Raw genomic sequence first — 144,179 nt, 5'->3', positions numbered from 1 at the left:
TTACAGTACAGATTTTTACAGTACAGTAGATTTACAGTTTAGGTTTACAGTACAGATTTACAGTACAGATTTACAGTTTAGGTTTACAGTACAGATTTACAGTTTAGGTTTACAGTACAGATTTACAGTTTAGGTTTACAGTACAGATTTACAGTTTTACAGTTTACAGTACAGATTTACAGTTTACAGGTTTACAGTACAGATTTACAGTTTAGGTTTACAGTACAGATTTACAGTTTTTAGGTTTACAGTTTAGTTTAGGTTTACAGTACAGATTTACAGTTTAGGTTTACAGTACAGATTTACAGTTTAGGTTTACAGTACAGATTGACAGTTTAGGTTTACAGTACAGATTTACAGTACAGATTGACAGTTTAGTTTGACAGTTTAGGTTTACAGTACAGATTTACAGTTTAGGTTTACAGTACAGATTTACAGTTTAGGTTTACAGTACAGATTTACAGTTTAACAGTACAGTTTACAGTTTAGGTACAGTATTTACAGTTTAGGTTTACAGTAGAGATTTACAGTACAGATTTACAGTTTAGGTTTACAGTACAGATTTACAGTACAGATTTACAGTTTAGGTTTACAGTACAGATTTACAGTACAGATTTACAGTTTAGGTTTACAGTACAGATTTACAGTACAGATTTACAGTACAGATTTACAGTACAGATTTACAGTACAGATTTACAGTACAGATTTACAGTACAGATTTACAGTACAGATTTACAGTACAGATTTACAGTTTAGGTTTACAGTACAGATTTACAGTACAGATTTACAGTTTAGTTTTACAGTACAGATTTACAGTTTAGGTTTACAGTACAGATTTACAGTTTAGGTTTACAGTACAGATTTACAGTTTAGGTTTACAGTACAGATTTACAGTTTAGGTTTACAGTACAGATTGACAGTTTAGGTTTACAGTACAGATTTACAGTTTAGGTTTACAGTACAGATTTACAGTACAGATTTACAGATTAGATTTACAGTTTAGTTTTACAGTACAGTTTTACAGTACAGATTTACAGTTTAGGTTTACAGTACAGATTTACAGTACAGATTTACAGTACAGATTTACAGTACAGATTTACAGTACAGATTTACAGTTTAGGTTTACAGTACAGATTTACAGTTTAGGTTTACAGTACAGATTTACAGTTTAGGTTTACAGTACAGATTTACAGTACAGATTTACAGTTTAGGTTTACAGTACAGATTTACAGTACAGATTTACAGTTTAGGTTTACAGTACAGATTTACAGTTTAGGTTTACAGTACAGATTTACAGTTTAGGTTTACAGTACAGATTTACAGTTTAGGTTTACAGTACAGATTTACAGTACAGATTTACAGTTTAGGTTTACAGTACAGATTTACAGTACAGATTTACAGTACAGATTTACAGTACAGATTGACAGTTTAGGTTTACAGTACAGATTTACAGTACAGATTTACAGTACAGATTTACAGTTTAGGTTTACAGTACAGATTTACAGTTTAGGTTTACAGTACAGATTTACAGTTTAGGTTTACAGTACAGATTTACAGTTTAGGTTTACAGTACAGATTTACAGTACAGATTTACAGTTTAGGTTTACAGTACAGATTGACAGTTTAGGTTTACAGTACAGATTTACAGTACAGATTTACAGTTTAGGTTTACAGTACAGATTTACAGTTTAGGTTTACAGTACAGATTTACAGTTTAGGTTTACAGTACAGATTTACAGTACAGATTTACAGTTTAGGTTTACAGTACAGATTTACAGTTTAGGTTTACAGTACAGATTTACAGTTTAGGTTTACAGTACAGATTTACAGTTTAGGTTTACAGTACAGATTTACAGTTTAGAGGTTTACAGTACAGATTACAGTTTAGGTTTACAGTACAGATTTACAGTTTACAGTTTTACAGTTTACAGTTTACAGTTTAGTTTAGGTTTACAGTACAGATTTACAGTTTAGGTTTACAGTACAGATTTACAGTTTAGGTTTACAGTACAGATTTACAGTACAGATTTACAGTTTAGGTTTACAGTACAGATTTACAGTTTAGGTTTACAGTACAGATTTACAGTACAGATTTACAGTACAGATTTACAGTACAGATTGACAGTTTAGGTTTACAGTACAGATTTACAGTTTAGGTTTACAGTACAGATTTACAGTTTAGGTTTACAGTACAGATTTACAGTTTAGGTTTACAGTACAGATTTACAGTTTAGGTTTACAGTACAGATTTACAGTTTAGGTTTACAGTACAGATTGACAGTTTAGGTTTACAGTACAGATTTACAGTTTAGGTTTACAGTACAGATTGACAGTTTAGGTTTACAGTACAGATTTACAGTTTAGGTTTACAGTACAGATTTACAGATTTACAGTACAGATTTACAGTACAGATTTACAGTACAGATTTACAGTTTAGGTTTACAGTACAGATTTACAGTTTAGGTTTACAGTACAGATTTACAGTTTAGGTTTACAGTACAGATTTACAGTACAGATTGACAGTTTAGGTTTACAGTACAGATTTACAGTTTAGGTTTACAGTACAGATTTACAGTTTAGGTTTACAGTACAGATTGACAGTTTAGGTTTACAGTACAGATTTACAGTTTAGGTTTACAGTACAGATTTACAGTTTAGGACAGTTTAGGTTTACAGTACAGATTGACAGTTTAGGTTTACAGTACAGATTTACAGTTTACAGATTTACAGTTTAGGTTTACAGTACAGATTTACAGTTTAGGTTTACAGTACAGATTTACAGTTTAGGTTTACAGTACAGATTTACAGTACAGATTTACAGTTTAGGTTTACAGTACAGATTTACAGTTTAGGTTTACAGTACAGATTTACAGTTTAGGTTTACAGTACAGATTGACAGTTTAGGTTTACAGTACAGATTTACAGTACAGATTTACAGTTTAGGTTTACAGTACAGATTTACAGTACAGATTTACAGTTTAGGTTTACAGTACAGATTTACAGTACAGATTTACAGTTTAGGTTTACAGTACAGATTTACAGTTTAGGTTTACAGTACAGATTTACAGTTTAGATTTACAGTACAGATTTACAGTTTAGGTTTACAGTACAGATTTACAGTTTAGGTTTACAGTACAGATTTACAGTTTAGGTTTACAGTACAGATTTACAGTTTAGGTTTACAGTACAGATTTACAGTTTAGGTTTACAGTACAGATTTACAGTACAGATTTACAGTTTAGGTTTACAGTACAGATTTACAGTACAGATTTACAGTACAGATTTACAGTTTAGGTTTACAGTACAGATTTACAGTTTAGGTTTACAGTACAGATTTACAGTTTAGGTTTACAGTACAGATTTACAGTACAGATTTACAGTACAGATTTACAGTACAGATTTACAGTACAGATTTACAGTTTAGGTTTACAGTACAGATTTACAGTTTAGGTTTACAGTACAGATTGACAGTTTAGGTTTACAGTACAGATTGACAGTTTAGGTTTACAGTACAGATTTACAGTACAGATTTACAGTACAGATTTACAGTTTAGGTTTACAGTACAGATTTACAGTACAGATTTACAGTTTAGGTTTACAGTACAGATTGACAGTTTAGGTTTACAGTACAGATTTACAGTACAGATTTACAGTACAGATTTACAGTTTAGGTTTACAGTACAGATTTACAGTTTAGGTTTACAGTACAGATTTACAGTACAGATTTACAGTACAGATTGACAGTTTAGTTTGACAGTTTAGGTTTACAGTACAGATTTACAGTTTAGGTTTACAGTACAGATTTACAGTTTAGGTTTACAGTACAGATTTACAGTTTAGGTTTACAGTACAGATTTACAGTACAGATTTACAGTACAGATTTACAGTTTAGGTTTACAGTACAGATTTACAGTTTAGGTTTACAGTACAGATTTACAGTACAGATTTACAGTTTAGGTTTACAGTACAGATTTACAGTACAGATTTACAGTACAGATTTACAGTACAGATTTACAGTTTAGGTTTACAGTACAGATTTACAGTTTAGGTTTACAGTACAGATTTACAGTTTAGGTTTACAGTACAGATTTACAGTTTAGGTTTACAGTACAGATTGACAGTACAGATTTACAGTACAGATTTACAGTTTAGGTTTACAGTACAGATTTACAGTTTAGGTTTACAGTACAGATTTTACAGTTTAGGTTTACAGTACAGATTTACAGTTTACAGTTTAGGTTTACAGTTGAGGTTTACAGTAGAGATTTACAGTTTAGGTTTACAGTACAGATTTACAGTTTAGGTTTACAGTAGAGATTTACAGTTTAGGTTTACAGTAGAGATTAACAGTACAGATTTACAGTTTAGGTTTACAGTACAGATTTACAGTACAGATTTACAGTACAGATTTACAGTTTAGGTTTACAGTACAGATTTACAGTACAGATTTACAGTACAGATTTACAGTTTAGGTTTACAGTACAGATTTACAGTACAGATTTACAGTACAGATTTACAGTTTAGGTTTACAGTACAGATTTACAGTTTAGGTTTACAGTACAGATTTACAGTACAGATTTACAGTTTAGGTTTACAGTACAGATTGACAATTTAGGTTTACAGTACAGATTTACAGTACAGATTTACAGTTTAGGTTTACAGTACAGATTTACAGTTTAGGTTTACAGTACAGATTTACAGTTTAGGTTTACAGTACAGATTTACAGTTTAGGTTTACAGTACAGATTTACAGTTTAGGTTTAGGTTTACAGTACAGTTTAGGTTTACAGTACAGATTTACAGTTTAGGTTTACAGTACAGATTTACAGTTTAGGTTTACAGTACAGATTTACAGTTTAGGTTTACAGTACAGATTTACAGTACAGGTTTACAGTACAGATTTACAGTTTAGGTTTACAGTACAGATTTACAGTTTAGGTTTACAGTACAGATTTACAGTTTAGGTTTACAGTACAGATTGACAGTTTAGGTTTACAGTACAGATTTACAGTTTAGGTTTACAGTACAGATTTACAGTACAGATTTACAGTACAGCTTTACAGTTTAGGTTTACAGTACAGATTTACAGTTTAGGTTTACAGTACAGATTTACAGTTTAGGTTTACAGTACAGATTTACAGTTTAGGTTTACAGTACAGATTTACAGTACAGATTTACAGTACAGATTTACAGTACAGATTTACAGTTTAGGTTTACAGTACAGATTTACAGTACAGATTTACAGTACAGATTTACAGTTTAGGTTTACAGTACAGATTTACAGTACAGATTTACAGTACAGATTTACAGTTTAGGTTTACAGTACAGATTTACAGTACAGATTTACAGTTTAGGTTTACAGTACAGATTTACAGTTTAGGTTTACAGTACAGATTTACAGTACAGATTTACAGTTTAGGTTTACAGTACAGATTTACAGTACAGATTTACAGTTTAGGTTTACAGTACAGATTTGCAGTTTAGATTTACAGTACAGATTTACAGTTTAGGTTTACAGTACAGATTTACAGTTTAGGTTTACAGTACAGATTTACAGTACAGATTTACAGTACAGATTTACAGTTTAGGTTTACAGTACAGATTTACAGTTTAGGTTTACAGTACAGATTTACAGTACAGATTTACAGTACAGATTTACAGTTTAGGTTTACAGTACAGATTTACAGTTTAGGTTTACAGTACAGATTTACAGTTTAGGTTTACAGTACAGATTTACAGTTTAGGTTTACAGATTTACAGTTTAGGTTTACAGTACAGATTTACAGTTTACAGTTTAGGTTTACAGTACAGATTTACAGTTTAGGTTTACAGTACAGATTTACAGTTTAGGTTTACAGTACAGTTTACAGTACAGTTTACAGTACAGATTTACAGTACAGATTTACAGTTTAGGTTTACAGTACAGATTTACAGTTTAGGTTTACAGTACAGATTGACAGTTTAGGTTTACAGTACAGATTTACAGTTTAGGTTTACAGTACAGATTTACAGTTTAGGTTTACAGTACAGATTTACAGTTTAGGTTTACAGTACAGATTTACAGTTTAGGTTTACAGTACAGATTTACAGTACAGATTTACAGTTTAGGTTTACAGTACAGATTTACAGTTTAGGTTTACAGTACAGATTTACAGTACAGATTTACAGATTTACAGTACAGATTTACAGTACAGTACAGATTTACAGTACAGATTTACAGTTTAGGTTTACAGTACAGATTTACAGTTTAGGTTTACAGTACAGATTTACAGTACAGATTTACAGTACAGATTGACAGTTTAGGTTTACAGTACAGATTTACAGTACAGATTTACAGTACAGATTTACAGTTTAGGTTTACAGTACAGATTTACAGTTTAGGTTTACAGTACAGATTTACAGTTTAGGTTTACAGTACAGATTTACAGTTTAGGTTTACAGTACAGATTTACAGTTTAGGTTTACAGTTTAGGTTTACAGTTTAGGTTTACAGTACAGATTTACAGTTTAGGTTTACAGTACAGATTGACAGTTTAGGTTTACAGTACAGATTTACAGTTTAGGTTTACAGTACAGATTTACAGTTTAGGTTTACAGTACAGATTTACAGTTTAGGTTTACAGTACAGATTTACAGTTTAGGTTTACAGTACAGATTTACAGTTTAGGTTTACAGTACAGATTGACAGTTTAGGTTTACAGTACAGATTTACAGTTTAGGTTTACAGTACAGATTTACAGTTTAGGTTTACAGTACAGATTTACAGTTTAGGTTTACAGTTTACTTTACAGTTTAGTACAGATTTACAGTTTAGGTTTACAGTACAGATTTACAGTTTAGGTTTACAGTACAGCTTTACAGTTTAGGTTTACAGTACAGATTTACAGTTTAGGTTTACAGTACAGATTTACAGTTTAGGTTTACAGTACAGATTTACAGTTTAGGTTTACAGTACAGATTTACAGTTTAGGTTTACAGTAGAGATTTACAGTAGAGATTTACAGTTTAGGTTTACAGTACAGATTTACAGTTTAGGTTTACAGTACAGATTTACAGTTTAGGTTTACAGTACAGATTTACAGTTTAGGTTTACAGTACAGATTTACAGTTTAGGTTTACAGTACAGATTGACAGTTTAGGTTTACAGTACAGATTTACAGTTTAGGTTTACAGTACAGATTTACAGTAGAGATTTACAGTTTAGGTTTACAGTACAGATTTACAGTTTAGGTTTACAGTACAGATTTACAGTTTAGGTTTACCAGATTTACAGTACAGATTTACAGTTTAGGTTTACAGTACATTACAGTTTAGGTTTACAGTACAGATTTACAGTTTAGGTTTAAGTACAGATTTACAGTTTAGGTTTACAGTACAGATTTACAGTTTAACTGCCCTTGCAGAACTTAGGTTTACAACAGATTTACAGTTTAGGTTTACAGGATTTACAGTTTAGGTTTACAGTACAGATTTACAGTACAGATTTACAGTTTAGGTTTACAGTACAGATTGACAGTACAGATTGACAGTTTAGGTTTACAGTACAGATTTACAGTTTAGGTTTACAGTTACATCTCAGAACTTAGAAATACCAGGAATGGCAGAACTTAGAAATACCAGGAATGACTAACCGATCTCTCAGAACTTAGAAATACCAGGAATGACTAACCGATCTCTCAGAACTTAGAAATACCAGGAATGACTAACCGATCTCTCAGAACTTAGAAATACCAGGAATGGCTTACCTATCAAACAGAACTTAGAAATACCAGGAATGGCTTACCTATCAAACAGAACTTAGAAATACCAGGAATGACTAACCGATCTCTCAGAACTTAGAAATACCAGGAATGGCTAACCTATCTCTCAGAACTTAGAAATACCAGGAATGGCTAACCTATCTCTCAGAACTTAGAAATACCAGGAATGGCTAACCTATCTCTCAGAACTTAGAAATACCAGGAATGGCTAACCTATCTCTCAGAACTTAGAAATACCAGGAATGGCTAACCTATCTCTCAGAACTTAGAAATACCAGGAATGGCTAACCTATCTCTCAGAACTTAGAAATACCAGGAATGGCTTACCTATCAATCAGAACTTAGAAATACCAGAAATGACTAACCGATCTCTCAGAACTTAGAAATACCAGGAATGACTAACCGATCTCTCAGAACTTAGAAATACCAGGAATGGCTTACCTATCAAACAGAACTTAGAAATACCAGGAATGGCTTACCTATCAATCAGAACTTAGAAATACCAGGAATGGCTAACCTATCTCTCAGAACTTAGAAATACCAGGAATGGCTAACCTATCTCTCAGAACTTAGAAATACCAGGAATGGCTAACCTATCTCTCAGAACTTAGAAATACCAGGAATGGCTAACCTATCTCTCAGAACTTAGAAATACCAGGAATGGCTAACCTATCTCTCAGAACTTAGAAATACCAGGAATGGCTAACCTATCTCTCAGAACTTAGAAATACCAGGAATGGCTAACCTCTCAATCAGAACTTAGAAATACCAGGAATGGCTAACCTATCTCTCAGAACTTAGAAATACCAGGAATGGCTAACCTATCTCTCAGAACTTAGAAATACCAGGAATGGCTAACCTATCTCTCAGAACTTAGAAATACCAGGAATGGCTAACCTATCTCTCAGAACTTAGAAATACCAGAAATGGCTAACCTCTCAATCAGAACTTAGAAATACCAGAAATGACTAACCGATCTCTCAGAACTTAGAAATACCAGGAATGACTAACCTATCTCTCAGAACTTAGAAATACCAGGAATGGCTAACCTATCTCTCAGAACTTAGAAATACCAGGAATGGCTAACCTATCTCTCAGAACTTAGAAACACCAGGAATGGCTAACCTATCTCTCAGAACTTAGAACTACCAGGAATGGCTTACCTATCTCTCAGAACTTAGAAATACCAGGAATGGCTAACCTATCTCTCAGAACTTAGAAATACCAGGAATGGCTAACCTATCTCTCAGAACTTAGAAATACCAGGAATGGCTAACCTATCTCTCAGAACTTAGAAATACCAGGAATTGCTAACCTATCTCTCAGAACTTAGAAATACCAGGAATGGCTTACCTCTCAATCAGAACTTAGAAATACCAGGAATGGCTAACCTCTCAAACAGAACTTAGAAATACCTGGAATGGCTTACCTATCTCTCAGAACTTAGAAATACCAGGAATGGCTAACCTATCAATCAGAACTTAGAAATACCAGGAATGGCTAACCTCTCTCTCAGAACTTAGAAATACCAGGAATGGCTAACCTATCTCTCAGAACTTAGAAATACCAGGAATGGCTAACCTCTCAATCAGAACTTAGAAATACCAGGAATGGCTAACCTCTCAATCAGAACTTAGAAATACCAGGAATGGCTAACCTATCTCTCAGAACTTAGAAATACCAGGAATGACTAACCGATCTCTCAGAACTTAGAAATACCAGGAATGGCTAACCTATCTCTCAGAACTTAGAAATACCAGGAATGGCTAACCTATCTCTCAGAACTTAGAAATACCAGAAATGACTAACCTCTCAATCAGAACTTAGAAACACCAGGAATGGCTAACCGATCTCTCAGAACTTAGAAATACCAGGAATGGCTAACCTCTCAATCAGAACTTAGAAATACCAGGAATGACTAACCGATCTCTCAGAACTTAGAAACACCAGGAATGGCTAACCGATCTCTGAGAACTTAGAAATACCAGGAATGGCTTACCTCTCAATCAGAACTTAGAAACACCAGGAATGGCTAACCGATCTCTCAGAACTTAGAAATACCAGGAATGGCTAACCTCTCAATCAGAACTTAGAAATACCAGGAATGACTAACCGATCTCTCAGAACTTAGAAACACCAGGAATGGCTAACCGATCTCTCAGAACTTAGAAATACCAGGAATGGCTAACCTATCTCTCAGAACTTAGAAATACCAGGAATGGCTAACCTATCTCTCAGAACTTAGAAATACCAGGAATGGCTAACCTATCTCTCAGAACTTAGAAATACCAGGAATGGCTAACCTATCTCTCAGAACTTAGAAATACCAGGAATGGCTAACCTATCTCTCAGAACTTAGAAATACCAGGAATGGCTAACCTATCAATCAGAACTTAGAAATACCAGGAATGGCTAACCTATCTCTCAGAACTTAGAAATACCAGGAATGGCTAACCTCTCAATCAGAACTTAGAAATACCAGGAATGGCTAACCTATCTCTCAGAACTTAGAAATACCAGGAATGGCTAACCTATCTCTCAAAACTTAGAAATACCAGGAATGGCTAACCTCTCAATCAGAACTTAGAAATACCAGGAATGACTAACCTATCAATCAGAACTTAGAAATACCAGGAATGGCTAACCTATCTCTCAGAACTTAGAAATACCAGGAATGGCTAACCTGTCTCTCAGAACTTAGAAATACCAGGAATGGCTTACCTCTCAATCAGAACTTAGAAACACCAGGAATGGCTGACCTCTCAATCAGAACTTAGAAATACCAGGAATGGCTAACCTATCTCTCAGAACTTAGAACTACCAGGAATGGCTAACTCTCAGATCTTTACTTTGGTAACTTTTGATGACCGTGTTTTATAGAATATGTTTATTGATACTTGCGTTAACTGTTAACACAGTATATTATGTCCGGGTCTTCTTTCAGAATCTCCTCACAATGAACATCCAATTCTACTTTACACAATCCCATTTTCGTCCTTCGTTAGATACGCTGCATTTTGCTTGTTTCTTTTTTTTCTTTTTATTTTTTGTTATACGTTATAAATTCAAATTATGCCAATTCAATTAATACTACTGTATAAAACAACATACGCTATTGAGGTAATTTGAAGTTTGACGTTCGTGTGTAAATTTCCTGGAAAATACTAATAATAGATATAACTGAAATTGATTTCCAGCAAGGGGTGTAATTTTTCCTGCTTTGTAGGCAACGTATACATATAATATGTATATAAATGTGGAAAAAGAAACTTAAACAAAATAATATAGATATTTACTGTGTTGTTGGTATAATTGATATATTTACTGTGTTGTTGGTATAATTGATATATTTACTGTGTTGTTGGTATAATTGATATATTTACTGTGTTGTTGGTATAATTGATATATTTACTGTGTTGTTGGTATAATTGATATATTTACTGTGTTGTTGGTATAATTGATATATTTACTGTGTTGTTGGTATAATTGATATATTTACTGTGTTGTTGGTATAATTGATATATTTACTGTGTTGTTGGTATAATTGATATGTTTACTGTGTTGTTGGTATAATTGATATGTTTACTGTGTTGTTGGTATAATTAATATGTTTACTGTGTTGTTGGTATAATTGATATATTTACTGTGTTGTTGGTATAATTGATATATTTACTGTGTTGTTGGTATAATTGATATATTTACTGTGTTGTTGGTATAATTGATATATTTACTGTGTTGTTGGTATAATTGATATATTTACTGTGTTGTTGGTATAATTGATATATTTACTGTGTTGTTGGTATAATTGATATATTTACTGTGTTGTTGGTATAATTGATATATTTACTGTGTTGTTGGTATAATTGATATATTTACTGTGTTGTTGGTATAATTGATATATTTACTGTGTTGTTGGTATAATTGATATATTTACTGTGTTGTTGGTAAAATTGATATATTTACTGTGTTGTTGGTATAATTGATATGTTTACTGTGTTGTTGGTATAATTGATATGTTTACTGTGTTGTTGGTATAATTGATATGTTTACTGTGTTGTTGGTATAATTGACATGTTTACTGTGTTGTTGGTATAATTGACATGTTTACTGTGTTGTTGGTATAATTGACATGTTTACTGTGTTGTTGGTATAATTGACATGTTTACTGTGTTGTTGGTATAATTGACATGTTTACTGTGTTGTTGGTATAATTGATATGTTTACTGTGTTGTTGGTATAATTGATATGTTTACTGTGTTGTTGGTATAATTGATATGTTTACTGTGTTGTTGGTATAATTGATATATTTACTGTGTTGTTGGTATAATTGATATATTTACTGTGTTGTTGGTATAATTGATATATTTACTGTGTTGTTGGTATAATTGATATGTTTACTGTGTTGTTGGTATAATTGATATATTTACTGTGTTGTTGGTATAATTGATATATTTACTGTGTTGTTGGTATAATTGATATGTTTACTGTGTTGTTGGTATAATTAATACGTTTACTGTGTTGTTGGTATAATTGATATATTTACTGTGTTGTTGGTATAATTGATATATTTACTGTGTTGTTGGTATAATTGATATATTTACTGTGTTGTTGGTATAATTGATATATTTACTGTGTTGTTGGTATAATTGATATGTTTACTGTGTTGTTGGTATAATTGATATATTTACTGTGTTGTTGGTATAATTGATATATTTACTGTGTTGTTGGTATAATTGATATATTTACTGTGTTGTTGGTATAATTGATATATTTACTGTGTTGTTGGTATAATTGATATGTTTACTGTGTTGTTGGTATAATTGATATATTTACTGTGTTGTTGGTATAATTGATATGTTTACTGTGTTGTTGGTATAATTGATATATTTACTGTGTTGTTGGTATAATTGATATGTTTACTGTGTTGTTGGTATAATTGATATATTTACTGTGTTGTTGGTATAATTGATATGTTTACTGTGTTGTTGGTATAATTGATACATTTACTGTGTTGTTGGTATAATTAATATGTTTACTGTGTTGTTGGTATAATTGATATTTTTACTGTGTTGTTGGTATAATTGATATTTTTACTGTGTTGTTGGTATAATTGATATGTTTACTGTGTTGTTGGTATAATTGATATATTTACTGTGTTGTTGGTATAATTGATATATTTACTGTGTTGTTGGTATAATTGATATATTACTGTGTTGTTGGTATAATTGATATGTTTACTGTGTTGTTGGTATAATTGATATATTTACTGTGTTGTTGGTATAATTGATATATTTACTGTGTTGTTGGTATAATTGATATGTTTACTGTGTTGTTGGTATAATTAATACGTTTACTGTGTTGTTGGTATAATTGATATATTTACTGTGTTGTTGGTATAATTGATATATTTACTGTGTTGTTGGTATAATTGATATATTTACTGTGTTGTTGGTATAATTGATATGTTTACTGTGTTGTTGGTATAATTGATATATTTACTGTGTTGTTGGTATAATTGATATATTTACTGTGTTGTTGGTATAATTGATATATATACTGTGTTGTTGGTATAATTGATATATTTACTGTGTTGTTGGTATAATTGATATGTTTACTGTGTTGTTGGTATAATTGATATATTTACTGTGTTGTTGGTATAATTGATATATTTACTGTGTTGTTGGTATAATTGATATATTTACTGTGTTGTTGGTATAATTGATATGTTTACTGTGTTGTTGGTATAATTGATATATTTACTGTGTTGTTGGTATAATTGATATGTTTACTGTGTTGTTGGTATAATTGATATATTTACTGTGTTGTTGGTATAATTGATATGTTTACTGTGTTGTTGGTATAATTGATACATTTACTGTGTTGTTGGTATAATTAATATGTTTACTGTGTTGTTGGTATAATTGATATGTTTACTGTGTTGTTGGTATAATTAATATATTTACTGTGTTGTTGGTATAATTGATATATTTACTGTGTTGTTGGTATAATTAATATATTTACTGTGTTGTTGGTATAATTGATATGTTTACTGTGTTGTTGGTATAATTGATATATTTACTGTGTTGTTGGTATAATTGATATGTTTACTGTGTTGTTGGTATAATTGATATGTTTACTGTGTTGTTGGTATAATTGATATGTTTACTGTGTTGTTGGTATAATTGATATGTTTACTGTGTTGTTGGTATAATTGATATATTTACTGTGTTGTTGGTATAATTAATATGTTTACTGTGTTGTTGGTATAATTAATATATTTACTGTGTTGTTGGTATAATTGATATATTTACTGTGTTGTTGGTATAATTGATATGTTTACTGTGTTGTTGGTATAATTGATATGTTTACTGTGTTGTTGGTATAATTGATATATTTACTGTGTTGTTGGTATAATTGACATGTTTACTGTGTTGTTGGTATAATTGACATGTTTACTGTGTTGTTGGTATAATTGACATGTTTACTGTGTTGTTGGTATAATTGATATGTTTACTGTGTTGTTGGTATAATTGATACCACTGAGAGATTATCGTGATGTTGGTTCACAGACGGAGACAGGAAATCTTGTCTGAACTCATGGAGCTAGCAACAGACCTGGCCTCTTTATACGGGGAAGTCATGTCTCTTTTTCTTCAAAGGTAAGACAGCATCACAATATTCGGGTCTTTCATGACGTCATGTCAGGGACATAACATACTGCTTTTATCCTCGGAGACTAGAGGACTATATGTATACTGAACTCTTGTCTTGTATTGTTATTGAGATTTAAACAAGAACATTTACTGTGTATATGTTGGCAATGCCACGACAACAAGCTCTGTTGGTCTTAAGAAGAAACAGATAGACACATTTTGTCCTTCCCATGTACATAGTATTGACCACAAGGGCATATGTTTGAGATTTTGAGTAATGTGTGACAGAAGTTGATAATCACAACGCTATAAAACCAGTATTTATACAAACAACGAAACTCCAAATTAACTGATTAAACATTTACAGAACAACGATCTAAACCGTTCAGCCCTGGATTGTTTACTGTTTATGTAATACTCACGACGTACGTTAACAATTGAATATAAAATAAAATCTTCTATTTTACAGGTTCGAGCTGAACATTCTGGCTTTGTTACGTCCTGTACATGGAATGTTTTACGCCATGAGCATGCACTGTCGGTACAATTGTCTGGACAGAGAGATAGAGTGAGTGTAGATAAAACAAGATGTCTTTATGAAACACTATGCCCCCGGTTGACCCAAAATGAAAATCGCGTGGTCAACAATTCTGGTACCATCAGAAAAATCTTGTCATAAGCAACACACAAGCCAAATATGAAAGGTGTAATAGGTATGGGCAAGGTTAAAGTTGATGACAGACAAACAAATCAGAGAGACAGACAAACAAATCAGAGAGACAGACAAACAGACAGCACGGAAAACAATATACCCCGATTCGGGGTCATAAAGTCACACAAAGCAGAAGTTTATATATATATATAATTTTGAAATAGTCCCAAGTTTAGACAAAAGATATATTCACGATTTCATCGCTGAATTTTAACCGTTTTAATTTTTCCAGCTTCCTGCCTGGTGCCAGAAACATATATTCCAGTTTCCTGTCCGGGGTTCTAGGGCTGATGAGGGGAGCTAAGGTCCTGCTGAAGAGGCTGAAGTTAGTCAACGTTGTTTAGTATTTTCAAATATCAATATAAAGATGAACCTGTTATTGAGGACACGTTTCATCTAGCTTATATATCATAGAAACAAATCTCTGCAACGTATTTGTATTGAATGGCAATGTATATTTTGAGTAATACTTTGGTACTTTTGTTAAAGTTACACGAATTTGATTTCAGATACGATAACGACCAGGCTCGTCAGAGACGGAGCATGATACAAAACAGTATATCCGGATTTGTGACGGAAATATCCATCATTATAACCCAGGGCACAAATCAGTAGGTTTTTAATACCGGTTCTGTATGTGATGTTTACAGGGCAAAAATCAGTAGGTTTTTAATACCGGTTCTGTATGTGATGTTTACAGGGCACAAATCTGTAGGTTTTTAATACCGGTTCTGTATGTGATGTTTACAGGGCACAAATCTGTAGGTTTTTAATACCGGTTCTGTATGTGATGTTTACAGGGCACAAATCAGTAGGTTTTTAATACCGGTTCTGTATGTGATGTTTACAGGGCACAAATCAGTAGGTTTTTAATACCGGTTCTGTATGTGATGTTTACAGGGCACAAATCTGTAGGTTTTTAATACCGGTTCTGTATGTGATGTTTACAGGGCACAAATCAGTAGGTTTTTAATACCGGTTCTGTATGTGATGTTTACAGGGCACAAATCAGTAGGTATTTAATAACGGTTCTGTATGTGATGTTTACAGGGCACAAATCTGTAGGTTTTTAATACCGGTTCTGTATGTGATGTTTACAGGGCACAAATCAGTAGGTTTTTAATACCGATTCTGTATGTGATGTTTACAGGGCACAAATCTGTAGGTTTTTAATACCGGTTCTGTATGTGATGTTTACAGGGCACAAATCAGTAGGTTTTTAATACCGGTTCTGTATGTGATGTTTACAGGGCACAAATTAGTAGGTTTTTAATACCGGTTCTGTATGTGATGTTTACAGGGCACAAATCAGTAGGTTTTTAATACCTGTTCTGTATGTGATGTTTACAGGGCACAAATCAGTAGGTTTTTAATACCGATTCTGTATGTGATGTTTACAGGGCACAAATCTGTAGGTTTTTAATACCGGTTCTGTATGTGATGTTTACAGGGCACAAATCAGTAGGTTTTTAATACCGGTTCTGTATGTGATGTTTACAGGGCACAAATCAGTAGGTTTTTAATACCGGTTCTGTATGTGATGTTTACAGGGCACAAATCTGTAGGTTTTTAATACCGGTTCTGTATGTGATGTTTACAGGGCACAAATCAGTAGGTTTTTAATACCGGTTCTGTATGTGATGTTTACAGGGCACAAATCAGTAGGTTTTTAATACCGGTTCTGTATGTGATGTTTACAGGGCACAAATCAGTAGGTTTCTAATACTGGTTCTGTATGTGATGTTTTCAAGGCAGAAGTTTGAAGTTATGTACGGATGTTCAGACAGAAGACAATTATTGTACAATTTCACATTTCAGTGTGTCGTTAGAGGAGTACAGACAACTTATGTTCAAAGTTGGAAGTTTGTGTACGGATGCTTTCTTCGGAATAGGGAAAACAAAAGGGTAAGTTCACATTATCGACAAGTTAAGTTTTAAATTCATTCTTTTTTCCGTGTGATATTTATCAAAGAGGAAGGAGATTCTTGAGTATTCTATTTTACTCTTTGTACCAAGGAGTGAATAATCAAACAGACATCAGCAACATTTTTATATCTACAGAAAATTACATCTAAAATAAGCAATTGTTAAAGCTCCGTGACATAAGTATTGGGTTCCATTTTAACAGAATTGCGGATTCACTAGAAATGGGAGAGAATGCAGTGGCTTTGGGACCAAACAAGCACCTTGGTGATGTGTCCTACTGTGACGTCATCAGATGTCCCGTCGAAAACCGCCAGGATATTCTAGACTCGTTGAAATTACAAGATGGACAACATCTTATTTCAGACATATTCCAAATTACCGGAAGTTCGTTTCAGAGTTCAGAAAGGATTTCTGTGCGATTTCCAATATCAAAAGTGGCCCTCCCATCCACTGTGGCGATCAAAGTGAAAATAAAATGTGGACCTAAATGGCTTGATGTGGTAGGAGAACTTATTGTAAGTACACAGAAATGTTGTATTACAGTTAATCAATTAGGCCGTCAAACAATCAATGTCTGTCTGTTGTTCTATTAAATGTGTCCTACAGATACATCTATAATTAATTGGTTCAGTGGAGTAGATATTATAGATACGCTGCCTTCAAGTTTTTGAGACAAAGACGGACATCTCCCTGTCCATCATACCTATAACTGAATGTAATGGTAAAACATCCAGCATGGTTGTTGTCTCGGTATCTGGACAGACATCTCCCTGTCCATCATACCTATAACTGAATGTAATGGTAAAACATCCAGCATGGTTGTTGTCTCGGTATCTGGACAGACATCTCCCTGTCCATCATACCTATAACTGAATGTAATGGTAAAACATCCAGCATGGTTGTTGTCTCGGTATCTGGACAGACATCTCCCTGTCCATCATACCTATAACTGAATGTAATGGTAAAACATCCAGCATGGTTGTTGTCTCGGTATCTGGACAGACATCTCCCTGTCCATCATACCTATAACTGAATGTAATGGTAAAACATCCAGCATAGTTATTGTCTCGGTATCTGGACAGACATCAGTTTTCCTCGTACGAAGAGAGGTACAGTCACGGGAAACATAGATGTTCTCGTCCAGGCTGTACAGGGGAGATAATTTAAGTGTAGGGAAATCTCTTGTACTGACCAGATAATACAAAGGAACCTGTTTAACTGATCATACACGTTTTCGTGTAATTCAGTTTCCTCTAACACGTTTCAATGCGTGCCGATGAATCAGTGATACCTATTGTAACTTATTTAAAGTAAACAATACACTTTCTTTTTTATGTGATGGACGCCAAACTGATATATATATATATATATATATATATACGAAATGAATCAATGGTGTACATGTATAGTATATATATATTGAGCCCTTTGGTGTGACCTATCTGAAACATCGGTTTTCGTCCTGACATTTCTATACAAGTCCTCGCTGTGATATTTGTGAAGTTACTGTTATTTATATAGCATATACACTTATATATATATTACCGGTTATTCATGACTTTTGATATTAAGAATGTATTCGATCAACGAAAAAAACAGCAACAGCCGAGAAAATAAATTACTCTACTTTGTCGGAATAACAAGTTTGTCTCAATTGGTAGATTTAACCAAGTTATAAATATTAGATTTGATGACGTAATACACACAAAGTTACTTTCACTGTCGTCTACATACGTAAATAAGACAGATCTTCGGTGAGAAAAAATCCAAGAAAACCATGGGACTAAAAGTCAATCTTCAGTGTAAAGGGACATTACCTAAAGTAAAAATAGGCCATAGATAATTAACACGTCATCAACCTCGTGACCTTTGGTCGTTTTTACAGGACAGTCAAGTAGAGTTTGAGGCCAGGTTTATCCAGGCGTTCGTAGCTGTAGCTGGTTTCCGTGCCTACCATAGGGAAATCCCTCTCTCGGGGTATACCTATATCTCCGAGGACGATAGTCGGGTCAGGATCAACTTTCCTAAAGACTGCTTCAACAAGCCCGTCATTGTCCAGTTTAGGGTATGTCCAGTCAGTGTCAGTAACGTCCTCATCTGTATATGTCCAGTCAGTGTCAGTAACGTCCTCATCTGTATATGTCCAGTCAGTGTCAGTAACGTCCTCATCAGTATATGTCCAGTCAGTGTCAGTAACGTCCTCATCTGTATATGTCCAGTTAGTGTCAGTAACGTCCTTATCTGTATATGTCCAGTTAGTGTCAGTAACGTCCTCATCTGTAGCCTGTAGTGACATCTATTTGTGTATGTGTCCAGTCAGTGTCAGTAACGTCCTCATCAGTAGCCTGTAGTGACATCTATTTGTGTATGTGTCCAGTCAGTGTCAGTAACGTCCTCATCAGTAGCCTGTAGTGACATCTATTTGTGTATGTGTCCAGTCAGTGTCAGTAACGTCCTCATCAGTAGCCTGTAGTGACATCTATTTGTGTATGTGTCAAGTCAGTGTCAGTAACGTCCTCATCAGTAGCCTGTAGTGACATCTATTTGTGTATGTGTCCAGTCAGTGTCAGTAACGTCCTCATCAGTAGCCTGTAGTGACATCTATTTGTGTATGTGTCCAGTCAGCGTCAGTAACGTCCTCATCTGTATATGTCCAGTCCGTGTCAGTAACGTCCTCATCTGTATATGTCCAGTCAGTGTCAGTAACGTCCTCATCTGTATATGTCCAGTCAGTGTCAGTAACGTCCTCATCAGTAGCCTGTAGTGACATCTATTTGTGTATGTGTCCAGTCAGTGTCAGTAACGTCCTCATCTGTATATGTCCAGTCAATGTCAGTAACGTCCTCATCTGTATATGTCCAGTCAGTGTCAGTAACGTCCTCATCAGTAGCCTGTAGTGACATCTATTTGTGTATGTGTCCAGTCAGTGTCAGTAACGTCCTCATCTGTATATGTCCAGTCAGTGTCAGTAACGTCCTCATCTGTATATGTCCAGTCAGTGTCAGTAACGTCCTCATCTGTATATGTCCAGTCAGTGTCAGTAACGTCCTCATCTGTATATGTCCAGTCAGTGTCAGTAACGTCCTCATCAGTAGCCTGTAGTGACATCTATTTGTGTATGTGTCCAGTCAGTGTCAGTAACGTCCTCATCAGTAGCCTGTAGTGACATCTATTTGTGTATGTGTCCAGTCAGTGTCAGTAACGTCCTCATCTGTATATGTCCAGTTAGTGTCAGTAACGTCCTCATCAGTAGCCTGTAGTGACATCTATTTGTGTATGTGTCCAGTCAGTGTCAGTAACGTCCTCATCAGTAGCCTGTAGTGACATTTATTTGTGTATGTGTCCAGTCAGTGTCAGTAACGTCCTCATCTGTATATGTCCAGTTAGTGTCAGTAACGTCCTCATTAGTAGCCTGTAGTGACATCTATTTGTGTATGTGTCCAGTCAGTGTCAGTAACGTCCTCATCAGTAGCCTGTAGTGACATCTATTTGTGTATGTGTCCAGTCAGTGTCAGTAACGTCCTCATCAGTAGCCTGTAGTGACATCTATTTGTGTATGTGTCCAGTCAGTGTCAGTAATGTTCTCATCAGTAGCCTGTAGTGACATCTATTTGTGTATATGTCCAGTTAGTGTCAGTAACGTCCTCATCAGTAGCCTGTAGTGACATCTATTTGTGTATGTGTCCAGTTAGTGTCAGTAACGTCCTCATTAGTAGCCTGTAGTGACATCTATTTGTGTATGTGTCCAGTCAGTGTCAGTAACGTCCTCAACAGTAGCCTGTAGTGACATCTATTTGTGTATGTGTCCAGTCAGTGTCAGTAACGTCCTCATCTGTATATGTCCAGTCAATGTCAGTAACGTCCTCATCTGTATATGTCCAGTCAGTGTCAGTAACGTCCTCATCAGTAGCCTGTAGTGACATCTATTTGTGTATGTGTCCAGTCAGTGTCAGTAACGTCCTCATCTGTATATGTCCAGTCAGTGTCAGTAACGTCCTCATCTGTATATGTCCAGTCAGTGTCAGTAATGTCCTCATCTGTATATGTCCAGTCAGTGTCAGTAACGTCCTCATCAGTAGCCTGTAGTGACATCTATTTGTGTATGTGTCCAGTCAGTGTCAGTAACGTCCTCATCAGTAGCCTGTAGTGACATCTATTTGTGTATGTGTCCAGTCAGTGTCAGTAACTTTCTCATCAGTAACCTGGAGTGACATCTATTTGTGTATATGTCCATTTAGTGTCAGTAATGTTCTCATCAGTAACCTGTAGTAACATCTATTTGTGTATATAAATGAAAACTCTAGAGTTAAGTCGCTTTTGATAATAAAAAGGAATCTAATCAAAATATGTTTTTAATGAAAACGATTGAACAAGAGTGAAAAATGTTTAAGTTATATGATATCAGGCACGAACACACTATTATTTTCAACCAGATTTAGAGTTAGACTTTCAGATGTTATTGAAATACCTGATGTTAAACCTACACACAATTATGGAGTTTGTTTTGCAAGAAAAACTTTTACAACATGCAAATTTATAAGTGTATATCAGCCATTATATCTCGTACTTCAGCTAGTGATGGTGAACAGAACCCGGATGTTTGGATACAAAGATTGTTGTCCTGAACAATGTCAGTCCATCACGGCCATCTCTGACTTCCTGTTCATCAAGTTTGACAAAGACGTCGATATTAAGGTAAAAAGTAAAACTATACGTGTTAAATAGGTATTTGACACAAAGAATAAAGTATCTTATTCTTCTACGTGTTTTCTGTCTACATAGTAAAGCCTTTTGTCAGATTTCTTCTCGTCAACGGACGTCGGTGTCCTAGAGACGTGCAGGTATCAACAATGCATGATGGGAATCGGACCAGAGATCAAACACTCTTATAATATCCGGCGGTTACCAAAGTAAACATTCAGTCAATATTCTCAGGTGTTCGTTAACTAGTATCAGGTGAAATAGTTTGACAGGCAACGTGTGGTCCTGTTTGACTTCCGCTTTGTTTCTGCTTGACTTCCGGTTTGCTATTACGTGATAATCAAACCGCAAATACCTAGATATTTTGATAAGAATCGATGTCCGACATCTCGGCTGCCTTCTATATATAGCAAATACCTGTTTATAAGAACTCCTTATTTTAGATAAAAATCTCTTGATAAAGGCCATCGGCCTCTTACGGTCACTTTTTCCTTCTCTCCTAAGTTGCCTTTATTGACGAGTTTACTGTAAATAAAAAGTCACATAATAAGCCATAGCAGCGTATGTCTGATTGATTATTTTTGTTACAGGAACCAGCCCTGATGCACTTGCCAATTATCAATGATATAGACGACCCTGACTCGGAGATCGTTATGTTCCGTATCGGTGGTAACGAGGAGACGGAAATTCTCCAGAAAAGGTCGGCCATGCGGTGCGAGTCCACAACAAGCTGTTACACATTCCAAGTGGACAGGTTTAATGGGTACGCTCTAAGCTGTATATATAGATGTAGTAGTTAAACTTTCAGATTGGAATATTCTATTTTGTTAAGGTATTTTATGTATAATATTATCATTACACAACAAGTAAGTCCATACTAATTTTATATAAAGCCAATGCTTGATTCTTGTTAATCTTTGTGACTAGCTGTAACATTTTTTCCCGTTATTCTCCATTCGAAATTGATGTAAAATATTTCAGAAAATTCAAGCTGGTTTTCTCTGTATTGTTATCTGTGCCTTATTTCAAACTCTCAAATGTAATTAAGATTTTAGATGCAGTTTTTTTTTTACGTAAAGTCGTTAAGTTAAATTCACCTGACATAAGTATATCTTGAACAATTCCTACCTTATATTGTTAGTTTATTGAACAGAGAGGTGTTCTGTATTAAATCTATTAATGTCTACAAAATTTATTAGATAAATAGTAACCAGTTAATTGCGAAACGAGGCGAAGTGAAATGAGATACAAGAAGGGAGGTAACTCGGACAGGAATCGATACAAAATCTGTACATGCATTCTGTACAGTAACGAAAACCCGATCTTTTAACAATGACATCATTATGAGATTTTTGATTCATTTAGTATACATGTATAGCAAGTATGTCTTATTACAATATCAGATACTTGACTTTTTATCTTCATATATTTGTAAAACTAAAAATTTCCACGAAGATTTTCAAAAATGTCCTTAGAAGATAAAACCGAAACAAAATATCTCGCTTGTTTTAACGATATACTCAGTCATTAACATGATACTTCGGTGGTCTGTTAGATATGATTTGATTTTTTGTTTAGTATGTTGTTCGACAAATATACATTAATTAGTTACTTTAAACCAAATGATTGTGAATTCAGTAATAATCATATATCCTATTTAATATTGTCAGAATCGCTCTTGCAAAAGTGAAGAAGAAGTTTATGAGGAAGTCTAAGGGTTTTGTGGAGGACGAACTGAAGTTGTATCTAGGGGAGGAACACATGTGTTCTATCCTGACGTTCCTAGATAAAAGTCTTCTACATGTCGGTGTGGTTAAAATATGGATTGAAATCGTTGAGAAGAGGTTCGTCAAGCGAGCTCTGAGACGGCGAGCTAAAGAAGGACTTTTCGAAATCCCAGGAAATCGATCTGTAGATATCCGACTCAAGGAAAACGAGACTGTTACATTTGATACCGATGGAAATATACAGAAAATCCGGGAGATTCCGAATGACTTTTTCTCCATTATATATACAAGTAGCTGCCGTGATAATTACCGTTCTTTTCCGCTCGAGCCGAGGAAGGACCCACGTGGTCGCCATGTTGGGATAGTTAATTTCTTCAAAAAAGTCGATGGACTGGATACATTTCTACACACCGTTACCCTTGATACCAACCGATTTCTGGTCAGCATGTCCAGGCTGAAAACATCCTACTCAGAGAACAGACCAGGTATGTGATTATTACTATTTATCATAGGGATTTATCATTTATAATTTATTATACAATTATAAATACGGACCATGGGTTTGAAAATGATGACAAGATCCTGTGTATTTACATTAAAAGTCATCACTGTTTATCAAAGGACAACAACAGAATCCGAACACATCTATTTACAATTAGTCCGCAATACAGAACGTTCTAAAAACGTCTTTCCAATTATTTCATTCCTCATTCCAATTTCGCGCAGTAAGGTATGATAAACCGTCCATAGCCACATGTAAATGCTGTATGATGCAGTATCATTGACGAGTCCTAGAAGGACGAAACAGCTGTATGATACAGCGTCACTGACGAGGCCTAGAAGGACGAAACAGCTGTATGATACAGCGTCACTGACGAGGCCTAGAAGGACGAAACAGCTGTATGATACAGCGTCACTGACGAGGCCTAGAAGGACGAAACAGCTGTATGATGTAGCATCACTGACGAGTCCTAGAAGGACGAAACAGCTGTATGATACAGCGTCACTGACGAGGCCTAGAAGGACGAAACAGCTGTATGATACAGCGTCACTGACGAGTCCTAGAAGGACGAAACAGCTGTATGATGCAGTGTCATTGACGAGTCCTAGAAGGACGAAACAGCTGTATGATACAGCGTCACTGACGAGGCCTAGAAGGACGAAACAGCTGTATGATACAGCGTCACTGACGAGGCCTAGAAGGACGAAACAGCTGTATGATGCAGTATCACTGACGAGGCCTAGAAGGACGAAACAGCTGTATGATGTAACATCACTGACGGACCCTAGAAGGACGAAACAGCTGTATGATACAGCATCACTGACGAGTCCTAGAAGGACGAAACAGCTGTATGATACAGCGTCACTGACGAGGCCTAGAAGGACGAAACAGCTGTATGATGCAGTATCACTAACGAGGCCTAGAAGGACGAAACAGCTGTATGATGTAACATCACTGACGGACCCTAGAAGGACGAAACAGCTGTATGATACAGCATCACTGACGAGTCCTAGAAGGACGAAACAGCTGTATGATACAGCGTCACCGATGAGTCTTAGAGGAACTAAACAACTGTATGATGTAGTTTAATTCAATGTCTATTGGTGCTATTAAATAAGATATGGATTACTGCATAGAGATATTACTACATAATGTACCTGACAGTTAAAAAATGTGCCTGTTTTCAATTATATTTCGTTAATGCACTAACAAAATATTCCAGTATTACGAAATTTAATACTGTTGGTTTTTGAGGTGTGGCAGTGGTTACCAGAAGCCTAGCTGGTAGAGATTAGGACTCAACAACCTTAAACACAAAGATGTATGATTGGATCTGTTCCAGATCTGACTACTGTATTATCCCGGTTTTGTCGAAATTTCATCCCAATTGATTTTGTAAGGTTGTGACTGGCCTCTCGCATGCTGATCAGTGTGGTAGTTAAAAGCGTGTTTGTTCACGGAGCGATACCGTAGGAAGTAGACAAACAGTATTAGATAAAACACGGGCTCCTTACAACTATCACTAGTAAAATACGGATTCAAATATGTCCTGTTACATTTTCAAAAAGTCAAAATACTCTAGTTCGTTTTCATTTTTCTATCGACGTGGTTTGTTCACCATTTCAGCTATTTAACATGTAAATTGTCGCAGTATAGTTAATGTTGGTATGAAAAGAGACCGTGTGTATATATTTGGCAGATTAATTATTAAAGGGGGTTAGTCAAGTTTGACATATGTGTTGATCGCTGGTTATCAGTTTCTGATAATGCATATCGACTGACTTGAAACATGGCCAACACCTGTTAGCGACCTCGTACACACGTTACTGTGCTCAAGTAACACTTGTCAGCGACTTGTTTCACATGTTACTGTGCACAAGTAACACTTTTCAGCGACTTGTTTCACATGTTATTGTGCACAAGTAAGGCCAACACCTCTCAGAGACGTGATATAAATGTTACCTAGCACAAGTAAGCCAAACACAGCAATAAATATTGCTGTGCACAAGTAAATTCTTACACCTATAAATGTCACTGTGCAAAAGTTATGCTCACGTACCCATGTAAGCCCAATACTTGTCACGAACCGGCATTTTAACCGTTGACAGCTAATCATTTTTTAAATAAATCGAACACATACAAGGAACCAAGTATCCATAACACACCATTAATTATTATAATGCGGACCAACTTCTAGAAATATATACTGTTTAAAACAAATAATGTACATGTGTTTTTACTTCACAATAATTCACCATGAAATAGGAAGTAAACCAGAATGTTAGACATTATCAGTCTCTATTGTGATTTATAGAATGATGAACTGGCCCACCAGGTTATGTTCCACGCAGTAACATGAAGTGTTGATAGTTAAATAACTGATGAATCATTCCTTATCCGTGTTAAATGTTAGTCCCACACTGCAACACAATCAATACAAAACGCTAGAACCCAGTACAACTTATTTACATTGTTTACAAACAACAATAGACGAATATTTCTGAATGGACAGTTGTCTGCCTAACCGATATATTGATTATCATAATTATTGGGGGACCTTTCTATAAACAATATATCGTTGTTTCAGTATTATATTCTGTCGCGATGAATTGCTATACTATAATTTTTACCTGTATATATCGGTACCTTTAAACATGCCGACATTTTAATTGGTCTCATTGAGTCAGGGCTGTAACAAACTACCCACCCGTACACTGTGTGTATATACGTCGCCTTTTGAATAATTTCACAGACCTTTAGACTACAAGGTAGTGTTACAAGGCTGTTGTGTAAAGATAAAAGAACGTGGTACCGTTAGTATTTATAAAGCTGTGTGGACTACAGATGTAGGATGATTCGTGGGGAGTGGTGATGGAACAGGCCGGACCACTCCCCTCCCGGGAATGGTACAGAGAACTCATCACCAGGAACAGTATTAGAAAGAAACGTTTGAATATATTACCGTTTAAAAATTCTATTGAAATCGCAGGTAATTTATAGTTAAAGTGATTAGGAAATGTATACAGGTATGTAATTATATGATGTCACCTTTCCACCGCCTTATAACATTGTATATACGTATGTAATGTCACCTTTCCATCGCCTTATAGTAATGTATACATGCATGTAATGTCACCTTTCCATCGCCTTATAACAATGTATACAGGTATGTAATGTCACCTTTCCATCGCCTTATAACAATGTATACAGGTATGTAATGTCACCTTTCCATCGCCTTATAATAATGTATACAGGTATGTAATGTCACCTTTCCACCGCCTTGTAACGATGTATACTGGTATGTAATGTCACCTTTCAATCGCCTTATTACATTGTATACAGGTATGTAATTATATGATGTCACCTTTCCATCGCCTTATAACAATGTATACAGGTATGTAATGTTACCTTTCCATCGCCTTATAACAATGTATACAGGTATGTAATGTCACCTTTCCATCGCCTTATAATAATGTATACAGGTATGTAATGTCACCTTTCCACCGCCTTATAACGATGTATACTGGTATGTAATGTCACCTTTCAATCGCCTTATTACATTGTATACAGGTATGTAATTATATGATGTCACCTTTCCATCGCCTTATAACAATGTATACAGGTATGTAATGTTACCTTTCCATCGCCTTATAACAATGTATACAGGTATGTAATGTCACCTTTCCATCGCCTTATAACAATGTATACAGGTATGTAATGTCACCTTTTCCATCGCCTTATAATAATGTATACAGGTATGTATGTACTTTCCACCGCCTTATAACGATGTATACTGGTATGTAATGTCACCTTTCAATCGCCTTATTACATTGTATACAGGTATGTAATTATATGATGTCACCTTTCCATCGCCTTATAACAATGTATACAGGTATGTAATGTCACCTTTCCATCGCCTTATAACAATGTATACAGGTATGTAATGTCACCTTTCCATCGCCTTATAATAATGTATACAGGTATGTAATGTCACCTTTCCACCGCCTTATAACGATGTATACTGGTATGTAATGTCACCTTTCAATCGCCTTATAACACTGTATACAGGTATGTAATTATATGATGTCACCTTTCCACCGCCTTATAACGATGTATACAGGTATGTAATGTCACCTTTCAATCGCCTTATTACATTGTATACAGGTATGTAATTATATGATGTCACCTTTCCATCGCCTTATAACAATGTATACAGGTATGTAATGTCACCTTTCCATCGCCTTATAACAATGTATACAGGTATGTAATGTCACCTTTCCATCGCCTTATAACACCTGTATACAGGTATGTAATGTGTCACCTTTCCATCGCCTTATAACACTGTATACAGGTATGTAATTATATGATGTCACCTTTCCACCGCCTTATAACGCCTTATACAGGTATGTAATGTCACCTTTCAATCGTTATTATATACAGGTATGTAATTATATGATGTCACCTTTCCATCGCCTTATAACAATGTATACAGGTATGTAATGTTACCTTTCCATCGCCTTATAACAATGTATACAGGTATGTAATGTCACCTTTCCATCGCCTTATAACAATGTATACAGGTATGTAATGTCACCTTTCCATCGCCTTATAACACTGTATACAGGTATGTAATGTCACCTTTCCATCGCCTTATAACAATGTATACAGGTATGTAATGTCACCTTTCCATCGCCTTATAACAATGTATACAGGTATGTAATTATATGATGTCACCTTTCCACCGCCTTATAATAATGTATACAGGTATGTAATGTCACCTTTCCATCGCCTTATAACACTGTATACAGGTATGTAATTATATGATGTCACCTTTCCACCGCCTTATAATAATGTATACAGGTATGTAATGTCACCTTTCCACCGCCTTATAACGATGTATACTAGTATGTAATGTCACCTTTCAATCGCCTTATTACATTGTATACAGGTATGTAATTATATGATGTCACCTTTCCATCGCCTTATAACAATGTATACAGGTATGTAATGTTACCTTTCCATCGCCTTATAACAATGTATACAGGTTTGTATTGTAACCTTTTCATCGCCTAATAACAATGTATACAGGTATGTAATTATATGATGTCACCTTTCCATCGCCTTATAACACTGTATACAGGTATGTAATTATATGATGTCACCTTTCCACCGCCTTATAATAATGTATACAGGTATGTAATGTCACCTTTCCATCGCCTTATAACACTGTATACAGGTATGTAATTATATGATGTCACCTTTCCACCGCCTTATAACGATGTATACTAGTATGTAATGTCACCTTTCAATCGCCTTATTACATTGTATACAGGTATGTAATTATATGATGTCACCTTTCCATCGCCTTATAACAATGTATACAGGTATGTAATGTTACCTTTCCATCGCCTTATAACAATGTATACAGGTTTGTATTGTCACCTTTTCATCGCCTAATAACAATGTATACAGGTATGTAATTATATGATGTTACCTTTCCATCGCCTTATAACAATGTATACAGGTATGTAATTATATGATGTCACCTTTCCACCGCCTTATAATAATGTATACAGGTATGTAATGTCACCTTTCCATCGCCTTATAACACTGTATACAGGTATGTAATTATATGATGTCACCTTCCCACCGCCTTATAATAATGTATACAGGTATGTAATGTCACCTTTCCATCGCCTTATAATAATGTATACAGGTATGTAATTATATGATGTCACCTTTCCACCGCCTTATAACAATGTATACAGGTATGTAATTATATGATGTCACCTTTCCATCGCCTTATAACACTGTATACAGGTATGTAATTATATGATGTCACCTTTCCACCGCCTTATAATAATGTATACAGGTATGTAATGTCACCTTTCCATCGCCTTATAACACTGTATACAGGTATGTAATTATATGATGTCACCTTTCCACCGCCTTATAACAATGTATACAGGTATGTATGTGTCACCTTTCCAGCCTTATAACAATGTATGTAATGTCACCTTTCCATCGCCTTATAATAATGTATACAGGTATGTAATTATATGATGTCACCTTTCCATCGCCTTATAACACTGTATACAGGTATGTAATTATATGATGTCACCTTTCCACCGCCTTATAACAATGTATACAGGTATGTAATTATATGATGTCACCTTTCCACCGCCTTATAACAATGTATACAGGTATGTAATTATATGATGTCGCCTTTCCATCGCCTTATAATAATGTATACAGGTATGTAATGTCACCTTTCAATCGCCTTATAATAATGTATACAGGTATGTAATTATATGATGTCACCTTTCCATCGCCTTATAACAATGTATACAGGTATGTAATGTCACCTTTCCATCGCCTTATAATAATGTATACAGGTATGTAATGTCACCTTTCCACCGCCTTATAACACTGTATACAGGTATGTAATGTCACCTTTCCGTCGCCTTATAACAATGTATACAGGTATGTAATTATATGATGTCACCTTTGCATCGCCTTTATTACACTGTATACAGGTACAATCGAATTGATGTTCTCGTCAGTACCAAGTTATAAATATATTTATACATCAATTGTGATATTTCACCTCACAATAGTGAAAGCTACTGGTCATATATTATACATACATGTCAGACATACCATCTAGAATAAGATACCTTTTATGTTAAATAATGAGGTAAACTGTATCATACAGATGTCTGCCTTCTAAGGCGCGTTGATGACGTCACGTCGTTTCATCCTTCTAGGACTTGTCGATGGTGCTAAAAGCCTTAAGTAAGGATATTTCGCGGCCGTGTAGGGGAATGAAATAGGACAAGACAAATGTTAAGATGGATATTGAGATTAATTGGTTAAGAGTACCATACTATTGTGTGAAACATGTAATATCCACACTATTTACTGACAGCGATTTTTTTATTCTGTAAACAAACGGGTATTTGTTTTCATAAAGAAATTATATATCAGTGTTATTTTTTGTTTCAACAGAAATAAAATTACTGATCATTGTAAAGAATGTTCTAATCATTTAAACGACATTGTTTGTAGGAATGATGAATGTGTTTGGTAAGATTTTACATCATACGTGTTCTTCCCTTTCATTACATATTTACTTCCTTTCATACTAAGAATATTACATACCAACGAATCCTTGCCCTACCTACCATGTGTCCATCGTCTCTATATAGCTGTACACAGATCTACAATCCGTGATATATACCTACCGTGTGTCCATCGTCTCTATATAGCTGTACACAGATCTACAATCCGTGATATATACCTACCGTGTGTCCATCGTCTCTATATAGCTGTACACAGATCTACAATCCGTGATATATACCTACCGTTTGCCCCTATATAGCTGTACACAGATCTACAGTCCGTGATATATACCTACCGTTTGTCTCTATATAGCTGTACACAGATCTACAGTCCGTGATATATACCTACCGTGTCTCTATATATACACAGATACCGTGATATATACCTACCGTTTGTCTCTATATAGCTGTACACAGATCTACAATCCGTGATATATACACAGATACCGTGATATATACCTACCGTTTGTCTCTATATAGCTGTATATAGTAAACAGATCTACAGATCTACAATCCGTGATATATACCTACCGTTTGTCTCTATATAGCTGTACACAGATCTACAATCCGTGATATATACCTACCGTTTGTCCTATATAGCTGTACACAGTCTACAATCCGTGATATATACCTACCGTATCTATATAGCTGTACACAGATCTACAATCCGTGATATATACCTACCGTTTGTCTCTATATAGCTGTACACAGATCTACAGTCCGTGATATATACCTACCGTTTGTCTCTATATAGCTGTACACAGATCTACAATCTTCTATACCGTTTGTCTCTATATAGCTGTACACAGATCTACAATCCGTGATATATACCTACCGTTTGTCTCTATATAGCTGTACACAGATCTACAATCCCCACCGTGATATATACCTACCGTTTGTCTCTATATAGCTGTACACAGATCTACAGTCCGTGATATATACCTACCGTTTGTCTCTATATAGCTGTACACAGATCTACAATCCGTGATATATACCTACCGTTTGTCTCTATATAGCTGTACACAGGTCTACAATCCGTGATATATACCTACCGTTTGTCCCTATATAACTGTACACAGATCTACAATCCGTGATATATACCTACCGTTTGTCTCTATATAACTGTACACAGGTCTACAATCCGTGATATATACCTACCGTTTCTACAATCCGTGATATATACCTACCGTATATATAGCTGTACACAGATCTACAATCCGTGATATATACCTACCGTTTGTCTCTATATAGCTGTACACAGATCTACAATCCGTGATATATACCTACCGTGTCTCTATATATACACAGATCTACAACCGTGATATATACCTACCGTTTGTCTCTATATAGCTGTACACAGGTCTACATCCCGTGATATATACCTACCGTTTGTCTCTATATAGCTGTACACAGATCTACAATCCCCACCGTGATATATACCTACCGTTTGTCTCTATATAGCTGTACACAGATCTACAATCCCCACCGTGATATATACCTACCGTTTGTCTCTATATAGCTGTACACAGATCTACAGTCCGTGATATATACCTACCGTTTGTCTCTATATAGCTGTACACAGATCTACAGTCCGTGATATATACCTACCGTTTGTCTCTATATAGCTGTACACAGATCTACAATCCGTGATATATACCTACCGTGTGTCCATCGTCTCTATATAGCTGTACACAGATCTACAATCCGTGATATATACCTACCGTTTGTCTCTATATAGCTGTACACAGATCTATAATCCGTGATATATACCTACCGTGTGTCCATCGTCTCTATATAGCTGTACACAGATCTACAATCCGTGATATATACCTACCGTGTGTCCATCGTCTCTATATAGCTGTACACAGATCTATAATCCGTGATATATACCTACCGTATGTCCATCGTCTCTATATAGCTGTACACAGATCTACAATCTCCACCGTGATATATACCTACCGTTTGTCTCTATATAGCTGTACACAGATCTACAATCCGTGATATATACCTACCGTTTGTCCCTATATAACTGTACACAGGTCTACAATCCGTGATATATACCTACCGTTTGTCTCTATATAGCTGTACACAGATCTACAATCCCCACCGTGATATATACCTACCGTTTGTCTCTATATAGCTGTACACAGATCTACAATCCGTGATATATACCTACCGTTTGTCCCTATATAGCTGTACACAGGTCTACAATCCGTGATATATACCTACCGTTTGTCCATCGTCTCTATATAGCTGTACACAGATCTATATATATACCTACCGCTGTATATAGCACACAGATCTACAATCCGTGATATATACCTACCGTTTGTCTCTATATAGCTGTACACAGATCTACAATCCGTGATATATATACTACCGTTTGTCTCTATATAGCTGTACACAGATCTACAGTCCGTGATATATACCTACCGTTTGTCTCTATATAGCTGTACACAGATCTACAATCTCCACCGTGATATATACCTACCGTTTGTCTCTATATAGCTGTACACAGATCTACAATCCGTGATATATACCTACCGTTTGTCTCTATATAGCTGTACACAGATCTACAATCCGTGATATATACCTACCGTTTGTCTCTATATAGCTGTACACAGATCTACAATCTCCACCGTGATATATACCTACCGTTTGTCTCTATATAGCTGTACACAGATCTACAGTCCGTGATATATACCTACCGTTTGTCTCTATATAGCTGTACACAGATCTACAGTCCGTGATATATACCTACCGTTTGTCCATCGTCTCTATATAGCTGTACACAGATCTACAATCCGTGATATATACCTACCGTGTGTCCATCGTCTCTATATAGCTGTACAAAGATCTATAATCCGTGATATATACCTACCGTTTGTCTCTATATAGCTGTACACAGATCTACAATCCGTGATATATACCTACCGTTTGTCTCTATATATCTGTACACAGATCTACAATCTCCACCGTGATATATACCTACCGTTTGTCCCTATATAGCTGTACACAGATCTACAATCCGTGATATATACCTACCGTGTGTCCATCGTCTCTATATAGCTGTACACAGATCTACAATCTCCACCGTGATATATACCTACCGTTTGTCTCTATATAGCTGTACACAGATCTACAATCCCCACCGTGATATATACCTACCGTTTGTCTCTATATAGCTATATAACTGTACACAGATCTACAATCCGTGATATATACCTACCGTTTGTCTCTATATAACTGTACACAGGTCTACAATCCGTGATATATACCTACCGTTTGTCTCTATATAGCTGTACACAGATCTACAATCCCCACCGTGATATATACCTACCGTTTGTCTCTATATAGCTGTACACAGATCTACAATCTCCACCGTGATATATACCTACCGTGTGTCCATCGTCTCTATATAGCTGTACACAGATCTACAATCCGTGATATATACCTACCGTTTGTCTCTATATAGCTGTACACAGATCTACAATCTCCACCGTGATATATACCTACCGTTTGTCTCTATATAGCTGTACACCGATCTACAATCCCCACCGTGATATTTACCTACCGTTTGTCCCTATATAGCTGTACACCGATCTACAATCTCCACCGTGATATATACCTACCGTTTGTCTCTATATAGCTGTACACAGATCTACAGTCCGTGATATATACCTACCGTTTGTCTCTATATAGCTGTACACAGATCTACAATCTCCACCGTGATATATACCTACCGTTTGTCTCTATATAACTGTACACAGGTCCTACAATAGCTGTACACAGGTCTACAATCCGTGATATATACCTACCGTTTGTCTCTATATAGCTGTACACAGGTCTACAATCCGTGATATATACCTACCGTTTGTCCCTATATAGCTGTACACAGGTCTACAATCCGTGATATATACCTACCGTTTGTCTCTATATAGCTGTACACAGATCTACAATCCGTGATATATACCTACCGTTTGTCTCTATATAGCTGTACACAGTCTACAATCCGTGATATATACCTGATATAGATATATACCTACCGTTTGTCTCTATATAACTGTACACAGATCTACAATCCGTGATATATACCTACCGTTTGTCCCTATATAGCTGTACACAGGTCTACAATCCGTGATATATACCTACCGTTTGTCCCTATATAACTGTACACAGGTCTACAATCCGTGATATATACCTACCGTTTGTCTCTATATAGCTGTACACAGATCTACAATCTCCACCGTGATATATACCTACCGTTTGTCCCTATATAGCTGTACACAGGTCTACAATCCGTGATATATACCTACCGTGTGTCTCTATATAGCTGTACACAGATCTACAATCTCCACCGTGATATATACCTACCGTTTGTCTCTATATAGCTGTACACAGATCTACAATCTCCACCGTGATATATACCTACCGTTTGTCTCTATATAGCTGTACACAGATCTACAGTCCGTGATATATACCTACCGTTTGTCCCTTTATAGCTGTACACAGATCTACAATTCCCACCGTGATGTATAAGTACCTTTCTTCCCTTCATTCCTATTTTTACTTAACTTTTTGACATAGCGTAACGTTACCCTGCCAACATTAGGCATTAACATCGCTATGGTATGTTTCTATAACTAGAATAATGTCCTGTGAACATTTTAAGCTTTGTTTTATATACTATTTAGTAGATTTAGAAGAAATATAATTAAATGGTTTGATTATGTCAGGCGTAGAAGTGTTCATTTTATCGAACATTGTCTTCAAATTTATGAGTGGAAAATTCTATTTGGTTGAACAAACAGTGAGGAACAAGCGATTGAAACATCCAACAGTTCACAAAACCCAGTCCGATAATTATCAACACATTCAATGTATTTTATTACTATTTCAATCTATTGAGTTAAGCACTTCTTAATTGAAATATCCGTTAGAGGACGTTTATTTCATCAGATCAATACGTTTCTACATTAAACCATGAAACTATGTGTTTCCGTTTTACCAGTATTGTATACCATTATGTTTGTCAGTAGAAATCTATAGCTTAGTGGTGATAAATTTACCGCCCACACGGACTCACTGTACGTCAGGGGCTGGATAAAGGCCGGTAAATCAAAGCTTTCCTTGATTAGGCTCAGTTTTGTAAAACTATGTTCCATTATAGGTTTTTGTGTGAAGTTTCTGTGCTAATCTTATTGTTGACACGGTACATCGATGTATAAAAGAAAATAACAAAAAGCATACATATCTTCTCCCTAGATTTGAATTATACATATTACACGATAGTTTTTATATCTATTTTCTGGTTGTGTAGAATTAATATATGTAGACACAAAACTGATACACAAAGATTTACTGCCGATAGTAACTCTGTACAATGAAGTATTCGGTAGAAATCGTCTCGTTTTATCGTCCCCTTTTGACTGTGTCACAACATCCTTGTAAACATAATTATATTTGTGTTTATTTCGTTCTATCTGATAACTAGTTGTGATTACTTTACAGCTACGATTGGAAGGACTAACCAATGGTCACGTGGATCCACGCGCTCCTCCACCAAGTCTGTCCGATCGTCCATCCAGTATCGCTCTATCTTCGGTAAGTATGAAGTGACTTATACTTTGATAAAGACAGTATTTACGAGCCAGTGGATCAACCAGCCGGACGTGTACCAGGTGATGTAATGATATAAAGTAACAGTATCCATGTTAACAAGTCCGAATTTCAATAAAAGTTCGAGTTGAGTTTGAATTCGAGATTTCAATAAACGTTAGAGTTGAGTTTGAATTCGAGATTTCAATAAAAGTTCGAGTTGAGTTTGAGATACAGATGTGATGAAAACATCCATAACTGGCCACGATTGATATTGAAATTGTAATTTCGTACCGGTATAACATAGATTAATTTCTCTCGTCAGATGATGTACCAATATTAAGCCATCAGAGCTTACTGGCCCTCTCCAGCGCAATCAACATCCAGATGGCGCAAGTGCTTGGCTCCCAGCTCGGCCTGCAGTACGAGGACATTCTAGACATCAAGAGCGTCAACCAGCCCCATGTCGTCACCATATTTGAAATCCTTTGGGAATGGCGGGGAAAGGTGGCCACACCCGACCAAGTAGAACAGCTCATAAAGTCATTTAATCAAATTAATCAAAAGTATTTTGCTGATGTCATTGTGAAGGTCAACAGAGAAAAACGAGGTCTAACACGAAAAGATTTTCAGTAAACGGACAACGCTGTCACACAATCAGGTTATAAAGTGGTGAATGTTTTAGTGGTGAATATGTTTTAGTGGTAAATATGTTTTTGTGAAATCGTCTGTATATTAATATCATGAAAAACAATAGATTGACCTGAAGTCGAACAGAGGTGAACAGGATTTATTCTGATATTATTGATAGTTAATTTTTTGACATTATACCAATGTTTGATTTTGTCAACAAAGTGGTGTAGTAGGAAACGCGGAACTATACATTATAACAAACACAAGTTGTTATCTACAGAGTACATAACAGTGATTAGAAAAGTCCCAAACCTATTTCCTGGGTTTAATTTCGTTTTGACAACTTTGTAAACATGAGTAGCAATGTCATGATTTCTGCGGAAGTGAAATAGTATAGTAAAGAAGGTGTGTCAATATTTCGTGGTTTGGGTATAAACAAATATAGACAAACATTACTATGTTTGAAATTACATGTTTTCAAATATTTTATTCTTAAAAATGATTTGATGAAGCACTATTTCAAGATGTTTGTCTCTATAGCTTGTAATTATGCTGTATTGTAACTGTATATTGTATACGATGCATCAGATATCTTTGTATGATTGCGAGGTCATGTCTTGTACCAATTTATGTTTGTTTTCAAAGTTGATTAAAACATATCTTATTTTTCATGAGATGTGAGATAAGTTTTAAAGGAAGTATAATTTGCACTTTCAAATTCAAAGAACAAAATGAGAATAGATAGCAGAACATCAGCCACTCTCATCTGACAACACTAAAGACTTTTGACCAGTATCATTAGATCAATTTCGATATCCTTTCTCATTTGTTTACTTAAAAACTTTATAGAAATCCGAGGAGAAGAAATATCGAACTGAAATTCCTTCCTACTAGTAATGACAGACACGCCTTCGCATACGTTTTATAATTCTCCCTGGCCTATTTATACGTTCGAGGAAACACAACAGCTAAAATGAGAGGCGACTAATGTATCTTCAGTTGAAGAGATTTTTATCATCTGCTATCATAGCAATATTTTTATAACATCTGTACCTTTCCCTCTAGTTTCCTGCAGTGTATGCCTTGATATCCTTCGAAATAACCCCAGATAATTTAATCCTAAATCAACCAAATCAAGGCCGTCGTTTGCTGCATGTTACTCACCCAAAGTGGAATTAAATGAAGAACTACAGTATGGGTTGATAATGCATTCGCCAAGGCCGTATGCTTTATGTCTGATAATACTCACAAAATGACCTTTAAACCAAACCAAGTATAACTAAATAGCCTAACTATGAATACTTACACGAACCATTGCCTAACACCTGATATTACCTAGTCGATGATAGGGATCAATATGTCTCTGTTAATTAACAATTAATTACGGATCCAAAGGTCGATAACCACGTCCCTGCGTTATATAGTGGTCAAATCACAGCTCGTCTGTCTGATGTCGGCCCATTGTCCGGCCCAGTCATCTGTCCGTGATATCACCAGCATCAGAGATGGTTATCTGTTGAACACCTGCCATTTTCTGACAGCGTACATTATACCACTGCAGACTTAATACAGACACTGTGCATGTTGTCAGTAATATATGAACGGAATCAATACATGCTTAGATCATTTGTACTTGTAAACCATAATTAAACGTCTTTATCCTCCAAAACATACATATACATTATAAATTATAAAAAGTTTGATTTATCAAGGGCAACAAAGTTTTGTTCCATAAATAAATCCATATTTGTAATCGACTTTAAATCTACATGATAATTTATTATCACAGACACATGTATCATCGAATTTCAGGGGGAAAACGTGTTTCATGTAGTTTGTAAGCATTTACAGCGTGAAGCATACTTTTGATAATGTTAATTGTACTTACAATACATGAAAAAACTGACGGAGAGAAACAAGCATTGTCAAAGTCAACACAAATATACAGGTAGGATGAATGACAAAAATATTGGGAACAAGATTATGCCTCCGGTTGAAAACCAAATTCTAAAGTGAGACATTACAACTGTACTGTGTAAGACATGTGCTAATTGCGTCCACACTTCATGTTTTCTCTGTGGTAATGATTTGACAGTTTTTGTTCAATAGTTGTGGTTCAATGTTATTTTTATGTAGGTCAAAGGTCACGGATAATGTCAAAGTTTTGGTACCACCGGAAAGGTCTTGTCACAAGAAACACACATGCCAAATATGAAAACCCTACTTTCAACGGTGCTATAGTTATCGGCAAGGTTAAAGTTGACAACAAACAAACAGACAGCGCAAAAACAATATACCCCTATCTTTCGATCCGGGGTCGTGTAAAGAGACATTTTTATTATACTGAAAACTCTTCATTGACAATCCATGCCGAAACATTGACAAACGCTACAAGTATGTTGTTAACAATGTTAACTTTCAATAGGGGTGATACTTATACAGAACCACCATGTCGATTCCAAAATATAACCCAACTTAATTGTTCTTTTATAAGTCTTTATAAATTTATAATTACGTCGAGAAGCTAGCATCTATTCTTTCCCTTATAACGTTGAAATAATCTGTCCATTGAAAATAGAGGGTCATTGTCATAAATATCATTACAATATTATTAGTGACGAGGTACTGTGTGTAACTCTGATTCGACCTGAGCGAGATGGAAAGTAAAACACAAAATATGTAAACAAATTTAGAAATGAGATGTGCTTTTTGGATTAAGTGTATACATATATATACATCTTCATAATTACGTGAAAGCCTTTGATATGATACATTTGATACGCAACTTCCAGTCACGTGATGGTGTCGCTGAATGTCAACCTAAATAGTTCATTGAAATATAAAATATTATCACTAATGTGATTTTATGTGAAGATATTAAGGCATTTGTGTCCCCAGTGATATTAAGTGACTTTTTTTGTTCACAATTCATTTCATCAGAATAGTTAATTACGATATTTTTCATCATTTAACCCTTTCTGTCTTTGTGACAAAACATCATGTTTACTGAAGAGATGTCCAGGTAACACGACCATTATAACATATATGAAGAACTAATTCCTTACTTAGAGCACGTGTATCACATTAAGATCATGAGGCTGTAACGGCAGAAATCAATTAGTGTTGTTATCAACAGACAATATCTAGTCAAATTCTTATCACTAAGCTCCATCTGTTGACATTTGTTCAATAATTACATTTAATTATTTAATGACACTTAAATCTTGTTGTGCTGTCTGTATAAATAGTGTGTGCTCGTTCGGACACCACATCGAGATCACACATAGGGAAGAAACTGAGACCTTATCTGTGGTGGATAGTAAAGGTAAGACTGAAATACAAGTATACGTATTAACAATCACAACGATGTCAAATTTTTCAAATATTTAGACTTGTAACTTGATCAGAACAGAATAGACACAGCAGTCATAATTCCATTGTACATTAGAATAATTTCAGTGATGAATTACATTTAATTGTTCATGGACATATTGTTGTTGTCTAGCCAAGTATCTCGATTTAATTCACTTTTTGAATGGACTGACGATGTTATATCCGGTAATACAAGGTTACATTCACGTCAATTAGAGGTTTGCTTTACCTAAATTCGATGTCATTGTTGCTCTATATATCTTTAACGAGACATAACGTCACTTTGATGTCGGATGTTGTTATGTATCGACTACATTAGAGAGTGTGAAACATGTACCGGAAGTGTGAGACATGTATTGGAAGTATAAGACACGTACCGGAAGTTTGCGACATATACCGGAAGTTATGTAATTTAGGTATGGGATAAAATGTGTTTTATTCTTTATGATAACGTTAATGGTGATGACATTGGAGATCTAAAGGTACAATGTCCCAGTGAGGTTCTAATGTATATAAAGAGTAACATAACAAGGGAGACAATCAAAACATAATTTCTACTACTAGTCCATACTCCAACGAAAGTCGACAATATGGTCAAATTAGCCATATACTGATAATTACAGCCATATAGTTAATAAATGATTCTGTGGCGTAAGACCATTATTATTGTCAACAGTAAGTAAAAGGAACTTGTAGGATATCCACGCGTTGATTTCAGTATTTCGGTATAAAGTGGATGTAATTGTTAATTTCAGAACATAAAAATGAAGATGATAATCCTCGCCATGACTTTGGTAGCCTGTTTACTTCCATGCTCTAAGTCTGCCGAAATCCTGGGAGCTCCATCAATGGAAGGGATAGACCGGGACTGCTGGAGTGTGTGTTGGCAAGACTATACTCACTGCCACAAATATTTCCAGTGTGCTGACCGTGACGAAAACACCGGAGAATGTACCATGTACTGTGCTGGTCGTAACAAAAGGTGTATGGACAGATGTCTAGTTGTTTCAAAACAAAAGTAATGTTTACAAATACTACTGGCATTGAATCAAGCGAACTGTATGGACATACTCTCTAGCAAAAGCAAATCTATGTTATAATAAATTCATTCTACAGCACATGTCTTAGATTATTCTAAATTCAACACTCTTAGTTAATTTCAAATAGCACAGTCAATACAAGCTTGTGATTTTGTCTATTTTTTACATGAAGACGTTAATAATATTTCTGACCAATATTGTGACTCCTTTTGACATTAGTTTTGGTGACTAACTTACTCAGTTTACTGACTGGTCTATTATACCATAATATTTATGCCCCTTTAGACAATCACATTAATCATACAACTGGATCTCAACTTGCACCGGTTATATCTAACCGGAAGTAGCCATTAAAGAGGGGAAATTAAGTGATCGTGAGAGATGTTGGACCAAAAGTATTTTGTAAAAATTAATATTGGACTAAATTGTTGGATCATGTAAATTAGCCAATGGATGAATTTACATTGATTGTACTTTTATTGATAACACATTCTATGATATGGTTTAAAATAGTATAAAAAAAAACAACATTCTGACGAAGGTAACAAACATAGAAACCACAACGGCATGGCCTATAACTGAAGGAGAAGACATCAGAAACAAATTGTTGAATATTTTTATTAGACACAGCAAACAATCTGAAAAGTTTTCACAGCAGAAGCTCTGATATATGTAGTGTTTTATTTTTACCTAAAACATGAGGTTTTGGTTTTCTTTAAAGCTTCTGTTTTATGCTTTCCGAAGGGAGATAATTTAGTCGCAGCTTTGTCCGTCCTTCTGTACGCCCGTCCGTTCGTCAGAATTTTGTCCGGATCATAACACAAAAACTATAAGAGGTACCTTCTGTAGATATATCTTAACAAGTAGAAGTGCAGTGTACAACACTCAAACTCTCTTTTGCATAGTATAGGAGTTATTGCCCTTTGTTATTTTTCGCACTTCAAATTTGTCCGGAGTTGAACACAAAACTATAAGAGGTTTCGTGGAGCATTCATCAGTTTAACTGATACTCTTATTTATTCAAAGCTTTTGTGTATTCGATGTGTCATGGCTAAGTTCTGGTACAACAGGTATAATTCTACTACAGGTCTGTCAGTGGACAACGGGACAACTGGAGAAGGATAAGGTAAAGGAGACTGGACAAGTACAACAAGCGAAACTATTGTGATCTTTCCACGTGATATAATGCAATGACATTTCTATCTGTAACTATGTTACAGTCTGGGAATTTGAAGCAGGACATAATGTGCTTGATAGGACACATGACGTCATGACGACATTATCATTTCATAGGCAAGTCAAGGTATAATTTGTTAGATAACATCGAATGTATTCTTACAAAACGTGCAGTACAAAATTAATAATATTTACTGGAGATTTTCTTCTTTGTAAAGATAATACAAGTATGCCCAGTACAACAATAATTACACACAGTACTTAACTTTACCCGTTACAACAGACCCAGATAACAGGTGGAAGTTGACTGGGGTGAGATATTACACACAGTACTTAACTTTACAACAGACCCAGGTAACAGGTGGAAGTTGACTGGGGTGAGATATTACACACAGTACTTAACTTTACAACAGACCCAGTAACAGGTGGATGTTAACTGGGGTGAGATATTACACACAGTACTTAACTTTACAACAGACCCAGGTAACAGGTGGAAGTTGACTGGGGTGAGATATTACACACAGTACTTAACTTTACAACAGACCCAGGTAACAGGTGGAAGTTGACTGGGGTGAGATATTACATACAGTACTTAACTTTACCCGTTACAACAGACCCAGATAACAGGTGGAAGTTGACTGGGGTGAGATATTACACACAGTACTTAACTTTATCCGTTACAACAGATCCAGGTAACAGGTGGAAGTTGACTGGGGTGAGATATTACACACAGTACTTAACTTTACAACAGACCCAGTAACAGGTGGAAGTTGACTGGGGAGACATTACACACAGTGCTTAACTTTACAACAGAGATATTACACACAGTACTTAACTTTACCCGTTACAACACACCCAGGTAACAAGTGGAAGTTGACTGGGGTGATATATTACACACAGTACTTAACTTTACCCGTTACAACAGACCCAGTAACAGGTGGAAGTTGACTGGGGTGAGATATTACACACAGTACTTAACTTTACAACAGACCCAGGTAACAGGTGGAAGTTGACTGGGGTGATATATTACATACAGTACTTAACTTTACAACAGACCCAGTAACAGGTGGAAGTTGACTGGGGTGAGATATTACACACAGTACTTAACTTTACAGACCCAGTAACAGGTGGAAGTTGACTTGGGTGAGATATTACACACAGTACTTAACTTTACAACAGACCCAGATAACAGGTGGAAGTTGACTTGGGTGAGATATTACACACAGTACTTAACTTTACAACAGACCCAGATAACAGGTGGAAGTTGACTTGGGTGAGATATTACACACAGTACTTAACTTTACCCGTTACAACAGACCCAGTAACAGGTGGAAGTTGACTGGGGTGAGATATTACACACAGTACTTAACTTTACAACAGACCCAGGTAACAGGTGGAAGTTGACTGGGGTGAGATATTACACACAGTACTTAACGTTACAACAGACCCAGATAACAGGTGGAAGTTGACTGGGGTGAGATATTACACACAGTACTTAACTTTACCCGTTACAACAGACCCAGGTAACAGGTGGAAGTTGACTGGGGTGAGATATTACACACAGTACTTAACTTTATCCGTTACAACAGACCCAGATAACAGGTGGAAGTTAACTGGGGTGATATATTACATACAGTACTTAACTTTATCCGTTACAACACACCCAGGTAACAGGTGGAAGTTGACTGGGGTGAGATATTACATACAGTACTTAACTTTATCCGTTACAACAGACCCAGATAACAGGTGGAAGTTAACTGGGGTGATATATTACATACAGTACTTAACTTTATCCGTTACAACACACCCAGGTAACAGGTGGAAGTTGACTGGGGTGAGATATTACATACAGTACTTAACTTTACCCGTTACAACAGACCCAGTAACAGGTGGAAGTTGACTGGGGTGAGATATTACACACAGTACTTAACTTTACAACACACCCAGGTAACAAGTGGAAGTTGACTGGGGTGATATATTACACACAGTACTTAACTTTACAACAGACCCAGGTAACAGGTGGAAGTTAACTGGGGTGAGATATTACACACAGTACTTAACTTTACAACAGACCCAGGTAACAGGTGGAAGTTGACTGGGGTGATATATTACATACAGTACTTAACTTTACCCGTTACAACAGACCCAGATAACAGGTGGAAGTTAACTGGGGTGAGATATTACATACAGTACTTAACTTTATCCGTTACAACAGATCCAGGTAACAGGTGGAAGTTGACTGGGGTGAGATATTACACACAGTACTTAACTTTACAACAGACCCAGTAACAGGTGGATGTTAACTGGGGTGAGATATTACACACAGTACTTAACTTTACCCGTTACAACACACCCAGGTAACAAGTGGAAGTTGACTGGGGTGAGATATTACACACAGTACTTAACTTTACCCGTTACAACAGACCCAGTAACAGGTGGAAGTTGACTGGGGTGAGATATTACACACAGTACTTAACTTTACAACAGACCCAGGTAACAGGTGGAAGTTAACTGGGGTGAGATATTACACACAGTACTTAACTTTACACGTTACAACAGACCCAGTAACAGGTGGAAGTTGACTTGGGTGAGATATTACACACAGTACCTAACTTTACAACAGACCCAGGTAACAGGTGGAAGTTGACTGGGGTGAGATATTACACGCAGTACTTAACTTTGCCCGTTACAACAGACCCAGGTAACAGGTCGAAGTTGACTGGGGTGAGATATTACACACAGTACTTAACGTTACAACAGACCCAAGTAACAGGTGGAAGTTGACTGGGGTGAGATATTACACACAGTACTTAACGTTACAACAGACCCAGGTAACAGGTGGAAGTTGACTGGGGTGAGATATTACACACAGTACTTAACGTTACAACAGACCCAGGTAACAGGTGGAAGTTGACTGGGGTGAGATATTACACACAGTACTTAACGTTACAACAGATCTAGGTAACAGGTGGAAGTTGACTGAATTGTATAATTGTATTGTATTTTTTATCCGTCTGACTACTTTCCGTCTCTCCGACTTTTCCAAAAGGTTTGTCCGGCCGCCCGTCGTCTTGACAGATTTGCTAGTCTAGATCTGTTTTGCTACTATTTACATTTATTTCCTATGTGTAGTATAAGGTATACAAATTGTCCATTTAAATTGCAATGCTGTGCTCAATATGACATATAAATCATAATAAATGATGATGATAGACTGGGGTGATATATAACACACAGTACCTAACATTACCCGTTACAACAGACTCAGGTAACAGGTGGAAGTTGACTGGGGTGAGATATACACTTATATATACATCAATACTCTAAAAATACCTCCACCATTTAACAAAACTGTCGGAAATGATCAGGTCGAGAGATTATACTAGAGCGTAAAGAAGGAGAATTGTTTTATTTTAGACATGCGCTTATCGCCAAAATAATTAAAACTGGGATTAGTTCTCCAGTAATATAACAAGGTCTTCAACCACTGCCAAACGTAGCAGGTGCGAACCCACTGCGTGTTTCCTAAACATTCACAATGGAAACGTAATCTATATGATAGACGGACTGGAGATGAACAGAAATATTTTCTTAATTAATATTATCATATCAGTGACTGTCGCAGACTTTCTTCAAAATTACCTACTGGAACAATAGTATTCATATCGCAAACCTCTAAAACAAAGTTTCATCTTCGCTAACTTTCAATTTTCCCTCCTGTAAATGTCGTATCCAGTACGCGTTATACCCTAAAAACTGCACGGTTATAATATGACAGGCAATTGTTATCGACTTGTAAACTGGTATTTAAAATATTGTTCAATATCCTCAATACAATGTGTAAATATGGTTCGAGAGATGGTCCCATGAGGGAATTCATTAGTTGGATATAGTAGCAATGATTATGATAACGTTTACGTTTTCATTGATTTAGAATAGCACACTATCAAAATAGCGTTGATAATATTGATTGTTGATATCCCCACACACAAATAACAGAACCACAAAAGGGATATCTCCTCCATCACGTAACCAAAAATCATTGGCGCCAGTAGAGCGCCAAGAAATGACGTAACATTTATAAAACTCGATATTTCACCCCTAACTGGAATCAAACTCGCATTAATCCAACTCAGGAAATTCGGCCATATCAGACCAAAAGGAATCCCAATGACGCATACAGATATCCAGACTCCTACATCACTATAGACATGCGCACTGACGGTAAATCCCAAAAATCCTATTGTAATCGCTGTGGTTGAGAGTAAAAGAAGTGTATCTGATCGAAATCCACGGACAAGAAATATACCAAATATGCTTCCTACAAGTCTGGTGAAAAAAGCAGTAGACGTGAGCATGGCCCCAGACATGTTAGTCCATAGAAGATACTTTACACAAAACGTACTCAAATAACCCGTGAACGTAAAATCGAAAGCATTGTGGAATAAACTAAAAACGCCAATGTTAAATAATTGAAGTCGTTTCAGAAATATTGAAAATAATCCTATGAATTCGTTTTTCTCTTTCTTTAAAATTGCTGTTTTGTTAGATTTAGAGAATCGGAATAATTTGAAAAATGGCAGAGCAACTACTAGGAACAAGCCAGCGGAAATAGAATAGGCAATATAAAGTCGAGATGAGTTCTGATCCGGAGGCAATATAGAACTTCCGGTAATGTAACCATCGGAAACGAATGGTATTGTAACGTTTCCTATGACAGAATTGTTAGTATCTGATAATAATGACGAGTTGGATATTCCATCTTGTTTCTCTGTAAGAAACGGACCCGTGGCTATAGGCGCCAATACACTTGCGATGATTGAAACTGCGCCATGTAGCATTAGATATGAGCGCCCTCTTCTGGTAGGTCCCCAAATTTGTACGGATTCAGAATAAATAGCTGAAACAAATAAAGCAAAAACAATGTGAGCAAATACAGTGTCAAAAAGAAAAGTTGAAATGATGTTTTCTGTTTGTCCTCGTGTTTCCGCTGTCATATACCTAGTTCTCATTTGTAAATGTGACAGTCTTACTTGAACTGACCAAAATTTAAATGGCCGGTGTTTACGTTGAAGCAGAAGATGCTTACTCTTCTGGAACACTCAGTCTCCGTCTCATTGTACTTTTTCAAGAACCTCTATGTAGATATTAAACTTTCCTCTATAAATTTAATTTTCTAAAAGATTACAACATTGGAAAACATATCACTGTTCCTCCGGCTGCCAATTCTCCTGTAAGGGCTTGCACATAGATCTGTGACCCGTGTGTTAAACGTCTGAGTGATATAGCTGATACTAGAACGTGCTTGTGATGTCATCGATCGCTTTTGTGTTATAACGGAACATGTTACCTGTAACTGTTCTTTATGTTACCTGTATCTGTTCTCTATATGTTACTTGTAACTGTTCTCTATATGTTACCTGTAACTGTTCTATATGTTGCCTGTATCTGTTCTATATGTTACCTGTAACTATTCCATATGTAACCTGTAACTGTTCTATATGTTACCTATAACTGTTCTTTATGTTACCTATAACTGCTCTATATATTACCTGTAACTGCTCTATATCTTTTCTGTAACTGTTCTATATGTTACCTGTAACTGTTCTATATGTTACCTATAACTGTTCTTTATGTTACCTGTGACTGTTCTATATGTTACCTGTGACTGTTCTATATCTTTTCTGTAACTGTTCTATATGTTACCTGTATCTGTTCTATATGTTACCTATAACTGTTCTTTATGTTACCTGTGACTTGTCTGTACGTTACCTTTAACTGCTCTATATGTTACCTGTATCTGTTCTATATGTTACCTGTATCTGTTCTATATGTTACCTATAACTGCTCTATATGTTACCTGTAACTGTTCTTTATGTTACCTGTATCTGTTCTCTATATGTTACCTGTGTCTGTTCTATATGTTACCTGTATCTGTTCTATATGTTACCTATAACTGTTATTTATGTTACATGTATCTGTTCTATATGTTACCTATAACTGTTCTGTACGTTACCTGAGACTGTTCTGTACGTTACCTGAGACTGTTCTGTACGTTACCTATAACTGTTCTGTACGTTACCTGAGACTGTTCTTTATGTTACCTGTGACTGTTCTGTAAGTTACCTGTGACTGTTCTTTATGTTACCTGAGACTGTTCTGTACGTTACCTGAGACTGTTCTGTACGTTACCTGTGACTGTTCTGTACGTTACCTGTGACTGTTCTGTATGTTACCTGAGACTGTTCTGTACGTTACCTATAACTGCTCTTTATGTTACCTGTATCTGTTCTCTATATGTTACCTGTGTCTGTTCTATGTGTTACCTATAACTGTTCTATATGTTACCTATAACTGTTCTTTATGTTACATGTATCTGTTCTATATGTTACCTATAACTGTTCTGTACGTTACCTGTGACTGTTCTGTACGTTACCTGAGACTGTTCTGTACGTTACCTGTGACTGTTCTGTACGTTACCTGTGACTGTTCTATATGTTACCTGTGACTGCTCTATATCTTTTCTGTAACTGTTCTATATGTTACCTGTATCAGTTCTATATGTTACCTATAACTGTTCTGTACGTTACCTGTGACTGTTCTGTACGTTACCTGTGACTGTTCTGTACGTTACCTGAGACTGTTCTGTACGTTACCTGTGACTGTTCTGTATGTTACCTGAGACTGGTCTGTACGTTACCGGAGACTGTTCTGTACGTTACCTGAGACTGTTCTGTACGTTACCTGTGACTGTTCTGTATGTTACCTGAGACTGTTCTGTACGTTACCGGAGACTGTTCTGTATGTTACCTGAGAGGACAGTCACTTGTAAGACAGATAAAGATAACTCGCGATCATTACGTCTCTCTTATTGTCCTAAAATTGTACAAAAATGTAAAACAATGTAAAACGAGTATACAAGTAGACAGTCCTGTTTAAAAGTACATCCAAGTTATTCCAAGTGATGGATAGATGGATGGATGAACGGACAAAGAAAATCATACACATGCACATAAAAGTTTGGTCACAATATTGACAAGGTGACAGTCCATACTTTTCAATAAGGACATACTCCAGTTAATGTTGCGCCACAAACACTTTCACTATCTTGAAGATCATGGAACTACCTCCTGATGTTAATCAAAATACAATTTTGTTCATTAAACATTTAGCGCAATTTTACCAATACCTTGCGTGAGTGATGGAAACAGATCTCATGAGAAAGAGGATTAATATGATATGTAGAACTTATATCTACCAATGGGGTTTAACATCCTGTTTGTAGGTAAATCCTTCTTTTCGTGAATATATGTAAATAAATCGTAGTGAAATATGGAGCAATACAATCCTTTTGTCACAATTTGACCACATCCTAACAAGTTTCGCTGATGCAATGATAAAACATCGCTTAAAACAATATTTGTATCATTTAAATTCATAAGAGGATAGATCGGAGAATGAATAACGGAGATGTAGCCGTCGTTAAAGTTCGTACAAGAGAACAATGGTAAATTGTACAATAACGGATTTAAGCCTGGGACAGAGATTGTGAACTGTTTTCTAAAAATAAAGGTAATCTACACTGATACAAAGGAGGCCATGTTTGAAGTTAGAGATAAGCTTCAAACTGTACAATATATGTGAGAGAAGAAAGACTTCGGTCCTGTAGAGCCTCGATCTGTCCTCTCTCACAGTTTTACACAGGCTTATCTCTATGGCATAGTGTCTCCATTGTTTCATTTCACCTCTTAGCCAATCTGGCAATATGGTATTTCATATCTTTATCATCTTAAAGCCTTGTATAGTTTGTAAAGAAGATTTTTTCCAAAGTTTGACTTTCTTAGTCATGAAATCATTAACATTTACTTTTCGTTTTTGCTGCTATTTATATATATATTGATTTTATTAATTGTGACCAGAACAACATCATAGGATAACCCGTCCAACAAAATCTGAATGTCAGACGGAAATGGACGTTTGAAGAAAAAAATAAACCCGTTATGTACCATCCATTTATCTTTGTATTCGATTATAAGACTCTAGATTGTAACATTACGACCGGTCTATTTTGGCTTTCTATGTGTGTCCTCTTCTTACTAAAGCGCCGAGGAGTTTTGGAGGGAGTAAAACCAATATAATTCAGTTATATTATTTATCTCTATTGTTCTTAATTCTAAATTTGTATTAAAGTGCTATATAGTTTTACTTCAATCACTAGACATTGAAATATAAATATTTTCTTACCGACAGGGAGAATACCACCAAAGATTCCGAGCACGGCATGCGCACCAATCATCAGCTCGTAGTATACACACCAAGGAATGCCTCCCAACACAAAGCCAAACATGACCAGAGAAATTCCAAATAACAGGTATGTATTCATCCTAGAATAAATCACACCTGCGAGGAACGATCCCAAGAACCGACCTGTGTAATAAGCCGTCATAAACACGGACCCTTTCTGAAGGTCAACCCCGGAAATACGAATGATGTCTGGGAATGCGGGACCGATCTGGCCCTTTATCCATCCCTATAGAGAAAAAAAACAGTCAAAAATTATATAGTGGCCTGGACGCAAGCACGTGGCGAAGATATCGGTTTGGATTATATCATCTTTATCATAATAGTTTACAAAATCATTTTGGTAATTTAACTAAAGTACAATGAATATTTTCTCTATCTTCGAATGTAGTTTTAGACCCTTCCAAATCTTGTCACTCTTCATGCATTCATCAAAGACAAAACACAGAAAACTAGATAAGATAAAAAAAAACAATCGCGCTTGATACAATTTTACCGAGAAAATTAAACATAGAAATTTCATTAGAAAGACCAGACGGAAAGAGAAGGGTGTTGGATTTCGGTTGATATGGTGTTATATCAACCTGGTAGAAAAAGTACTGACCGAAGGCTAAGATCTATGTTTATATATTACATATGAACCAGTAATTTTATAATTGTCTTGAACATATTAATGGAATACTCTAATCTTAAAATTCAATATTCTGACAAATACGTTATAATCAAAGAATATGGTTTTTTAAAAGAGAAAAATATTCTCAAGCCAAATCAAACCATTAGATATATAATATTACAAATTTTCCCTCAAGACAATTATATCATATTCCGATGTCCATATGGTGTGGCTGTTCTTAATTTCGAAACAGGTATATATCGACTTGCTCGTGATGACCTGTTATCCAATCAAAGCTTGCAAATCCTTACGATAAGTAGAGCTACACATTTACATCCTGTCTTGCATACAAGTTGAGGTCGGCGAATAAGTAGTACTATCTGATATGCAGAAGCACGCTTTACTGGCCAGTACGTTTTGATAACCATAATCACAGACGTTTCTTTGAAAACGTTAACTATACAAGACACGCCAGCAAATTACCGCTAGCTACCTTCTGTAATTCACGGACTCATTATTCAACAACAGGCGGTGACTTTTATTTTTACACATTCTGAAGTTATACACCAGAGTATGACCGCCGTTATCATTACTGTATGCTTTGCCTCTTGTTATTCAATAACCAAAAAAGACATATTTCGTTGTAATTTATTCTTATTATATATAATGGTCCCTATAAATGTGCAATAAAAAAGGAAATGTGAGAGAGTTGTTCCTCTCCTCTAGGGATTAGATAAAAAAGTGATTTCTCTATTTTTCACAACATATGTCCCTTAATCGTTGTTTACAACTATGTTAACCGTATATAATATTTCTCTTGTTGATGAAATAAAACTGCTATTCGGTAAGATATTGTCGGTCCACGGAATAAAGCAGGTCACCAAATCTATCGTGCCTTAACTTCGTCTTAGAAACCAGACAGACCCTCGCCGGAAACACCTGGCAACAATCTATATTTCTGTGGATCGACAGTAAATAACCTAATAAAAAATTCGACATGTTTGCTTTACTTAAAACAATAACATTCTACATATAAGATAGTGAATGTGTTATCATATCAGTTTTGGAAATGGAATGAAGCATTTTCCTTTTTAAATTTTGTATTCATTATATTTGACATTGGTACGGTAAATCATTACACGTGATCCACAATGGCGAAATACCCACCAATATCGATACAAATGTAACAATGATATTCTCTACTTTTTATCTTTTTTCTCCTTGTATGCGCTTTTCTGGTTTTCTGATTAACTACAACAAACTTTCACACTGATACATACCATAACAATGTATGCTGACGTCACGCAGATACTACGGATGACCTGTAACCTTGTGACCTTGTTATGTTGAATTTCAGCACAGAATGACGATGGTTTCACTTCCGGGTTATCGATGTCTTCGGTGCACTCATCATTTTTCTGCATGGGGACAGCCTCCTGTTCCGAATCTGGAACTCCATATTTGAGCTTTCTGTCCATAGTCATGATTCCTATCATACATAAACAAGGAACAATTCAGTTTCGTCAAATTTTATCTCCGTTTGTTTATTATCATTGTCTCCAGTACTTTGTGGTGGAGCCGACTTACATAGAAACAAGTATACATAAAAACACAACATGATGTATTTAGTTAAAAGGCATTTTAAAGGAGAATTTTAAAATGAAAGAAAGTTCAAATTCAGAAGATGAAAAATTCAGTCTTAATAATTATTTTACCTACACAGATTCGTCTAGTTCGATGGATGTACTTCGTATTAAACAAGTAAACACTCGTAATGTCCGAATCCTAGGTTATGATTGATTTACAAAGCCTAAAGTAGGAGGGAGAATTCAACAACACAGATACTGGGATTAATGGAGTGACAAGCGCCACTCATCCGAAATATATATCATAGCTGTCAGTACTCGTTAACTATCTGATCATTTGATTATCTTCATTCGTTGGTTCACGTGACGAATCGATAGCTAAAGGGCCTGAAATATACCATAACGATTCTTAAGCGCGAAAGGTAAACGAATTGCAAGTGTCGAGAAAGAGCTCTGTACAAAATCGTTACCATACCCTACCGTCAATAATCTGGGACGAACCATGACAAAATGGTAGTTGAGACGCGACAAAAATTCAAAAAAGGCAATCGACGTGAATCCGAAGACAATATTCAGCAATGTCTGAACGAAAGTAAGCCAAATAATACAGGCGATAGCAGTGACGACGGAAGTCTACATGGTTTCAATAACTTAGTCAACGTCAATAGTTACACAGCAGAGTTACGTGGAGATACTTACACACGGATGTCAAGGGAATATATCAAAATCACAATGTGTCTTCTAGAATGTTACAAAACTCACAACGATTCCGGCAACAGACCAAAGTATGTGTTTCAGGGTGTGCTGAGAAATTCTGAACCGAAAAGTCTACTAGTGTCCAGAATTAAGGTAGACGATTCGTCAAACGAAATAATTCTATCATACCATACGTGGCAAATCGTGGTGTTGAAGTTAACTGGGTCGAATTACCTAAACATTGAGTTTGATGGAGTAAAGAGTGCCATTGATTCGATATATATATTACCCGATATGTACTACTCCACTACTGCATGATACAGCCTGACATCTGATATATGTAATAAAATCACAAGATTTACATATAAACAAGGCTGCTTTCGAAACTCTGTGACGTTATGTAATAGATAACTTTTACTTATCATAATGATGTAGAAAACCATACATTGAATATATAAGAATATTGATAGCAATCACAGATAACCTTTCTTATAAAATGATTGCTTAGAGATGTACGGTTCCCTTAAACTATGTCTGTTATCAATGTCATCACCTGATACAAATTTTGTTCGAAACGCAGTTTGGAAAACTTCTAAATGCCGAAAAGACGGCGTTAACACACTAAAAGTGATGTCATACATGATGACAATGACGTAACAATGACGTGACAATGACGTGACAATGACGTGACAATGACGCAGACAAAGTGAGGTCAACACACAGGAAAAGATCAGCATAACAACACCTGTCTGAAGGATGTCCAATTTCATTTTTTTCTAATTTTGTGAGTTTAATTAATGAAATTACTAACCAATCAGCTTGTGTCTTTAGGAAGCATTTACATGCCATCGGTCTTCAAGATTTTCCCTCTACACCTAGCTATAGTACAGTACTGAACAACACCGTTATATAACTTTTCCCTCTACACCTAGCTATAGTACAATACTATACACCCCGTTATATAACTTTTCCCTCTACACCTAGCTATAGTACAATACTATACACCCGTTATATAACTTTTCCCTCTACACCTAGCTATAGTACAATACTATACACCCGTTATATAACTTTTCCCTCTACACCTAGCTATAGCACAATACTATACACCCGTTATATAACTTTTCCCTCTACACCTAGCTATAGTACAATACTATACACCCGTTATATAACTTTTCCCTCTACACCTAGCTATAGCACAATACTATACACCCGTTATATAACTTTTCCCTCTACACCTAGCTATAGCACAATACTATACACCCGTTATATAACTTTTCCCTCTACACCTAGCTATAGTACAATACTATACACCCCGTTATATAACTTTTCCCTCTACACCTAGCTATAGTACAATAATATACACCCGTTATATAACTTTTCCCTCTACACCTAGCTATAGTACAATACTATACACCCCCGTTATATAACTTTTCCCTCTACACCTAGCTATAGTACAATACTACACACCCCGTTATATAACTTTTCCCTCTACACCTAGCTGTAGTACAATACTATACACCCCGTTATATAACTTTTCCCTCTACACCTAGCTATAGTACAATACTATACACCCCCGTTATATAACTTTTCCCTCTACACCTAGCTATAGTACAATACTATACACCCCGTTATATAACTTTTCCCTCTACACTTAGCTATAGTACAATACTATACACCCCGTTATATAACTTTTCCCTCTACACCTAGCTATAGTACAATACTATACACCCGTTATATAACTTTTCCCTCTTCACCTAGCTATAGTACAATACTATACACCCCCGTTATATAACTTTTCCCTCTACACTTAGCTATAGTACAATACTATACACCCCGTTATATAACATTCAATACTGAAATGATCACTTATAATATATCAAAAAGACTAAACTTAGCTTTCGTTGATAAATAGATTACAAGTGATGCTGTCGACCAAAATGACACACACACACATATATATATATATTAATTGTGTGAAACAATTTGCGTTATGATCATTTTTGAGATTTTACGATGTATATATCAACTGTATCAAGGTTCACACTGAATCGATCGTATGTTCTCACGACATACACACTTTCACATACATGTTCACACGTGTCAAACGATTTACAAACACGACATACACACGAGTGTCTCAACACTGTTCAGCAGTAAGTAGGATTCAGGCTGTGGATACAAGCTAAATATGAATGGGTCAACATGCACGTGATGTATATAAATGAGTTTGGCACCAAACGACAGGTAAATCAAAGACGTTTTACCGTAAAGTACAATATCGACCTCCGAAAAGTTCTGATTCCCGTAAATCTAAATTACCGTTATTCATGACAGATATCTACTTACCTGCGTGTATCACGACAAATGAACTAAATATGCCGAGTGTAACTGATTGGCTGGTTCGTGTCCTTCACTATAACAACGGAACATGTGCGAGAGATAGCAGGAATTCATGACCACATGAGTACGCACTGCCAAAGCTTTGTGTGATTAAGTGATTTCAGGTTATTTTAGTGTCGGTTAAGAATAAAACAGCCTTTCCTTTTACTGTCCAACATCGAAAAACACATGACATTTTTCAAAACGGAAATATGTGTTGATTTTCTTTATTAAAAATATGACATTTTTTAAAGAAAAGTGATTTCAGGTTATTTTAGTGTCGGTTAAGAACAAAACAGCCTTTCCTTTTACTGTCCAACATCGAAAAACACATGACATTTTTCAAAACGGAAATATGTGTTGATTTTCTTTATTAAAAATATGACATTTTTTAAAGAAAAGTGATTTCAGGTTATTTTAGTGTCGGTTAAAGATAAAACAGCCTTTCCTTTTACTGTCCAACATCGAAAAACACATGACATTTTTCAAAACGGAAATATGTGTTGATTTTCTTTATTAAAAATATGACATTTTTTAAAGAAAAGTGATTTCAGGTTATTTTAGTGTCGGTTAAAGATAAAACAGCCTTTCCTTTTACTGTCCAACATCGAAAAACACATGACATTTTTCAAAACGGAAATATGTGTTGATTTTCTTTATCAAAAATATGACATTTTTTAAAGAAAAGTGATTTCAGGTTATTTTAGTGTCGGTTAAAGATAAAACAGCCTTTCCTTTTACTGTCCAACATCGAAAAACACATGACATTTTTCAAAACGGAAATATGTGTTGATTTTCTTTATTAAAAATATGACATTTTTTAAAGAAAAGTGATTTCAGGTTATTTTAGTGTCGGTTAAGGATAAAACAGCCTTTCCTTTTACTGTCCAACATCGAAAAACACATGACATTTTTCAAAACGGAAATATGTGTTGATTTTCTCTATTAAAAATATGATATTTTTTAAAGTAAAGTGTAAAATATCAGTGTTAAAGAATTAAACATCTCATTCCGTATCTTTTCAGTTCGCAAAATGCACTTCACAAAGCAAATGCTGTAATATATTTGTGTTATTAGTACAACACTGATATCAGTTTCTTAAATTTAGACCCCGACGTTTGCCATCTTCCCGCCATCTTTCTTCTTTCATCTCACTACGGTTCATAGTTAAGGCACATCTTGAATATTTTGAGACAGTTAGCCGAGTAACGTCTCTCTATTTGTAATTTTATCTTTATTTCTGTAAGTTGTCTCCTTGGTTTCAAGCCTATAGAGACCTAGAAGGACGAAACAGCAGTATGCTACAACTTATTTCATTGTTCTGCTATACCGTGTGTAAATCTGACACTTTCGTATCATCCTTCTCCCTCGAAATCATCTTTTGAATAAGTGAGTCGCGTATGACAGCATATATTTTCGCTCCTTGAACTTTGGATATTGATATATGTCCTGGCTTTTCAAAACTGTTGAAATAGTGAAATGGGCACAAGGAAATAATATGTTTTGAACGGTCCATTTGACAGGTTTAACATGTCCTTGCACTTATAAAAAGTGTCTGATTATTAACCTAAACGATCACAGTCTGTTTAACAGGAGAAAATTATTGGCATCGACAGCTCGCGCTGTCAGAAAATAAATTCAACAAAATCGACGTAACTTCTGCTAGCACTATCATCACCTAGTTGACCTACTTTAAAAGAATGACCAAGAGTTAACGAGGGACAGCCGTTTGGATACTCTGACCAAGAGTTAACGAGGGACAACCGTTTGGATACTCTGACCAAGAGTTAACGAGGGACAACCGTTTGGATACTCTGACCAAGAGTTAACGAGGGACAACCGTTTGGATACTCTGACCAAGAGTTAACGAAGGACAACCGTTTGGATACTCATATATATATACTGAAAGGATAAAGAAACGCAGGGTAATATTTATTCCGATATTTTGAAAACGCGTTCTCCAAATAAAGTGAAACTTTGTGGATTGAGTAATGAGGTCATATTACACCTTGTCATGTATCGAAAATTTAGTCACGGTACAGTGCGCAGCTCTGGTAAATGGAGGAAGGGAAAAACAAGTGTCTCGTGCACCGTGTTGTTCTGGTCTCATGCAGCGTTGGTCAAGTCACTCTTCGTTAGTCTTTATACAGACCAACTGCTTCCCTAAAATTAATTAAGAATTTGATTCGTTTTAAGAATGGCACGACTCACAGAAATTCAGAGGGGTCAGGCCATTCAGATGCTGATGCAAGGACAGCTTCAAAATCAGGTTGCTAGGCACTTTGGTGTTAATGTTTCCACCATAGAACGTCTTGTAAGACGTCTTCGGGAAACTGGGCGATTGGCCGATCGATCTAGGTCAGGACGTCCGCGCGTAACGTCACGACGTCAGGATCGCTATATTGTCGTCTCTCGTGTGCGTAATCGGCGCCTTACTGCCGTTGAGAGTGCACTTAATGTTCGTGGAAATCATGGGCGTCCTATAAGTTCAAAAACTGTAAGGAATCGATTACGAGAAGTTGGTGTAAGAGCACGTTGCCCCTACGTAGGTCCACACCTTACCCCTGCTCGACGTCAGTGTCGTATGACCTGGGTCGCTGCACATGCTTCACGGCGGTTTCCACTGAGGCAGTGGAGACAAGTTTTCTTCACGGACGAGTCTCGATTCTGTCTTCATCGATCTGACGGCCGTTAACGTGTCTACCGACGTCGTGGCGAACGTTTTACGGACGCTTGCGTTGTAGGGAGGGATAGGTTTGGGGCGGTTCAGTAATGGTGTGGGGAGGAATCTCACACGGGTTAAAATCACAATTGGTTGTTATTGATGGCAATTTAACAGCAGCTAAGTATAGAGATGAGATCCTTCGACCCCATGTTATCCCTTTCTTACAGCAGCATAATCTAACTCTCCAGCAGGATAGTGCTAGGCCCCACGTAGCAAGGATTTGCCAAGTCTTTCTGGCCAACAACAACATTCAACCACTAGATTGGCCGCCATATAGCCCTGATTTGTCCCCGATTGAGCATCTTTGGGACCAGTTGGATAGACAGGTTCGAAAGCGCCAGCCACCCCCTGCTACTCGAGAGCAGTTGACCAGAGCTCTAATTGAAGAGTGGGACAACATCCCCATAAGACGGATTAACGCTCTCATGAACTCTATGACCAGAAGAATAAGGGCCGTGACCACAGCAAACGGCGGACACAAAAGATATTGATGACTCAGTTCAATTTCAAAATCCTATGGGTCCATTCAATTTAATCGTTAGTACCTCTAAACTAATTGTCAGATGCAAAATACAGACTTTGGAAATTTTTAAGCTTTAATTTATCTGTAAGTATACAAAATTTCGTTTTAAATGAAGCCCGATATCATAGTTAATTTCTGGTTTAAAGTTCACCCTGCGTTTCTTTATTCTTTTAGTATATATAGAAAGGAATGAAAGGACAAGAAGTCAAAATAAGTTGTCCGAGATATCCCCCAGTCCGCAGTGATCTTGTGTCACATTGTAATTCTACACGAGAGGTCAGTCCTAAGATCACTGGCTATAAATGTTAGTACAGGCGACCTCTCTACAGTGATATTACTTTAGTTGGTTAACTTCCTGTATATTTTGCTTACATCTGCATTGTATGTATAATATTCTACGTTTCCACTTCATTGAAGGTCTTTCCTACACTGCTAGGTGAGTTTCCGTCATCGAAAAGTTGTTTACTTGGTTATAAGAAACAATAATAGATCAGTAGTCATTCCATCAGGCAAAACTGAAAAGTATAGAATTCTATTTTTCTGTACGTACGGCCGTTGAGTGTAACCATACAGAAAACAGTACTGTCTCAAACACCAAGGTAGTCTTTCAAACATCCTCTGGTGAGGCACCGCGACCACAGCGCCCCCTCCGTCATATTTTAGTCCAATTGGTAATCTTACAGATACAGGTGTAAACTCTGTAATATCCTTCCTGCTGTTTAAGCAGTGTTAGAGTTCATGTAAATAATAACAAATAATTTGTATCACCTTGATCAATATATTTTATACACTTGTTGAAGGAGACAGAATTGACAGGGCGGATGTATTCGATAACGACCAGGAAATCAAGGACATCTGGTCTTATTCCTTCAGATGTCTACACCTAAATCATTTTTTCATTTGCCATGGGTTCTTTGAATATGTGTTTGAATTAATATTATATAGATATACCAGTATTTTCGTAGTCGTTTAAGCACGTTGATGACAACGGTTCAAACTTCACAGCTTTACTAAGCGAAAAGGATTCATTTGCCTCGGCATACTGAATAGCTAATGCTATTTTTGCGGTGTCCAATTATGTTGATTAGTTGAAAAAAATACATTAAATCATTAAAGATAACAACATCTATGTACAACATAAGCGTCGGCTTACAATGTACCATTCTTCTTAAGATTGATATACTTCTGTGGTGGAACAGCTGAAGTGATTTCATCAATGTGTAGTCACGTTTGATTTCTTACAGGGCATGCCAAAGCACATGTACATTGCAAGTTGTATATGAGTAACTGTGACAGTCAGAAGGTAAGTTAACCTCTTGCTAAGCCTTTCAGAAATACCTATGTACATTGTACTAGGAGTAATATTGATTTTTGCACCTTAGCTGTTCACGCTTGGGAAACTTGATGAACAAAACTGGGAGGTTGTAGTGATAAAAGACAAACTCTAAGCATAAATTCTTCACATTTTGTCCGTGTTCATCACTCCAATATGAAATGTAATTTGTGTTATCATATAAAACTTTACGGAGACTAAGATGCTACTCTGACCTCTGAACTCTGACCTTTAAAGTTTTATCTTTACATGCTAAACCGTTTTTTCAGTGTTTTTTTTAACATACTTTCTACGTCCCGAGTAAAAATACATAAAATGATTCTAAATATTACCAAGAAGGAAATACCAAATCCATTATGTTATTGTGGCTATTTTTAGTATTCTGATGCGTGCATCATCGACCTTAGTTTTCCAGACTTTCTATTTTACTACAGTGCAGAAGTATGGAGAAAGAAATCAAATATGGCGTTCCATCTTCCGAACTTGACACAGTTCCAATGCAGGAAATTGTGAAAGAAAAAAACTGCAAAAATGTTAACAAAAGAAAAAAATCGTTCCGTGATGATGTCCTGACCAGTAAAACTGTACAATCACAGATCGTACGAAGTGTATGTGTTTCCGCTGCCTATATGATAACGGTAGGTGTAGCCTTATTGCTGGAGTTGTCTTTCTCAAACCCAAGTTAAGCTTTCTTGATAGAGTCTTGGTCATAATGTATCATAATTCATGCCTCATTATAAAACTAGATAATATTGTGTGTAGACTTTCTCGTCAAACAATCCGCCCTCTTTAATTAAGTCTGGTGGACAACTATATTTTTAGGGTTGGACGAAGTCAAGTTATGTCAAATGATTTCTATTTATGGGCTCAAGTTTATCATAGGAGATATTTAACAGTGCCTTAAAGAGCCAGACCCACTCCTCGACCGATATTATTTTATATAAAAAAAATCATGATTTCTTTTTTTCTCGGGTTGCAAAAGTTCTTACTAACCCTGTAATACCGCAGTTTTAAAGTAAATTGCTGCCAATCTAATGTAAAAATAGTCTTAAAAAAGAATTCGATACGACTCAGTCCTAATTCATAATTATGCGGGAAGCCCCGCCCTCTGACGCATGCGCTAAAAACTGTAAATAAATCTGCCGTCTTCCAACATGGCAGAAAGCGTGCGAGAGAAGCGGGGAAGAAAACGTGTTTTGACGGACTCTGAGGCGAAAAGAAGGAAGGTGGCGCGAGACAGTGATATTTCAAAGGAAAGATTTATATTGGCGAAAATACGGAAAGATGGAATGCTGTGAAGACCGAACTGAATTTAAAAACAAATCATTTATCGGTAAAATCTCTTTACAAGCGATGTCACATGGACGTACTACTCACCTTTTCCTCCATTTTTATTTTGGTTCTGACCGCGTCTGACCGTATCACGTGACTTTTCCTCATCAATATTCATATCCTGGTGTTGATTAATGAGACTAATTCCGGCATGACATTTCCAGTCAATAAAATATGAAAAAATATCTATAACGGAGTGGGTCTGGCTCTTTAAGTCAGTTGTTAGTACTGACGACACTATTAGATATTCTATTTACTTCATTTTCACAGGAAATAACCAAATTACTGGAATAAACGAGGAAGCTGGCTAGGCTTTTCGTGGATACTACTCACTCATTATAACTTCGCTGTATGCGACATTCCAAAAAATAATTTTGAAAAATTAAAAATCTACGGACACAAAAATAAATTTCAATTCAATTTATTATCATGTTCACATAGAAAATGTTACTTATTCATGTTACGAACAGTCAAAATCATTCAAAGCGAGTTTCATCTATGACAAGATACCTCGCAGGCTCAAAATATGGCGGCAACTAAGCTATCGTTGTCCATAACACAAATCCTCTTGAAATGTTTAACTTAACTTTCAAGGCGTTCTGTTGGGGATTAGGTTTGACTCTGACAAGGTAATTTGAATTACAAGCTTGCATTGTTAGCTGATTTCCATAAAAATGAAAGTTTACCATGGAATTGAATGTCTTAAGGTTTCTGGTTTGATGTTTTTTTTCTTTTGTAATGGGCTTTATGATTTGTCAATTTCATGAAAATAATTTGTGTTCTCTCTTTTCATTGGCGTAAGTCTGCAAAAGAGTTTTTATTTTCACTAGTGACAAATAACAAAAAAGTGTTATTTTTCATTCGTAAAAAATAGCATTTTTATCAATGAGTTATTTCTCTATATTTCACTGACAAAATTGTAATAAATACATGTATGTATTAATATTCAGCTTTTCATTACTGACAAGCTTCTGTCAATAAAGGGAATAGAAAAAGGCGAGACATATTTACCTACTACCTGTACAATCAAAGAGTTACAAAGAATAGCTTAGTTATTTGAAAAGTATACTCAACAAAAACATAAAAGCACAAGTAAACAATACAATCAATAACTTATGATATTTTGGGAAATTTGTACAAATATTTTATATCAATATGGAGGGGAAAATCTACTATTTACAATACTGTAGAAGAAGAGTATTCGTGACGTCACTTGTGTCGTCAGTAGTAATTCATAGTGAGATACCCGCGAAAAAACTAAATGAAAAAAAACACCAACAAAACAATACGTTTAATAAACTAAGATACCACAGCTTGACCACGATATGTGTTTACCTAGTGTGCCATCTTTTGCAGGGCTGGACGAAGGGTCTGATAGGGCCAGCCTTTCCTGATATCATGATGATTTCCGGAGCAGATCTAGAAAATGGATCTCTATTCATGACTGCACTCTACACAGGCCTTTTGCTTGGTTCTGTCGGAGGTGGTGTGATTTACTCCAAAATAGATAAATATCTTTTATTTACTGTTTCGTTAGTATTATACAGCGTAATGGTAGCACTCATTCCGTGGTGTTCATCGTACCAACTTATGGTAGTTGCTCATGCGTTTCTTGGTGTTTGTGGCGGGCTTACTAGTGTAGGTAAGTTGTACTTGCTACAGATGTCTCTCTTGCTGTTCAACACTTCATCTACATCAACATAAAGATAGAGTGTTATCTGAAACTCATTCATTCCTCTATCAGTTACACATTGTTATCTGAAACTCATTCATTCCTCTATCAGTTCTAATTTGATTATATAAAAAATAAAACAAACCGTTCAGCATCAACTGATGAACACGTGGACAGTGCCCGCCATGAATCGTTTAATATATATCACAGTGCACTGTGTAATTCAAATAAGTTAGACGATATCTAAAATCTTATTTTTTACTTTAATTTGTACTATACTTATATATGACGTAAATGTGTTGTTTGGTAACTATTTAATTTTCAGGGGTTGGTTTCGAATCTATAGCTATTTGGGGGCCAACACCACGAGGACGTTCCTATCTGTTAGTTAACAGTGCTGCTTACGCTATCTCCAGCGTCATATCACCATTAGCCACGGCTCCTTTTCTACTAAAGCACTCTGTTAGTATTAATTCGAACAACTCGTCGTGGAATTCAACATCCTCTGTTCAAAGTTTCTACACAACAATTAACAACACTAATCAGTCTTATATAATTGATATGGAACTATTCAACAACAACATCACGACACCAAGTAAAAGTTCAAAACTCTATATCGCTTATACAATATCCGCGGTTTTAGGTTTGACAATAGCCCTGCTGTTCTTCATCTTGTTTTGTCAACAAGGATCCGTTACCATACAGAAATCATCAAGTGATCAACTGAAATTTATTGGGAAATATTCGTTACATCTTAAGCGTTTACAATTATTTAACATCAGTGTATTTAGTGTAATCCAAAATGCCGTTGATTTCACATTTACTGGCTATCTGGCAACTTTCTGTATCAACTATCTTGGGTGGACAAAGACGATAGCAGCTACAATAACCTCTGTTGCTTTCTTCACTAGACTTTTGGGAACAACTAGCGGAATATTTTTACTTCGATATTTCCGGACTCATCAACTTCTTCTGTCTGCAACTGTAGCATCCACTGTAGGTTTCATCGGCTTTACCATATGTGCTCATGTCCATTTTGATGTTGGGATATGGATATCTCTATGTGTGATCGGGATTCCGTACGGTCTTCTGTGGCCAAACATGCTGAGTTGGATAAATGAGTACCTCATTCCAATGCGAAGTGAAATGGCGGGATTGATGAATTTTACTGCCGGTCTCGGGGCTTTATTGGCACCTCTACTGCTCGGCTATCTCATGGAACACGTTTCTCTACTCTGGTTCTGTTACTTGTTTTGTTCCAAGTCCCTCATTCTTACCGGAAATTCGGTCTTGATGTTTGTATATACGATGCCTAAAGACACTAAATAATGCGAATAGTTAACAAAACTGTTTAATTAAAATGATCAGAGATAACGATATAGATGAAACACACATCATATCATATAACCCGTTTCTTACACTTTTTTGAAATGTGTTTAAGTCAAGTCCTTTAAATCATCGCCATTTAGATAATTTAGCCACTTATACCCGTGTACACTTTCAACACCTCTTTCTTCTAAGATATCACTATTAAGTTATATGCATCCACATGTCTTCGTGCCGCGGTAGAACTACGTATCTTCCACCTGATCCATACACAGGTAAACTTAGTTGCCAAATATTTCTATTATACAGTCAGATGCTGGAGCGTGCAATACGATGTTCGACGTTATCATTTTATGTATGTATGTATAAATATATATATCATATGTTACATGTTATGATATGTTCCTTGTTGCAGGACCACACACAGACACACACACACACACACACACACACACACCCTCACACACACAGACACCCTCACACACACACGCAGACACACGCACACACACACACAACACACACACACACACACACGCACACACACAGACACACACACACCCTCACAGACACACACACACACACACACATATATATTTGAAAAGAATGAAATCAACACGGCAAATGAATTCCGCTTACTTTTATTACTATATGATGAGTTTCAAATTATACATTTTTACTGGAATAAATGTGGTATAGGTAAGATCGCATTAGCATGAAACTGACGACAATTATGACTTTGTTGTGCTTTGTGGGAGCGTATCCAACGTTAATTTGTGAATTTAGAATTTATATGTATTATGTTATATGTGTGATTCTGCATATGGTTTGTGAGATAAGGTGTTTACTGTGTGTACTTATATATATATATATAATATACCGGAAAAATCACAACAGTATCAAACAGCTGAGCCGGTACTGACTGGGACCGCCGTGTGTTATATCGTTTATAGCACATTTCTGTTAAGGCGTATGTCGAATTAAATCAACGAGTGGCCTTAAAAGTCAAAGAAAATATGTCAAAACATCGATCTAATACGACTCTAAGGGGCGAAAGTTATACAAATGGCGTGAAGTGGAAGTATAGGACAAGAGTTACCTCCCTTTAATCGTGGTCCTTGTTGTAGGACTACATGAATACAGAAGGCCGCTTTGAGAGAACTTGATGAAGGAATGTCAATATTTGTTCCTTTTTTAAAGATTTCATTCTTTGGTAGAAAAAATATACGACGAACGCAAACCAAGAAGAGAAAAAAGGAAAAAAATTACAAAGGGAAAAGAAACAAAACATCTCAACCAACTGCCTATACACTAAATAGTTGATGCTATATCTAAAAATAAACTCGTACGCTGAACGGCCGTAACAGTGGACCTAAAATCAGTTAAATAAATGAAAATAAGCGAATGTAATATAATTATAATATAATATAAGCTGACGTTATGTGAAATATTAGAAATAAAAGAACTCAAATGCTCGCATATGTTTTCTATAAATCCTTAGTTATAAACATATTTAAATGACATATAAAGTGTCAAAGAAATAAGAGGTTTTCCAACTTATACGTAATACAAATATACAATTATATCCGACAATTGTTAAACATAATCACTTGGATTGCAATATTATTTTAATAGGCAATAAACCGTTAACTAATGAATCGTCAGAATTATAATCTAAAAAATGAGACAAGGAAATGCTAAAAAAAAGTTTTGAAATAGAAAATACGTTCTTTTGTATCCTGTATATCCTAATGAATGTGCGTTTTGCTGAGACGGTCCTGATGAGGATTTCTTGACCAGGAAATCTAATGGTATATAATGAATTTCGATTATGGACTACTTTCTGACGGCCCGTGTGTCGGCTAATTTAGCGTCAATCATTCCAACGTTTTCTGATTGCTAAATACTTCTCTTGAGTGTAACTCTGTAACTCTTGGGTATATCTCAATTATGTATGTATTATCACCACAAATCATTGATTTCAAATTCGTGAACTCCGACTTGGAGGACCACTTTCACGGACTTTTAGAAAACAGAAATTTCTGGTCGTTTCTTGATTTCAAAAGATTGAATATTTAGGTGAAAATAGAACAAAAATTGAAGCACGGAGAAGCCCTTCTGTTTTAATAATGAAAAAAATATCCTCGAAAATTGCTATTTACAAACATAAATTCTTCTAAAATGTTTTATTCTAGAAGTCTAGAATTCTCAAAGTTAGCATTTTCACATTTCTTTCTTAATATCAAGTATTATACTCTTACCTTGCTGTGAAAATATCAGAGAATGTCTGTTATTTAGGAAAAAATAAGAATACTATGTGATTATTTTCCTGCCACACATATTCTGACGCCTGTACCGGAAAAAGTAGTGCAGAAACCTAATGTTTTTTTCTTTCCTTTTAAACTACTGCCTAAAATCAAACCTTTCAAAAAATGAATTATTGCCAGAAAAAAATTCTAATTCTGGATTTTTTAACTTTTCAAAGCAATACATCCTTAATTTTGGAAAGGAAAGTAAGTGCTTTATTTGTTACATATCAGGTTACATCTATAATCCACAAAGCAATATACTTTCATACTGAAACAGCTCCATCTCTTACCTATATAAGGAGTGTTAGTCTAAAGACAGATAAATTTCCCTGCGCAGTGAAAAATAGCTAAAATTACCACCACCTTCACTGGATATTTGCAAATAACAATCTGATTTAAACAATGTTAATACATGGTGTGTTGAGTTTTATAAAAAGAAAATAATTTAAATAAAGTTAGCAGACATGTTAGAAGTGACAAATTAACTAAAAACAACTTGTCACAGTATGACTGTCATTGATGATCTTGATCATCTTCTGATTATTTCCCTCTATCTATAAGGTTTGAAGTAATGGATTTCAATGCTCTAAGATCAGATGTACATTGTAGATTACTTTTTTACATGGAAGGTATTATACCAAATTTTATAATAGTTAACAAACAAAATCCTGTCAATGTAAATGTAAAATGGATTGATGATAGAAACAACTAGGGGTATACATCTGGTTCAGAGTAACGGTGAACTTTTTTATTTTGATTTTGATTTTTTATCAATGAATTACCTATTAATAAAGCTAGAGGCTATGATGAAATTATAAGTGAATACCTTAAAAGCATTTTGTTTATTTTCAGCCAGTTACATGTCAATTTTTTTAATGTTGTATTAGACACAGGAATTGTTCCAGAAAAAAGGAAATTGTGTGTTATTAAACCTATCTATAAAAACAAATGTAACACTAAATACCCTGATAATTAAAGGGCGATAACTCTTGTATTGGAAATGTTTTTACCTCTACCTTTAACAAACGACTTGCAACTTTATCTGATGAAACACAAACTATATCCGATGTTCAAGTGGGATTCAGGAAAGATTTCTCTACAACAGAGAATATATTTATACTCAATTATCTAATATATATATACTTTGCTATAGGTATAACATCATACTGTACATTCGTCGATTTCCGAAAAGTTTTTGATACAGTGTGGATATGTGGGTTATGGAGAAAGTTGCTTAAAAGTAATATTTCAGGAAAAATATTCAATACAAAATCTTGTGTCGTAAATGACCCAGAAATGTGTCGTCTTTTTGTTTGTAGTGTCGGGGTAAAACAAGGGGAAACTGTTTGAAATCGTTTTTACTGATTTAGAGGATTCTTTGACCAAACCGAAGTAAAGTGCCTTGGTGAAATTTGTGTGTAAAGAATTCCTTAGTGACGAAAGTCATGAAAAACGTCAAGGTGTCTTTACTGGTTTATTTTCAAGTTGTCTAATTGTCCTATTAGTTTTTTTCTCGAAAATAGGTAAAAACATTACGTTATTGAAAATAATAACCCTTTATCTTGACTTACCTCATACAAAATAAAACGACTGCTTACACGATATCCTTTCTCGAGTGACCAATATTTTCTTGTGTCTGAAAGCAAAAAATGAAATGGTCGGATCTATGTGCAGACACGTTTTAAAGGACATGCGAGAGCCTTAATACTTAAGAGTAACTGTAACACAGAGGAGGTACTTAGGGCGAAAGTTTACTTAGTAAGATATTAGGACTGGAATCAACACGTCAAATTAAATAGTCGTCAATCTAAGATTTTCAGTCGTCATAGATTACAGAGCTGGTCAATATATAATTATAAAAAATGCCACACTAGGTCGATAGTTATATCTACAGTGTTTAGATTATTATATTTCAGTGTAAAGAAAAACAGCGGTTTATGACAGACATTTTGGTAGTATGACTCTACAATCTTTTGGTATTATTACCCTACAATTATGACGTTTTGGTGGTCAGCAGTGTGCTGTCTGACTTTGTCTGTGTGTAAGGGTAGTCTACATTATAACGCCAATGTGCCATTGAAAACATGGAAACAGCAACGTTACTACATTACACATTAATTATTGTACAAGAATAATACAGAGACACTTTATCATAATGGCTGAATTACAATCGTCTGTCTGACTGGACGTGTCACGAAAAATGTCACAGATGTCCTGAATCTCGGGCAGTAGACTTTCCTGCCTTCCCAAGGGGAGATAACCTGGGATAGTTTATGTGTGTGTATAGATGGTTCGTTGTGTATACAATGAAAGATGCCAGTATTGATTTCCAAACTGTTGTGTATTGTTCTTTTTATGTTGTTCTTACGGATCGTTCGAAGGGAGATAATTCGTTATATCAACCAAATCTCATGATGGATATAAGGTACAAAAACACAACTAGGGAACAGCTTGAGCATAGCCAAAAAATCGGGTCCACACCCCTCGACTCTCGATCTGTTCCTGGTATTTAGGTGTTTATCAAGCTACTAACAATGCTTTTTTTCTCAGATCCACTGATATATGTAAACTGATATGTAATTACTACTACTATACGCACTGTAAAGCACTTATATTTCACGAATATTTTATTTTGCGAACTTACCTCTTCAGACATATTCAAGAATATTTCATTTCGCGATTGTTGATGTAGAAATGACTTTAAATTCGCGATTGACGAGCAATGGGATAATTGGAGTTTGAAGGACGCTGATATCGGTAACCGAATCAATTCGTTCGGTTACCTTAATACAGCTAAGATATTTCTACTGCTTCACTGCCGACGTCCTCAGCCGAGGCCATTCGAATTCCTCATTGTATGTTTCGACCCCTAGCTCGGTACACTCTCGGGATGAGGGGTCCACAGTGATGATCAGTTACTGCGCGTCGGTGATGGGTGTCCAGCTACTTGAGTCTTTCTTCATCCACACCCAGCATGAAGATCTCTCTGCTGCCTTCGCCATCCTCTGCACCGCTGATCTCTTGGTCCTGCCCAACACTCCCAATGCAGCTAGCATTCTCCACACAGACTGTGCGGGGAAGACAATGCATCCCACCTCGAACGGGTAGCTCCAAGTCAGCCACCCTTGCTCCCTGTACTCCATCAGCAATGCATCGTACTTCCCTCTCTTCCGTCAGTGTGCTTCACTGCATCTTTCCTTCCATGGAATTGTCAGCTCTATGACAGTGTCCATTCTTGCCGTTGACTACCAAAGAACCATATCCGGCCAAAGATTGGTTGGTACAATGTTTGGAAAGGTTAGTCCCTTATTAAGGTCTACCGCCTGCTTCCTGTCTCCTGCCTGACAAAGAATTCCGGAAGTTCTCTGTGGTGATGCGGATGTTGGTGTCTCACCTTCCTTCACAAACCTAATCTGTGTATGTCTGGACCTTGGTTGGCTGGCCTTATTCTTTCTTTCCCTTTCCATAGTATCTGCCAACTCCCTTAAGACTTGGTTGTGGCGCCATGTATATCTTCCCTGTGCTAAGCCACCTGACAAGAGGTAAGAATGTGCTTTAATGTTCCTCTCTGTCCACACAGGCGGCTATCAGGTGTTACTGCAAGGTCACATCGGTGGAGATTTGCTGGTGTTGGTAGCACGTCATACACAGACCGGAGGAGGAATTGCAGTTGGATTTGCAAGTACTTCCAGATTTCTGACCATGAAAGTGCACGCGGTTCTGCATCCCATCTTGTTCACGCTCCTTGGGCTCCCAATGCAACTGGTTTGGCCTGCCTTTGTTCTTCATCTCCATTTCTAATTTCCTTCTGGACCATCCTACGCCTTTCCTCCGCGTCAGCTTTTTTCCAGAAGGTGCTCTTAGTTGTAAGTTGCAAATAATTGCGAGGGATTTTTATTCGCGATGGACTCTCCCCAAAGAATTATCGCGAAAATGAATTCCATACGGTGGGATACAATACTTCACAGTTGAAGGTGATAAACTGTAAGAGACCTCAACTATACTTCAATAGTGTATTTGTTTTGAGAGAGTAATTTTTCAATCACTTGAACAACTATTTCGTAGAAAACTATTTTTTTTATAAACACCAGTCGGGATTTCTGCATACTGCTTTTACAGTATATCAGCTAATCAAAATTTGTAATGTTGTGATAAATTTCAACGCTTTTCGAACACTAACATCAACTGACTATTTCGTCTTGTCAGATATTTCAGTCTTCGTAAGACGTTATTTTCTTCAAAACAGAACTGTATATGACATTAATATGATCCCTCCACTCTTAGCGTTTGAGTTTAAGTTCAGCTCTAAATATTCCGATTTACGTCAATAGAAATGAATACATATATATGTGTCTGGAATAAGTTTTACCAATCAAGCCTTAGATCACGAGTTTAAAAGCTGAAGATTCTTTCTCAAGATTATTTGAATTTCATGAATTTCAAGAAATGATTTAGAAGACTTAAATAAAGAGTTATCATCTACAAAAAGACAACCAGCTGATTAAAAGACATCGGCAATATCATAAATGTATAACGGAAGTGTTGAATGTTTTATTCAATATTTATTTGACCCAGAATCTGTACAAATATGTCATCATGCAAGAAGGCTCTCATTCAACATTGTGAAGACTTTAATTCATTCATTCACAAGATCTCTGTAATTAGTATGCCATTAATCAATTAATTAATTAATTCAGTCATTCTGTAATTCATACATTAATTTTTAACTCATTCATAATTTTTTTTATTAATTCATATTAATTGACTTTGCATTGAGTTGTATTTAAAATAAAATACAAATAATTCGTTCATACTTGTTTACAAGTCTAATGTAATATTGCTTTGAGATAACAAATAAGATAGATGAGGCAATTAATGTTAGTGTATACCGCTCGAAAAGCGTTGAAATTTATCACAACATTACAAATTTTAATTAGCTGATATACTGTAGAAGAAGTATGCAGAAATTCTGACTGGTGTTTACAAAAACTAGTTTTCTACGAAATGATTATGCAAGTGCTTGAAAAATTATTCTCTCAAAAACATTTATGAAAGTGAGTAAAAATGAGATTGGTCTATAAGGAAGATGTCTACCACCTTTTTAATAGACTGCAAGCATAACTTCGGCTTTCCAAGTGGCTGAAAAAATACCTATTGTGATATCGACATATAGAAAATAATTACAAGTTAGAAATAAACAGTTTTTGAGGTATTTTTTAACATATGGTGACTAGTAAAAATGTGGTAGTAAAAGTAGAAACACTGAAAACATTATAGAGGCTTAATTATTTACAGGATTTTGATAAAATCAGAATGTCTGCTGACATCAAGTAACTGATGCACGCGAAATTTGTCAAGAGACGAAACCACGAAATCCACCAGTATATCAAATAGACTTTCCCTTGCATATGACTTAGATCAAGTTCGATCTTGTCCCAGACTTCTCTCCCTCACTGTTCTGGGTACGAGGTTCTGTCTAATAAATCCTAATAAATTAGTGGTGTGCTACCTAGATTTCGCCATTAATCTGATTGCGTCCCCTGGTATTACCCAGCATGCATTTGCAGCGTTTATTACCGCCATATATATTCCTGGAACGTTGGTTGCACGTTGCTGTCATTATATTATATCGATTTTGCTGCTAAAATACATTGAATATGAGTGAAAATGGTGAAGTAAGTATAATGATTAAGCAGAGAAATTTTTACAGAACCGACATACGTTGTTACATGTTTATGACTTAGTTTTCCGTAAGGGCACGGAACAAAGATCACATTCATACTAGTTTGTAAATTCAGTTCGGACCTAGTAACGGCGTATTCGTTTTGAAATTTTATATCTGTATACCATATAAACATTGATTGCTATGTTAAGCCTAAGCTCAATGTCTTAAGTGCACAAGCCTAGTATCCACCATATATATATTGACACGCTCAGAAAAAATACAGAATACACTTTGTGTTGAAAACAATGTTGGAGGTTTTACACGCGTACATCGAGAGACTTTTGACAGGCATCAACCAAGTAGATCTTATATGTATAGGAACACTAGAGCATTAACTCTTTGGAGCTCATATTTCGACAAATGTAAATAAAACCAACACATTCGAAGAACATGACATACAAATTCACGTGCAATGAGAAGAGTGGACTTATGTGTACACCAGCTCTGTATAAGTAACCCTAGTAAAATACCGCTTGGCTAGAGAGAACTTCTCTTTAGCTTGATAAGTTGAACATCAGACTAGTAAGCCAGGGATCCTGGGTTCGACTCTTAACGGAGGCATTGGAATTAATGATAATGACCTCTGTTACATCTATGTAGTGTGTTCAGTACTGTTCGGTGTTACCAGAAAAACCCAGTTGAGTTGAACTGTTGGCTCAAGGAAATAATGAAAAAAGACATATAAACAGTTAACGTATATTTATTACCAATGACGAGAAATGACAGTGACGAGAAATAACATTAGAACAGATGCCTACTGCAGCAGCAACAACAAACAGAGACATGACACTCAACACATAAACAACCTTTGAGACAATCCTTCAGCCTTCATACCATTAAACCCTAATAATTCCCCATAGAATATAACTGGTTAACTAACCCACCCGATCCAAAAAGAGAGGAAAATTTCTTTCTCTTTGTTCATGCTGATATTACATAATGGTGTCAGACATGATATCAGTGTGACACAAGTTTAAGAGAAGTTTTATTGACGACTTCCTTGTTGACCCAGTCAGACATGGAGAACAAACATTGGCTAGCAGAAGAAAACATGCATACAAGCCTCAAACAAGCACTGTATTGATTGCAGTGTTAACAATGATTGCATAACAAGAGTTTATAGTATGTGTTTCAGCGGTCAAGGTCTGCATCCAGAGAATCCCGTGACACAGGTGAACATTCTGGAACATCGGTAGGAGAAGAGGACAACAACTCAGAGGCCTCACATTCACTGTCTGTACACTCTTCACCCCTGTCTAGGTCCAAGTCGGGATCTCCATACAATTACAACAATCAGCGTCGTTCAGGTTACTCAAGGTCTCGGTCACCACGCTCCAGATCAAGGTCACCACGCCATCGTAGGAGGAGATCATACAGCAGGTTGATAATATATACAAAGTTTTTGATGTTTGTTAGATGATCTTAAATCTGAATTGACATGATTAATTTGGTTAGATCTTTGAAATAGCAATAGAAAGAAGTTTTCACCTCACAAAGAAAGAATAACGATTTTGCTACAAGAGAAACAGTAATATGCAGAAGAAATAATATATTCTAAGGGAAATTTTAAATACTGTTGAAGAATTGAGAGTTCCTATGATTTTGAAAAATCTAAATCCCCCATGAATTAAAAAGCTGAAAAACTGCTGACCTAAAAAGGACTTGACAGATGTGTCCAAATTCAATAATTTAGACCAAAAGTATTTTTGAAATTGACGATTTTACAGTAAATGGTGTAAATTCAGATGATATTTAGGTGTGTGAAATTAGTTTGGAGAGTTACTTGGTAAGTAGTAAACCTTGATATTGTAAACTTGACAGATCTCGTAGTCGCAGTCGATCTCGATCCCGATCAAGAAGTCCTTATGGAGACCGGAGACGACGGTAAGATGACAACACTTATTTATACCAGCTTCACTAAACTTTAAAAGGACATTCTATTCCACCTGAAAGCCTTTCTACATTCTATGTATGTTTAAAAAAAGACGAAATTCAGTGAAGGTTTCTAGAAAGAAAATTGTCTCTGTGCTTGCAAGCATACTGCAGAACCATCGGTCAACTTTTACTGTTGACTATCAAGTAAAGTTCCAACAGATTTCAATTCATCTTATATCCAAAGTGGGTTTTTTTTCCCCCAGAATCATGATTTTGAAAATACTGTAAATGATGATAATCTATTGATATCTGACTTAGTAACACATTCTTTTGCTCTGTTTTCAGGCCAGGTAAAAGCAGAAGGTAAGCATCAAAATTCTCCGATAAAACTGAACTGATGATAAAAAGTTTTGAAGATTTTTACATACACATTTCTTCAATCCAGTCCACAAAATTATACCATTTATAATGTAATAGAATCAGATTTTGTATTGTGTTAACAGTGCTGTCTCATCACTAGTATGTAAAACTTCATTGTGTATTGGATTCAAATATTTCTATAGTTACAGAGACTATGACAGAGGACGCAGAAATTCCTACAGAAGTCGATCGAGAACACCACCAAGGCGAGGATACAGAGGGAAAAGAGTAAGTTTATATTGCTGCTCTAATGTTATGTAGTAATTGGAAAAAATATTAGTATGTACATGTGTAATGATAGTCCCTGATCAACAAATACACTTTGTGATGTTTTGTTTAATCTATTTATTCATATTTCAGGACACCTCGCCAATGTCAAACAGACGAAGACACCAAGGAAATAGGGTAGGTGAAATAGATTTATCCATTTCCTTAATGAAGCAAAGATGCAGAAGCATATTTTAGTGGTTTAAAGTCGTCATTTTGTTATGAACTTGACACCTGAAGTTACTCAGTTCTGTATAATTGATGTTATGTTGTGACATTGACTCCTGTAATTACTCTGTACTGTATAATTGATGTTATGTTGTGACATTGACACCTGTAATTACTCTGTTCTGTAGAATTGATATTGTTGTTGTGACATTGACACCTGTAATTACTCTGTACTGTAGAATTGATATTGTTGTTGTGACATTGACACCTGTAATTACTCTGTTCTGTAGAATTGATATTGTTGTTGTGACATTGACACCTGTAATTATTCTGTACTGTAGAATTGATATTATTGTTGTGACATTGACACCTGTAATTACTCTGTACTGTAGAATTGATATTGTTGTTGTGACATTGACACCTGTAATTCCTCTGTTCTGTAGAATTGATATTGTTGTTGTGACATTGACACTTGTAATTACTCTCTACTGTAGAATTGATGTTATGTTGTGACATTGACACCTGTAATTACTCTGTACTGTAGAATTGATATTGTTGTTGTGACATTGACACCTGTAATTCCTCTGTTCTGTAGAATTAATATTGTTGTTGTGACATTGACACCTGTTGTTCCTCTGTTCTGTAGAATTGATATTGTTGTTGTGACATTGACACCTGTAATTCCTCTGTTCTGTAGAATTGATATTGTTGTTGTGACATTGACACCTGTTGTTCCTCTGTTCTGTAGAATTGATATTGTTGTTGTGACATTGACACCTGTAATTCCTCTGTTCTGTAGAATTGATATTGTTGTTGTGACATTGACACCTGTTGTTCCTCTGTTCTGTAGAATTGATATTGTTGTTGTGACATTGACACCTGTAATTACTCTGTACTGTAGAATTGATATTGTCGTTGTGACATTGACACCTGTAATTATCCTGTACTGTAGAATTGATGTTATGTTGTGACATTGACACCTGTAATTATCCTGTACTGTAGAATTGATATTGTTGTTGTGACATTGACACCTGTTGTTCCTCTGTTCTGTAGAATTGATATTGTTGTTGTGACATTGACACCTGTAATTACTCTGTACTGTAGAATTGATATTGTTGTTGTGACATTGACACCTGTAATTCCTCTGTTCTGTAGAATTGATATTGTTGTTGTGACATTGACACCTGTTGTTCCTCTGTTCTGTAGAATTGATATTGTTGTTGTGACATTGACACCTGTAATTCCTCTGTTCTGTAGAATTGATATTGTTGTTGTGACATTGACACCTGTTGTACCTCTGTTCTGTAGAATTGATATTGTTGTTGTGACATTGACACCTGTAATTACTCTGTACTGTAGAATTGATATTGTCGTTGTGACATTGACACCTGTAATTATCCTGTACTGTAGAATTGATGTTATGTTGTGACATTGACACCTGTAATTACCCTGTACTGTAGAATTGATATTGTTGTTGTGACATTGACACCTGTAATTATCCTGTACTGTAGAATTGATGTTATGTTGTGACATTGACACCTGTAATTACTCTCTACTGTAGAATTGATATTGTTGTTGTGACATTGACATCTGTAATTACTCTGTACTGTAGAATTGATATTGTTGTTGTGACATTGACACCTGTAATTACTTAGTTCAAAGTCTATTTTAAAGATATTTTGGCTTTCAGGATAACCCAGAACCCACAAGATGCTTAGGTATTTTTGGGTTAAGTCTCTATACACAAGAACGAGACCTTCGTGACGTGTTCTCTCGCTACGGAACGTTAGAAGAAGTACAAGTTGTTTATGATAGACAGGTATGTGTATAGCATGAAGAAAGGAAATTAATATTACAAAGCATCAAGTTGTGAAATGGAGAGATGAAAATCCGCCTGATTCACTGTGACGTCAGTTCGGATAGGTGATTTATAATATTTTGAGATGCCTATATGGTTATTGTCCCGCTCCTGACTTACTCACAGAGCAGGACGTGGGCATTGTTTTTCCAACAGGCATCAACAATTGTATTTAATTTAAGTTGTTATATAATTACAAGTGCTTTTACATAGCAAGAGTATATCAGAATGTGATTTTATTTATAATTTTAGCCAATACAGGATGGTGAATTGGACTTAGTTAATTATCAAACAATTATTTTCTCTGTTCCTCTGTGTTGAAATTAAATGTCTTTTAGAGTACAAATGAAGTGCCATCATAACCAAACATGGAACAGGGAATAACCTTTTATTGTACATAGTTTCATACAAAGGTAAAATTCTATTTTACAGAGTGGTCGTTCAAGAGGATTTGCATTTATCTACTTCAGAAATATTGAAGACTCCATTGAGGTGAGTTAAATGCTGTAGTGATGAGTGTATATTGATCAGTTTATCAGATAAATTCATATTTCATCAAGTTATTAAGACAATACACAGCCATTTCAATACTCTCCCAGTGTCTTTCATATCTAAGTAGAAAGGATTTAAATCCACACCATAGTATCATAACAACATGTTCTACACCCGAGCAGATGCAAGTTTGCGTAGGAGAAGCATTCATGTCAAAGACATTTTCAACTTTTTCAAAGTGCATTAATCTTACTGAAAAAATTAATAATGTAATATCTCAATATTTTACAGGCAAAGGATAGATGCACTGGAAGTGAGATTGATGGACGAAGGATCCGAGTTGACTACTCCATCACTGAGAGAGCACACACACCCACACCAGGAATATACCTTGGCAAACCAACATCGTCAGTATCTTAGGGATATTTCTACCACTACCCTTTCATCAAACCTGTTTCATACCTCTATATAGGATAAATATTATCTGATTTCAGTGACTACTTGAGGGTGGGTCTATAATACTGATGACTGAGGGTGGGGCTATAATGCTGATGGCTGAGGGTGGGGAATGATATCAATGGCTGAGGGGTGGGGTTATAATATTGATGGCTTAGGGTGGGTCTATAATACTGATGACTGCGGGTGGGGCTATAATACTGATGGCTGAGGGTGGGGCTATAATGCTGAGAGTGGGGCTATAATACTGATGGCTGAGGGTGGGGCTATAATACTGATGGCTGTTGATGGGGAATGATATCAATGGCTGAGGGTGGGGCTATAATACTGATGGCAGAGTTTGGGGTTTGATACTGATGGCTGTGGATAGCTCTAGAGTTGTTGGCATATATTGTTTTACAGGAGTGGGTACAGTGGTGGCAGTCGACGGAGATCCCCATCACCTTATCATGGCAGAAGAGGACGGTACAACTCTCGGTCACGATCACGCTCATTTTCTCCACGTAAGTAAAGAAGACATTTTGGTTCAAAAACAGCTTTAAAGACACAACTGTTTGTTTCATTTTTTAGCACTGTGATTAAATCTGTTGCAATCATAAAACAGGGAAACACTATTGAAACTTTGAAGTTGATGTGCATCACCTACAGGACTTGTGTTGTCACAGGCCTTCTACACACAAGATCAAAAAGGAAATATGTAAAGCTCAAAATTCACTGAAATGCTTGTGGTAACTATTCCAAAGTTTTTCATATATTTTGGTGCCATCAAGTCAAATTAACTTGGAGTCTTTACCTGGTAAAGAGATGTATACTTTGATCTTAATTCTGAGATATCGGAGCAAAGCAATGTCAAACAAGCACCTGTCTTATAAATAATGTTCACAGACCGTGAATTCAGAAAAGATCTAGTCAACTATAGGTAATTAACTAACCAAGGAACTTTCCTGACTATTTTCGGAATGGCTTTACTACTCTGAATTGGAAAGATTGGTGATGTTTTACAGAATGTTTGTCAGCTGTACAAAACACAGTTTATTTTACATTTTGCCAGTCTGAGAAAATAATTGTTTGAATAGGAAAGACAGTAACATCACAAATAGTCCGAGTCACGAAGGGCAACACTTTCTTTTCCTAGAAGACAAAAACACTATGATGATAGGAATGTTTGGCTCTATTGCATCTTTTTTTGTTTTGGGAAGTGTTATTGTTTGTCTTTAGTACAATCTTCTATAAGGCGAGAAAGTCTGTGGATAGTCAAGGAGAAGTAAACCACTAACACCAGTTCAAATTATTGAAATGTATGTAACTTGATATGCATAATTCTTAATCAAGTTAAAGATACAGTCATCACTCATAATTTCTCAAGACTTTTATTAAATTAAAATATCTGGAAGTCATTTGTATAACAACAAAAATTAGAAATATGCTATTTTTGTGTTTTTCCAAACAGGTGGTCATTATTGAGAGCTTGATAAAGTTCTCAGCAGGAGGTAGCAGATGTAAATTGTTCAATACCAAGACTGAGCATAGGTGCATGCAGGATCCTTCATGTGGAAATTCTAATATAGGTGTGCGGACGATGGAATCTTTTCTGTGTACATAAAATGCTTCACAACACCCTCAAGAAAACTTAGTGACATGTAGACTGTAATTAGTTGAGCTTGGTGTTGTCTAGACTCATGACATTGTTTTATTTGGGCCTTGTTAGTCTCCCAAATGATTTCATTTTGTTCAGTATTTTTCCAACGTCTATGTACTTTTTTATGAATTTGTTTCTCTGAGGATACAAATGATATCCTGTCTTGATGAGATCTTGTGAGGGATCGTCATAAATGTCTCACATTTTGGGTTAGATTTTTTAATTTGGGTAGCCACTAAACATTTTAAGAATCGAAACATAGGTTTACCTTGAGTTAAATTTTGAAATCTGCCTGTAGTCTTGTACTCGGAGAAGAATGAAATTGTAATCCTCAGTGAGAACACCAGTAATATAATTTGAACCAACTTATGTCTGGGTTTCTGTTAGTTCACCTGTATCGAATTGTACAAGAGAAAAATTGGCAGGTTTTGATGGATATTTATAAGATTTTTTAAGTTAATTGATAAAGTTTGGAAGAATTTGTAATTTGGTTAGAACTTGTGTTGTCTTCAACAAGTAGTGAACAAAATATCTGGGAAGTTTGGTATATAATCACTGATCCTTGTATAAGTAGAATTCTCCTGGATTGTATATAATGACACAAACTGTATTATATTGTTTACTTTTACAAGTTTCTCTATACATTTCATATTGCCCAGCTGTAGAAACTTAATAGAAGTCAATATATCACATGATGGCCATTCAATGTTTGATATTATATTTTTAATGGTTTTTTTTTTTTTTTTGCTATTCACATTGGTGTATAAATATCTAAATTTGTCACTATTCACATATTCAGGTGTGATTTTTAAATTGTGCAAGAAAGAGCAAATATTGACAGCAAAAGCAAATGTGTGCAGTTATCTTAATCAGTCACGTATTTATATCAAACCAAGTCTGTCTGAATGCAAGATTTGGTCCAAATTCAGTCTTCAATTTTTTTAATTTTTGGATTGTAATATCCAGTAAATTGTATGATTTTGAAAAATGCAGAGAAGTAGAACAATTTATACGAAGATTTCTATTGGGATCAAGCTGTTACCTGTCCATGTCAAATATCTATAAGAATATATACCTAGTAATAGAATAAGACCTAACAAGTGTTAGAATTGAAATTTCATTTTAAGCATTCTCTCCTGAAAAAACCAACAAAGAAGAATCTGATTGTATTGTGAAGGGAGATAACTTGTTTGTACTATTGTACTGACTTTTTCTATTTTGCATTATAAAGGATGATGAAGAAAGAAAATTGAAGATTGAAGTAAGAAATTGAAGATCTAGAATGCGCAATGTTCTTCACATGGTGTTATGGGTTGAAGTAGTACCAAAATATGAAGAGAAGAATAAATCAGTTCTGAAGATTGAAGAGGTTCTCTCTAAAGGATAAATTTATTCTGAAGTATAAAGAATGAAAATTGAAGAAAAGTTCTGGAGTAAGAGAAAAAAATATGGGAATAGGCCTTCGATATGCATAAAAAGAATTGAAGATGGCAAAACGAATAGAAGATGGGTTGATGAGATATGAAGCATGTCTGAAGACATCTGTAAATCTTAAAATTGGAAAGAAGAATGAAGTACGTGTGAAGTATAGGGAAGACCGAAAATTAGTGCATGGTTTCTTGGTTGGGTAAGATTGTATTTTTTTCGTTATTCTGTGAAAGAATTATTTTAACTCGTGTAAAATGAAAATATGTGAAGAATTTTTTTAAAATTCAAAATCAATACAGTGTCAGAATGAGTTGACTTTGGAAAGATTTTAACATCAATGGATTTTAAGTTTCTGTATTTGTTCAGATATTCATTTTGCTGTAGATTATTGGCTTTTATAGCAGATTTGTGTAATGAATGATTTGTATGACTAAACTTGGAGAAACAGTTTCTCAAGCGATTCCAGCTTCGTATTGGTAAGTATGGTCATCAACTGCTCTGCAAGTAAAATGGACTGAGGACAAATGTATAAAGGAAAGGAACACACAGGATGAAATATTTACTCCATGGGTGTCTCTTCAACTGGATACAAATCATCAGCTTGTTGAATTTCCTTGTTGAGATTTCAAATTCAATAAAAGAAAATGAAAATCACAGTAATTGTTGTTAACTATTTGCATGTTTTCCCCGTCAATATAGCTGTTAAACATAAAGTAAAAGACGACCCAACAGATGTAGATAGATTCTGAACACAAGATTTCCTTCTGGTATTTCTACACCGTAAAGAGAAGTAGATTCTGAACAAGTTTTCCTACAGATATTTCTACACAGCAAAACTGCTTCCTAGGTTGAGAGATGTTGTTAGAGAAGTCTCTATACACATTTCACTGTATATGCAGTAAAAACTTTGATGATTCAAATTTCTTGAGGAATCAAATGTTTTACCCGCTCAAGACTTTTGTAACATACTACTACTCACCAACCCCTTTATGAATCTTAAGTTTTATAAATCAAACTTTTCAATGTATTGAAGTTTTTCCACAGGTTGTTAGCTATAACAGTCAATGACACTTCATTATTCAAACAAGACATTAACCTGTTTTCCTGTACTCTATACAGGTATTTTAGCCCCTTGGCAGAATTTCACATATTTCAACCCAGAGTGTTGCCCAACAACTGGATTAGGGTAGCACAGTGTTCTCTGTGTTACAAGGCTGGACACAGATTTAAGTTTTAGTGCTTACTTACACACCGTGACATTTAATCAATGAAGAAAATGGGACTTTGTATGATGTTCACAGAATTGACAGAACAGTGAAAACACATATGGGAGGTCTAATTTACAGAACAGTGAAAACACAGGAAATCCTCAACACATTTATGATGATTTCATGCTCAAAGCATCACATTTCATTTGTAAGCAAACTATAAACAAGAGGCTCACGGGCCTTAACAGTCATTAGAAATAAAATACAAGATTTCAAATTTTGAACTTGAGAAGAAGTCGAAAATGTGTTTTCAATATGGTGGCCATGTTGGATTTCGGACCAACCCGAAATTAACAAACTTTGGTCAGGATCATGTCACTATCATTTCAGGTAAGTTTCAGCTCAATGAGAAGAAGTTGAAAATGTTTACGCCGGACAAAAGGCGATCACAGTAGGTCATCAGACCTAATAAAAGCACAAGAAACACTGATGTATCTGTCAATCATGCATGCCCCTATTGAATCAGACTAGCTGTCGTCAGATCATCGGAAATCATCCTTGTCATTTTTTATGACAGAAGAAACATGGTATTAGTGCTGTCATTTCTGGAGAATGTAATTACGTAATTTCTTGTTGATTTCTATGAATTTAAATCTTTTGTTTTTGTTTTAAGATAAAATATCTTAAAATATAAAAATAAAAAGAAATATGAACATGACAATTTCTTTGTAACACACCATGACTGATTCAGAGTCTCAATGTTTTTTTGCTCATTCCTTGGATTCTGAAACGTCATTTAAATGGCTTATTGCATATTTAAAATGTCTTTTGGTTTAAAATACTATAACAACTTGGGAGAGTGTAAGATCTGCATGGAATATTTTCTTTCCATGAATTGTTTTATTGATAAATAGGTCAATAGTCAGTAAAAGTGAGAATTTTTTCCTACAAATTCTTTACATATACACTGCTATATAGTTGGTAATTATCGGAGAGAATTGGATAACATTATATTCACTGTCAATAGAAATAGCACAAAAGTAAATGCACAGCGAACATTTCATCTATACCGGTGAATGAAAACAGACATAATGCCTATATACATGAACATATTTTATATAAATGCACTAGTTCATCAACTTGTGTGAAACTTGATGCCTGTGAACTAGCCCAAAAAAGGCTACTGGTAAATAAGAACAAATGTATATTTAGTCTGAGAAAGAAAATGATGTCATTGCTGTGAAATAGCCTTAGTAATCCTACTCTCAAAATCAAAGACGAATGCCTTTCAAATCCACCGTTTCCAATCGGTTAAAATATGTCCACTGCTGAAGACCTCCCGTCCAAAAGCTTAAATTCAAAAAAAGTTATCTCATGTAACTTAAAGAGAAAACATGTAATTGGATCCAGATTTCTCTCTTCAATTTCGGTGTCATTTCAATGCAAGTGTTCACAATGACTTTAGATTGCAGAGAACTGGGATGATTGTGAAATTTTTTGACCGTGTCTTACTTCCTGAAATAGTGCTTTTGAATTGTTTCAGCATGGACGTGAGGTGTTATATCTTTCAGAGCACTGGATTTCTCTGTCACTTAGTTGTAAACACACATGAACGTATCAAGTCTCACATGTCAATCATGTTTTCTTGTCATTATACATAGATTGTCTTGAAGTTACGGAAACTTCAGTCCTCGTCTTCATTTGGATTGTATGGCAGTAGGTTGGTGAGAGTAACTTTCTTCAGAGTTGGACAGGAGATGTGAAGTGTTTCTTCAATGGATGGCCGAACACGAGTTCCATCAAGGTTAAGAAGCACCAAATTAGGAATCTGGATATGCTGCACACCTATACGATACAAAGCAAAAATTTGAAACATTGACTTTGCAAAGACAACTCAAGCATAACTAAATTGCCCTGCTCTTTTCAGCATATCATGAGAATTAGTAAATATACTTTTGCACCAACAACCTGAAACATGGGTACACTAACACTACAAGTCGTTAAGGTTGGTGCAAAAAAAAAGAGTACAACGAACAACATCCATTCATCAAGAACAGCCAGAAAAGATGTATAAAATACCAAATTCACTCTTTTCTTTATCTGAACTTAATATTACTGCCACACACATGGCCGACATTGACCCTGTGACACTCGCATAACTGACCTTCACCTTGTATACTTTTGTCTCAACAGTATATGACTGACCATGACCTGATGCTACCTGTCTGGCACAATGTGTCCTTACCTCTCTCTGTCCACCGCACCCATATGTCAAATGCTAACTTTACAACAGACTTTGACCTTATATATCTGTGCTGCCTGTATATCTGACCTTGACCTTACCTCTCTGTCACACCTGTATATCTGACCTTGACCTTACCTCTCTCTGTCACACCTGTATATCTGACCTTGACCTTACCTCTCTCTGTCACACCTGTCCGGCTCAGGTTGACTTTGGTTAGATTGATACATCGGTTCAGAGTGCCTTCTTTGAGAAATTCACTTGTTATACTGCCAACAACAAAATAAGATAAATAACTAGAACATATGACATACATAAACAATGAAAGAAATGTCTGCTCCACATGTAGTTTATTTATTTACGTTTGGAAAACTTTCTAGGGATCCTCCTGATCCAAGTAAATGGACTACAACATATATCTACTAATAAAGAATCAATTCAGAAAGAATTTTCTCCACTTTGGAATTTCTCACCATTCACTTTAAAATATTGTTTATTAACTTTGTTCCAGAGGCTAAGTCTAGGCAATGTAAAGTACATTAAAAGATATACAGCTACTGATTCAGACTGCACTCACCATGTGGATGAAAGACTTAGCTCCCTCAGGCCTGTAAAACCTACAAGTCACAACCATTCTATGTTAACAGAATAGAGACAAAATGTACAACACATGAAACTCTTTAAACAACTAGACCAATGTCGAGGAAGGGCCCCGCATAATACCTACCCCTTATGATTGAGTTTCTTAATATTAAGAAATATATGGACAGGTGTCAAGTATTGAAAGCAACTTTCATCAAAATCCAATGAAAATGGACAGATGGACAGATATATGGATCGACGGACAGGGAAACGGACGGACAGACAGATGGACAGGGTGAACATTGAACTCGAATGAGGGGCTTATGTACCAAGTATCACAAAGCAAGTTTTAAAGAAATCCCAAATCATTCCTTCAGAAGATATTCTCTGTAAAACATTCAGCCAATCAGATTGCAGCAGCCTCATTAAATATGCGCGGAATTTGGCGAACATCGAACTTGAGCAAGGGACTTATGTACCAAGTATCATAAGCATGTTTCATCGAAATCCCATCATTCCTTCTCAAGATATCGCGTGGAAAGCGAAACCGACAGACATGTAAAACATTCAGCCAATCAGATTGCAGCAGCCTCATTAAATATGCGCGGAATTTGGCGAACATCGAACTTGAGCAAGGGACTTATGTACCAAGTATCATAAGCATGTTTCATGTAAAACATGTAAAACATTCAGCCAATCAGATTGCAGCAGCCTCATTAAATATGCGCGGAATTTGGCGAACATCGAACTTGAGCGAGGGACTTATGAACCAAGTATCATAAGCAAGTTTCATCGAAATCTCATCATTCCTTCTCAAGATATCGTGCGGAAAGCGAAACGGACAGACAGACGGGCGGGCAGACGGACAGACGGACAAGGTGATTACTATAGGGCACCCGCATCGCGATGCGGGGCCCTAATTATATGTTTACTTCTACATAATCTCACTGCTAAAGAGGGACAATATTACACTGATAACAGACCTTTTCCATCCAGGCCTGCTAACGATCAAGATGGATTTTCCTCTCTGTCAAATCATAAGAAATTTCAAGGAAAATAAAGTCGGATATAATTTGCGACTTTAATGTGTTGATAACGATTATTAATTACAAGAGATTCCCGAGGGATTTTGGCGCCCACCATTCTTTGATCTTTATATGCTCATCATTTCTATTCTCATCTCTGTTTTTGCTCTAATGATAAGACATTTGAACATTCCTTTACCTGCCAAATCCAAAATGGCTGCCTCATCAGTCCCAAAATCAAATAAGCACAAGGAGAAACCAAAGGGAACATACGTATGAAATTTGAGAAAAATCCATCCTATATTTCTTAAGAATTAGCGATAACAGAAATTGTTTACTGACGGATGACAGACCACTGGCAAAAATCGATTTTAATAGCCCACCATCTGATGACAGTGGGCTAATAAAAGATACTGTTTTCAATCTCGTATATCGTCAGACTGTTCTTACTTTTTATCACAGCAGCTCCTTGATCAGATACATTGGTTTTGTCAAGGTATAAAACTTCAAGGTGTTGTAGGCCTGTTAAATTAGAAATTGAATTCAGGTACAAAAAATAAAATGATGATCATCATTTACTGTTAACTGATATTTGTAATCTACATGATACCAATAGATAACTGATACATGTGATACAAACATCAGGCAGCAAGTCATGACAATTAAAAACAGACTACTATAGTCAAGTGGTGGAATATCACTGGATAAATGTAAACTTTGTGACAAGTTCTAAATCCTAATCTTTACCATCACATGAATCCATTTATACATTCATCCTTTGTACAGACAGTATAAACCAAACTTCTTCAGTACCTCAGCATCCAGTAAATATACCAATTAATAAGTTAATTAATCAATCAATTTTAGACAGTCAAAATGATCATGCACCGTTTACTTCTAAACTTCTATTTACCAGATAATTTCAGGGATTTTATATTTTCCTCAGGTTAAATTGGAAAGGATCATGACTCACCTTCTAAAAACAACATTCCCTGGTCTGTTATCTTTGTATTGACAAGAAGTAATCGCCGCAAACTACAATGGAGTCACAGTATATCTCCATTGTTTTATTGTTCATATTGTTATTTACATGTTTTGTTTACTTTAAAAGTTTGGTGTTAATAAAATATCTAACCAAGCAATGAGTTTTTATACTGAAAACGTCCATAATAAAAAAATCCTTAAAACTATTATTTTTTCATTAAATGTTATCAATTTGAGCAGAATTTCCACAGTTAGCTTGACGCAAAAATTGCAATGGTCTGTCTTATCTAATCTTTACCACATCAGGACTAATCTCTTGTGTGTAACTAGTTTTTAATGCAAAGTAGATCAGTCCAGAAATTTTAAAACAATTTTAAGATTACAGAAGGTACATCAGAAGAATATAGTCTCTAGTCTGTATTATATACCTGGATCTGAAGAATATAGTCTCTAGTCTGTATTATATACCTGGATCTGAAGAATATAGTCTCTAGTCTCTGTATTATATACCTGGATCTGGAGAATATAGTCTCTAGTCTGTATTATATACCTGGATCTGAAGAATATAGTCTCTAGTCTGTATTATATACCTGGATCTGAAGAATATAGTCTCTAGTCTGTATTATATACCTGGATCTCAAGAATATAGTCTCTAGTCTGTATTATATACCTGGATCTGAAGAATATAGTCTCTAGTCTGTATTATATACCTGTATCTGAAGAATATAGTCTCTAGTCTGTATTATATACCTGGATCTGAAGAATATAGTCTCTAGTCTCTGTATTATATACCTGGATCTGAAGAATATAGTCTCTAGTCTGTATTATATACCTGGATCTGAAGAATATAGTCTCTAGTCTGTATTATATACCTGGATCTGAAGAATATAGTCTCCAGTCTCTGTATTATATACCTGGATCTGAAGAATATAGTCTCCAGTCTCTGTATTATATACCTGGATCTGAAGAATATAGTCTCTAGTCTGTATTATATACCTGGATCTGAAGAATATAGTCTCTAGTCTGTATTATATACCTGGATCTGAAGAATATAGTCTCTAGTCTGTATTATATACCTGGATCTGAAGAATATAGTCTCTAGTCTCTGTATTATATACCTGGATCTGAAGAATATAGTCTCTAGTCTGTATTATATATCTGGATCTGCAGAATATAGTCTCTAGTCTGTATTATATACCTGGATCTGAAGAATATAGTCTCTAGTCTGTGTTATATACCTGGATCTGAAGAATATAGTCTCCAGTCTCTGTATTATATACCTGGATCTGAAGAATATAGTCTCTAGTCTGTATTATATACCTGGAGAATATAGTCTCTAGTCTGTATTATATACCTGGAATATAGTCTCCAGTCTCTGTATTATATACCTGGATCTGGAGAATATAGTCTCCAGTCTCTGTATTATATACCTGGATCTGAAGAATATAGTCTCTAGTCTGTATTATATACCTGGATCTGAAGAATATAGTCTCTAGTCTGTATTATATACCTGGATCTGAAGAATATAGTCTCTAGTCTGTATTATATACCTGGATCTGAAGAATATAGTCTCCAGTCTCTGTATTATATACCTGGATATGAAGAATATAGTCTCCAGTCTCTGTATTATATACCTGGATCTGAAGAATATAGTCTCCAGTCTCTGTATTATATACCTGGATCTGAAGAATATAGTCTCTAGTCTGTATTATATACCTGGATCTGAAGAATATAGTCTCTAATCTGTATTATATACCTGGATCTGAAGAATATAGTCTCCAGTCTCTGTATTATATACCTGGATCTGAAGAATATAGTCTCCAGTCTCTGTATTATATACCTGGATCTGAAGAATATAGTCTCTAGTCTGTATTATATACCTGGATCTGAAGAATATAGTCTCTAGTCTGTATTATATACCTGGATCTGAAGAATATAGTCTCCAGTCTCTGTATTATATACCTGGATCTGAAGAATATAGTCTCCAGTCTGTATTATATACCTGGATCTGAAGAATATAGTCTCTAGTCTGTATTATATACCTGGATCTGAAGAATATAGTCTCTAGTCTGTATTATATACCTGGATCTGAAGAATATAGTCTCCAGTCTCTGTATTATATACCTGGATCTGGAGAATATAGTCTCCAGTCTCTGTATTATATACCTGGATCTGGAGAATATAGTCTCTAGTCTCTGTATTATATACCTGGATCTGAAGAATATAGTCTCTAGTCTGTATTATATACCTGGATCTGAAGAATATAGTCTTTAGTCTGTATTATATACCTGTATCTGAAGAATATAGTCTCCAGTCTCTGTATTATATACCTGGATCTGGAGAATATAGTCTCCAGTCTCTGTATTATATACCTGGATCTGGAGAATATAGTCTCCAGTCTCTGTATTATATACCTGGATCTGGAGAATATAGCTTTTTCAGGTTTATGATACTTACCTAGATATCTTACCAACATGTGACATTCCCTCATCACCAACATTGATATAATTTGTCAAATCTAATGTAGTTAACTGAAAATCTGAAAAACAGAAAATTAAAAATCTGAGACTAACAGTATTGTATGGAGTGCTCTTATTATTCATGTAACATTCACTTGTAAGTGAATAATGAAGTTGATGAATGGGATTTATTTCAGCTGTTTTTTTAGATTACTATATTTACATAAATCATTTGGAACTCTTAATTTTCATTTGTTCATTTTCTGATCAGATTTAAAAAGATTTTCGATTTCAAATGATCCTAAACGAATTTCGTGATAACAATGAATAATATTTCAAATTTTATATAAAATATTTATGTAACAATATGTACCAAGTTGTGGAAGAAGAGACCTTGGCCTGCCAAACACAAGAATCCATCATTGATACTCCATAGGGCAGTGATTGTGTGAAAGCAACTGTGGTGTATGTCATAATTTCATTGGAACCCACAGCAGAACAGAGGACAATTCTAATAGCTAATTAAAGGGTATGGAGCTGAGTTACATTGAAGTGATCAGGCCCAAGTAAATGTGTGCAGCATGTAGTGAGAGACTCCAACAAAATTCTAAATCTTACTTGTAATAAACAACATTCCCCTGTCTGTGGTCGTCACCCTGCTTGGTAAATTCTAACTCTTACTTGTAATAAATGACATTCCCCGGTCTGTGGTCGTCACCCTGCTTGGTAAATTCTAACTCTTACTTGTAATAAATGACATTCCCCTGTCTGTGGTCGTCACCCTGCTTGGTAAATTCTAACTCTTACTTGTAATAAATGACATTCCCCGGTCTGTGGTCGTCACCCTGCTTGGTAAATTCTAACTCTTACTTGTAATAAACAACATTCCCCTGTCTGTGGTCGTCACCCTGCTTGGTAAATTCTAACTCTTACTTGTAATAAATGACATTCCCCTGTCTGTGGTCTTCACCCTGCTTGGTAAATTCTAACTCTTACTTGTAATAAATGACATTCCCCGGTCTGTGGTCGTCACCCTGCTTGGTAAATTCTAAATCTTACTTGTAATAAATGACATTCCCCGGTCTGTGGTCGTCACCCTGCTTGGTAAGTTGAGTGCATGGAGCCTTAGATCTGTAAACAGAAATTATAACATTTAAAACATTAAATAAACACACAGAAAATTATTTGATAATTAATGTGAAACATAATCTTGTGACAACCTTTATGACAAAGGTCTTTACATGAAATCTAAATTTTAAGCTAGATTTTATTTCACTGAAGACAGAATACTATGTAAAGAAAGAGAATATACTGGATTTACTTATCAGATCTAATCTCTTAAAATAAAAACTTTTCCTTAAGAAAAAATACATCAAGTAATTCTCAAGAAATAGCAATAACAAACTTTCAAAGTCAAATTCCAAGATGGCAGCCTTTTGGCCATTTTGTTTTTCTGATCAGACCCAAAATGAAATGGGCACAACTATGTACAAAAGGGAACTTACATATGAAATCTGAGAGAGATCCATCCTGTACTTCTTAAGAAATAGCAATAAGAAACTTTCAAAGTAAAAAAAAACCAAGATGGCTGGCTGTCGGTCATTCTAATTTTTCTGATCCGACCTAAAATCAAACTGGGACAACCAGAGACCAAAGGGAATCTACACATGGAATTTATGAAAGATCCATTTAGTACTTCTCAAGAAATAGTGATAACAAACTTTCAAAGTTAAAATACAAGATGGCTGTCTGTCAGCAATTTTGTTTTTTTTTATCAGACCCAAAATCAAACAGGCACAACTATGGACCATGGGGAACCTACATATGAAACTTAAGTGAGATCCATCCCAAGAAAAATCTCAAGAAAAAGCAATCTCAAAATCATACAGGCACAACTAGACATTTCAAAATATTGATAACACACAGTGTTCTGCATCATATTACAGATAAATGGAAACTGTGGAAGACATCATATACTATCAATAATGAACGCTGTTCTGCACTATCTTAACCAGACTAGTGCCAGTGATAGAACAGCATCAGACTTTAATACCTCGGGTTGATCCCTATATGAAGCTGTTTGTGTTTCTCAGATTGTCCTGTACCGTTTTGGTCGTGTCCTCTGTCACTAAAATGATATTGTTTTGGATTTGACAGTCCTCTACATTGTTTATTGATAAGGAGACCTGCTTCAAAATAACACTGACTGTTCATGATATGATAACCTCAGTAATCTGTCATCACTTTGGTTTATTGATTAAAGCTGTAGACAGCAGGTTAAGGACAACGATGGATGTTTTCTGTGTGTGATATACCCAGACACTGGAGTGTCTGACACATAATAACATGGAGTCAGTGACATGTTACCTTGGATATACTGTAGAGCCTGGTCACCGTGGATGTTTTCTGTGTGTGATATACCCAGACACTGGAGTGTCTGACACATAATAACATGGAGTCAGTGACATGTTACCTTGGATATACTGTAGAGCCTGGTCACCGTGGATGTTTTCTGTGTGTGATATACCCAGACACTGGAGTGTCTGACACATAATAACATGGAGTCAGTGACATGTTACCTTGGATATATTGTAGAGCCTGGTCACCGTGGATGTTTTCTGTGTGTGATATACCCAGACACTGGAGTGTCTGACACATAATAACATGGAGTCAGTGACATGTTACCTTGGATATACTGTAGAGCCTGGTCACCGTGGATGTTTTCTGTGTGTGATATACCCAGACACTGGAGTGTCTGACACATAATAACATGGAGTCAGTGACATGTTACCTTGGATATACTGTAGAGCCTGGTCACCGTGGATGTTTTCTGTGTGTGATATACCCAGACACTGGAGTGTCTGACACATAATAACATGGAGTCAGTGACATGTTACCTTGGATATATTGTAGAGCCTGGTCACCGTGGATGTTTTCTGTGTGTGATATACCCAGACACTGGAGTGTCACACATAATAACATGGAGTCAGTGACATGTTACCTTGGATATATTGTAGAGCCTGGTCACCGTGGATGTTTTCTGTGTGTGATATACCCAGACATTGAAGTGTATCACTGTGACACAAACATAACATGGAGTCAGTGACATGTTACCTTGGATATACTGTAGAGCCTGGTCACCATGGATATTTTCTGTGTGTGATATACCCAGACATTGAAGTGTATCACTGTGACACAAACATAACATGGAGTCAGTGACATGTTACCTTGGATATATTGTAGAGCCTGGTCACCGTGGATATTTTCTGTGTGTGATATACCCAGACATTGAAGTGTCTCACTGTGACACACACATAACATGGAGTCAGTGACTATGGATGTGTGGGCAACATCCAATGTCTCCAGGTGGTTGAGATCCTGTAACCCAGACAATCCACTAACCTGTGAAAAGGGACAGAAATTACTGTAAAACAAGAATTCAACTACTTACAATGACCAGTGATTTGATTCTTTTGTCATAATGAAAAGTACAACCTCCATTTAAGAACTATATATATTGATCTTTCCAAAACATTAGGCATTCATCATTCATTTGAAAGAAATTTTGCCTTTGATATTTCTCTATCTTGCCTCAAAGTTCAGAACTTTTTTGGACATTATATAATACTTCAATTATATAAATATAACAATTAAAACATATATCGTTTTTAATTGTGATGATAATCATGTCCTGATAATCAGGAATTAAGAAATTGAATAAAACAGTCAGTACAATCTGTTATCATCAATATTTCCAGTAACAACACACAACCAAGTGTTGACCCGACACATCACAAATCAATATTACCTGTGTATGTTCCAAATACAAACTTTTGAGGGCTGGCAAATCTGTAAAACACAAATCAAAATAGGATATTGACAAAATATAATATACTAAAGGAAATGATCTTAATTTCTTTATTTTATAAGAATTTTGTCATACTCGTTATACTAATAGAATCTGTTGCATTTTTTCAGAGTAAGAGTTTTTCAGTAAGATCACAGATTTCAAACACATTTCTGTTTTGATGAAATATTTTCTAAATGTGAACAGGCTGATTGTGAGTAGATTGTGTATTAGTAGGTTTGATTATGTATTGTAAATGTGTATTTCTGTCATCTTTTAAATTAAGTAAATGAAAGGTGTCCAGGTGAGTTAACTTTCAGGTGTAGTATGACTTTCTCTGTGTTGTGATGTTTGTGTGTTATCTATAACAGGTGTGGTATGACTTTCTCTGTGTTCTGATGTTTGTGTGTTATCTATAACAGGTGTGGTATGACTTTCTCTGCGTTCTGATGTTTGTGTGTTATCTATAACAGGTGTGGTATGACTTTCTCTGTGTTCTGATGTTTGTGTGTTATCTATAACAGGTGTGGTATGACTTTCTCTGCGTTCTGATGTTTGTGTGTTATCTATAACAGGTGTGGTATGACTTTCTCTGCGTTCTGATGTTTGTGTGTTATCTATAACAGGTGTGGTATGACTTTCTCTGTGTTGTGATGTTTGTGTGTTATCTATAACAGGTGTGGTATGACTTTCTCTGTGTTGTGATGTTTGTGTGTTATCTATAACAGGTGTGGTATGACTTTCTCTGCGTTCTGATGTTTGTGTGTTATCTATAACAGGTGTGGTATGACTTTCTCTGCGTTGTGATGTTTGTGTGTTATCTATAACAGGTGTGGTATGACTTTCTCTGCGTTCTGATGTTTGTGTGTTATCTATAACAGGTGTGGTATGACTTTCTCTGCGTTCTGATGTTTGTGTGTTATCTATAACAGGTGTGGTATGACTTTCTCTGTGTTGTGATGTTTGTGTGTTATCTATAACAGGTGTGGTATGACTATCTCTGTGTTGTTATGTTTGTGTGTTATCTATAACAGGGGAGTTACCTTTCAGGTGTGGTATGATTTTCTCTGCGTTCTGATGTTTGTGTGTTATCTATAACAGGTGTGGTATGACTTTCTCTGCGTTCTGATGTTTGTGTGTTATCTATAACAGGTGTGGTCTTTCTGCGTTCTGATGTTTGTGTGTTATCTATAACAGGTGTGGTATGACTTTCTCTGTGTTGTGATGTTTTGTGTGTTATCTATAACAGGTGTGGTATGACTTTCTCTGTGTTGTGATGTTTGTGTGTTATCTATAACAGGTGTGGTATGACTACTCTTTTCTGAGGTGTGTGTATGTGGTATGACTTTCTCTGCGTTCTGATGTTTGTGTGTTATCTATAACAGGTGTGGTATGACTTTCTCTGTGTTCTGATGTTTGTGTGTTATCTATAACAGGTGTGGTATGACTTTCTCTGCGTTCTGATGTTTGTGTGTTATCTATAACAGGTGTGGTATGACTTTCTCTGTGTTGTGATGTTTGTGTGTTATCTATAACAGGTGTGGTATGACTTTCTCTGCGTTCTGATGTTTTGTGTGTTATCTATAACAGGTGTGGTATGACTTTCTCTGTGTTGTGATGTTTGTGTGTTATCTATAACAGGTGTGGTATGACTATCTCTGTGTTGTTATGTTTGTGTGTTATCTATAACAGGGGAGTTACCTTTCAGGTGTGGTATGACTTTCTCTGCGTTCTGATGTTTATGTGTTATCTATAACAGGTGTGGTATGACTTTCTCTGCGTTCTGATGTTTGTGTGTTATCTATAACAGGTGTAGTATGACTTTCTCTGTGTTGTGATGTTTGTGTGTTATCTATAACAGGTGTGGTATGACTTTCTCTGCGTTCTGATGTTTGTGTGTTATCTATAACAGGTGTGGTATGACTTTCTCTGTGTTGTTATGTTTGTGTGTTATCTATAACAGGTGTGGTATGACTATCTCTGTGTTGTTATGTTTGTGTGTTATCTATAACAGGGGAGTTACCTTTCAGGTGTGGTATGACTTTCTCTGCGTTGTGATGTTTGTGTGTTATCTATAACAGGTGTGGTATGACTTTCTCTGTGTTGTGATGTTTGTGTGTTATCTATAACAGGTGTGGTATGACTTTCTCTGTGTTCTGATGTTTGTGTGTTATCTATAACAGGTGTGGTATGACTTTCTCTGCGTTCTGATGTTTGTGTGTTATCTATAACAGGTGTGGTATGACTTTCTCTGTGTTGTGATGTTTGTGTGTTATCTATAACAGGTGTGGTATGACTATCTCTGTGTTGTTATGTTTGTGTGTTATCTATAACAGGGGAGTTACCTTTCAGGTGTGGTATGACTTTCTCTGCGTTCTGATGTTTGTGTGTTATCTATAACAGGTGTGGTATGACTTTCTCTGCGTTCTGATGTTTGTGTGTTATCTATAACAGGTGTGGTATGACTTTCTCTGTGTTGTGATGTTTGTGTGTTATCTATAACAGGTGTGGTATGACTTTCTCTGCGTTCTGATGTTTGTGTGTTATCTATAACAGGTGTGGTATGACTTTCTCTGCGTTCTGATGTTTGTGTGTTATCTATAACAGGTGTGGTATGACTATCTCTGCGTTCTGATGTTTGTGTGTTATCTATAACAGGTGTGGTATGACTTTCTCTGTGTTGTGATGTTTGTGTGTTATCTATAACAGGTGTGGTATGACTTTCTCTGCATTCTGATGTTTGTGTGTTATCTATAACAGGTGTGGTATGACTTTCTCTGTGTTGTGATGTTTGTGTGTTATCTATAACAGGTGTGGTATGACTTTCTCTGCGTTCTGATGTTTGTGTGTTATCTATAACAGGTGTGGTATGACTTTCTCTGTTCTGATGTTTGTGTGTTATCTATAACAGGTGTGGTATGACTTTCTCTGTGTTGTGATGTTTGTGTGTTATCTATAACAGGTGTTGGTATGACTTTCTCTGCGTTGTGATGTTTGTGTGTTATCTATAACAGGTGTGGTATGACTTTCTCTGCGTTGTGATGTTTGTGTGTTATCTATAACAGGTGTGGTATGACTTTCTCTGCGTTCTGATGTTTGTGTGTTATCTATAACAGGTGTGGTATGACTTTCTCTGTGTTGTGATGTTTGTGTGTTATCTATAACAGGTGTGGTATGACTTTCTCTGTGTTCTGATGTTTGTGTGTTATCTATAACAGGTGTGGTATGACTTTCTCTGTGTTGTGATGTTTGTGTGTTATCTATAACAGGTGTGGTATGACTATCTCTGTGTTGTGATGTTTGTGTGTTATCTATAACAGGTGTGTGTATGACTTTCTCTGCGTTCTGATGTTTGTGTGTTATCTATAACAGGTGTGGTATGACTTTCTCTGCGTTCTGATGTTTGTGTGTTATCTATAACAGGTGTGGTATGACTTTCTCTGTGTTGTGATGTTTGTGTGTTATCTATAACAGGTGTGGTATGACTTTCTCTGCGTTCTGATGTTTGTGTGTTATCTATAACAGGTGTGGTATGACTTTCTCTGCGTTCTGATGTTTGTGTGTTATCTATAACAGGTGTGGTATGACTATCTCTGTGTTGTTATGTTTGTGTGTTATCTATAACAGGGGAGTTACCTTTCAGGTGTGGTATGACTTTCTCTGCGTTCTGATGTTTGTGTGTTATCTATAACAGGTGTGGTATGACTTTCTCTGCGTTCTGATGTTTGTGTGTTATCTATAACAGGTGTGGTATGACTTTCTCTGCGTTGTGATGTTTGTGTGTTATCTATAACAGGTGTGGTATGTGCGTTCTGATGTTTGTGTGTTATCTATAACAGGTGTGGTATGACTTTCTCTGTGTTGTGATGTTTGTGTGTTATCTATAACAGGTGTGGTATGACTATCTCTGTGTTGTTATGTTTGTGTGTTATCTATAACAGGGGAGTTACCTTTCAGGTGTGGTATGACTTTCTCTGCGTTCTGATGTTTGTGTGTTATCTATAACAGGTGTGGTATGACTTTCTCTGCGTTCTGATGTTTGTGTGTTATCTATAACAGGTGTGGTATGACTTTCTCTGTGTTGTGATGTTTGTGTGTTATCTATAACAGGTGTGGTATGACTTTCTCTGCATTCTGATGTTTGTGTGTTATCTATAACAGGTGTGGTATGACTTTCTCTGCATTCTGATGTTTGTGTGTTATCTATAACAGGTGTGGTATGACTATCTCTGCGTTCTGATGTTTGTGTGTTATCTATAACAGGTGTGGTATGACTTTCTCTGTGTTGTGATGTTTGTGTGTTATCTATAACAGGTGTGGTATGACTTTCTCTGCATTCTGATGTTTGTGTGTTATCTATAACAGGTGTGGTATGACTTTCTCTGTGTTGTGATGTTTGTGTGTTATCTATAACAGGTGTGGTATGACTTTCTCTGCGTTCTGATGTTTGTGTGTTATCTATAACAGGTGTGGTATGACTTTCTCTGCGTTCTGATGTTTGTGTGTTATCTATAACAGGTGTGGTATGACTTTCTCTGTGTTGTGATGTTTGTGTGTTATCTATAACAGGGGAGTTACCTTTCAGGTGTGGTATGACTTTCTCTGCGTTGTGATGTTTGTGTGTTATCTATAACAGGTGTGGTATGACTTTCTCTGTGTTGTGATGTTTGTGTGTTATCTATAACAGGTGTGGTATGACTTTCTCTGCGTTCTGATGTTTGTGTGTTATCTATAACAGGTGTGGTATGACTTTCTCTGTGTTGTGATGTTTGTGTGTTATCTATAACAGGTGTGGTATGACTATCTCTGTGTTGTTATGTTTGTGTGTTATCTATAACAGGGGAGTTACCTTTCAGGTGTGGTATGACTTTCTCTGCGTTCTGATGTTTGTGTGTTATCTATAACAGGTGTGGTATGACTTTCTCTGTGTTGTGATGTTTGTGTGTTATCTATAACAGGTGTGGTATGACTTTCTCTGCGTTCTGATGTTTGTGTGTTATCTATAACAGGTGTGGTATGACTTTCTCTGCGTTCTGATGTTTGTGTGTTATCTATAACAGGTGTGGTATGACTATCTCTGTGTTGTGATGTTTGTGTGTTATCTATAACAGGTGTGGTATGACTATCTCTGTGTTGTGATGTTTGTGTGTTATCTATAACAGGTGTGGTATGACTTTCTCTGTGTTGTGATGTTTGTGTGTTATCTATAACAGGTGTGGTATGACTTTCTCTGCGTTCTGATGTTTGTGTGTTATCTATAACAGGTGTGGTATGACTTTCTCTGTGTTCTGATGTTTGTGTGTTATCTATAACAGGTGTGGTATGACTTTCTCTGTGTTGTGATGTTTGTGTGTTATCTATAACAGGTGTGGTATGACTTTCTCTGTGTTGTGATGTTTGTGTGTTATCTATAACAGGTGTGGTATGACTTTCTCTGCGTTCTGATGTTTGTGTGTTATCTATAACAGGTGTGGTATGACTTTCTCTGTGTTGTGATGTTTGTGTGTTATCTATAACAGGTGTGGTATGACTTTCTCTGCATTCTGATGTTTGTGTGTTATCTATAACAGGTGTGGTATGACTTTCTCTGCGTTCTGATGTTTGTGTGTTATCTATAACAGGTGTGGTATGACTGATGTTTGTGTGTTATCTATAACAGGTGTGGTATGACTATCTCTGTGTTGTGATGTTTGTGTGTTATCTATAACAGGTGTGGTATGACTATCTCTGTGTTGTGATGTTTGTGTGTTATCTATAACAGGTGTGGTATGACTTTCTCTGCGTTCTGATGTTTGTGTGTTATCTATAACAGGTGTGGTATGACTTTCTCTGCGTTCTGATGTTTGTGTGTTATCTATAACAGGTGTGGTATGACTATCTCTGTGTTGTGATGTTTTGTGTGTTATCTATAACAGGTGTGGTATGACTTTCTCTGTGTTGTGATGTTTGTGTGTTATCTATAACAGGTGTGGTATGACTTTCTCTGCGTTCTGATGTTTGTGTGTTATCTATAACAGGTGTGGTATGACTTTCTCTGCGTTCTGATGTTTGTGTGTTATCTATAACAGGTGTGGTATGACTTTCTCTGTGTTGTGATGTTTGTGTGTTATCTATAACAGGTGTGGTATGACTTTCTCTGCGTTCTGATGTTTGTGTGTTATCTATAACAGGTGTGGTATGACTTTCTCTGTGTTGTGATGTTTGTGTGTTATCTATAACAGGTGTGGTATGACTTTCTCTGCGTTCTGATGTTTGTGTGTTATCTATAACAGGTGTGGTATGACTTTCTCTTTGTTGTGACAGGGGAGTTACCTTTAAGGTGTGGTATTAGTTTCTCTGTAACCTGTGTTTTGTTGAGATTAAGGTGTTGTAAACAGGTGGGAGAGAATGACAGGTACTCCATCATGCCCGAATCTGTGACGCCTGTCTCCTCTAGTGACAAAGCTGTCAGACACTTATACTCTGAAACAGAAACCAAACTTACAGCTAATCTGGCTTTAAACAGTAACAAACTGACATCACAAAAAGTCTTGTACAAAGTATATTATCTGTGAAAGGAAACCTTTGATCTTCCAATCAATTATAAATAGGAAAACAATGGGCATGATATATCAGCATTGTTTTAATCAGAATTATACAACTCCACTGTCACAGTCCAAGATCAAATTCAAGCTACAATAATTAATAATTTACTGAAATATGGAATCTAAAATTTGATGAATTTTCTCGTTGATATGGACATTTCATACCATAACTCTTGATCTATTTCCTGCCCTCCCCCAACTTGTTTATATTAACTGCCAACACATTTAGAGTCCACATTTCTGTTTTATCATATGTTTAAACTGTACCCCTCCAAATACTGTACTGACAAAAAGCATAATCATAATGCTACCATTAAAGGTCAACAGCTAAACATTTGTTTGAGTAAAGGTCAACACTGGTAAACTTACCCATTATAACAGCTAGACATTTGTTTGAGATCTGCTTACAACTGCTCAAATCAAGGTGTTTCAATTTCTTTAAGACTTGAAAAAGAAATAATAAAATGTTATATTACTACTGATATTTTTAAAGCTGTACATCCATGTGAGGTAAACATAATTAACTTCAGAGTCGGTTTATCACTGATATATAATCAGGACAGCTATATGTATGGTGATGATTGTAATAGTGAGATATCTAAAGCTTTAACATCATGTGGTTGAGACAACACAACAAACCAATTATTAAAATGGAATTTTGGATGATGGAAAAAACCACAATCTCAACTGAATTATTATCAGCACATATTTGAAATTTTTTGAGCAAGACTTGATTCTGTTGAAAGAGAAACAGACATACCAACGAGGGGTCTGAGACCAGCGTCTGTGATAAGAGGACATGCTCGAAGACTAAGGTGTGCAAGATGAGTATGAAACCTACAACAAAGAGATTTTAATTTCAATAACAACAAATCTAAATAACATAAACATATCATCCATGAAATGTTTTCATTCAGGTATATCTAACATATGCCTTTCTCTTTAAAAAATATTAATAAATCATCCAACAACAGGTAAAAAATGCAACAATACCTTATTACAAATTAAACAAGATACTGAGGGCCTTCATACAGTCAGCAGAATACTGGAAAAGTTTTTGTTATGTCATAGATGTTAACTTGTCAACAAAGGAAGGTAACAAACCACACTAAACATGTAATGTAAATAAAAAATGTGTTTTCACATCCACTTCTATATTATGTTTATAATTTTAACCATGTTTGCATTATCTCCACTAGAAATTAAACAAATAATGCTCAATACTGTGAGTTTTTATTTAAACTAGTATATTTTAATAAACTTTACCCCTCCCTGAGCAGACCCTGGATAATTTAAAAGCATCTTAAGACTCTACCATCCATGCACTCAGTATGTGACTTTACCATACCTGGATGTTGAGGAAATATTTGAAATAAGGAGTCAATTTGACCCATTTTTGCCCCTGGGGGTCAGAAAGAGTCAATATATACATACCATCAAAATGTCACCATATCATACTAAACATTCTAACCAAGTTTGAGTTATTTACCCTTAGCAACAGAACTCATTAAGGTCAAAATTGTAATTTCCTGTGTGAATACTTTTACCCTTTCTCCACATAGAAATGTGAAACCCTGAGATCGTGAAATTTACAATTTTGGATGAAAGTGCCTTTTAGTTAAAACTCTTCCATTTAACAAGAGTATTTGAATTTATAATACTGGGGTCTTGAGAAGAAGATTTATGAAATCTGAGTCAATTTCACTTGTTCTGGCCCTGGGAGGTTAGCCAAGGCCATAGCATACTATCAAATTGTCATTCTACACTAAAACGTCTAACCAACTTTGAATTATTTCTAATAGGAATTAAACATATCATGCTTCCATCCATGAAGAGGATTTGATTCTACCATATCTGGATCTTGAGAACATCTCAGTGAATTAAATTTTGCCCCATTTCGCCCAACTTCTCAAGTCCCTGGGGGTGAAGAGCATAATTATGATTCACAATTATGATTCACCTCTGACCATGGCAGGTTTCTTTAAAATTTTTTAGGGGCTTTCAAGAAGAAGTTAAAAATGTCTAGTGTTTATGGACGGATGGTTCATGAAGCACGATGCCAACATAAGGTTATAGCAAAAGTTGGCTGAAATTCCATTTCAGGAACCATGTGAGGGTAATACTTCAAGTCTTAGATATAAAGTTTCAACTCTATTTTGCATTTTCTGTATATATGACTGAAAACTTCTATCGATTGTTTGACAGATCAAGATCTTACAGTTGGTATCTGACACGTTTTATTACCTCACCGACATCAGCAGCTCATTGGAGGTGTATGGATAACAATCAAAGATTAACTTTCGCAGGTAACTGAAATGGAAATAAATTCTGAAATTCATGAAGCAGAACATAATTTGTAAAGCAAGTGTCTGAAATGGAAACTTTTCTATCTGACTTCATCAACCTAGAAAATCAGTCATCCCACCCTAGAACCAGTCAAAACACCTTAGAACCAGTCATCCCACTATAGAACCAGTTATCCCACCATAGAACCAGTCATCCCACCATAGAACCAGTCATCCCACTATAGAACCAGTTATCCCACCATAGAACCAGTCATCCCACCCTAGAACCAGTCAAAACACCCTAGAACAAGTCATCACACACTTGGATCAGAATAGACAGAGGTTTTAGAATGCCAAGTGTAATTTGATGGCAGCTTGCATGATTCAGGTTACTCAGGGGTCTGATTAGACATGTAAGATTATAGATAATCAGATAATAGAACGGTTGACGACAGAGAGTTTTCAAAAATCAAACAGAATCCTTAGAGGTCAGATCAAACAGGTTACAAAACATTCAAAACAAACAGATTGTCAATGTACACAAGTCAGAGTGATCATCAGTTATTATATGTCAAACTATTAGGAGTATACTTCATTGTAATCTACATTGATAAAATACTGTATTAAAACCATGGTTATTAGGTTCAACAAACTCAATCTTTTTCCCCTTAATACAGTCACAACTGTCTTTTTAGTACACTTTTTTTCTCAATTTAACAACTTTTCCATTTTTTTTGTAACACAATTTTGTGTAACACATAAACTTTATAGTTATAATTTCAGACACAACATTTTATGATATTTGCTTCTGATCAATCAACTTTAAGCTGCTGTCCTGTCATAAATAGGTCTCTGACAAGACTGAACAAGCTACTTCAAATATCAACTGACAGCAATTTTGAATACTGTAGGAAAACATGAAATAACACTACTGTACCATGGGATGAAAGCATTGAGTATCTTCGATGTTAGTAGTTTGTTTTTTATGAGGTATTCTAGAAGTCTCTGGGCCAAGCTCTCTGACAGACCACCAAGGGAATGAAGATGGCTTCGTGGGTCCTTGAGTCGCCTGGAGACATGACACAGGCAGTGTGAGAACAGTGGCTGGACAGTGAAGAGGGGTGACAAGGTTACCTCCCCCTGGTTGTCAGGTTTGGAAGGAGCTGCTACAGGCTGGGCATATCTCTCTCTTGCTTTCTGAGCTGTGATAAAAACAAATGTCCAACTTATCCTGCTCTTGCTATGTAAATATTAATATTCATTAAAAAGATTTCCGTTCAGCTGTGTGGTCTAAACAGCAGGATTTGATCCTATTTTCTCTAGCAGCTGGTACCCAAGTATTCAGCAGTCCCATAGTCAGTAATACTACAGCTGGCAGCTATACTTAACTATCCCTTTCTTCTCCATTTACATTTGTACAGAGATGACAAAGTAAAGAAAACTACGCACAACCAATACTACATCACAGGTCAAATTATCCTCAAACCACAATTCTGTCAAGTAGATTATTAGTAAATATGTAAGGCCGATAATATGTTTAAATTATTTATATTGAATATATGCTTTTAAAGGGTTTTTCCAATAAAATTTCGATTCCAACCCAGGACCCCAGAGTAAGATTTTGTCAAGAGGTACCAATTCAATTTGATAATCAACTTTGAGCTAAAAAGCAGGAAACCAAACCAGGAATAGAAGCAACTTATCTAGGAGTCTTGGGATCAAGTACATGGTTTTATTGGAAAAAGCCCTTAGCTGGCTTCAGTATCTACCATATAGTTAAAGCCTTCACCTGTTTTGCCTTCTGGCCGATAGGACAGGTATACAAGGTCGGCTATAGAGTTAGATGGTGGAATAGAAATATGTGGTTTTATGCATTTAAGGGCAAATTTAACACAGTTGTCTCCTTACATTATCATTATTATTACTATCTTAATGGCCTGTTAACACATACAAGGTCATTAAGGCCATCAAACGGTGAAACACACAGCGATCCAAAAAGGAAAAAACATCAAACAAACTAAAAGGTAAAAGACAAATGTTAACAATCTTAAATGGGTATATTATCACAAAATATTACAGCGAGTGAACCGAAAGCATGCACAGAGTGTTTCCTCAAGTTGTCTATTGGCTACGCTTCACCTGTTCTGTATATCGGAGGTTGCGTTCATGTAGGCACTTGTCCTGCTGCAGATCTAGGGCTATTTATAGCACAACTGAGGTAGAACCCGACGACTGGGCCAAACTGATCACCTGTGTTGTGTGTAATATAAATTGTATATATATAGTAAAAAAATACAAGAAATAAATTGTTTGTGTTGTTTTACTTAAAATTTAAAATGTCTCAGTGGGTACATATACATGTAAAGATTAAAGGAACAGTAACCAAGTCAAAAAACACATTTTGAATTTGACATGTCTGTACTCAGCCTACACATATCCACACGATCTGTAATAATGAAATGGACAAGATTCGTCGCCTTTGTTTCCTCGTGCACGATGACCTTTTCTATGACAATTATCGCACAAAAACTTTGTGATCGGATTTCCTGGGATCGCCATTACTTTGATATTCGCTGGTTTCTTTTTCAGGTCTGTCATTTCATCTCGCTTACTCATCAACAAGATTCTGAGTGATTCTTTCTCGTCCTTCAAGTTTTCTTATTCTGAATAAAATTAACACGGAGGCTTTTTTCCATCAAAATCCAACGATTTTCGGCTCAGGCCTACGTTACGCTTTGGAATTTCAAAATTTTGAGAATCTTCGACTATCTCCAAACTCCTCTTCATCTTTTCTTTGGTACTTGGGAGTCTGTAAATTCATGATTTTGTCCATAATCCTCCGTTTATAAACCTCTGGGATGGCCATTGACTGCATTTTATTACTCCGGAGGTACTTTAAAGTTGAAAAACTTCTTATTGACACTTTTTCGAACTCTTGTTTGTATTCTAAAAGCCCTGAGTCCAGTTCCGTTAAAAATTTTACGAACATGTTGTCAGCCATTTTTTCACACTGTGACAGCATGCTTGTAAGGCGCACGGTTCAGTGACCTTGAACTTCACTGTCATGTTGCGCTATAAATAGATCCGGACTGCTGTTTGATACACTGTACAGGTGAGTCGTAGCCAATAGACAATTAGAGTAAACGGCGCATACACGCTCCTGGTTCACTCGCTGTAAAATGGTAAATCATATTCTACAATATAGACCAACATCTTTCTGATAACCTAGAATTTTATAAATCTCAACAGTTTCAAAGGGTCTTTAGATTTGTAATGTTACGATAAAACATTTCTCCAGTAGACAGAAGGTCAATGCAGTCCAATAAAAAATGTTTATCAGTGAATGGCTTATCACATCTTATGTGTCCCTTACACGGTATGTAAACAATCTTTTATAGGACGATTGAAGAGATTTAATCAACTGCTTTGTTAAGTTGACAGCAGTGGCTCCATCAAACTGCACCAAGTAAAGATACAATTAGATAATCTCATTTTTAATGACACAAGCCTATAATCCTTACATGCCATCTCACGTGCTGACTTGTTCTGGTTATCCTCCAGTTGTGGGTGTCCCTCTGGGACAAGACGCTGTCCAACACCCTGGAAAGCCTCATCAGCATGGACATGGCCACCACCTCCTCCAAAACCCAGTCCTAGGTCATTACCTTCATAACAAAAAAAAAATGTTATAATTCAGGGACCTGCCCACCTCTCCTCCAAAACCCATCCCTAGGTCATTACCTTCATAACAAAAAAAATGTTATAATTCAGAGACCTGCCCACCTCTCCTCCAAAACCCATCCCTAGGTCATTACCTTCATAACAAAAAAAAATGTTATAATTCAGGGACCTGTCCACCTCTCCTCCAAAACCCATCCCTAGGTCATTACCTTCATAACAAAAAAAATGTTATAATTCAGAGACCTGCCCACCTCTCCTCCAAAACCCATCCCTAGGTCATTACCTTCATAACAAAAAAAAAAGTTATAATTCAGGGAACTGTCCACCTCTCCTCCAAAACCCATCCCTAGGTCATTACCTTCATAACAAAAAAAAATGTTATAATTCAGGGAACTGTCCACCTCTCCTCCAAAACCCATCCCTAGGTCATTACCTTCATAACAAAAAAAAATGTTATAATTCAGGGACCTGCCCACCTCACCTCCAAGTAAACCCATCCCTAGGTCATCCAAAAAAAAAAATGTTATAATTCCATCCCTAGGTCATTACCTTCATAACAAAAAAAAATGTTATAATTCAGGGACCTGCCCACCTCACCTCCAAGCAAACCCATCTCTGAAGAAATCTATCCTGACGTCAGCCTTTATGATATTAAAACATTTGATGTATTCAGAGACACATAATGGCTTATTCCACACTATCAGCTTGCGATCAGGCAACTTTCACATGTAATTATGATTCATTTTAATTGTATTATTGTAACATTTTTGTAAGAATGAATTAAAGCTACCCCAAGGTAGACCACCTCCTCCTCCACCACCAAATCCCTGACCAAACTGACCCAGTCCTGGGACAACATCTGGTCCCTCATCAATTTCAGCATCTTCATCTGGTGCAACATCTTCACCTAGATCAATATAACACAACAAACCACATGATTTTTCTGACATCAAACAAAAAACAAAAATAACTCCAAAAATACAAAAAAAAATGGCAATGGAAATTTCTTAATATTACTTCTAAAATGTTTCATTGAAATTTATTCGGAAGGATTTGAATGAATGTCTATAGTGTCACTAGCTCTGTGTTACTTCAATACATCAAGAACCTTAGGGTGAATGTATGGTCATATTTAAAGAACTGAAATGTTCAAATACCATAAATGTACATATTTGTTATCATAAGTGGTGATCTTATTTATTTCCAGCATTTTTCGCATATAGGATACTGAACTAAAATACGATTGTGAATTACAGTTTCATTGATACAGCAATTACTGGAAATGTACACGGTCAGCGTGGTGCTCATTTGTTTAAAATTCATTTCACTCTTTAGTTTGTGTCAAAATGAATATGGATACAGTATCATTTAGTGTCTGTTGGTGACAGATGTACAAACACATCAAACAAATAGCCTTATATAATTTGTGTACACAGACCAAAGACCAGCCTGAAACACTCCTGCAAAAGGTCACTATTTATGAGGACAAAACATTTGTAACATCAATGATATTTTATTGTAAACCTGATATTAAAGGTTATCTAATCATTTTACAATCTAGCAGAATACTTTTTCAGACTATCCCTTGGTTTACAGTAATGTCATAATGCATTATACCTAAATTTGGCAGAACCTGTTGATTGTTTTCTTGTCCAAGGACATGACCTTGACCCCAGGACTGTGATGGCCCTGGTACAATGTCAGGCATGCCTAATGGGTTCATTCCCATAATGGGTGGCATCTGTGGCATTCCAGCAGGTGGGTTTTGTGGCCCTCCAAAGCCACCGCCCCCACCATCAGCACCGAAGGTCGGGGGCAAAATTGGAGGTGGGCCTTTACCCCCTTGGGACCTGAGCCCTGTTGAGCCTCCTTTGGCCCCTGGTGTTCCGTAGGTTAAGTTACTAAATCTGTTTAATCCTGTAGCACCCTCAGCTTCCTCTGTATCCATTTCTGAAGAATCTGAAGAAATATATACCATGAAGTCATGTTAAAAACATTGAAAACAGTGAAAAGTATGTCTGTTAATTTGCATATTATACTAAGAAATTAAGTCAATCTAGCAATAACTCAGATGATTTTGCAAGAATTTCAATTTTGAATCATTTCAATAATTTTCATATTAAACTATTTCAACGCAGTTTTATGAAAAAGTGCAAAAAATTAAATCCCAACCAGCCAAAATGCTCCACTTATATACCATAATTTCCACATTTTTACCTTTTTGTGTTTATATTACAGTAAATTTCTCTATTCTGTGTCTTCTTACCACTGATCATACCAGTAGTGTTTTTCCCTATCCTGTGTTCCCTCCCTATTGATTTTATCAAAATCTGATTTTTACCTGTCATTCTGGTTGCTGTTTCTTTTTTCTCGATCTTCCTCAATACCAATGACCCTGATGGTGTGAGGCCAAGGTCATGTAAAGATGTCTCCATGTCCACTTCCCCAAACTCTCTATGAGGAAATGGCTGTTAACATAGGAAAGCATCAACTTTAAAAGTAATGAAAAAATCTTGGCTGACTAATGTTATACATCAACTTATCACTCTAGTTTGGTCATTGGAATACCCATACCTGACATTAATGTCCTAAGGCCTTAACAGATTATCAAGCACTTAGGGGATAAAGACTCTTAATGAGATATCTCAATCAAACACCCACAGGATTAAGACACTTACTGAGATATCTCAATCAAACACCCACAGGATTAAGACATTTAATGAGATATCTCAATCAAATACCCACAGGATTAAGACACATATTAAGATATCTCAATCAAACACCCACAGGATTTAGACACTTACTGAAATATCTCAATCAAACGCCCACAGGAATTAGACACTTACTGAGATATATCAATCAAACACCCACAAGATTTAGACACTTACTGAGATATCTCAATCAAACACCCACAGGAATTAGACACTTAAAGAGTATCAATTTTGAAAGAATAGAATAGAAACATTCAGTCAGGACATAGGTCCCTGAACATTCTATAACACCAGGAGGTAAACCAACCTAATTGGATTAAGAAATAACTGCCCTTCCCCTAAGATGTTTCTGGACAAAGGTTAAAATCTTCTTAGGCATTTAGGAGCAATAACATTTTAAAGTGAAATTCAGCAAACTTTCCCTTCAGAGCCCAACTTCCCGTATCCCTTGTCCCTGGGAGTAATGCTTCAGACCAAATTTACTAAACATCCACACAGACATTAAGGAAGGTGGATCTATAAAGGAAAACACCATGGAAGGCAGATGGCACATAATTATATATAAATATGATGTGGATTGGTCACCTTGGTAACACAGGTCTGCTGATCTGACTAGACTTTTTTTATTTTACTGCAATAACCCTCTTCTTTAAACACAATAATCCTACATAGGCCTAACAATTGATAGGATACTGGCGTCACTTGAATGGCTACAGGCAGGTACAATTCACATTCATCCTACACAAGCCTTATATCAATAGGATACTGGCGTCACTTGAATGGCTACAGGCAGGTACAATTCACATTCATCCTATATAGGCTTAACAATTGATAGGATACTGGCGTCACTTGAATGGCTACAGGCAGGTACAATTCACATTCATCCAACATAGGCCTAACTATTAATAGGATACTGGCATCACTTGTATTGCTCCAGGCAGGTACAATTCACATTCATCCAACATAGGCCTAACTATTAACAGGATACTGGCGTCACTTGAATGGCTACAGGCAGGTACAATTCACATTCATCCTACATAGGCCTAACAATTGATAGGATACTGGCATCACTTGTATTGCTCCAGGCAGGTACAATTCACATTCATCCTACATAGGCCTAACAATTGATAGGATACTGGCATCACTTGTATTGCTCCAGGCAGGTACAATTCACATTCATCCTATATAGGCCTAACTATTAACAGGATACTGGCGTCACTTGAATGGCTACAGGCAGGTACAATTCACATTCATCCTATATAGGCTTAACAATTGATAGGATACTGGCGTCACTTGAATGGCTACAGGCAGGTACAATTCACATTCATCCTACATAGGCCTAACAATTGATAGGATACTGGCATCACTTGTATTGCTCCAGGCAGGTACAATTCACATTCATCCTACATAGGCCTAACAATTGATAGGATACTGGCATCACTTGTATTGCTCCAGGCAGGTACAATTCACATTCATCCTACATAGGCCTTATTATTGATAGAATACTGGCGTCACTTGTATGGCTCCAGGCAGGTACAATTCATAATCATCCAACATAGGCCTAACAATTGATAGGATACTGGCATTGCTTGTATTGCTGTATAAGTTTACAATTTACATTCAGTAGTTAACCCTGCAGGTAGAGTGATGCAAATGACCATGGCAGACAATTATTACTGTCCATTGTACACACACATATCTTTATACTGTTACATCGTTCATTTGCCAGCTGACAGAGCCAGTGGCCCCAACTCTGTATGAACAAGCAATCTGTATACAGAGCATGGAATGTGAGAATTGTGTATTGTCAAACAGCATCAGTCTTTAACTTTACAGTTTGGTAACTTGAGCATGCCATGGCTATCATTATTACATCAGAGGCTTTAAAAACACTGCAGAGATATTGTAAATAAACATTAATCCATAGCTAAAACCTCAATCCCTACTTATATGTCAATACTTACGTCCACCAAATCAAATAGATCAGAAAAATTAGCATGTTTTAACAAATTTGACCCCTGCGACCTTGAATATGGCTCAAGATAATATCTATTCATCCCACTAGGAATCTTACAGCCAAATATCATGATTCTAGGCTAATCTCCTCTGATTAGTATGGCATTACTGTTATGTCAAATACAGGAAATTATCAGATGGATTATTGAAAAAGTACCTGGATTAAACACATTCCCTGGAGGCATTTCTTCTGATGTGTTTGTACGAATTGCCACACTTCTTTCAGTCCAGCTGAGGCAGCAAAGGACTGACGTACAGACCCGCCATCTGTCATTCGGATCTGAACACAATAAAACACACAAATTAATAATCTATCATTAAATCATTAAATCATTATGGACAGTTTCCCAAGAACTTAAAAACTTATTAACTGAATTAAGGTAGAAATACTTATTTTTATAGCAGTGAATGAAGGCATCCAATGTGATCAGAGTTACGATGTATAAAAGAGAATTTTAGCACAAGTCATTTCTTATTTGACTCTCAAAGGGCAAAATTCCAAATCCATACATATTAACTTATTCAGTCTCCTATACTTTACAGTAAATAATATGTTTCATGAAAGTACAAACACCTAAATTGAAATGTTATTCAGATCCTGTCAACATTAGTCCCAGTTGCTCTAACCTGTAGCAGACATTTGCCCCCCGAGGGAGTGGGGGTTGTAGCAGTCTTCTCCACCGGTGTGCTGTCCTGACCAGGACTCTTCTCAGTGGGGGCACTTTCTGCTGTCCCTCCTCCTTGATGAAACATTTTCTGCTTCTCTCTATCATCTGCTATCTCTTTTAAGACTCTTGCATGATCCTGTATATGGCAAACACCACAATTAGATTAAATTCACACAAGGTATGGTAAAATTCTGAGGCAATATACAATATAACCCTACCTCCTCAAACCTTCTATTATTCAGCAAACTGATGATTGGGTCCCCACCCAGTCCTTACATACATATTCCTTGTTGAACCCTTACTGAACCTCGAGTTTCTAGAACCAGTATTCCTCCAACATAGTATGTTCCCTTCTATTCCTCGAACAGGTGTCATGCATACCACATGTATCTGTGTCACTTCAGCACTCTCACTCCCGAGTGTTTATAAGCTGGTGTCTGACAGGACAGCTGGCCTTACTACATTCCTATACAGCCAACTGCTACATAAGATAATTGTTTTATCATGACATTTGATATGTATATTAATCAATTAATTGAAATAGAAAATATCAACTGCTATTAAGACAGAAATTGGTTTTTGGTAAAAAATTATTCATGAAATGTCATGTATTTAGTGAGAAGATATAGATGAACTAGTCCACACAATTTTCCATGTAAGTTTACCAATATTTTTGAGCAGATGAGGTCAATTAATTATACAATACATAATTACAAAAAAATGGAATCAAAATATATATCATTTAAAGCTGTAAAATGTAAATTGTTCATCAATCAACTTTCTCAGCAATGTGCATTGTGCTTGTTACATTTTGCGTAAATAAACAGTGCTGTGAATGTTTCTTCTCAGTAAATTTTGGATTAATTGTTAAAAGTCAAAATATCTAAGTACAATAATAAACACTAGTACTGATTAAAAAATAGAGTGTTGAAAACATCATTCTGGAATGCTGGGCTTCTGCATCACAGGGCATTCACAGACATTCACTGCTTGACAGGGCATTCACAGACGTTCACTACCTGACAGGGCATTCACAGATGATCACTACCTGACAGGGCATTCACAGACGTTCACTACCTGACAGGGCACTCACAGACGATCACTACCTGACAGGGCATTCACAGATGATCTCTACCTGACAGGGCATTCATTCACAGACCTTCACTACCTGAAAGGGCATTCACAGATGATCTCTATCTGACAGGGCACTCACAGACGTTCACTACCTGACAGGGCATTCACAGACCTTCACTACCTGAAAGGGCATTCACAGATGATCTCTATCTGACAGGGCACTCACAGATGATCACTACCTGACAGGGCATTCACAGACGATCACTGCCTGACAGGGCATTCACAGATGATCTCTACCTGACAGGGCATTCACAGACGTTCACTACCTGACAGGGCATTCACAGATGATCACTACCTGACAGGGCATTCACAGACGTTCACTACCTGACAGGGCACTCACAGATGATCACTACCTGACAGGGCACTCACAGACAATCACTACCTGACAGGGCATTCACAGATGATCACTTTCTGACAGGAACTAATGAAATGGTCCCAAGGAGTTCAACTAAGCAGGGTTTTAATGAAGAAACAATTTCTTCTGAGAACCTGAGAGTTTTTCCATACCAAATCTCTATGTTACTTCTTCTGTCACAAAGGGAAAACAAGAAATTTTACATGTAACATTTCTAGCATGACAATGAATAAGTATTTGTACTCAAATGTGCATATTATAATTAATAGACAAGGAAACTCCTATTATAGCACATGAATTCCCCCAATGATGCAAACCAGAATCTGATCAGGTGTGCAATCTGATGCTATGATACTTTATGGGGTAAAGAAATGACACTGATTCTTCATGAGACGTAATATCTCAAAAAAAGACCCAAACACTGCCATATCACTTTCCAAATCAGCAGGATGTGAAAATGAAACTACACTTTTTATTTGTGTATGTGTGGATTTATATAACAAGAATCATATTTATTAGATTTAGAAAATAAAAGAACAACTCACGTTTACTCAATGTTGTAAAAATAGAACCCAACTAAACTTTCCTTATTATAGTGTATTTTGTGTTATTATCTCACTATTATAAAACCTACCCTCTTCCTTCTCTGTTTATCTTTTAATGCTGCTTGTCTGGCTTCGTCCATCTGCTTCATCTCAAATCTTTGCTTAGCCTTTCTTTGTTCCTCACTTAAATGGAGTCGGCTGAGTACCGATTGGGTTTCATCATGAACTGAACTTTGACCTTGTCCATCTGATTGGTTGATTTCCTGTTCTTCAATGGTAGCAGGATCAATTGGTTTAGATGCTGAACTAACAAATGGGTTTGTGCCTTCTTCGAAGTCTGATCCATCCTTAGATAAATATTTAATGATCAATTTTATTCTTAGTCTTATTCAAGATTATTAACTGTTGGATAAAATGTACTGAATTACAATCTGAAAATAAAAAGGATCAATTTTGGATTTGTTTGAAATAACATGGGTGTTGGTTTTAGGATAAAGAGTATCACAAACATTTCTTTGTCCTTAGCCAAGCTTCTCCACAAAACACTGATCAAGAAATATCTTAAAAAATGAGAGGGGGGTGGATGGGGTTAGTAAGTGAGTTAATATCATGGGGAATGTATTTTGACTTCAAAAAGTCAATTACTATTACATAATAAAAACTGTTTCCACTGCCTGTGTTATCATTAACCTGAAATAAAAATTTCTGACAAAAGAATATATCAAATTCAGATTTTAGTCCGAGTGTTGATCCTCTTTAATTTCAAAGTATGAAGTAAATGTGCATTATGTGTTATCTCCCTTTGACTGTGTAAGACACTACATAAAATGTTTTATTTATGCTCATTTATTGACTATGAACTCACACATTGAGACGCTAGTTTACATTTTATAAGAAGATGATCGAGATTTCATGATTCCCTGATACCATGTTAACTTATTATAAATAAAACATGTAGCGTTACGTTATATGATAAAGTTTAACATTGTGTAAAAAACATAAGAGTATAACTGAAGGACAAATCTGCTGACTGCAACTACGGGTAAAATACCTGTCGAAGTTTAAGACTTGGTGCTGCTTCTGAGACTTTTTGAAATCCTGGTTTTCCAGCAATCAACCTGACAATTGTAATCAAAAGTGTATCAAAATTTCTCAGAAATTATCAACTTCTTTTATTGCATAACAAGCTAATGTACCATTCAACATGACAGTAAAACAATTGACAGTGCATAAGAGAATATGATTGAATTTAGCCAATAATATTGTAAATAAATTTGCAAAAGGTTCTTGCAAAATATTTAAGACCTCTTTTGTTCACATAAATAGGTATAATTTGACAGGAAGGAGGCTAAACTTTGTACAGTACTACAGTAAGCCTAGGGACCCAACAGATCATCTCTGATTCTAATTCAAGGGTTATTTTATACTTCCCAATATTGGTGGATATGTGAAGATGTGAGTGGATGAATGGACAGATAGACGGACAGACAAAGATAAATATAAGCAATGAACAACTTCACTGACTCTGTGACTACATGAATGATGTTTCATGGAACAGGAAGACACTGTAGGAGGAGATATCTGTATATACCATCTGATTACAGATCACATCATGATCTGCCCTCCCATTCCAAATACGGTAAGACATACGGCATGTTGCAGGGAGACATTTAGCGTACTTCTGATCCTCCCATATGTTACTAGTTATAGTATGTAGAGAAGATCTTTTTGTTTATCTAAATGTGAGATGCCATTTGGTACATACCATTCCACAGCAGTTTCCACTGTGATCTTCCCAGACTGAATGGCATCTTGTGCATCCTGCCAGTCAAACCCCATTGACATCAGACATACTATCACATCATCAACACTCTGAAAGTAAAATTTGTTTTATCATTTCAAAAGAATATTCTGTTTTATGGGAGATATCCCAGCTGTTTTATATAATACAAGCTTTATTTTACAACAATTGCAAAACAAGTTATTTCAACTTATACTAATCACTCTTGTTGGCCCAGATGTAAGCACCCCAGCTAAATGTGATCATATATGTGTAATAGGAAGAAGTAATGAACAACACCCTGCCACCGCTGGGATTTGAACTAGCGACCCTTCAGTCTTTAGCCCGACACTCTACCGGTCGACTTAAAGAGATATTCCTACTAGCTGAGGCTAGTAAGGCCATCTGTACTCTCAATTCTACATACCGGTATGTACAAATGCTAATATCAATACAAAATAAATATATTCCACTTGATTTCACCGTAAGATATTAAAATAACCCAAATATTTTCAGTTGTTTACACATTTTTTACAGAAATTCAAATCACTCTGCTAAGGATAATGATATAATTGTACTTAATGATACACTGTTAGTTAATAATCAATGCATGTAGTTCATTACTTTGACTGCCACAAGTCATGAGTATCAACACAAATAACTTGTCACTGACTATTTGTTTATATAATAACAGCAATAACTGAATGGACTATGCATGAAGCTATTAATTGTAAATGCTGCTACATCTCAAAATGAAATAAAGCTCAATTGAACATCACATAAACATTTTTTTCTTCTGAAAACTAATGACATTGAACAGTATTTATAAACCATCATTTGGTGTGTTAAAATGACATCACAGTAAAACAATCTATATCTTTACAGCTATTTCTATATTATATATAGATATGAACTGTATCAGCTAATGAACAATGACAGTTTTTTGGTTTTCCCTGAATTATAATTGTTAACCAATAAATTATAAAACAGAAAACAACAGGCTTGATATCTACACCACATGTGGTAACACATGCACAGAACAAGGTTTTCACTAGGGAAGCAACATGGCAGATGTGAACTGTTTTAGCAAGAATAAAATTGCTGCAGCAATAAGGACTTCTACGATGCATATATTCTGCGGAGTTGCTGATATTGTTAACAATACAAGCAAGACTTTGAAACAGAAACATTCACAACCATGGAATAGGCCTAATGTGTTTGACATCAAAGTAAATGTGTTATCAGAAAGAATTTTTGACTCGTTTTAAGTCCAAAAATCAGATGTTGACATACTCTACATGTCACTACTGTCTTTGTTATTTGATGTTTACACATACTGCTAGCTGTTATTTGTCACCTCTGGCATCATGCATGTGTTCCTGTTAACAAATGAACAGTCTCGATTTCAAAAGTTTCACATAATGTTATCAGTGCTATATTTGAGAGAGAAATGGAATGTGAATATAGGGATATAGGATATGCCTTCATTATCAGGAATTTGTTTAGACTTACAGACATTGATCACTCAGCTGATTTTAACAAGTAAACCTTATAATAACAATCTGCTCAAATAGTGAAATCATTGATTTCTGAATATTAATATAATTCTAGTTTAATATTTGGATAAAAATGTCCTCGGAACAGAAACAGAAATGTTTTGTTGCAGACGATGACATCCCCTAGGTACAAAGTGAATATTTGTTGCGGTTGTGCAATATGCTTATTATTTGCAACCTTGCAGGTCTTCAAAATTGAATGTAGATGCCTTGCATAAACATTAAACATCTGTGATTTCCGACAAAATTTTGGTCATTGTGTGAAGAAATATTGGCTTGTGTGATAAGACTTTAGACAATGACGTGATAACATAAAATAACAGCAGCAGCAAAGCAATCTCGTCTCAAAACGCACAACAGCAGACGCACTTGACTGTGAAGTTTGCATAAAATGGACAGCAAAAATGTTAACGTATGTACGATTTCAGCAAAGAGAGAAAAAAACTTATACATATAAACAACCTCTGTTGCTCAAGGAAAACAAGCTCAGAATCTTCAATCACACAAAATTAATGACATAAGTTCTGACACTATTTTTACATTACCTGTGCAGCCATTTTATCAAAAAATACTCCTCGGAACACCTTGGACTGTATCACCCCGAATTAGGGGACCATCTCAAAACCGAATCGTAGGCTAGTCACGTGTCATTGTTTACGCCAGTGAGTCACATAACTCGTGACTGTCCAAATCAAGGCTGAATCCGTGCACCTATTACAGCAGCAATGTCGTCCAGTCCTGGATACAAAAGTCTTAACAATGGAAGAAATTCTGGTTCTACAAACACATGTTGCTGTTCCAAATCTTGGCAGAAGTGTCCTTGCTATGGAAAGGCGTGCATTGTATTCGCATCCATCATAATCGTGTTTGTCGTCGTTGTGTTTACGGTTGCAGGAGTATATTCTTTCTTCTACCCTCTACACGCATCTTGTAAGATCAAATGGTAAGATTATGAATGATAGAGAATGTTTTCATGTTTCATCGGGCATAGTTAAAACTGCTAAATTATCACTTTGGTACAGTATGTTATTACGAAACGCAATATGGCCCAACCACATTAAAAGGGCCGTCTCCATAAACAATTCGGCAGGGATTTGAAATGACCGTAGAATTATTTTCATGGTGTTAAACTCGAATACTGATTTCATCTTCAAAACTGATTGATAAGTCATTTTATTTACAGGTCAGTCAATGACTCTTGTGTTGACATCCAGACCAAAATCAATCAACAGATACATGACTGGAAGGGTGATTCAATGTGTAACGGTACCCAGAGGTGTCTCTACTTGGTAATATATAATGTACCAGTCTTGCACTGTTAACCTACAACACATTTTTAATGATCATAGGGTGATCTGCTCTACAAAATCACCCTATGTCCGTGGTCTTAGATCCGTCGGCAAACAATTGTTGATCAATCTTGCTTGTGATATATATTGTATATAGTCCAAAAGGTTCTGTCCATTAGTCTGCGATCGAGTCAAAATAAAATTGCGTACTGACAGACAGGAGATATATGATGTATGGATCTTTCAAATGTAAGTTCCTCTTGGTCCTTAGTTGTGAGTGTGTAACCGAGGGAGAATGGGGTATCTCAGCTGAAGGCTAAGATCCTGTAATCCCAGCCGAGACGTTAGCTGAGGTTAGGATGTTACAAGATCTTAGCCCGTGTAAAGGCATGTAAGGGTACTAGACAGATCAGGCGAGGTAGAAAAATCTAGAATGGGATATTACGTGGGATATCCTTGTCTGAGGTGCCAGAAAAAATGATGATGGCACCAAGATCCACCTGGGATCTCGTGTCTTACAACTTTATGATTACCTCAAAGCCGTTTCTCAGCTGTCCACAAACAAGCATTGATAATGCAAACATGTGATGTAGTCTTTTATGATAATAATGATGTGCCACCTGGTTATTTTATAAAGTGTCTCCAGGAAACCTGCAGATCTAAACACATATCTGATGATAATCATATATCAATTCATAATATTATTGGCTGCTTGTTGATGATATAGTACACATGTTGATGTTCAAGATGACAGGCAGCAAGGCAGGAGTTCAGACAACAGCCACCCACGAGACACCAATTAAGCACTACATTGATGACCTCACATTAGACTTCAGTGCCTCTACTGATGGGTCATGCCAAATTAAGGTTGGTATATATCAATTTATGTATGTAGGCCATTTCACATTGTCATATCATGGTTATCTTCAGTATTTTTTTTTATCACTATTTCTCCTGACCAGAAAGTCATGTCGGGAGTATACAGGACCAGTCAGGTTTGTTAGTTTTGCTGATGATCTTGGCTTTAAACAGTTGATATACACAATTAGTAATTCTAAATGGTTGTCATTATCTCTATTCGCTACTTAACTAGCATTGGAATCCAGGTATTCAATGAAAATGTTATCTCGAACAAGAGAATTCTTGCCTTCCCCAAATTTTCTGTTTTCCGTGACTGCAGAAATTGGAAACATTTTAATTTGTAGCTGTGAACAGAGGTTCTTAACACTGTTCCCTTCGATGTTGTGAAATTGGGGGTACAGTCACTACAGTACAGCCCTGACAATGTATCTATATAGGCGATTATTTGAATTTCACCAATTGTTGGGGGTTTGTACTTGCATTCAGAGGTAAAGGGACATGATCTTTACAGTCAACAGGTGTTACTGTAATTCATAATATTTTGATTTCATCAGAGCTCATTTGATATTGAAATCTTTTTGGTTTTTTCTTTTTTAATATGTATCTTAATTTCACTTGAGAACAACATTGTATCTTCCAGGGATATTCCACTTCACAACTCTGGTATGCAATTCTTGACTACGGAACCAATTACTGCAACTTGCACAACTTGATTACAGGTGAGACTGTTGAAAATGTGATAATTTTCTGAACAGAAATAAGCAACAATAATGTTAAGGGATAATGGTCATTTAGTTAGAAAAGGGTCTTTCTCTACCAAGAAAATTCTTGGAAATTTTGTGAAGAGTAGAAGCAGGAATATTGTAGTACAAAAAGCAATTATTTTGCAAAAGGCACTAATCTGTAAGCTTGATCTAGATTAAATTCTGAAAACTTAGAACTAAGCCTTGGTTTAAACAAATTGTTTATGTTTGAAGTTTGATGCATGAGAAATCTACAAGCTTTAGTGTTGTTATCTGGTAGAGGAAACTCAATACTGTTTCCTTTTCTCTGTATACTTTGGGGTAGACAAACATCATACTGTTTCCTTTTCTCTGTATACTTTGGGGTAGAGAAACTCAATACTGTTTCCTTTTCTCTGTATACTTTGGGGTAGAGGAAACTCAATACTGTTTCCTTTTCTCTGTATACTTTGGGGTAGAGAAACTCCATACTGTTTCCTTTTCTCTGTATACTTTGGTGTAGAGGAAACTCAATACTGTTTCCTTTTTAGAGGAAACTCCATACTGTTTCCTTTTCTCTGTATACTTTAGGGTAGAGGAAACTCAATACTGTTTCCTTTTCTCTGTATACTTTGGTGTAGAGAAACTCCATACTGTTTCCTTTTCTCTGTATACTTTAGGGTAGAGGAAACTCAATACTGTTTCCTTTTCTCTGTATACTTTGGGGTAGAGAAACTCCATACTGTTTCCTTTTCTCTGTATACTTTGGTGTAGAGAAACTCCATACTGTTTCCTTTTCTCTGTATACTTTAGGGTAGAGGAAACTCAATACTGTTTCCTTTTCTCTGTATACTTTGGTGTAGAGAAACTCCATACTGTTTCCTTTTATCTGTATACTTTGGGGTAGAGAAACTCAATACTGTTTCCTTTTCTCTGTATACTTTGGTGTAGAGAAACTCAATCCTGTTTCCTTTTCTTTGTATACTTTGGTGTAGAGAAACTCAATCCTGTTACCTTTTCTCTGTATACTTTGGTGTAGAGAAACTCAATCCTGTTTCCTTTTCTCTGTATACTTTGGTGTAGAGAATCTCCATACTGTTTCCTTTTCTCTGTATACTTTGGTGTAGAGAAACTCAATCTTGTTTCCTTTTCTCTGTATACTTTGGTGTAGAGAATCTCCATACTGTTTCCTTTTCTCTGTATACTTTGGTGTAGAGAAACTCAATCCTGGTTCCTTTTCTCTGTATACTTTGGTGTAGAGAATCTCCATACTGTTTCCTTTTCTCTGTATACTTTGGTGTAGAGAAACTCGATAGACTTAGACTATTCTAGTATACTATCATAAAGGTGATTTAAGGTACAATAAATACCATCAGGTACATGGCCTTTACAACATCATTATTTTGACCATGAAAATGATGATGACTCGCAACCAAACTGTCTGCTCCACTTGATGTATTATGAAATAGATAAATGATTTGAATTTACGTTATTACTTATATTCAGCTTAAGACAGCAAAACATATTATAAAAGGGAAATATAAGCACACTTTATAACATAAAATTACCCTCAAAGCTCTGTTCATTTACTACATGCATAAATGTCATTTATCATGGTGTTTCAATATACAAATTAGCATTTGGTTCCGACAAAGCATATTCCTTCAAGGAAACATTGAGGATATGAATACAACATTCAGAAAATAAAAACAGTTCTTTTGATTTGTTAATGACAGGATCAGGGGTAGACCAACTGCCTGGCTACAGCGAGACCACCAGTGATTCTGTGTGTACTCAGTACTCTCAAAGGAACTGTGACAAGTATTGAGAGGGCATAGAGGGATATCAGACTAGTCCACTAAAGAGCAGGGGTGGACAGACATGTTGGACTTTTCCACTGATGAGAAACAGGGGTGAATTGTGAACATCATCATCGTATGCTGTGATATTGATAGTGATTAATTAGGAAGTCGAAGAATTCAACAAAAACATTGACACCAGTTTAACTGGAATTTATGTGGTTTTGGATAAAATATTTGTGTAACAGTGATACAGAGTAAAACGTTTGAAATATGAACTGGTGACACATATATCTAAGTTTTCAATAGATGATTGACTTTTGATGGTAAATTTTCTAAATCTTGATCAATCTACTTTTGTATCTTGACATCTCTTAGGCAGGGTTTGCCATTAATGTTAATTAGAAAGGCAGCCAGCAGTTCTTTTATAGATTTTAGACAAGTCAGTAAACGACAGTATTAAGAGGTTATATTGAGTAAAAGGTTTGGAGTTGTTTGATGGTCTGACAGACCTCCAGATTGTGATTAGCTGCAGACAGCTTAGTAACTGGTAGGGATAAACCCAGCAGAACCAAATACCTGGCTTCTTATGTTGTCACTAAATCAATGATATGGTGCATTTTGTTGTTATAGCGGAAGATTACTGATCTGAGTTGTCTGTACTTTCTTTTCCTCAGATACTATGTCCTTTGCTGCCGTTTGTTATCCAGCCATCTTTTTTCTACCACATAACCATATCATTTTCATCATCAAACAGTTTTGTTAACTTATTATCATGTATCCTCTCTTGTTCCTGCCATTCCACTTTTTGTTGTTGATGTTGTGCTATTTATATTTCAAAGCTTCCTTAAAAAACGCACTTTTTTGGAAATAAATTTTAAACAACTATTGTATCTTGCTTTCATACTGCTCATGAGACCAAAAAAGACAAATATTTCAGAAGAGACAGTGTATTTGATGGTCTTTGCTTTAATAATGTATTTGTGTGATCTTGATGTCATATTTCTTCTATTACACACACCTGTATACACATATTGACATGAGAAACATGCCTTTCATTTGTTCAGTACATCTGTTAGCTGGATTAAGGGAAGGATGTTTTTGGTAACTTAAGTTAGTTCACTAATTGATTGAATTAAGTCAATTTACAGTAGTCTTTAACAGCAATTTGAAGATCTATTTGTTATTAAATTGCCTGTCTAATGTTTAATGTGTTATTATATAAACTGGACAGTCATGTTGATAGCTCTTTCCATTTACATGTTATTTTTTCATGATGTCTTTTTATTTCTTGTTTCCCTGAGTAAAGTCTTTCACAACAACACTAATTATCTAATGACTTCACTTGTATACATGGTGTGTCATGATTTATTTTTAGGTGTATCTGTATAGAACAAATTTTCAGTGTATTGTTGTTTACAATAAAACATAGCTTTGTAAATACATTTGTGTGTTGAGTTTTAAGCCCACCTGCACTACAGTTTCATTGGAGCATTTAGCTTACCGGAACTAGATGTTCATCCAGGTTTTAGCTCACCAGAACTAGATGTTCAACAAGGTTTTAGCTCACCAGAACTAGATGTCCATCGAGGTTTTAGCTCACCAGAACTAGATGTTCATCGAAGTTTTAGCTCACCAGAACTAGATGTTCATCGAAGTTTTAGCTCACCTGAACGAAAGGTTAGAGTTTAAAGCTCACCAAAACTAAAGATTCATTGAATTTTCTCACTTGAACTAGAGTTCCATTGAATTTTTAGCTCACCTGAGCTAAATGTTCATTGAGGTTTTTTAGCGGTTTGTGGTGATGTTTTTTCTTGAATGCTCAAATTTTGGTACGCTTCAATACAAGTCTTTTAAAATCGTTTGTTCGACTCATCATATTCGATTGTCGCATATTCTGATGCTATGGAAATAGAACCATGAGGCCTCATTGATTTTGGTGCAGTTGTTGGGATATGAATCATCCTCGATACTCCAGGGGTTTCAATCACTTTCACTCTCTGTACCCTTGGAACCATCCTCAATACTCCAGGGGTTACAATCACTTTCTCTCTCTGTACCCCTAGAACCATCCTCGATACTCCAGGGCTTACAATCACTTTCACTCTCTGTCCCCCTGGAACCATCCTCGATACTCAAGGGTTACAATCACTTTCACTCTCTGTACCCTTGGAACCATCCTCAATACTCAAGGGGTTACAATCACTTTCGATCTCTTCACCCCTGGAACCATCCTTGATACTCCGGGGGTTACAATCACTTGCACATCAAACGAATCTCGAGGTCACATAACGATATTTTGTAATGGTTTATAAAATTGAGTGTCGCTCCTTTGTAATCTTCAAAAGGAGCGTATCAGACTATGACTGGTCTTTTTCGCGTGGAAGCAATTAAATTACTTCACTGGTGCCTTTAATTTTGTCATGACATGTTCCAGGGGTACCGAGAGCGAAAGTGATTGCAATCCCTGGGGTATCGAGGATGACTCCAAGGGTAACAGAGAGCGATAGTGATTGTAACCCCTGGAGTATCGAGGATGGCTCCACGGGTACAGAGAGAGATAGTGATCGTGACCCCTGGAGTATCGAGGATCGTTTCACGGGGACAGAGAGCGAAAGTGATTGTAACACCTGAAGTATCGGGGACATGTTCCAGGGGTACAGAGAGCGAAAGTGATTGTAACCCCTGGAGTATCGAGGATGGTTCCAGGGGGACAGAGAGTGAAAGTGATTGTAACCCCTGGAGTATCGAGGATGGCTCCACGGGTACAGAGAGAGAAAGTGATTGTAACCCCTTGAGTATCGAGGATGGTTCCAGGGGGACAGAGAGTGAAAGTGATTGTAAGCCCTGGAGTATCGAGGATGGTTCTAGGGGTACAGAGAGAGAAAGTGATTGTAACCCCTGGAGTATTGAGGATGGTTCCAGAGGTGAAGGAGTAACATGGCTGTTCATTTAGACACCATTACCACGACACGAAACATCTATCCCTTGGGTGGTGATAGAAAGACTACAAGAACACAATTACTCGACAACCCTGGTATTTATCAACTTAAAGAATCTTGACCCTCATATTGAGATCACCCATCTTACCCTAAATAACTGTTTCGTTTATCATAACACGGCCACTTTAATCACATCTGCAATAAATATATAATCAAGATTTCAGCAGAGATTTCGGTAAGTACATAGCTGTATGTACCAGAGAGACTGGTAACGCAGTCCTTCAAAATACACACACTCAGCGTAAAAAAATATCTGGTGTTCATCGAAGCTAGGCTCTGAACGTGATACAGGTCATCATATCATACAGTGTTGATGTCAGACAGCACGGTTCTGTCAGATATACCCGTACGTTTTTAACTTGTGGTAGAAACTTGACATATGCGTTGCACCTCCTATAATAAATGCCGAAATCGCTTCGGCGGACAACCGACTCTTATAAAATCAAAAGTTTGTTAAGAATCAACGATGTCGTTTCTCATTCATCTTTATTTAAATCATCGATCCCGGAACTTTTGGATCATGGAGCATGGAGTTATGATGCTTCATCAATGATAATCGGAAATAGTTTCCAATCACATTGCGTGTAAAATGTATAGAAAGTACAACGAATTTATTTTACCATCAACATATACATTAGGTGACCTGTAGCCGGGATTAGGAGATGATCTGTCCTATAAAATGAATGATATTTAACTACTGTAAGTTAATCAAATGTACACAAATTATACAGTACCCACTATACATTCGTGTTTCAACGATTCAAAAACTGTCCAATCAATAACCTTGCATTGCTGCTCAATTGCGTGTTATCCCTGTTGTACGTTCCTGGGACTACTTCAGTATTTCTGAGGTTCGCCGAGGAATCCTTTTTAAGTAATATATGTTTATTAATAGATCAATCTCACGACTTAAGTTCAAATACTTCCTTATTGCTCTCTCTCTTAATCACATATAACGTACATCAAATCAATACCACGTGGTCATGTATTTTTCATGATTTAATTTAAATGATTTTTGATTCGATAATTATCTCCACACGTCAGTAACGAAAACATGATATACAATGTGAAATACAGATTGTACAAAACAAATATATTTGTCTTTACTCGGAATACACAAACATTACTTATCGACTTCATGTCATAAAATAGTTCATTATACTGAAACAATTAAATCTAATTTTCCATTGTTTTATTCGTAAAATCTAAGATGTGATTTCATGACTTCAGAAATTCTATAGGTATGGCACGTGTCTATTTGGCGTGGATGTATGATTTATGTACAAAACCATTCGTCACCCGAGTCAAGCTTCCAAACAAAGCCTGGTACGTATTGGTGATTAGGAAACAAGCATTTATTTAACTTATCAAATCCGTGACGTGGTAATCAACGTCAAAAGACAAATATCTGTAGATATAATATTTCACAAAACTAAAACACCCGTTTACTTAAATACAAAACATTATCTACTATGATTGGAATACATAGAAAATATATCTTGAATATTTTTATGAATTTTACTAAATTACTGGAATTAACAAACAGGAGGCCTTATTCCTGATAACTCATCACTTATCAGAAATTAGGATACCCACACATTCAAAACATATACTCGCACATTCTAAACATATACCCGCACATTCTAAACAAATACCCGCACATTCAAAACATATACCCGCACATTCTAAACATATACCTGCACATTAGTCAATACAAAACAGTAAATCATATTTCAGAGAAATCATTGAAAGATCGAACTAAAATTATATTTAAAAAATCATATTGATCTTACCCATAATCTGAGGATTAGCAAAAACTTGATCAACTGATCAATTAAGTCGATTTTGTATCGACAGGGTCAAATAGTTAATCGATATTGATTGAATGCAGTCACCCGTGTCGCGACGGATAAGTCGGGTAGTCGCCCGCAGATACTTAAATATATATACAATGTTCATATACCGATCTAATTATCATCCAAATATATCTTTAAGGCTACTTGTTCGGTGATATTTGCAGTAATGAATTAGTTCGTTTTGAATGGTACGTCACGCGACTGTGCCCCTTTAAACATCCTCCCCATGCGTAAAGACAACAGCGTACTGCTAAAGGAGAAAAAATCCTATGTGAAACCACAGATCTATTCGTGAATTAAGAAATGACGATATCACGGTGCATATTGATAAAACAAAATGCTGGATATGTTATTTTAAACTCCTTTTATCAGTTCAGGATTTCATTCTATGAACGAATTAAAAGCCCCGTGTGGTTGACTGTCCCTCGCATGAGAGATAATACAACTGTACTGAGATAGAGACAGTTAAACGTCTGTGGTATGGGGATCAAGGACGACATGTAACTGACAGACAGAACACGTTCGGGGAAATTCTGATACTCTCTGTATATGTTGTTTCACACTTTGTGTTTTTTTGGTAATGATGGAGATGACAGATTTGGTAACTCCATCATAGTACTACAGTTCTTTATCCTGTCTCCTTTCTTCTTTCAGTCCGAGGAAGTCAATCCGGTGAAATAGTCTACATTTCTGCGGGGTAGTCACCCTTAATGTAGTATGCTTTTCGTACGTATATATACACGTGTCTTTAATGAACGCCCGTGGATACTTATACAATACGACATCACCAAACAAAAGGTTTATGCTGGGGTAGAGTGAACCACCCAATCATCCATGCTCTCTGGCTTTAAATGTCCGCACACATTACTTCGGGAAATAAAACGGATATATGTCAGATTTCAGAATTCACACGACAACGCGTGAAATTAATTTAAACAACAACCATATCTGTGTTGGATTTTAGTTTTTGTGAGTGTTTATTCCTGTGAATGGATATTCCGACAATCTGACAATCAACTGTGATATCTTCGATAGTCTGGCGGCGTTTTTGTTTCAAAGGTATGTGTTTCCCGATAGTATCGTCACATCACAATTTTAGGTATTTTAACCAAGTATTGAATATGACATAGCTTTTTTTCTTACTCTTCAAGACAATGTCTTGTTTACTAACATCTCCTATTTTATCACTTACTTCAGACAGCAGAATGTAAAACTATAAACATGTTGACTGGTCCATCGTTCGACAGATATGTTGTAGTTAAAAAAAAAGAGAGAAAAGACATGTACATATTTGTAATGAAGTAATATAACGTTGAGTGTACCCTTTAGTGTACGGGGTTAGAGATGTGTACTATCTAATGCTATCATACCTGTAACGTGATTTTGTCGGGTATTTCATTATATCGGATGTTACGAGTATTCACTTTTTCTTTATTATTTATTTTAAACTAGTTCAGCTATTCCACTTACGTATAATAAATGTTTCATCTCATTTAATATCGATAAAAAAAACCCAAACAATTCTATCAATTTCGGCTTCACAAATGCTATGTAATTACAAACAAGTTCAGTGTTGAGTGTGTTTAATGTATAATATCTGTAGTAGGTATTTTACTAATAACACGTGATTAAATCTGTTTAATGGTATATCTATAACATAAAACTATCGTTGTCTACATTCCAGTTTTAATGGTATATGTAGATATACACAGGTCTACACTGACTGTAATAATATATAAAAAGATATGATGAATATACTTCTCTATTATATTGAGACTGATCGTTTGGTAATTTCTAAATTAATTCCTACTTTAAATCATGACCACACAGATCACAATTGATGTCCGTTTAATCACATGGATTGTCTGTACAATACATCAGGATAGTCTTTGTCTCATTGTAGAACGTAACATTGTAATTAACGTTTTAAACTAGAGCCACAGGTGTTCTGAATTGGTATATATTGTGGTTAGGTATGGGAACTGCGGTTTGTTTGTTCAGATGTTTAAAATGTAAAGAAAAGACTATATTGTATGATCGCTACTGAACTCATCTATTGAGTGTCTGAATGCTTGTTAATTATACATTAACTGGACCGTCTGATACAAGTCGGAAATAGAGGCTCTTGTTTACTAATGTAAAAACATGAATTCAATCCTGGTAAATAATTACAAAGACCAGTACAAGGGTCGACGCTCCTCCTATCTTCTCATTAATTATGCAACAATTCTTATCTTATAATATATGCTGGTTACGTGACACACTATAAAACTTCTATAAGTTAGAATACACACTGTTAAGTTACACACTATAAAACTTCTATAAGTTGGCATACACATTAGTAAGTTACACACTATAAAACTTCTATAAGTTGGCATACACACTGGTAAGTTACTCACTATAAAACATCTATAAGTTAGAATACACACTGGTAAGTTACTCACTATAAAACATCTATAAGTTAGAATACACACTGGTAAGTTACACACTGTAAAACATCTATAAGTTAGAATACTCATTGGTTAAGTTACACACTATAAAACATCTATAAGTTAGAATACACACTGGTAAGTTACACACTATAAAACTTCTATAAGTTAGAATACACACTGTTAAGTTACACACTATAAAACTTCTATAAGTTAGAATACAAATTGCAGAATGTTTTGAAACATTTTCTTCCGGTTGGCAATGTCAATAGATCAGAAGTTCTTATAACACAACCAATAGAAGGTTTGTTTGACTTTTCGATGACAACACAGTCACTTTCATCTTATAACACAACCAGTAGAAGGTTAGAGTGTGACGTTTCTATGACTACACGGTCACCTTAATCTTATAACACAACCAGTAGAAGGTTAGAGTGTGACGTTTCTATGACTACACGGTCACCTTAATCTTATAACACAACCAGTAGAAGATTAGAGTGTGACGTTTCGGTGGCTTCACAGTCACCTTAATCTTATAACACAACCAGTATAAGATTAGAGTGTGACGTTTCGGTGGCTTCACAGTCACCTTAATCTTATAACACAACCAGTATAAGATTAGAGTGTGACGTTTCGGTGGCTTCACAGTCACCTTAATCTTATAACACAACCAGTATAAGATTAGTCTAACGTTTCGATGACAACACAGTCACGTTTATCCACTATAAAACTTCTATACGATTAAATACACACTGGTAAGTTACACTCTATAAAACTTCTATAAGTTAGAATACACCATGTTAAGTTACACTCTATAAAACTTCTATACATTAAATACACCATGTTAAGTTACACTCTATAAAACTTCTATACGATTAAATACACACTGGTAAGTTACACTCTATAAAACTTCTATAAGTTAGAATACACCATGTTAAGTTACACTCTATAAAACTTCTATACGATTAAATACACACTGGTAAGTTACACTCTATAAAACTTCTATAAGTTAGAATACACCATGTTAAGTTACACTCTATAAAACTTCTATAAGTTAGAATACACCATGTTAAGTTACACTCTATAAAACTTCTATACGATTAAATACACACTGGTAAGTTACACTCTATAAAACTTCTATACGATTGAATACACCATGTTAAGTTACACTCTATAAAACTTCTATACGATTAAATACACCATGTTAAGTTACACTCTATAAAACTTCTATACGATTAAATACACACTGGTAAGTTACACTCTATAAAACTTCTATAAGTTAGAATACACCATGTTAAGTTACACTCTATAAAACTTCTATACGATTAAATACACCATGTTAAGTTACACTCTATAAAACTTCTATACGATTAAATACACACTGTTAAGTTACACTCTATAAAACTTCTATAAGTTAGAATACACCATGTTAAGTTACACTCTATAAAACTTCTATAAGTTAGAATACACCATGTTAAGTTACACTCTATAAAACTTCTATACGATTAAATACACCATGTTAAGTTACACTCTATAAAACTTCTATACGATTAAATACACACTGGTAAGTTACACTCTATAAAACTTCTATACGATTGAATACACCATGTTAAGTTACACTCTATAAAACTTCTATAAGTTAGAATACACCATGTTAAGTTACACTCTATAAAACTTCTATACGATTAAATACACACTGGTAAGTTACACTCTATAAAACTTCTATACGATTGAATACACCATGTTAAGTTACACTCTATAAAAACGTCAATATTTACAGTCTTCCTTCTTCTAGATACTGGTCATCTCTGAATAGTTGAATGATATAATTTTATCGATTTTTAAAATTGTTGCTTTCCTTTCTTTGAGAATGTTGTTGGATGACATATTTTGTCCCGACTAAAATACTCATGTTATTGTTCTGTGTTCTGTGTTCGCGAGCGTCTGACCAATGATGTAGCGTTATTCAGAGAAAAAAATCCACTTCGAAAAAATCTACTTCTTCAGAAGTGTTGTACCAAAAATAACCATTCAACGACAACCATATTGAAAAATAACAACTAGGAAAGAAACAACAAGTTAGATAAACACACTTTGTGTGTTATATTTTATACAGTACCCTACACATTACACCGAGAACATTTACACTCAGTTAAATCTAAGTGTAATATATGTCCACCTAACCATACAAGTTGTACACAAGACATGGACAGACGGTAAAGGTACCTCGTGTCAGTTAAACAGCGACTAAGCGGGCTCAATTTATCTTAGCAACTACGGAGCGTCGATATATTTTTACAACATTGTTAGGATTAAACAAAATGAAAATCTATATTATCTAGCCAATTACTAGGATATGATACCGTTATAGAACTCTAGACCTACTTGGGGACAGCTACAAACGTACAAGGAAGCTCAATACTTGCTGTATTTTATACCATCCGTATCAACTTTAATCCAGAATTTAAACTTTCCGTCAAAATGAAGTTTTATATATTTGATAGGTAGATTATCTTTTACAATGTTGACCCTCGAGTTGACGTGGGTAACACAAGCTTAATGTCCGACAGTACCCAGACCTGCGATTTAAAAGTGGTTCGTACCTAACTTATATATAAACAGTTAATATGGTTATATTGATTGAAGTCTTTTTACCTGGGGTGTCACGACACTTAAAGATAGACTGAAAAAAGTTTAACATATTGATATCTTTGACTTAAAGATTTCAAAACTTAGATGATAAAGGGCCAGTATATTAGGGTTAAGGTACAAAATGATCGATGTCCACTCTCCACTGAAGATCCATTTAATTTTAGGATTTAGATAAACAGTATGTGCCGCAAATGTTGATTCCGGATTCAGTCATAACATCACGTTTATAATTCATATTCGTACATATACGGACGACAACGGTTTGGTATCGTTGATTTCACACAAACAACCTGCCAGAAATATGAAACCTCATCCTCATCCACTAAGAGTAATAAGCTACAAGAGTTTTTTCTTCTGCAAATCATACTTACTTCTAATTGATAAAATGATTGACTAGCATTGTACAATTGCTGTCACTGTGTACAGAAATCTATTCTGTCATTGGTCCCTATAATCTCCTGTCATTGGTCCCTATAATCTCCTGTCATTGGTCCCTATTATCTCCTGTCATTGGTCCCTATTATCTCCTGTCATTGGTCCCTATTATCTCCTGTCATTGGTCCCTATTATCCCCTGTCATTGGTCCCTACTATCCCCTGTCATTGGTCCCTATAATCTCCTGTCATTGGTCCCTACTATCCCCTGTCATTGGTCCCTACTATCCCCTGTCATTGGTCCCTATTATCTCCTGTCATTGGTCCCTACTATCCCCTGTCATTGGTCCCTATTATCTCCTGTCATTGGTCCCTATTATCTCCTGTCATTGGTCCCTATTATCTCCCGTCATTGGTCCCTATTATCTCCTGTCATTGGTCCCTATTATCTCCTGTCATTGGTCCCTATTATCTCCTGTCGTTGGTCCCGATATGTAGCGATATCGGTGGTTTAAACGAGGTATATCCCCTGTCAGCCAATAGATCCTTGAGGATTATGGAATGGGGCCGTAAAGTTGTCGAACACAAGCTCTACATTTAGTTCAGGTCAACAATTATTATTTAATGTTCATATATAAAAATAGATATCATTCTATATTTTCACACCTATCACCCTATATTGTCCCAGACCCAATTTCCTGTTGTTCTGTTTGAACACTAGAATCTGACCAAGCAATATAATATCGCCTATATATCTGGTAAAGATACTGTTTAAACGTCCATTCTGACCCTAAGGTTTAATTTCCGGGTGTGATTGGGTAAATATCTGTAGAAGAGATTGCTGATTAAAAAATGTATCTAAGACATTAATGTCCCTGGTCCGACACACATATTAAAAAGTATCAATGTTTGAAAATTTCTATATTTAGGGTAACCTTTACCCATCTTCGTAAGTCAAGGGTGTTTTATACAAGACATTTCGGAAGGCATCGTAAATTATCTTAACTCCTGGAAGTTCCGGGATCAACTTGACTACCAAGCTCCATTGATATATTGTAGAAGTTCGCGTCGGAGTTACTTTAAAATACTCTGGGTGGCATTCATGTTGATTTTGTTACCGATGTCGGAGTCAAGCCAAGTTGTAATTACTTCTACAATAAATAAATACATAAAATAAAATTATTAAAGGCAAAGAAACAGTTTTCGCCAATTTATTAATCTTATATATGCGATTATCATTTTTAACTTCAGCTAATTTCTAGCATTTGCAATATTAAGTATATCTGAGGACCGTTTGAAAATGAGTATAGCTAAGGATCGTTAGAAAATGAGTATATCTAAGGACCGTTTGAAACTGAGTATAGCTAAGGATCGTTTGAAAATGAGTATAGCTAAGGACCGTTAGAAAATGAGTATAGCTAAGGACCGTTAGAAAATGAGTATATCTGAGGACCGTTAGAAACTGAGTATATCTGAGGACCCTTTGAAAATGAGTATATATGAGGACCGTTAGAAACTGAGTATATCTGAGGACCCTTTGAAAATGAGTATATATGAGGACCGTTAGAAACTGAGTATATCTGAGGACGAGTACCGTTAGAAAATGAGTATATCTGAGAGTACCGTTAGAAACTGAGTATATCTGAGGACCCTTTGAAAATGAGTATATATGAGGACCGTTAGAAACTGAGTATATCTGAGGACCCTTTGAAAATGAGTATATATGAGGACCGTTAGAAACTGAGTATATATGAGGACCGTTAGAAACTGAGTATATCTGAGGACCCTTTGAAAATGAGTATATATGAGGACCGTTAGAAACTGAGTATATCTGAGGACCCTTTGAAAATGAGTATAGCTAAGGACCGTTAGAAAATGAGTATATCTGAGGACCGTTAGAAACTGAGTATATCTGAGGATCGTTAGAAACTGAGTATATATGAGGACCGTTAGAAACTGAGTATATCTGAGGACCGTTTGAAAATGAGTATAGCTAAGGACCGTTAGAAACTGAGTATATATGAGGACCGTTAGAAACTGAGTATATCTGAGGACCGTTAGAAACTGAGTATATCTGAGGACCGTTAGAAAATGAGTATATCTGAGGACCGTTAGAAACTGAGTATATCTGAGGACCCTTTGAAAATGAGTAAGAAACTGAGTATATCTGAGGACCCTATATGAAAATGAGTATATATGAGTATAGTATATATGAGGACCGTTAGAAACTGAGTATATATGAGGACCCGTTAGTTAGAAACTGAGTATATATGAGGACCGTTTGAAAATGAGTATATCTGAGGATCGTTAGAAAATGAGTATATATGAGGACCGTTAGAGAAAATGAGTATATATGAGGACAGTTAGAAACTGAGTATATCTGAGGACCGTTAGAAACTGAGTATATATGAGGACCGTTAGAAACTGAGTATATCTGAGGAACGTTAGAAACTGAGTATATCTGAGGACCGTTAGAAACTGAGTATATATGTTAGGAGTATATATGAGGACCGTTAGAAACTGAGTATATATGAGGGACCGTTAGAAACTGAGTATATATGAGGACCGTTAGAAACTGAGTATATCTGAGGACCGTTAGAAACTGAGTATATATGAGGACCGTTAGAAACTGAGTATATCTGAGGACCGTTAGAAACTGAGTATATATGAGGACCGTTAGAAACTGAGTATATCTGAGGACCGTTAGAAACTGAGTATATCTGAGACCGTTAAAAATGAGTATATCTGAGGACCGTTAGAAACTGAGTATATATGAAACTGAGTATATCTGAGGACCGTTAGAAACTGAGTATATATGAGGACCGTTAGAAACTGAGTATATATGAGGACCGTTAGAAACTGAGTATATCTGAGGACCGTTAGAAACTGAGTATATATGAGGACCGTTAGAAACTGAGTATATCTGATGACCGTTAGAAACTGAGTATATATGGTAGGACCGTTAGGACCGTTAGAAACTGAGTATATCTGAGGACCGTTAGAAACTGAGTATATCTGAGGACCGTTAGAAACTGAGTATATCTGAGGACCGTTAGAAACTGAGTATATATGAGGACCGTTAGAAACTGAGTATATCTGAGGACCGCTAGAAACTGAGTATATATGAGGACCGTTAGAAACTGAGTATATCTGAGGACCGTTAGAAACTGAGTATATCTGAGGACCGTTAGAAACTGAGTATATCTGAGGACCGTTAGAAACTGAGTATATCTGAGGACCGTTAGAAACTGAGTATATATGAGGACCGTTAGAAACTGAGTATATCTAAGGACCGTTAGAAACTGAGTATATCTGAGGACCGTTAGAAACTGATATATGAGGACCGTTAGAAACTGAGTATATCTGAGAGGACCGTTAGAAACTGAGTATATCTGAGGACCGTTAGAAACTGAGTATATATGAGGACCGTTAGAAAATGAGTATATATGAGGACCGTTAGAAACTGAGTATATCTGAGGACCGTTAGAAACTGAGTATATCTGAGGACCGTTAGAAACTGAGTATATCTGAGGACCGTTAGAAACTGAGTATATCTGAGGACCGTTAGAAACTGAGTATATATGAGGACCGTTAGAAACTGAGTATATCTGAGGACCGTTAGAAACGATTATATCTGAAACTTAGAAACTGTATATCTGAGTATATTTGAGGACCGTTAGAAACTGAGTATATCTGAGGACCGTTAGAAACTGAGTATATATGAGGACCGTTAGAAACTGAGTATATCTGAGGACCGTTAGAAACTGAGTATATATGAGGACCGTTAGAAACTGAGTATATCTGAGGAACGTTAGAAACTGAGTATATATGAGGACCGTTAGAAACTGAGTATATCTGAGGAACGTTAGAAACAGAGTATATCTGAGGAACGTTAGAAACTGAGTATATATGAGGACCGTTAGAAACTGAGTATATCTAAGGACCGTTAGAAACTGAGTATATCTGAGGACCGTTAGTATATATGAAAGAAACTGAGTATATCTGAGGACCGTTAGAAACTGAGTATATATGAGGACCGTTAGAAAATGAGTATATATGAGGACCGTTAGAAACTGAGTATATCTGAGGACCCTTTGAAAATGAGTATATATGAGGACAGTTAGAAACTGAGTATATATGAGGAACGTTAGAAACTGAGTATATATGAGGACAGTTAGAAACTGAGTATATATGAGGACCGTTAGAAAATGAGTATATCTGAGGACCGTTAGAAACTGAACTATATGAGGACCGTTAGAAACTGATATCTGAGGACCGTTAGAAACTGAGTATATATGAGGACCGTTAGAAACTGAGTATATCTGAGGACCGTTAGTATATATATCTGAGGACCGTTAGAAACTGAGTATATCTGAGGACCGTTAGAAACTGAGTATATCTGAGGACCGTTAGAAACTGAGTATATCTGAGGACCGTTAGAAACTGAGTATATCTGAGGACCATTTGAAAATGAGTATATCTGAGGACCGTTAGAAACTGAGTATATCTGAGGACCGTTAGAAACTGAGTATATCTGAGGACCGTTAGAAACTGAGTATATCTGAGGACCGTTAGAAACTGAGTATATCTGAGGACCGTTAGAAACTGAGTATATCTGAGGACCGTTAGAAACTGAGTATATCTGAGGATCGTTAGAAACTGAGTATATCTGAGGACCGTTTGAAAATGAGTATAGCTAAGGACCGTTAGAAACTGAGTATATCTGAGGACCGTTAGAAACTGAGTATATCTGAGGACCGTTAGAAACTGAGTATATCTGAGGATCGTTAGAGGATCGTTAGAAACTGAGTATATTTGAGGACCGTTAGAAACTGAGTATATCTGAGGACCGTTAGAAACTGAGTATATATGAGGACCGTTAGAAACTGAGTATATCTGAGGACCGTTAGAAACTGAAATATATGAGGACCGTATGAGTATATCTGAGGACCGTTAGAAACTGAGTATATATGAGGACCGTTAGAAACTGAGTATATATGAGGACCGTTAGAAACTGAGTATATATGAGGACCGTTAGAAACTGAGTATATCTGAGGACCGTTAGAAACTGAGTATATATGAGGACCGTTAGAAACTGAGTATATCTGAGGACCGTTAGAAACTGAGTATATCTGAGGATCGTTAGAAACTGAGTATATATGAGGACAGTTAGAAACTGAGTATATATGAGGACCGTTAGAAAATGAGTATATCTGAGGACCGTTAGAAACTGAGTATATCTGAGGACCGTTAGAAACTGAGTATATCTGAGGACCGTTAGAAACTGAGTATATCTGAGGATCGTTAGAAACTGAGTATATTTGAGGACCGTTAGAAACTGAGTATATCTGAGGACCGTTAGAAACTGAGTATATCTGAGGACCGTTAGAAACTGAGTATATATGAGGACCGTTAGAAACTGAGTATATCTGAGGACCGTTAGAAACTGAGTATATCTGAGGACCGTTAGAAACTGAGTATATCTGAGGACCGTTAGAAACTGAGTATATCTGAGGACCGTTAGAAACAGTATATCTGAGGACCGTTAGAAACTGAGTATATATGAGGACCGTTAGAAACTGAGTATATCTGAGGACCGTTAGAAACTGAGTATATTTGAGGACCGTTAGAAACTGAGTATATCTGAGGACCGTTAGAAACTGAGTATATATGAGGACCGTTAGAAACTGAGTATATCTGAGGATCGTTAGAAACTGAGTATATATGAGGACCGTTAGAAAATGAGTACATATGAGGACCGTTAGAAAATGAGTATAGCTAATGATCGTTTGAAACTGAGTATATCTGAGGACCATTTGAAAATGAGTATGTTTGTTGACCGTTTCAAAATTGAATTTACTTAAATGCACCGGTTACAAAGAAACACCGACCGGATATTTAACTTTAATACGACCTGGTGTGATAGTTAAACAAATATGTACGTAGTATGTAGATGTCCGTTTGTTTGAAGTGTCGACTTGTCTGTCGGAAATTTGATTGTCAAAAGTACACGAAAGAAATGTTTGACTGGTCTATGTATTTAACTAAATGGATGTTAAACATAGGAACACTCATGGAATACACGCTGACCATGAACTGACCACTCTCAATACCCACTAATAACTGCTAAGTGCATTGTTCGGGTTGACCACTACAGTGACATGTTTCTGCTATATAAACAGGCGTGTGTGTTTACACTTTGATTGTATCATTAGTCTGGACACTGTGTTGATTTATACTTTCAATATTTTCTTGACACGTTGCTCAAATCAACCTAGTTTGTTCTGTCTTTACTACAAGCCAGAAAATAATGAAGGAGAACTTTTAAAAGACAGATTTTAGAAAATTTTACTGGGATATACAACACATCATGGATTTTACTAGGAAAGAATGTGATGGTAAGTCTCTATATACCTGGTTTATACATCAGATACTAAGTGTTTCCAATGTGGCTTCGTCTATTCTCTGTGTTATGTAGATGTATACGTCATCACATTGTTTACTTCAGTTCTAATATAGTTAATCGCCACGCCCACACAGTTAATTAGGATATGAGAATACTATATATATGTGACTCACTTTTCTAAAAAATGTAATTAAATCAATAGATAAATTTCATCTTTGATTATCGTTTATGTTTAAAAAGATAAAGGGAATTTGCTAAGCTTGTATTTAAATTAAGATTTTGAAAAATTAGACTTAGAAACAATACAACACACGTAGATTAAACACTAAACGTGTTTTCATTGGCTTACACGAAGAACTAAACTAAAGTTGCTTTTCGTTTTGTTTTGTTTTTACCTTGATTGATTACTTTAGGGAAGAAACTTATCTGACTAAAACAATACCTATCACAACAGTCCACTTTCGTGTCACCTCTATAAACTGGAGAGAAACAGGTACACCTGTTAAATCTATCAACCCCAGTTATCTTGTTTTCTAATAATGAAAAATAGTCGGTCATTCTTCAAAATAGAAATTAAAGATAACGTCCTTAATTTAGATCTGGTGGTGTATTGTGTGTACTGCAACAGAACTGATCTAAAATTTCAATATAATCCGCTCTAAACTGTGATATTTTTTTTCTGAATTCCGCGACCTGAGCTAACCTCAGTCGACAGTTGTACAGGTATGCTGAGGTGTATTTGAAATGCAAATGATCCTATCCCTGTACGTTTTCTAAATTGTATTTTAATTAAAACATGTAAAAACACTTCAAACATACACACTACTATAATACTTGGGTATGAATATTGATGGGATCAAACTTGATTACAGAGAATCCTATACATTAAGATTTGAGATTATAGTGGCTACATATGTACCGTCATAGGAACACAAGCAGATGAACAAGGTCCTACTACAGTGAAATTACGCATTGTTCTGAATAATATGCGACTGGCCTTCTGCATGTTGTTCAGTGAGATAACCACCAACTACTTCTGAAAGATCCCGCTTTAAAATGACACTGGCGTAAGGACGATAAACAATACAACAGTGTATGAATAAACACAAGGAACCTGCTTGTAAATATTTATCTATTTATTTATTCATTGTTTGTATTTATTTACTTACTTACTTTCTTGATTTCCCATCTGCTTTTAGAACTATTGGTCTCTTATCAGACGAGAGATTTAGCCAGATTTAAGTGTATGTTTAGTATTTTCTAAAACATCATGGCGGATTGACTTCTATTTTTGATGCTAATTCGCTTAACGATTTAGTGGTAGAATGTGACGCATGAACAAAAGCGAAATGAACACATAGTGAATATAGGAAACACTATTACCCCTGATCCTTAGTATATCGACCCGTGTTGATTACACACACTAGGACTTATTATAAGGAGTTATAATTTTTTATTACAAGAAATACGAGCCGAGATCCACTGGAAATCTGATACACAGATAAGCTTGTTACGTATGTGATATGTTTGACCAGAGTTCGAGGGAATTAAATACTTAAATCGGTTAAAATGGTTACTCAATAGCGAGGTTAAAGGTCGGGTTTAAATTGGTTTCAAATGATTGTCAATTTAACATAAGTTGTACCTAATAACTTTTAACAAGACCAGTTGGACGTTTATAATTGGTGGATATTAAACCTGTTTATCTGGTTTTCCAGTTGTTTCACATTAAATAGTATGTATATATGACAAGTTCAGGCCGGGTATAGCTACATACACAACATATATATATATAAAGTTTTCAGGTTTTATATAAGAAATTTCGATACGGTACGGAGTACAGACTACATAACTATTCGGAAAGTTACACACAAATATGCCGAGAGAAGATTTTTAGTGGAACAAATTACTGAGATCTCGCGATAAATATCGCATTGTCACTGGACTGATGGAAATGTTGGGGACTATTGTATATAACCCATTGTGTCATCGTGTATGGTTAATTTCTGAATCAGGAATATAGCTAATGAGGAAGGAAATCTGGACTGTACAGATAATGTGTATGTATCATGGTGACTTACGTAAAGGTAGGGATTAAACTCAACTTTACTAAGTTAATATCACCACGTACGTCTTCATCATCCCAGAGTGGCCTCGATTTCAAAACTAAATGTATGGATCGTCATGGATTGGGTATAGTTACAAAACAGCCATTCCTTGTCAATTAAACACTATCCTGACTTTGATGATAGAACTATTTCAGTGAAGGAACATAAACTAATCCAAGGTGGATGTATTGTGAAGAATAGGTCAGAACCACGAATGAATCACCGGAAATGTTGAAAAAAAAAATCAAAGATCAATCTTCAGACATGGATACAATGTCGGCCATGTTCTCACTTTTTGAGATTATGAATATTTGTGTCAGTTGTGTACCGTTGAATTTCGTAAGTTCTTATCTCACTTTTTTTCTGTAAACATCTTTACCAAGTAATATTTATTTGTTTATTATTATTAAGGGTACTTATGAATATCATAGCTGCTGTGAGGTTTGTAATAATAAAACTATATTGTTTTGTCTCGGTATTTTGAGTTGGAGCACCAAAACAAACGTATGCCAGTTTCTCTTTCAATCTCACTTATATTTATCTTCTAGATCAGGTTGATAGTTCCTTAATGATCACGAAGTGAACCCTTTCCTGAACACCGTGATTCAATATTGCAGGTTCACAACATAGCGCTTACTAACAGCATAACAGTAATGATTTCCATACTTCCGGATTGTAACAGTATAACAGTAATGATTTTCCGTACTTCCGGTTGTATGATAGAAAACTGAGGTAGATATTTTTAATGGCTTTTAGACAGGGAGGACATGAATTATCTGTTTTGGAACATATGTCTGATCTCATTTATTTGTCAACATAAAAATAAATTGAAAGTAAGAATTAAACCCGTTAATTATGTTTTGATGTTTATGGAACGTGCGCCTTTAACGTACAAACATCTGCTAGTGAACAAATTTAAGGTGAAAGCTCTATCTTATCTTTATTTTTTAATACAAGAAGCCACTTCAGTGAAAACAAACCAAGGTCTTAAGATATAAATAGTATCAAGACCCTCGATCATCGTCCTCTGACGTACATTGTACAAACGAATCAGGAATATATTTAGCTATTGAAATTAACATTGTAAATATAACATCGATCACTTACATATTTATATATCGTTGTTCTCAAATAAGTTTCCATTACAGAAGTTTTATATCACAAGATCTTTAAGCATGACGTTGTTTTCTATCGTAATCCAACATCTCAGAAGAAAATGTATATACAGATGTATATCTTTTGGGAATGTATTAGCATAGTTTAGCATGTTAAAGAAGCACTTGCCATTGACTCAGTATAGTAGTTACGCTGTTGTTTACCTTGTTCTCATTTTGAGAACGTGACATGGCATTGATCAAGGTTTACATGGCGGGTGTCGTCTATGAAGCATAACATGCTTACCCTCCCGGAACACGTGGTCCTATTCCCCTTATTCGTTTTCGTCGGTCTCCGTGTAAACCTCTCTTTTGTTAAAACTTTTATCAATCGAAGTTTCAAAAAATTTGAGTCGTTAATATTCTGTTGACATGTCGGAATTTCCTTTGTTTGTTTTTGTTGATCATTAAGACTAATATACCTTACTTTGTTAACTATCGATCTGACAAGTATACAGTAATAGTAAAATCATTATCAAAATCTATAGATAACAGTTGTGACAGAGTTAAGAATCCCAAACAGAACACCTGCAGATTCACAAATATGATATATACTTATAGTAATTATAACTTATGTGTCTGTATGAAATCAGATGCTGAAAGGCAATGCAGTATATTATGTTTAAATAACCACCACTACTAACTATATATAGCCCTGTTCTAATCACTACTGCCTACTTAGTATCTACAGAAATATCAATATGACGATAATCTTAGTTCTGTAACAATGGGCGATCTATTTAATTATACTTAGTAGTGTGCGAGTTCAGGTCATATTTATGGTGTACTAATGTCCATTCCAGCTATTTTGTTCTAATTTTTGTCAGAAAGGAATGTTTGCCTTTAAGTAACTTGCCTTTCTCTAACACTAGTTTAGCCTAATATTGACACACCCTGACGATACCGTAAGGACACTTGAAGTGATGAGCTTCCATTTAAATCGACGCTCCGAACAGTGTATTGACTTCAAGTACCAGGAGTGGAGTACACTATGTACACTAAAATATAAGATTCCTAGTCAACATTACCAGAATTCTGTGTGAGTCGTTTGGAATTGAATTATAGTTTTACGAAAATTGATTAACGACATTGATTGTGTGTAGATGCCGTTTCATCGTTCAATTTTCTATAAGTGATCCCGATTATGGATTTTACCTTAAATATCGGTAATGTATATCATATCTGTGTATAAAGGATATCGTTATATTGTAGGTATTGTGAGGTAGAATATCATTATGTTGGAGAGTTATAATGACTAATGAGAGAGTCGCGTCGCCATGGAAATACTTAGTTAAAATGAATTCTCTTTAATAGGGAAACCTCCAATCACATCCTTGTCAAGAAAATATATGATTGACAGCAAAATACAGAAAATGTTGTATATAAACATTTAAAAATGATTTATATCATAATATAGAAAATATTGCTCACCAGCATTGGTGATGCTTTAACTCTTTTGTCAGTATATCATGTGCTGAAAATATAGAAACAAAAACTGTCTGTTGCTCTCTAACTTTTTATATGCGACATGATCGATTTTTATACGATATATGCAAATACCATGTCCATACACTTAGAATACTGATCACTGGGATGCTCTGCGATAGCTTCCTTTGATATCGGTATTCTCCAGTATTGTAATGTAAATATATTGTCTTTCATTATCGTTTTATCCCCTCGTCATTCTATTGTGCTGAACATCGAACAAGTCGATGTCGTTTGTATTTAGCCAATTCTGGATTTATCATGACGTTCATTAACCCTTCTCGTTCAGAGTCTGGTAATACATGGTCACAAATGACAGAGGCACGACATTGGTGGTTT

At 35.8% G+C, this 144,179-nt stretch overlaps 6 protein-coding genes across 9 annotated transcripts in view; 4 read left to right on the top strand and 2 right to left on the bottom strand.

The window, feature by feature from the left end:
- Positions 1 to 37,396, top strand: part of LOC132550672 (uncharacterized) — a 41,682-nt gene extending 4,286 nt beyond the window's left edge. The window contains exons 3-15 of the mRNA XM_060214764.1: positions 14,330 to 14,419; positions 14,883 to 14,981; positions 15,358 to 15,450; positions 15,635 to 15,736; positions 16,944 to 17,030; positions 17,254 to 17,566; positions 18,937 to 19,116; positions 21,624 to 21,746; positions 22,343 to 22,515; positions 23,423 to 23,964; positions 31,050 to 31,067; positions 36,614 to 36,706; positions 37,026 to 37,396. Of these exons, the coding sequence (XP_060070747.1) occupies positions 14,330 to 14,419; positions 14,883 to 14,981; positions 15,358 to 15,450; positions 15,635 to 15,736; positions 16,944 to 17,030; positions 17,254 to 17,566; positions 18,937 to 19,116; positions 21,624 to 21,746; positions 22,343 to 22,515; positions 23,423 to 23,964; positions 31,050 to 31,067; positions 36,614 to 36,706; positions 37,026 to 37,336 (2,224 nt within the window). The 3' untranslated portion in view covers positions 37,337 to 37,396. The remainder of the gene's footprint in view (positions 1 to 14,329; positions 14,420 to 14,882; positions 14,982 to 15,357; positions 15,451 to 15,634; positions 15,737 to 16,943; positions 17,031 to 17,253; positions 17,567 to 18,936; positions 19,117 to 21,623; positions 21,747 to 22,342; positions 22,516 to 23,422; positions 23,965 to 31,049; positions 31,068 to 36,613; positions 36,707 to 37,025) is intronic.
- Positions 37,397 to 46,835: 9,439 nt separating this feature from the next.
- Positions 46,836 to 51,367, bottom strand: LOC132550671 (sodium-dependent glucose transporter 1-like). Its single transcript, XM_060214763.1, has 2 exons — positions 51,166 to 51,367; positions 46,836 to 47,821 (listed from the first exon to the last, which is right to left on the bottom strand). Exons 1-2 carry the CDS (start codon positions 51,365 to 51,367, stop codon positions 46,836 to 46,838), a joined length of 1,188 nt encoding a protein of 395 aa, XP_060070746.1.
- A 10,153-nt stretch (positions 51,368 to 61,520) lies between these two features.
- Positions 61,521 to 65,410, top strand: LOC132550637 (sodium-dependent glucose transporter 1-like). Its single transcript, XM_060214728.1, has 3 exons — positions 61,521 to 61,715; positions 63,766 to 64,051; positions 64,407 to 65,410. Exons 1-3 carry the CDS (start codon positions 61,521 to 61,523, stop codon positions 65,408 to 65,410), a joined length of 1,485 nt encoding a protein of 494 aa, XP_060070711.1.
- A 7,886-nt stretch (positions 65,411 to 73,296) lies between these two features.
- On the top strand, positions 73,297 to 82,697 carry LOC132550647 (transformer-2 protein homolog alpha-like). Of its 4 annotated transcripts, none has more exons than XM_060214742.1 (11): positions 73,297 to 73,388; positions 74,574 to 74,818; positions 75,260 to 75,322; positions 75,659 to 75,676; positions 75,877 to 75,961; positions 76,094 to 76,138; positions 77,859 to 77,987; positions 78,459 to 78,518; positions 78,810 to 78,925; positions 79,377 to 79,477; positions 80,425 to 82,697. In XM_060214742.1, exons 1-11 carry the CDS (start codon positions 73,371 to 73,373, stop codon positions 80,436 to 80,438), a joined length of 894 nt encoding a protein of 297 aa, XP_060070725.1. In that variant the 5' UTR covers positions 73,297 to 73,370; the 3' UTR covers positions 80,439 to 82,697. The 4 variants fall into 4 exon arrangements, with proteins under 4 accessions (XP_060070725.1, XP_060070723.1, XP_060070724.1 ...); XM_060214740.1 differs by having other exon boundaries at positions 74,562 to 74,818; positions 75,883 to 75,961; XM_060214741.1 differs by having other exon boundaries at positions 74,562 to 74,818; positions 81,845 to 82,697.
- A 1,407-nt stretch (positions 82,698 to 84,104) lies between these two features.
- On the bottom strand, positions 84,105 to 118,260 carry LOC132550670 (uncharacterized). The gene is made up of 24 exons (XM_060214762.1): positions 118,249 to 118,260; positions 116,133 to 116,239; positions 115,419 to 115,485; positions 114,457 to 114,714; positions 112,293 to 112,469; positions 111,823 to 111,945; positions 109,280 to 109,406; positions 108,556 to 108,897; positions 107,729 to 107,845; positions 106,779 to 106,922; positions 104,195 to 104,459; positions 103,217 to 103,282; positions 101,733 to 101,809; positions 101,342 to 101,416; positions 100,701 to 100,850; positions 94,350 to 94,390; positions 93,769 to 93,943; positions 91,601 to 91,672; positions 90,540 to 90,621; positions 88,072 to 88,133; positions 87,549 to 87,620; positions 86,069 to 86,108; positions 85,669 to 85,760; positions 84,105 to 85,094 (listed from the first exon to the last, which is right to left on the bottom strand). The coding sequence occupies exons 1-24, from the start codon at positions 118,258 to 118,260 to the stop codon at positions 84,934 to 84,936; spliced, it is 2,904 nt and encodes a 967-aa protein (XP_060070745.1). The 3' UTR covers positions 84,105 to 84,933.
- A 105-nt stretch (positions 118,261 to 118,365) lies between these two features.
- Positions 118,366 to 123,819, top strand: LOC132550638 (uncharacterized). The gene is made up of 5 exons (XM_060214729.1): positions 118,366 to 118,646; positions 118,887 to 118,992; positions 119,740 to 119,859; positions 120,494 to 120,572; positions 122,312 to 123,819. The coding sequence occupies exons 1-5, from the start codon at positions 118,429 to 118,431 to the stop codon at positions 122,401 to 122,403; spliced, it is 615 nt and encodes a 204-aa protein (XP_060070712.1). The 5' UTR covers positions 118,366 to 118,428; the 3' UTR covers positions 122,404 to 123,819.
- Positions 123,820 to 144,179: the final 20,360 nt, after the last annotated feature.

The sequence above is a fragment of the Ylistrum balloti genome, unplaced genomic scaffold, assembly GCF_031769215.1.
Source record: "Ylistrum balloti isolate Yb309-2 unplaced genomic scaffold, AGI_CSIRO_Ybal_v1 Utg370138, whole genome shotgun sequence".
Lineage (NCBI taxonomy): Eukaryota > Metazoa > Mollusca > Bivalvia > Pectinida > Pectinidae > Ylistrum > Ylistrum balloti.
The sequence above is the reverse complement of the archived record's forward strand: the minus strand, read 5'-3'. Positions and strand labels throughout refer to the sequence as shown.

What these genes read in the sequence shown, in the direction of transcription:
- LOC132550671 (XM_060214763.1), bottom strand. Translation starts at nt 51,367, where the DNA reads ATGACGGCTTATTACACAGGTCGGTTCTTGGGATCGTTCCTCGCAGGT. An exon ending in TGGTGGTATTCTCCCTGTCG is followed by an intron (nt 47,822 to 51,165) that starts GTAAGAAAATAT and finishes TATTTGTTTCAG; the next exon opens with CTATTTATTCTGAATCCGTA.
- LOC132550637 (XM_060214728.1), top strand. Translation starts at nt 61,521, where the DNA reads ATGGAGAAAGAAATCAAATATGGCGTTCCATCTTCCGAACTTGACACA. An exon ending in CCGCTGCCTATATGATAACG is followed by an intron (nt 61,716 to 63,765) that starts GTAGGTGTAGCC and finishes CATCTTTTGCAG; the next exon opens with GGCTGGACGAAGGGTCTGAT. An exon ending in TGGCGGGCTTACTAGTGTAG is followed by an intron (nt 64,052 to 64,406) that starts GTAAGTTGTACT and finishes TTTAATTTTCAG; the next exon opens with GGGTTGGTTTCGAATCTATA.
- LOC132550647 (XM_060214739.1), top strand. An exon ending in GAGGATACAGAGGGAAAAGA is followed by an intron (nt 75,962 to 76,093) that starts GTAAGTTTATAT and finishes TTCATATTTCAG; the next exon opens with GACACCTCGCCAATGTCAAA. An exon ending in GAAGACACCAAGGAAATAGG is followed by an intron (nt 76,139 to 77,858) that starts GTAGGTGAAATA and finishes TTTGGCTTTCAG; the next exon opens with GATAACCCAGAACCCACAAG.
- LOC132550670 (XM_060214762.1), bottom strand. An exon ending in ATAAACAGAGAAGGAAGAGG is followed by an intron (nt 112,470 to 114,456) that starts GTAGGTTTTATA and finishes TGCCATATACAG; the next exon opens with GATCATGCAAGAGTCTTAAA. An exon ending in TGTATTTGGAACATACACAG is followed by an intron (nt 93,944 to 94,349) that starts GTAATATTGATT and finishes CCCTTTTCACAG; the next exon opens with GTTAGTGGATTGTCTGGGTT.
- LOC132550638 (XM_060214729.1), top strand. Translation starts at nt 118,429, where the DNA reads ATGTCGTCCAGTCCTGGATACAAAAGTCTTAACAATGGAAGAAATTCT. An exon ending in CCCAGAGGTGTCTCTACTTG is followed by an intron (nt 118,993 to 119,739) that starts GTAATATATAAT and finishes TTGATGTTCAAG; the next exon opens with ATGACAGGCAGCAAGGCAGG. An exon ending in ATGGGTCATGCCAAATTAAG is followed by an intron (nt 119,860 to 120,493) that starts GTTGGTATATAT and finishes TGTATCTTCCAG; the next exon opens with GGATATTCCACTTCACAACT.